Below are 144,179 nucleotides of genomic sequence, written 5' to 3'. Positions count from 1 at the left end.
CTGCTCCAGAGCGCTCAGGATCTCAGACTGGGGCGAAGGTTCACCTTCCAACAGGACAACGACCCTGAGCACACAGCCAAGACAACACAGGAGTGGCTTCGGGACAAGTCTCTGAATGTCCTTGAGGCGCCCAGCCAGAGCCTGGACTTGAACCGGATCGAACATCTCTGAAGAGATCTGAAAATAGCTGTGCAGCAACGCTCCCCATCCAACCTGACAGAGCTTGAGAGGATCAGCAGAGAAGAATGGAAGAAACTCCCCAAATACAGGTGTGCCAAGCTTGTAGTGTCATACCCAAGAAGACTCGATGCTGTAATCACTGCCAAAGGTGCTTCAACAAAGTACTGAGGAAATGGTCTGAATACTTACGTAAATTTGATATTTCTGTTCTTTATTCTGAATAAATTAGCAAAAATGTCGAACACGCTGTTTTTGCTTTGTAATTATGGGGTGTTGTGTGTATATTGATGAGGAAAAAAACAATTTAATCAATTTTAGAATAAGGCTGTAATAAAATGTGGAACAAGTCAAGGGGTCTGAATACTTTCCGAAGGCACCGTATGGAAACAATAAGGGGTTACATTTATGTAAAAATAAATAAAAAATAATCTTTCTTATATCTCTCAGATAGACACTTCAGAACAAACTTTCTTTAGATTTTTTGGGGGACTATACAGTGATGGAAAAAAGTATTTGATTCCCTGCTGATTTTGTATGTTTGCCCACTGACAAAGAAATGATCAGTCAATAATTTTAATGGTAGGTTTATTTGAACCGTGAGAGACAGAATAACAACAAAAAAATCCAGAAAAACGCATGTCAGAAATGTTATCAATTGATTTGCATTTTAATGAGGGAAATAAGTATTTGACCCCCTCTCAATCAGAAAGATTTCTGGCTCCCAGGTGTCTTTTATACAGGTAACGAGCTGTGATTAGGAGCACACTCTTAAAAGGAGTGCTCCTAATCTCAGCTTGTTACCTGTATAAAAGACACCTGTCCACAGAAGCAATCAATCAATCAGATTCCAAACTCTCCACCATGGCCAAGACCAAAGAGCTCTCCAAGGATGTCAGGGACATGATTGCAGCTTGGTGAGAAGGTGACAACAGTTGGTGCGATTATTCGCAAATGGAAGAAACACAAAATATCTGTCAATCTCCCTCGGCCTGGGGCTCCATGCAAGATCTCACCTCGTGGAGTTGCAATGATCATGAGAACGGTGAGGAATCAGCCCAGAACTACACGGGAGGATCTTGTCAATGATCTCAAGGCAGCTGGGACCATAGTCACCAAGAAAACAATTGGTAACACACTTCGCCGTGAAGGACTGAAATCCTGCAGCGCCCGCAAGGTCCCCCTGCTCAAGAAAGCACATATACAGGGCCGTCTGAAGTTTACCAATGAACATCTGAATGATTCAGAGGAGAACTGGGTGAAAGTGTTGTGGTCAGATGAGACCAAAATGGAGCTCTTTGGCATCAACTCAACTCGCCGTGTTTGGAGGAGGAGGAATGCTGACTATGACCCCAAGAACACCATCCCCACTGTCAAACATGGAGGTGGAAACATTATGCTTTGGGGGTGTTTTTCTGCTAAGGGGACAGGACAACTTCACCGCATCAAAGGGACGATGGACGGGGCCAAATCTTGGGTGAGAACCTCCTTCCCTCAGCCAGGGCATTGAAAATGGGTCATGGATGGGTATTCCAGCATGACAATGACCCAAAACACACGGCCAAGGCAACAAAGGAGTGGCTCAAGAAGAAGCACATTAAGGTCCTGGAGTGGCCTAGCCAGTCTCCAAACCTTAATCCCATAGAAAGTCTGTGGAGGGAGCTGAAGGTTCGAGTTGCCAAACGTCAGCCTCGAAACCTTAATGACTTGGAGAAGATCTGCAAAGAGGAGTGGGACAAAATCCCTCCTGAGATGTGTGCAAACCTGGTGGCCAACTACAAGAAACGTCTGACCTCTGTGATTGCCAACAATGGTTTTGCCACCAAGTACTAAATAATGTTTTGCAGAGGGGTCAAATACTTATTTCCCTCATTAAAATGCAAATCAATTTATAACATTTCTGACATGCGTTTTTCTGGATTTTGTTGTTGTTATTCTGTCTCTCACTGTTCAAATAAACCTACCATTAAAATTATAGACTGATCATGTCTTTGTCAGTGGGCAAACGTACAAAATCAGCAGGGGATCAAATACTTTTTTCCCTCACTGTATGTTGTTCCATGTAGTGTATCTGTTATTCAATGCTTTTGTATGGGCTAATAGCAGTAACATGAAGTGTTGACATCTTGTTAATCTGTGTTGATACTCTGAAATGGAAACAGGTGGCAGATATGGTGGCAGTTTCTGTACAGTACCCAGCAAGCCAAAATTGGTTCTGTGAAAGTTCCCAGAACATTTGTTAGGTTGCAGCAAATGTTCTCATAACACACAAACTGTCCGGTTGTGCTGATGATTACACAATGTTTGTTTAAAACATTCATCTGACGTTGCAAGAACGTTCCCAGAACACATTTTGTCAGTTCTTTAAAGGTTCCCAGAATGACTGTCCAGTTGTGCAAACTGCCCATTTGTGAAGATGATTGTACAATGTTTCTTTTAGGGTGCAAAAACATCCTTTGTTCAAACATTTCCTTTTTGCCTTTATACAGATTACAACTTCTCATTTCCGACTAATTGAAAATGAAATTTTGTTTAAAGTATCGGCCTTTCTTAATTAAGCCATACAAAGCTGGTTACAATTTCAGTTTTATCCACCAGAAAAAACAGATACAATTTTACAACAAACTCAAATATACTGATTAATAAAAAAACATTATTTATGGAAACAATTTTTTAAAATGGTATTACATTTATTAATGATATTATGAATATAAATGGTGGAGTTATGTCACATATGCAGCTATCGAAATTATATGGGAATGTCTGCTCAATCCAAACTTATAACAGATTGCAGCATTACCACAAAAATGGAGGAGGCAAGTGGAAAAGGGAGAAGGTAGGGAACTTGTTTGCCTGCCATACACTACCAGTCAACATTTTGGACATACCTACTCATTCAATGTTTTTTCTTTATTTGTACTCTTTTTTACATTGTAGAATAATAGTGAAGATATCAAAACTATGAAATATCACATATGGAATCATGGCGGCAGGTAGCTTAGTGGGTAAGAGCGTTGTGCCAGTAACCGAAAGGTCGCTGGTTCTAATCCCTGAGCCGACTAGGTGAAAAATCTGTCGATGTGCCCTTGAGCAAGGCACTTAACCCTAATTGCTCTGGATAAGAGCGTCTGCTAAAAATAAATAATAAAATATGTAGTATCCCAAAAAGTGTTAAACAAATCAAAATATATTTTATATTTGAGATTCTTCAAATAGCCACCCTTTGCCTTGATGACAGCTTTGCACACTCTTGGCATTCGCTCAACCAGCTTCATGAGGTAGTCACCTAGAATGCATTTCAATTAACAGGTGTGCCTTCTTAAAAGTGAATTTGTGGAATTTCTTTCCTTCTTAATGCATTTGAGCCAATCAGTTGTGTTGTGACAAGGTAGGGGGGTATACAGAAGATAGCCCTATTTGGTGAAAGACCAAGTCCATATTATGACAAAAACAGCTCAAATAAGCAAAGAGAAATGACAGTCCATCATTACTTTAAGACATGAAGGTCAGTCAATACAGAACATTTCAAGAACTTTGAAAGTTACTTCAAGTGCAGTCGCAAAAACCATCAAGCGCTATGATGAAACTGGCTCTCATGAGGACTGCCACAGGAATTGAAGACCCAGAGTTACCTCTGCTGCAGAGGATACGTTCATTAGTTACCAGCCTCAGAAATTGCAGCCCAAATAAATGCTTCACAGAGTTGAAGTAACAGACACATCTCAACATCAACTGTTCAGAGGAGACTGTGTGAATCAGGCCTTCATGGTCGAATTGCTGCAAAGAAACCACTCCTAAAGGACACCATTAATAAGAAGAGACTTGCTTGGGCCAAGAAACACGAGCAATGGACATTAGACCGGTGGAAATTTGTCCTTTGGTTTGGAGTCCAAATTTGAGATTTTTGGTTCCAACCGCTTTGTCTTTGTGAGACGCGGTGTGAGTGAATGGAGGATCTCTGCATGTGTATTTCCCACCGTAAATCATGGAGGAGGTGTTATGCTGTGGGGGTGCTTTGCTGGTGAGACTCTCTGTGATTTATTTAGAATTCAAGGCACACTTAACCAGCATGGCTACCACAGCATTCTGCAGCGATACGCCATCCCAACTGGTTTGGGCTTAGTGGGACTATAATTTGTTTTTCAACAGCACAATGACCCAACACAGCTCCAGGCTGTGTAAGGGCTATTTTACAAGGAAGGAGAGTGATGAAGTGCTGCATCAGATGACCTGGTCTCCATAATCCCCCGACCTCAACCCATTTGGGATGGTTTGGGATGAGTCGGACCGCAGAGTGAAGGAAAAGCAGCCATCAAATGCTCGGCATATGTGGGAACTCCTTCAAGACTGTTGGAAACCATTCCAGGTGAAGCTGATTGAAAGAATGCCAAGAGTGTGCAAAGCTGTCATCATGGCAAAGGGGTGACTATTTGAAGAATCTCAAATATGAAATATATTTTGATTTGTTTAACACTGTTTTGGTTACTACATGATTCCATGTGTTATTTCAGAGTTTTGATGTCTTCACTATTATTCTACAATGTAGAAAATAGTAAAAATTAAGAAGAACCCTTGACTGAGTAGGTGTGTCCAAACTTTTGACTGGTACTGTATATTAAAGATACAAATTGGCTAAAAGGAATTGGCATAAATAGACAAATATACCAGTTTCATTTGAGGACAAAAATGTTGACAGCTGCGCCATACTGGTTGCAAAATAAATGGGAAGAGATTTTCGATGTACCGATTCCATGGCACATGGTTTATGAACTGGTACAGAAAACAACACTTGATTCGACAGTTTTTCAATTTAAATTATTATACAAAATTATTTTCACCAACGGAATGCTATATATATATATATATGGGGCATACAACAATCTCAGCTCTGTAGATTTTCTTGCAAAGAGACCGAATAACTAGATAAGTTGTTCTGGTATTGCCCCTATGTAGCTTGTTTCTGGTCACAGGTTCAGGAATGGTTACAAAATCACAATATTCACCTGATGTTGTAAGAACGTTCCTAGAACGTTCCCCACTGCGCCACTGAGATGGGACTAACACAAATATAAAGCTGTTTATACCTTTACTCTGACTTCCAGGTTGTGGTCTTTGTCTTTGTAAAAGAGAGAATAACTAAATCTAGAAAAGTAAGTATCCTCTATTTTTTCTCACTGACTTTTATTTTCCGTACAAACTTGATTTCAGAAATCATGTTAAATTATTGTGGTAAGGTGTACATAGATGTGCATATGTACTAAGACATATAGCCATAGTATGGGTAATAATTTAAGGAATTCACTACAAATGGAAATCCATTAGAAATATTAGGATCCTGGTGGCGCAGCAGACTAAGTAGCCTGCAGGGCTTGAAGATGGCAGATTGCAGGTTCAAATCTACTTGATTACAATTCTTGACTGAGACGGCCATGACATATGGTTTACATCATTTTCATGCTCATCAAACCTTTCTCGTGTCCTGTGGATGGGGGCATTGTCAACCTATAGCCTTGGTAGCAAAGATAATAGCCTGACCAGCATTTTTATGCATGACCCTAAGATGGGATGTTAATTGCTTAATTAACTCAGGAACCACACCTGTGTGGTAGGGCCAGCGCCAGAACAAATCAGTTGGACGGGCCTTTCATATCCATAGGCGGGCACGCTTTTTCACAGGACCTCCTATGTGGGCACGCGCTTGTGCGTTCACAATTTTTTTTATGAGTGTTATAGCAAAGAGCCTAGGCAGCTCTTGAGTTTCAAGTTTGGGGAAGCTTACAATTTATCCTACTCTTTCTACCGATCTGCGTGAAATTTATGGTTATTTTTATATGTGTATTTTCGTGGAACAGTTTCATTTCATTAATAACGTTTGTGTAATAATGTGGTTAATCATAAAGATATTTAGTAAAATGATACAAATCTAAATGTTAAAATTCAACTAAGGCGAGAGCACCAGACTCTGCCATATGGAAACATTGATACACTGTGGTCCACTAGTGGTTAAAGAAATGAGCGCATAGAACTCATTGCTGGTGAAGTGCAACATTCTATCAAATCATCAACTGGATCCGTTCCGAAGCTGTTACTAGCTAATTTGCGACTAGCCTATTCCGGGCCCTCAGAGTTTCCCGCGCCAGTGAGCTCGGGACAGACAGCTGTTTTTTTAGGACGTTTCCACTGGATCTATGGGATCATCAGATCATTATATGTTGCTCTTTCACACCGAGGCTTGGTGATTATCGAGGCCGGGTGTGTTGGGAAGATTTCTCAAATACTGAGGAACTATCATTTGCAATGGATGTTAAAAAAACATACTTCATTTACAATATGTTAGGTGAAGAAAAAATGATTGAGATGCTCAGCTTATTAGTGGTGGACATGGTGAGTTAAGACAATCAGAAATCAGATTTCCTACATTTGCATGCAGCAGGCCAGGTAGGCCTACTTCTAGGGGTGCTCAGGCGCGCGCACTCCCTCAACGTTATCAGGACAGAGAAACCAGACACATGCTCATTGCTCACAGAGCAATGAGCAGGTTGTGAACGTTTCCACTCCGAGAATGAGAATGGTAAATGACTGTAATTAATACATGCATTAACATAAATGTACGTAACCAAATGACAAGGGATTAACGGTACATTTACTAGGCCTACTGGTGACATATGTAATGCCGGCGCTGCTGTGTGGAAGCATCTGCTTTCAATATACTTTGTATCCTTCATTTACTCATGTGTTTCCATTATTTTGGCAGTTACCGGTGCAAGTGTAAGTAGTAAAATGATCTCCATCACCATTAGCTGAATATTCCAGGAATGTTTTTTTTTTGAACAACTTCTATTGCTCTAACATTTTATTGCTGAAGTATGTTCAGGGAATGTTATTAGAACCACTATGTCATAATGTCACACTTTAACTTCATGAGACCATTGTAGGAATATTCCCTGCTTGTTGTTATGGGTGTTTGGAGTAACATATCCATCAACATTAGCAGAACGTTCCTGTAATGTTTTGTTAGAACCATTTCAATTGCTCTCCCATTTTGTTGCGGCAGTTTGTTCTAAGAGCATTGCGTTATTACGTTCTCTGGTAACCTAATGAGAACCTTAGGGGAATGTTCTGTAGTAGCTTTTACAGATGTTGTGAAAAACGTTTTTGTGAATGTTAGGAGAACATTGTGTTAGTGACATGCACTGGTGTGATGTTCTTTATGTAATTGCAACATTACCTAAAAATTACGACAGACAGACAGAAAGACCAACCGACTTACCAACTGATAGAATACGTTTTACTGTAAATAGCTTTGTCAGTGCAGAAATGCAAAGACAATGACTATAACAATCACAAAAACAACACTAAATCTAAATATTTAAAAGCACATTCAAAGCAATATAATAAGTCTAAATACATTCAATTATACATTGCTCTATAGAGTATAGGACTCTTCTCCATTGTCAATTCACAGAAGAGCTGTAGCAGTATTATGGCCCTGACCCCTCTTCTTGTGACAATTCATATCATACAGAAGTGTACAGAAAATAATAACAGAAAGAACCCACAAAAAGGTAAAATACAAAAAAAAAAAGTCAAACAGGAAAGGCCTATTCAAGAATATTGCAAAATGTTCCCCCAGGCTCTGGTATAGATTTGTTCACATTTTTGCCTGCTGGAGATGAGTATAAGGCTTTAGAAAACCTTTCTCCTTTTATATGTGCATTAAGCAAACAACAACAAAAAACTGCCTTGAGCTATATAGTGGCGTGCAGCTGACCTCCAGGAATGGGAGAGAAAGGAGCGAACTGTTGATCTGTAAAACCATTCAGAAAAACAACCTATACTCCCCGAGCAGGAGGAGAGAAAAGGAGCATTGTTGTTATGAGATCCCGCACAAACACATGTAATACCTTGCTAAAACCAAGTATAGAGTTTATTTGTTATAATTCATTGGTATTAGATTTAAAAGGTGATCGAATAGCTCCTGATTTGTAATGTCATTAATGCATTTCTTTTGAAGCAATGTTTAAAAATGTACAAGTGAATAGGTTGGTTTACTTTTAAGTTTAAGTTTCCCACGTATCTCGTAAAAGTTTTGACCAATGAGGTAACTTGTTAATTTGTGGCCAACGGGAGAGTGGACTGGTTGCTGGGAAAGAAAAGAGAGGGAAAAGGTTGAAAGAAGGGAGAGGAGAGAAGTTAGTGGGTTTGGTGAAGGAAAAACGACCAAAGGAAACGATAAAGAGAGAACAAAACCATACCTACAGAGTTTTTTTGAAGGGAAATCCTGATTTTATTTCTATAAGAGAGTGTTTATTATTTCGTTAAGAAAGACCTAGTGGAGACTGAAGCTGCCGTCGCATTGTGGAGACATTCGACATCCTAGAGGTTAGCCTAGCATCGTGCAAGACTTGGAGAGAATTGCTTGTGACGATCAACGAGTTCGGGTTTCCAACGGATGTCTGTTGCTGCTACCGAGTACTGGCTGCATTGATAGCTGTGTTCGCTGTGGATCTTGTGAGGACACCTGCACGGAACTACTATATTTTGCTGAGGCATTATCTACAAGTAGTGAGTAACTACAAATGTGAGGTGGACTTCGGGACTTTATGTATGTCGTAATTTTTTTTATGAGCTCCAACGCGCGCCCAGGGTTTAATTACGCTTGCAAATAATTTGGACATGGGTTGTGGAAAAATCATTGGGGTTTATTATTTTTATTTATTTTGATGTGATACATTGAAAATTTGATTAATATAGATCTTGAACCTTATGTCTGTTGTATTGGTGGAGTCATTTACTGTTTCAGTTTCATTTAATGCATGGGAAAGCATATCCTTATAATAATAACCAAGTCTATAATCATTCTATCTGAAGTTAATACCCTATTTGTCATTCACCCTAGCAAGTTTACAATAGGGATTCTTATTGGAGATGTCCTTCTCTCCTAATATCCCATGCTGTTCAGATATTCTAAATAAGGTAATATTGTGAGAGTCAAATTCGAGCCTGGTGAGAGGGTTACATTTTTGGGGGCTGGTCCGGGATCTTGATTATTGTTGATGGGATATTTTTGACTCCCCATTTGACAATTTTGAATTGAAATTTTTGATTTTCTTCTGACATTGCTGTATAGGCATAAACCTACAACATGCATGTTGAAGAGATTGTTACCTGGTGTAGAGAGAAACAGCTAGCTACTAATCGTGCAGTTGTCCTTAGCAGTGTTAAAGATGATGTGTCTGATGAGGTTCTGCTGGAAACGCTGACTTATGTTAAGGCTTTTGGTAAAATTAGACTGCGTGGTCGTTGTTCTTATTCAGCTGGTAAAAAGCAGTATGTTTTGGTAGAGATATCAAACAACCTTAACGAAATAGCTGTGCCAAGTGTTGTTGGGATACCTGGAGAGTTGGGTCCCTGGCCTGTACATGTAGTTTCACAAGTCACATCTCCAGTTGAGAGAGAGGGTGAAGATTTCCAGGCAAAGCTATTATCCTTTCTGAGATATGAAGGGAAGACTGTGGCTGATGTTAAAGGCCTGGTAAGTCCCTCTGTTGCTGACCTCAACACTGAACTGGTTACTGCCATAAGTTCACTGGTAGAAAAATGCAACAATGTGCCATCTGAGACTCAGAGTTACCGTAAGCTACGTATGTTCTCAGGTGTGAAGCCCACTCCTAGTGGAGAGGAAGAGTATGACGCATGGGCTGAGCAAACCACCCATTTTCTAGAGGAATGGCAGTGCACCGACAATGTGAAAAAACAGAGAATAATAGAAAGTCTTAAAGGGCCTGCTGCTGACATTGTGAGGTTCTTTAGGACCGGAAACCCCCATGCTACAGCGATCGAATACATGAAGGCTCTAGAAACCGCATTCGGTACCACCGAAAGTGCACCTGATCTCATGGTAAGGTTCAGAAACACATTCCAGAGTGAAGGAGAGAAGCTTTCAGCTTACCTGTTGAGACTTGACAAATTGCTGCACACTGTATATCGAAAAGGAGGCATTGAGCTGTCAGAGATGAATCGCACACGCATTGGCCAAGTAGTGAGAGGTGCATCCTCACATGACATGGTTGCTCTTCGTATTCGCATGACCTATAAACTGCGTGATCCACCAACCTTTACTGAGCTGCTGCAGGAGGTAAGGGAGGAGGAGGACATGATTCAAGACAGGAACACAACGAAGAGTGTTGTGAAGTCATCAGCTGTTGCTCCTGTTGCTACAGTTTGTGAAGAAGCTAATACTGAGATAGAAGTGCTGAGAAAAGAGCTGAAAGGTTTGAAAATTGAAATGACACGTCTCATGCCTGCTAACGTCACAGCAGCTCACTCTGACACACAAAGGTCAGATGTTGCATTTAACCCTCCTGTTGTCCTAGGGTGAAAATGACCCGCCACTGTGTTGAACCAACTTTATTTAATTTTTATATTTTTGGGATCATTTGTGAGAAGGAGAAAGTGATACTTTCTTTAAAGTCTCACTGCCTCCTTCTCACAAATGATCCCAAAAATATAAAAATTTTAAAAAGTTGGTTCAACACAGTGGCGGGTCATTTTGACCCTAGGACAACGGGAGGGTTAAAAGCAAAAAGAAAAGGTTAAATCCATCACAAGAACAGACACAGGCCGACAGAAACCCCGGAGTGTTCTGTTATAGATGTGGAGAAGATGGCCATTTCAAGAGAAACTGTGAAGGTGAAGAGAACTTGAGGAAAGTCAACACACGCCTGATCAAACAAAAATGGTCTATGGGAAACTACAGAGGGACCCAGTAAAGGAGCGGCCTGACGTCCCGGTGAAGATACGTTCCACAAAGTGCCACAAGTATGAAGACATGAAAGACATGCTACCTACAGGTTTAGTTGGCCCAAGTTCTGTCGTTTCTGTATAGATTGAAGGTGTCTATGCTAAAGCTTTACTAGATAGTGGTTCTCAGATTACTCTACTTTACAGATCCTTTTATGACAAGTACCTGACGCATTTGCCATTGATTCCTATAAGAAACTTAGAGATATGGGGCCTTAGCTCTGAGCAGTAGCCATATGATGGCTATTTGTCGCTCAAGCTTGAGTTCTCGGGATCGGTTGTGGGCGTAGCAGAGACCATTGAAGCACTTGTGTTGGTATGTCCAGATCCGGCCATGAAAGGTGACGTGTCTATTCTGGTCGGCACAAATACGTCTGTAGTGAAGAGACTTATGACTGCTTGCAGAGAAAAGGAAGGTGAAGGTTTCCTTAGCACACTACAAGTTCATCCTGCTATCAAGGAGGCATATGAGAGGATGAGAGAAAGCTCAACTGATGATGATGAGAAGAGAGGAACGGTCTGGATCGCACAGACAAAACCTGTCACCCTGCCACCTGGTGGGCAGGCGAGAGTTACTGGAATTCCAATGTTTCCTGGGATACCTTCTACTCAAACCCTTCTGGTAGAGAGGTCTGAAGAACCCCGGTTCCCTAAAGAACTACTAGTGAGGCCTGAAATCCAGACGGTTGCAGTTGTGTCATCTAGAAGAATCACCCTTGCTGTCAGGAATGTCTCGACAAAGGAGATCACTCTGAAACGAGGTATGCCTATTGCTCATCTGTTTCCTGTAGATATTGCTCCTGGGTTTCCATTGAAAAGAGAGCAGGATTCATCTGAGAAGTTGACGTCTTCTTCATTCAACTTTGGAGATTCTCCAGTGCCTGAGGGATGGAAGAAGAGGTTATGTGAAATGATGATGGAACGGAAAGAAGTGTTCTCAACACATGAGTTTGATGTGGGTTGTTCAAAGAGTACTCATCACACCATCAGAGTTACTGAAGACAAACCGTTTAGGGAGAGATCTCGCCGCTTGGCTCCAGCTGATGTTGAAGATGTAAGGAAGCATCTAAATAACTTGAAAAGTTCTGGGATCATATCTGAGTCGAGAAGCCCCTATGCATCTCCTATTGTGGTGGTGAGGGAAAAGAATGGCACCATACGCATGTGTGTTGATTACAGGACCCTCAACAAGCGCACTGTTCCCGACCAGTACACAGTCCCACGTGTGGAGGATGCTCTGACATGTTTGAGTGGGAGCAAATGGTTCAGTGTGTTAGATATCCGAAGCGGATACTATCAAATCCCAATGGGTGACACAGATAAAGAGAAGACTGCATTTATCTGTCCAGTTGGATTTTACCAATTTGAGAGGATGCCACAGGGTGTGTCCGGAGCACCTGCAACATTTCAACGTGTCATGGAACAGACAGTTGGAGACATGAATCTACTCAAAGTTCTTGTTTACCTTGACGACTTAATCGTGTTTGGAAGGACGCTGGAAGAACACGAGCAGAGGTTGCTCAAGGTGTTGGACCGCTTGAAAAGTGAAGGCCTAAAACTGTCCCTTCACAAGTGTCAGTTTGCTGCACATCTGTCAACTATGTTGGACATGTCATATCCCAGAATGGAGTGGCCACAGACCCATCAAAAATTGAAGCTGTCACCACGTGGCCAAGGCCTGAAACTGTGACTGCTCTGCATTCTTTCCTAGGATTCTGTGGATATTACAGGAAATTTGTGAAAGACTACTCTAAAGTGAGTTACCCCCTGAATCAGCTCTTATGTGGATATCTTCCCGCAGGCAAGAAAGGGAGAAAGTCCAAGGAAGAGGTGAAAGCCTACCTCAACAACTCAGAACCATTTGGATCAAGGTGGAATGAGAAGTGTGAATTGGCATTCGAGACATTGAAGGAAAGCCTTACAAAAGCTCCTGTGTTGGCTTTTGCTGATCCTCAGTTGCCATACGTTCTACATGTAGATGCTAGCCGCGAAGGGTTAGGTGGAGTACTGTACCAAGATCAAGGTGAGGGTCTGCGTCCTGTGGCATTTGTGAGTCGAAGCCTGACCGCTTCTGAACGCAACTACCCAGCTCACAAGTTAGAGTTTCTTGCGTTGAAGTGGGCCGTGGTTGATAAACTACATGATTACCTGTATGGGGTCAAGTTCGAGGTTAGAACAGACAACAACCCATTGACATATGTCCTCACGTCCGCAAAACTGGATGCCACTGGTCATCATTGGCTGGCTGCGTTGTCTACCTATGACTTTAGTCTCAAGTACAGGCCAGGCAGGCAGAACATAGATGCCGATGCTTTATCTCGCCGCCCTCATCAGCAATATGCAGTTGAACAAGATTGGAGAGACATTCCTGCATCCGGTGTTAGAGCCATGTGCCAGATGTCTAATGTTGTTAGAATAACTCCTGGATCATCTCATAGTAGAGTGATTGATCAGTTGGGAGCCTCTATGCATGCTGTGCCTCAAGCATACTGTAACCTGAGCATGCTGACGTCTAACATGCCCAGATTGAGCACTATGGAACTTTCTGCATCGCAACAAGAAGATCCTTGCTTAGGAGAGATGTGGGTTGCTCTTAATAAACATGATATCACCAGGGTGACCAAGACAAAACATCCACTCATCTATTTGCTCCTGAGAGAGTGGGAGAAGCTAAAGATGGAAGATGGAGTTATGTACAGGATCACACATCCGCCAAACAAGACTTGTCGTGCTCAGTTACTTCTTCCAGAGAAGTTCAGAAATATGGTTCTCACGTCGCTGCATGATGACTCAGGTCATTTAGGATTTGACAAGACATATGGACTTGTCAGAGACCGGTTCTACTGGCCACGCATGAAGATGGAAGTAGAAGAGTACTGAAAGTCCTGTGCTCGCTGTGTACAGAGGAAAACACTTCCAAAGATAGTTGCTCCGCTTGGTCATATGCAAAGTGATGGACCTATGGACCTTGTGTGTATGGATTTCCTGTCCATTGAGCCTGACTCCAGTAACACAGCGAATGTTCTTGTCATTACGGATCATTACACAAGATACGCTCAAGCTTTTCCTACGAAGGATCAGAAAGCATCCACGGTCGCCAAGGTATTGTGGGAGAGGTACTTCATCCATTATGGTCTGCCCAAGAGGATGCATAGTGATCAAGGTAGAGATTTTGAAAGTCGACTCATCCATGAGCTACTGAATATGCTTGGAGTGGAGAAGTCAAGGACAACACCATATCATCCTCAGGGAGATCCGCAACCCGAGAGATTCAACCGAACCTTGTTGAACATGCTTGGAACTCTTGATCCTACACGAAATAACAAATGGAGTCAGTACGTTGGGCATCTAGTGCACTCGTATAACTGTAGTCGGAATGAAGCGACTGGCTATTCGCCATATTGTTTGATGTTTGGACATGAAGCTAGATTGCCTGTTGATATTTGTTTTGGAGTCTCGAGTGATAGCTCTTCTGAGAGAACTTACCTCAAGGATGTATCTGATATGAAGAAACAGTTACAAGCTACTTACAAACTTGCTGAGAGCACTGCTGGAAAGCAAAACCAAGAAAACAAACAGCGATATGATAAGAAGATCCGCTACACGCAACTTATGCCTGGAGACAGAGTCCTCATACGGAATCTAGGACTGCAAGGAAAACATAAGCTGGCAGATCGCTGGGCCTCTACGCCATATTGTCACGATCGTCATACAGAGAGGAGGACCAAGGCGCAGCGTTGAAGGCGAACATATTTATTTATAGAATGATCACACGATCAAAACAACAAAACGATGACGTGACAGTCAATGGTAATACACAAACCAAATACGAACAAGAAACCACAATGAATGAGTGCCAAACGGCTACCTAAGTATGACTCCCAATCAGAGACAACGAGCTACAGCCGTCTCTGATTGGGAGCCACCCTGGCCAACATAGATCTACAAAACCAGAAAGTGAAACCTAGAACACACACAGACTATACACACCCTGGCTCAACATATTAGAGTCCCCAGAGCCAGGGCGTGACAGTACCCCCCCCTAAAGGCGCGGACTCCGACCGCGCCCACCAAACACCACAGGGGAGGGACCGGGTGGGCACTCCGGCTAGGCGGCGGATCCGGCTCGGGGCCTGCTCCCGCTCCCTCTCCAACCCCCAAAGTACCCCTGGTCCGGTCTGGCCCCGCTGGCCGGAGCTGGACTGCACACTGGTGGAGCGGATTGCTCTAGCTCCGGCGTGAAGCATCTGACCGGTGCCGGACCAGCCACCGGTGGAACAGGCACGGGCCGTGCCGGACTGGACGACGCACACCACTGGCTTGGTGTGGGGAGCAGGAGCGGGCGAGCCGGGCTGTCGAGCGCACCACTGACTTGGTGCGGGGAGCAGGAACGGGCCGAGCCGGGCTGACGAGCGCACCACTGACTTGGGGCGGGGAGCAGGAACGGGCCGAGCCGGGCTGGACGAGCGCACCACTGACTTGGGGCGGGGAGCAGGAACGGGCCGAGCCGAGGCTGACGAAGCGCACCACTGACTTGGTGCGGGGAGCAGGAACGGGCCGAGCCGGGCTGACGAGCGCACCACTGACTTGGTGCGGGGGAGCAGGACCCGGGCCGAGCCGGGCTGACGAAGCGCACCACTGACTTAGTGCGGGGAGCAGGAACGGGCCGAGCCGGGCTGACGAAGCGCACCATTGACTTGGTGCGGGGAGCAGGAACAGGCCGGACCGTACTGGGGACACACACCACTGGTCCTACGCAGGGATCTGGAATGGGCCGGACCGGACTGGTAACACACCCCAGTACCTCTCGCCTTAACCTAGAACCTGTGGTTAACATAGAACCAACACCTGGTAGAAGGACCCTGCAAAGAAGGAGGAAGAGAAAGGGAAATGAAAAGTTGCCTGGAAACTGTACTCCTCGGAATGATGAGAAAGTTGAAGAGGTTGAGAATCCAGAATGATGAGAAGGATTTTGACTCAGAAGATGAGGACATCGGAGTATGGTATGAAGTGCCAAATACAAACTGTATAAGCAGAGAAGTGGAAGAGATGTCAGAACCATTTAGCTTGGACTTAGACATAGTTTGGAATCAAATGACAGGGGAACCTGAAAGAGCAGACCATGTTCTGGAAGTAAAAGAGTCCAGTCAAGAAGCTGAGATCGCAAATGGAGTTGAAGCAGATGATAATGAGGCATCTAACTCAGTTGAAGAGATTACAGAAGAGGAACGAGAAGTTCAGGGAGAAGTGGAAACTTTGGAGGAAATGGAAGGACCAAGGATAAGAAGATCTCAGAGAGTAAAGAAAGCACCTGTATTACTTACCTATGATAAACCTGGAGTTCCAAGTATAGCCCCAGTTGTCAGATATTGTTCCACATTGTACAAGTGGATTGGATAAGGGAAACACAAATGTATCTCATTTTCAATTATCTAACACGTTTTGTCTCAGCTGTAGGTTGTAGATAAGAGTTGACACATTTACTTGTCATTACATTTCACTTATATTTACAAGTCATGAGGACATGCCTATTTTGGTGGGGGGAGAGTGTAATACCTTGCTAAAACCAAGTATAGAGTTTATTTGTTATAATTCATTGGTATTAGATTTAAAAGGTGATCGAATAGCTCCTGATTTGTAATGTCATTAATGCATTTCTTTTGAAGCAATGTTTAAAAAAAATGTACAAGTGAATAAGTTGGTTTACTTTTAAGTTTAAGTTTCCCACGTATCTCGTTAAAGTTTTGACCAATGAGGTAACTTGTTAAGTTATGGCCAATGGGAGAGTGGACTGGTTGCTGGGAAAGAAAAGAGAGGGAAAAGGTTGAAAGAAGGGAGAGGAGAGAAGTTAGTGGGGTTGGTGAAGGAAAAACGACCAAAGGAAACGATAAAGAGAGAACAAAACCATACCTACAGAGTTTTCTTGAAGGGAAATCCTGATTTTTATTTGTATAAGAGAGTGTTTATTATTTCGTTAAGAAAGACCTAGTGGAGACTGAAGCTGCCGTCGCATTGTGGAGACATTCAACATCCTAGAGGTTAGCCTAGCATCGTGCAAGACTTGGAGAGAATTGCTTGTGACGTTCAACGAGTTCGGGTTTCCAACGGATGTCTGTTGCTGCTACCGAGTACTGGCTGCATTGATAGCTGTGTTCGCTGTGGATCTTGTGAGGACACCTGCACGGAACTACTATATTTTGCTGAGGCATTATCTACAAGTAGTGAGTAACTACAAATGTGGGGTGGACTTTGGGACTTTATGTATGTCATCATTTTTTTATGAGCTCCAACGCGCGCCCAGGGTTTAAGCAAGCTTGCAAATCATTTGGACATGGGTTGTGGAAAAATCATTGAGGTTTATTATTTGTATTTCTTTTGATGTGATACATTGAAAATTTGATTAATATAGATCTTGAACCTTATGTCTGTTGTATTGGTGGAGTCATTTACTGTTTCAGTTTCATTTAATGCATGGGAAAGCATATCCTTATAATAATAACCAAGTCTATAATCATTCTATCTGAAGTTAATACCCTATTTGTCATTCACCCTAGCAAGTTTACAATAGGGATTCTTATTGGAGATGTCCTTCTCACCTAATATCCCATGCTGTTCAGATATTCTAAATAAGGTAATATTGTGAGAGTCAAATTCGAGCCTGGTGAGAGGGTTACACACAAACTAACCACCCATCTCCCACCACTTCAGAGACAATGTATGCCCTCTGATCGCTAAGATACAAAATGCAACAACAAAACACTTCTGGTTGTGTGATCACCAGTTGTGTAAAGTACTTAAGTAAAAGTACTTTAAAGTACTACTTAAGTAGTTTTTGGGGGGTATCTGCACTCTACTATTTACATATTTTTTTAACTTTTATTTTTACTTCACTCCATACATTATCCCTGACACACAAAAGTACTCATTACATTTTGAATGCTTAGCAGGAAAGGAAAATGGTCCTGTTCACGCACTTATCAAGAGAACATCCCTGGTCATCCCTACTGCTTCTGATCTGGCGGACTCACTAAATGATGTCTGAGTGTTGCAGTGTGCCCCTGGTTATCAGTAAATTTAAAAAACAAGAAATTGGTGCTTAATATAAGGAATTTGAAATGATTCATACTTTTACTTTTGATACTTAAGTATATTTAAAAAAAAAATACTTTTAGACTATTAATCAAGTAGTATTAAACTGGGTGACTTCCACATTTACTTGAGTCATTTTCTATTATGGTACACTATATATACAAAAGTATGTGGACACCCCTTCAAATGAGAGGATTCAGCTATTTCAGCCACACCCATTGCTGACAGGTGTATAAAATCGAGCACACCGCCATGCAATCTCCATAGACAAACATTGGCAATAGAATGGCCTTACTGGAGCTCAGTGACTTTCAATGCGGCACTGTCATAGGATGCCACCTTTCCAACAAGTCAGTTGGTCAAATTTCTGCCCTGCTAGAGCTGCCCGGTCAACTGTAAGTGCTTTTATTATGAAGTGGAAACGTCTAGGAGCAACAACTGCTCAGCCGGGAAGTGGTAGGCCACACAAGCTTACAGAATGGGACCGGCGAGTGTTGAAGAGCGTAGCGCGTAAAAATGGTCTGCCTCGGTTGCAACACTCACTACCGAGTTCCAAACTGCCTCTGAAAGCAACGTCAGCACAAGAACTGTTCGTCGGGAGCTTCATGAAATGGGTTTCCATGGTCGAGCAGCCGCACACAAGCCTAATATCACCATGCGCAATGCCAAGCGTCATCTGGAGTGGTGTAAAGCACTCCACCATTGGACTCTGGAGCAGTGGAATGCATTCTCTGGAGTGATGAATCACGCGTCACCATCTGGATGTCCGACGGACAAATCTGTGTTTGGCGGATGCCAGGAGAAGGCTACCTGCCCCAATGCATAGTGCCAACTGTAAAGTTTGGTGGAGGAGGAATAATGGTCTGGGACTGTTTTTCATGGATCAGGCTCCTTAGTTCCAGTGAAGGGAAATCTTAAAGCTACAGCATACAATGACATTCTAGACGATTCTGTGCTTCCAACTTTGTGGCAACAGTTTGGGGAAGGCCCTTTCCTGTTTCAACATGACAATGCCCCCGTGCACAAAACGAGGTCCATCAAGAATTGGTTTGTCGAGATCGGTGTGGAAGAACTTCACTGGCCTGCACAGAGCCCTGACCTCAACCCCATCGAACACCTTTGGGATGAATTGGAACGCTGACTGCGAGCCAGGCCTAATCGCCCAACATCATTGCCCGACTTCACTAATGCTCTTGTGGCTGAATGGAAGCAAGTCCCCACAGCAATGTTCCAAAATCTAGTTGAAAGCCTTCACAGATGAGTGGAGGCTGTTATAGCAGCAAAGGGGGGACAAACTTCATATTAATGCCCATGATTTTGGAATGAGATGTTCGACGAGCAGGTGTCCACATACTTTTGGTTATGTAGTGTATCTTTACTTTTACTCAAGTATGACAAATGGGTACTTTTTCCACCGCTGGTGATCATATACTATAGAAACATGGACAGTAGATGCAGTAGTGTTGAATAACAAGTATGGATTTGGAGATCCCCAGAATGATCTGTGTGAAGTTAGTGGGGTTAGAGCCCTTGAAATGTTGCAATAAAGTTTCAAAGGTGTTATTGAACTGTTTTGGACTGTGTACTTTTTGAATGAGGGTTGTTGACTTGGCTAAATAAAGGTAAGATAAACAAACACCCAGGCATAAACCCCTCCCCTCTTCTTTTGTTCTTGTCTGTCTCAGCGTGGTTGCAGAGAAAAGAGATTGTCTCTCTTCATCTGTCCAGATTGGAGCCGACAGTGACAGATAGACACGGACGGATTCAGTGCTGGGATAAGTCAAACTCTCTCTCTCTCTCCTCTCTCGCTCTCTGTCTCTATCACTCGCTCTCTTTCTATCCCTTTGAAGTGTTGCACCGGGGTGTCTCTCAGGCAGCAAACTAGACAGGTAAGACAGATCCAAACCCCTCTTACTGACTTCACTTAGCAGCACGGGTCTGTGCCGGGGCTGTGCTTGATCACTGGCAGGCAGAGTCCTGACACAAAAATACTTACAGCTGCTCTTAAATCATTTGGATGGGGTTTGGAGAGAGAGGTCAAACCCAGGCCTCTGTCCCTGGATGAACCTATTGCAAGCTGCGGCTACACGAGGGAAGAACCTGCCCCATAGTTAGGGCTTGATGGAATTAGTCAAGGGTGTTCCTCAAGGGTGTTCTTAAGCCCCCTGACAACATACAAATGTGCATAAAAAATAGAATGTGTACGATGCTGAACTGTATACATTCTTGGCTGACATGTCAACTAATTTGTTTGAATTTGTATGGATGTATGCATATATGTTTTATCTTTAATTTCCATGAAATTCTCCATATCTGGGCTGTTGAGTAAATTACTCTGATTTGTAGATAGCAATACTTGTTTACTTGAGAAGGAGAGAGGGGGAGAAAGAAAGGTCAGGGAGGAGGGAGATCGTGCAACATCTACTGTACGTGTGTTCCCTTCCTAGAATGTTTCAAAATGTTTCAAGTAAGCACAGCATTAAGTAGAACTCTAATTCAATGTATATCTGTGCGAGTTAACCACTGAAAAATCAACATCTACATTCATAACAAAACAGTGCTTTGCAACACAATGAGTCCATGATGCCTACAGTGCAGTCTTATGACACCCATACAGAATTGATTGACATAAATGCAGATTGTGTCTGGCACGGTGTGTCATATTTAATTGGTGCCAGTCACTATCGTACATGTCACACATCCAGGCATCGTCCCCTGGGTGATGTTTACCTGTCTGATGTGATCGACGGATGACCTAGCAATGTGTTTAGGAGAAAACAGGGGTGTCAACACTACATGTTCTACAACTCACCCACAACTCTTTTGAGACGCATTTATCTACCCACTTAATTTGTTCTGATTTGCATTTTGTTTTCAAGGCTGTTCTCTTCTCCGTTTGTCATAACAGACAATAACCTCATCTGCCTTTCAAATTGATGTTGCACCCAAAATTGTTAACTAAGAGGCCTCCCTTCTTATTATTATGTGGAGGCTGCCTGTTTGGCAAACTACCCTACAGTAGTGCCTGAATAAACAGTAATATGGTCACAATTTGATAAGTGACTCACTCCTTCCCATCTCAGAATCTAGGCCTCCGTTGACTCTGTAGACGGTGGTAACATATGGTGCCATGTGCTGCTTTTTAACCTTGACCCTCAAAGTGTTTTTCTCTGTTTATGCTGAAGTTGCCGGGCGTCCATCCCTACTTGCATGCGGTGTCAACGGGGTGACGGATAGCGTTCTGTTGTTGTTGTTGAGGAGGACTGTCGCTTCCTCCCTCCTTCCTTCCCTACCTCCCACCTCCACCTGCAGCATCTGTGTTCCCTCTGGTGCCACTGACTTCGCAACAAGCTTTCAAGGTTGATAGGCCACAACGCCTCCTCCTTCCCTCATGCTTTTCCAAACTCTGCAGTGATTTCTTCCCTTCCCCTCTCCTCAATTACAGTTCAGACTAAACAAACAGCCCAGCAATTGACTAAGGTCCCAGTAATTGAGGTCCCTACTTCTGAGGTCGGCTCTCCGACAATGGAGAATGGAATTAGTCATTTTTATTTTTTTATTTCACCTTTATTTAACCAGGTAGGCCAGTTGAGAACAAGTTCTCATTTACAACTGCGACCTGGCCAAGATAAAGCAAAGCAGTGCGATAAAAACAACAACACAGAGTTACATATGGGGTAAATAAAACTTAAAGTCAAAAATACTTCTGAAAATATATATACAGTGTGTGCAAATGTAGCAAGTTATGGAGGTAAGGCAATAAATAGGCCATAGTGCAAAATAATTACAATGTAGTGTTAACGCTGGAATGATAGATGTGCAAGAGATGATGTGCAAATAGAGATTCTGGGGTTCGAATGATAGTGAGGGAGATAAGTGTCTCCAGCTTCAGAGATTTTTCCAGTTCGTTCCAGTCATTGGCAGTAGAGAACTGGAAGGAATGGCGGCCAAAGGAGGTGTTGGCTTTGGGGATGACCAGTGGGATATACCTGCTGGAGTGCATACTACGGGTGGGTGTTGCTATGGTGACCAATGAGCTAAGATAAGGCGGGGATTTGCCTAGCAGTGATTTATAGATGACCTGGAGCCAGTGGGTTTGGCGACAAATATGTAGTGAGGACCAGCCAACAAGAGCGTACAGGTCACAGTGGTGGGTAGTATATGGGGCTTTGGTGACAAAACGGATGGCACAGTGATAGACTACATCCAATTTGCTGAGTAGAGTGTTGGAGGCTATTTTGTAAATGACATCGCCGAAGTCAAGGATTGGTAGGATAGTCACTTTAACGAGGACATGTTTGGCAGCATGAGTGAAGGAGGCTTTGTTGCGAAATAGGAAGCCGATTCTAGATTTAACTTTGGATTGGAGATGCTTAATGTGAGTCTGGAAGGATAGTTTACAGTCTAACCAGACACCTAGGTATTTGTAATTGTCCACATACTCTAGGTCAGACCCGCCGAGAGTAGTGATTCTAGTCGGGTGGGCGGGTGCCAGCAGCGTTCAATTGAAGAGCATGAATTTAGTTTTACTAGTGTTTAAGAGCAGTTGGAGGCTACGGAAGGAGTGTTGTATGGCATTGAAGCTCGTTTGGAGGTTTGTTAATACAGTGTCCAATGAAGGGCCAGATGTGTACAAAATGGTGTCGTCTGCGTAGAGGTGGATCTGAGAGTCACCAGCAGCAAGAGCGACATCATTGATATACACAGAGAAAAGAGTCAGCCCGAGAATTGAACCCTGTGGCACCCCCATAGAGACTGCCATAGGTCTAGACAACAGGCCCTCCGATTTGACACATTGAACTCTATCTGAGAATTAGTTGGTGAACCAGGCGAGGCAGTCATTTGAGAAACCAAGGCTATTTAGTCTGCCAATAAGAATGCGGTGGTTGACAGAGTCGAAAGCCTTGGCCAGGTCGATGAAGACCGCTGCACAGTACTGTCTATTATCGATCGCGGTTATAATATCGTTTAGGACCTTGAGCGTGGCTGAGGTGCACCCATGACCAGCTCGGAAACCGGATTGCATAGCGGAGAAGGTACAGAGGGATTCTAAATGGTCGGTGATCTGTTTGTTAACTTGCCTTTCAAAAACTTTTGAAAGGCACGGCAGGATGGATATAGGTCTGTAACACTTTGGATCTAGAGTGTCACCCCCGTTGAAGAGGGGGATGACCGTGGCAGCTTTCCAATCTCTCTCAGACGTTACGAAAGAGAGGTTGAACAGGCTAGTAATAGGGGTTGCGACAATTTCGGCTGCTAACTTTAGAAAGAAAGGGTCCAGATTGTCTAGCCCAGATTATTTGTAGGGGTCCAGATTTTGCAGCTCTTTCAGAACATCAGCTGTCTGAATTTGTGTGACGGAGAAGCCGGGGGACATGGGCAAGTTGCAGCGGAGGGTGCAGAGCTGGTGGCCGGGGTAGTGGTAGCCAGGTGGAAAGCATGGCCAGCCCGTAGCAAAATGCTTGTTGAAATTCTCGATTATTGTAGATTTATTGGTGGTGATAGTGTTTCCTAGCCTCAGTGCAGTGGGCAGCTGGCAGGAGGTGCTCTTATTCTCCATGGACTTTAGTGTCCCAAAACTTTTTGGAGTTAGTGCTACAGGATGCACATTTCTGTTTGAAAAATCTAGCCTTTGCTTTCCTAACTGCTTGTGTATATTGGTTCCTAACTTCCCTGAAAAGTTGCATATCACGGGGGCTATTCGATGCCAATGCAGTACGCCACAGGATGTTTTTGTGCTGGTCAAGGGCAGTCAAGTCTGAGGAGAACCAGGGGCTATATCTGTTCTTAGTTCTGATTTTTTTTAATGGGGCATGCTTATTTAAGATGGAGAGAAAAGCACTTTTAAAGAACAACCAGGCATCCTCTACTGACGGAATGAGATCTATATCCATCCAGGATACCTGGGCCAGGTCAATTAGGAAGGCCTGCTCGCTAAAGTGTTATAGGGAGCGTTTGACAGTGATGAGGGGTGGTCGTTTGACCGCGGACCCGTTACGGACGCAGGCAATAAGGCAGTGATCGCTGAGATCCTGGTTGAAGACAGCGGAGGTGTATTTAGAGGGTAAGTTAGTCAGGATGATATCTATGAGGGTGCCCATGTTTACGGATTTAGGGTTGTACCTGGTAGGTTCCTTGATAATTTGTGTGAGATTGAGGGCATCTAGTTTGGATTGTAGGATGGCCGGGGTGTTAAGCATATCCCAGTTTAGGTCACCAAGCAGTACGAACTCTGAGGATAGATGGGAGGCAATCAATTCACATATGGTGTCCAGGGCACAGCTGGGGGCTGAGGAGGGTCTGTAGCAAGCGGCAACAGTGACAGACTTATTTCTGGAAAGGTGGATTTTTAGAAGTAGGAGCTCAAACTGTTTGGGCACAGACCTGGATAGTATGATAGAGCTCTGCAGGCTATCTCTACAGTAGATTGCAACTCCACCCCCTTTGGCAGTTCTATCTAGACGGAAAATGTTGTAGTTGGGGATGGACATTTCTGAATTTTTGGTGGTCTTCCTAAGCCAGGATTCAGACACTGCTAGAACATCAGGGTTGGCGGAGTGTGCTAATGCAGTGAATAACTCAAACTTAGGAAGGATGCTTCTGATGTTAACATGCAAAAAGCCAAGGCTTTTACGGTTACAGAAGTCAACAAATGATAGCGCCTGGGGAGTAGGAGTGATACTGGGGGCTGCAGGGCCTGGGTTAACCTCTACATCACCAGAGGAACAGAGGAGGACTAGAATAAGGATACGGCTAAAGGCTTTAAGAACTGGTTTTCTAGTGTACTGCGTTGGGTACAGAGAATAAAGGGGGCAGATTTCTGGGCGTTGTAGAATAGATTCAGGGCATTATGTTCAGACAAGGATATGGAAGGATATGAGTACAGTAGAGGTAAACCTAAGTGTTGGGTAACAATGAAAGAGATAGCATCACTGGAGGCACCGATTGAGCCAGTCTCCGCGTGTATGGGGGGTGGAACAAAGGAGCTATTTGAGGCAGTTTGAGAGGGACTTGGGGCTCTACAGTGAAATTGTATAATAAGAACTAACTGGAACAGCAATAGGCAAGGCATATTGACATGGGAGAGAGGCATAAAGCAATCACAGGTGTTATTCGAGAGAGCTAACACAACAACTGGTAATGGCGATGAAAGTTTGGGCTGAGGCTAAACAGATAAAACAGCACAGGGTACCGTGTAAAGGAACAACCAGCAGGCATCAGCTGTGCAGCTGAGTGATCATAAGGTCCAGTGAACAGCAATGTGAGTCTGAGAGCAGTTCGAATTGGTGCTACAGCACAGGTGATCAGGAAGCACAGCTGTTGAATTGCGTGTGCTAGCGGGCCGGGGCTAGCAGATGGATCTTCGTGGTCATCGCAACGGGAAGCCTGTTGAAACCACAGACAATTACGTCGGCAAACCAGTCGTGATGGATCGGCGGGGCTCCGTGTCGACACTAGGAGGTCCCGTCCGGTTGACAGAGAGGTAGATAGCCGGGAGATGGGCCTGACTTGAGGCTAGCTCAAGGCTGATTAGCCAACCACAACATCCATTCGGTTGCAGCTAGCTAGTTGCAATGATCCGGTGTTAAAGGTCCAGTAATTCAGTAATTCCGGCAGAAAATCCAATATGTTCTGGGTCGATAACGCGCTGTGCAGACTGGCCGATAATAGTCCAGGCTAGAGCTGGCTGGTAGGTAGTGCAGGCCACGGACAATGGTGAAAAAACCCCGCTAACGGTGGCTAATAGCAAGTAGCTAGTTAGCTGGCTACTCCCGTCCGGTAGACAGAGAGGTAGATAGCCGGGATATGGGCTTGGCTCGAGGCTAGCTCAAGGCTAACTGTTGCTTGCTTCGGGGGCAGTGGTGATTAGCCAACAGCAACATCCATTCGGTTGCGGCTAGCTGGTTGCGATCCGGTGTTAAGGTCCAGTGATTCAGTTATTCCATCAGAAAATCTGATGTTGTGGGTGAAAACCGCTAACGGTGGCTAATAGCAAGTAGCTAGTTAGCTGGCTAGCTAGTTTCAACTGGAGATTCTAGATAAAAGGTAAGTAAATAATAAAAATCCGTTCCACATTGAGTGAGGCGGGTTGCAGGAAAGTATATTTAGTAGAAGGATGAAAAGTGTGATAGGGGAATATATACAACAAAAGACAAAAAAAAGAAAAAACTGGCTATTTACACGGACACACAAGAGTACACGACCGCACTGCTACGCCATCTTGGAACCATTGTCATTGAGATGATTGATAATTACATTAATTCCTTTGTGTGACTGGTAACATACTGGCCCCATCATTTCATCCACCAGCCGAACACACATAGACACCATAGAGATGTAATTCTACATTTCAATAAATTCATGAAAAGGTTGTAAATCATGACGGGGTATACAGCGATGGGGAGGGGTTGGGGGTAGCTGGCCGGACCAGGGGTGTAGTGTGATTGATGGTTCCCGGGGTAAAGCCTTGTTCCACATGGCCCTACATGAATGTTCAGTACCCAGCACCATCCACATACATTAGACCCCCCTATTACCCTGCCCAAACGTTCTAATTCCTATTGCTCCCATTCAACCAAAGCAGGTGCATGTTCATCTAAAGGTGTTCACTTATCCGTGACCAACCAGCAGAGGAGACCATAAACCAGGGTTCCGCAACAGGCAGCGCAGTGAGTTTATTTGGCCCCCAAAGTTTTCTGAGCATTTTTCATTGTTGGACATAAATTACTGTAAAATCACCAGGAAATCAACTCAAAGTGATCTGTAAAATACAAAAAAATCTGTTTGGGCTTCTTGCGGTCAATTTGCAGTGTAAAAGTATTGATAATTATGTTCTGGCCCCAGTACCATCCGCTCAAGAAAAAAAGGTTTTTCCCATTAATGTTATTGTTAGGCCAAGGAAATGTATGCAGAATAAAACTATCAAGAAAGACTTTAAAAGATTTGAGCAAAAACTCAAACATGGTGTTTTAAACTGGAGTAATCACTTGGAAGCAGTCAGGAGGAGGACTGCATATGTTTATGGCTGTCTCAAACGATGCCTTTACAAACTTGGTCGAAACTCTCCTTGACCATAATGGGTGTAATTCATATTTAAATAGAAGGTGGGGAATGACACTGCAATTCACCGGTATAGGTCTTCCTTAGTCAGCAAAACGTACCTTTATGACATCTCCATTTTCAAAACGAATGCCCAGCATCCCAATTTACAGTACTCATCCTTTACTGGCCTGCTTCGATTTACAGTAACACTCAGCGCACCAGCCATGTTCAGGTGATAGCACGCAGGGCAGAGAAAATGAGCCCTGAAAACTATAACCAGACTTTACCCTACCGTGCTTTATCATCCCAACATATCACCATCCATCCATCCCGAAGCCTCCAATCTTCTCCAATTTTCTCCTGTGGATAATAGGGGGGGTGTATTGTTTATGCTTATTACTCTGGAGACTGCATGGTTTTGGTATTAGGATGCTCCAGCAGGAGCCATAGACACACTGTAAAAAAATATTTGTTGAGTCAACTTTTTTTTTAGTCATTTAGCAGACACTCTTATCCAGAGCGACTTTACAGTTAGTGAGTGCATTCATTTTCATACTGGCCCCCCATGGGAAACGAACCCACAACCCTGATGTTGCAAGCGCCATGCTCTACCAACTGAGCTACACGGGGCCACCAATTAACCCTACACCGATTAAAACCTCACCACTATTCCACTACTTGGCCCTATTTGATACCTCACCGGGACGGCAGCCTGGGAGGACGGGACACTATCGTTCACTGCCTCAGCATACGACACCTTCTGTACTACTCTGACCCTGGCAACCCCGACCTGCCTTTCTCTCACCGGACACTTCTACTCTCCAGCAACATGGGTACCCCTACAGTTAACACACAACGCTTTTTCCACCAATACTACACATTCCTTTGTCTCATGCCCTCCTGCACACTTCTCACATCAAGGAATCTCCCTCCTACACACTACTGCAACATTACCATAAAATTGGTACCTAAAACACCTGTAATGGGTTCAGGACAAAAGCTCTCACGGGATAACTGACACATCCTAACTTGACTTTGTCTGGTAAAGACTGCATCAAAACTCAGCAGGACCGACAGCAGTGATGATTGTACCTTATGTTCAAAATATTGTGTCGAAATTGACCGTTAAACTAGATCTGCTGTACCCAAAAAGGTCCCAAACAGTACCGTGTGTTCATATGTTTACCTCTGAAGGTACCTTATCTGTACATTGACCTTTTTGAACAACACTGTAACCTAATTGTACCACTATGTTTTAGAGTGTGTGGATGTTCTTGGTAATAAATATTCACCTGGTGGCACTGCAAAAACATTGATGCACTCGTGACCAAGAGGTTTGAAGATCAAATTCCGAGAGCATTTATACACCTTTTACATCATGTTTCCCTGAGCACTGCTATTTTTACGTTGGTGTTGTCAGATAAACAGATAATTATTGACTTGACTGAGCAACTTTTGGCAAAGTGCAAAAATGTATTATTGCCAATTAATCTGTGATGATGTTGAGTCCCAAGTGTGCTCACAGGATAGAATTGTAAAATATTGTACTGTAATACGTATCCTGTAAAATTACAATAACTTACTGGCTACTGAGTTGCACAAAAAATACAGTAAATATCATAATTTAATTTTACAGAAAAAATACAGTTCAGCTGTAAAAATACAATGTAAGTTATATATTTACTGTATTTTTACCGCAACTAAGTAGCTGGTAATGTACTTTAAAATTACAGGTAATTTTGTACCAGTGTGCCATAAGCAAAATTGCAAAAACAGTAATACAGTAATGATTTACAGTAAATGTATCATATTGTCAGTATCATAACATTTACTTTGTTAGTACAACAACAACAAATCTGTTGAAGCACATTGACTTGACTTAAAATTAAGGCAGCAGGATAAGAGATTTTTTATTTTTACAATGAACAATTTAAGTTGTTTTGTTGAGTTGATTTTGGAAAATGAGCTGAAACAACTAAAAGGCAAGATTACTTTTTACAGTGCACGGTTGATTTGATGTATGGGGGACTGATATACCTGTACTGTACATTTCTGATGAGTACCACAATAGCGCAGCCCTGTTTTAGTGCGATGTTCCAATTACATGTATTGCAAAAATCAAGGTTTTTATTTTTGGTTTATTTTTATGAGCATTCTGTCTTTTTGGTCTCGTTTCCTTCACTCCTTCTGTGCTGTGTGCACTGTGCACCATCCCACTCGCACACAGACACTCACAGACACGTGCCACTCACAAGAAAGACGAAATACTTCTTCCTCCTTGACAACAAGTAGTTTAAACTTGCTATTTGCATTTGAGGTTTGGTCCAACAGAATCGGTCATATGCACACCAAAACGCTTAGAGACATTCATTTACTGTAATAGACGAGAACTTAACCTTTCTAACGATACCCTTTTTATGTATTAACTCCCAAAATGTAGAACAGAGCAGACCCTACTAAAACGAGAGTATCAATGAACATGTTGTGGAAAATTTAATGCTCCGTTTCTGCCGCAATTAATGCTCAGTTGCGGTACCACATACCGCTAGCAGCATTTTAGCCACAGACTTATGTGCTAGCTGTCTAGTCTGTTTTAGAAATAAATAATAAAATAATAATAATAATATGCCATTTAGCAGACACTTTTATCCAAAGCGACTTACAGTCATGCAATAAGCATGAAAATACACATTTATATAAGGAATTGGCAACTGGTTCTCATTCTGAGAAATAAGCATCTTCTTATTCAGGTAGGCCACTTGATTTCAATATCTAAACAAAGTGAACAGGCTATGTTGTTCAAACAGTTGGATATGGACAGAAGGGTCTATACATAACAGTTCAACTGTTCTATCTTGTTATCAACCAAATAGATCCAAGTTGACTAGACTTGAAATATGAACATTAGCTGGCTAGTCTGCTTCAAAGATTGTGTTTGTTCATTTTCTATAATCAAATCAAAATCAAATCAAATGTCATTTGTCACATGCGCCGAATACACCTTACCATCAAATGCTTACTTACAAGCCCTTAACCAACAATGCAGTTCAAGAAATAGAGTTAAGAAAATATTTACTAAATAAACTAAAGTTTAAAAAATAAATTTAAAAGTAACACAATAAAATAACAATAATGAGGCTATACACAGGGAGTACCGGTACCGAGTCAATGTGCGGGGATCTTGGGACCCATGCCAAATATTTTCAGTCTCCTAAGGGGGAAATGGTGTTGTCGAAGGCATTGTCGTACCCTCGTCACGACTGTCTTGGTGTGTTTGGACCATGATAGTTTGTTGGTGATGTGGACACCAAGGAACTTGAAACTCTCGACCCGCTCCACTACAGCCCCGTCGAAGTGATTGGGGGCATGTTCGGCCCTCCTTTTCCTGTAGTCCACGATCAGCTCCTTTGTCTTGCTCACGTTGAGGGAGAGGTTGTTGTCCTGGCACCACACAATGCCTGCTACAAAAGTTGGTCATTAGTGGATGTGCATTGTGCATGGTTCTGGTAAAATTTGTAACAAAAAAGGGCATTTTTTATGCACTCACTAACTGTAAGTCGCTCTGGATAAGAGTGTCTGCTAAATGACTAAAATGTAAATTTTCACAGAAAGACTTGAAAGCCAGATCAGTGATTATTGCAAAAAAGCAGGTTAAACTATTTTGATTAAATTATTGAATTATTAGTGGGTGTTATCGTTGTGGAAGGCTTATATTTAGCCTAGGTATAATTTTACATGCCCTGAATTCTTTAGATTATTCCTGACTGTTTGAAATGCAGTGTATTGACCTTTAATTGTTAAACAAAGCTTGTTTAGAATTTTTTTTTTTACAAAATTGAGATATCGTGAATCATCCATAAGTTTGAAAAAAAAAGAGATATGATTTTTAGGCCATATCGCCCAGCCTACCTGGGAATACTGATTAGCTTGCCTCATGAATATAAGCTTGATGTTGAAGTTATGCTGATGCCACTCTGCTTTGTCCACAGTCACATGCACACATGTACACACGCGCGTATGTACACAAATGCACACACACACTGAATCTTACACGTGTGCACATGCACCCACGCACACACACACACACACACACACACCATGCACATACACACGCACACACACACATACTAAAACATGCACACACACATGCACACACTGACCGAGTGGCTCCACTTTTTTCAGCATCTGCCGTGAATCCGCAGAGTGCCCAGCGATAATGGAAACTCCTTTTATTCAGAGGTGGTGGTGGAAGACACCAAGTGTTAAACATGGATATGTAAATTAGGGCTCCAGTAGTAGATTATACCAATTCATCTCTGTCTTTGGCTTTTGTCTATCTTTTCTCACCCTCATAAACATGCATGGGTCCCTCTGAAACACATTACACATGCTTTATAAAAGCAATATAGGAGCCCTTTGATTCTCTTCACACAACACACAAGATAATTCATTATAAATCCCAGCCCAGGAGTATAGAATATATATTATGAGCATGTGTCTTGAATTTTTAAAGCACCGTGCGAAGATGGCCCACAAGTCATCGGCCCGAAGCTGCAGTTCTTTGTTGCTGAGGATTAATCTGCAAGAAAAATCCAGGTAATTAACCAGGTAATTAACTAAATGGTGTGAAAAACAGCTCCCCGGACAGCAACAATGAGGAAGTCTAATTTGGAGTAGCAAAGTGAGTTTGTCTTCCTGACAGAGTGGCACAGCACATTGACTCTCCACTTTAGCTTACCATTAGCTTCATTCAGCCAATCAGCCAGGCCAAAAGGCCACAGATGTTCTGTTTTAGAATCGTCTTATTACAATACATTTGAGTCATCGAGTGGATGCTCTTACCCAGAGTGACTTTCGTTCACTTCTGAGGGTCATGTATGTGGACGTGAATCAGGTCTCAAGAAGGGCAACAGAGCTCTTAGAACCAACTGACACTGTAAATCTACAGTACAATGTAAGAAAGAAAAGAGCAGTGTCCTATGTTTCACCCCGGCTAACATGCAACTATCCTATAACATTTTTATCCATTTATGAGCAAGAGTTTGCTCCCTGCAGTAGACGCTGTAAGAATTTGCTCCCTGCTTACACCAACCAGGGGTTTAGAGATCAAATCAAATCAAATGTTATTTGTCACATGCGCCGAATAGAACAGGTGTAGACATTACAGTGAAATGCTTACTTACAAGCCCTTAACCAACAATGCAGTTTTAAGAAAGAATACCAAAACAAATCACACAAAAAAATACAATATAAAATAATACAAAATAAAAGTAACAAATAATTAAAGAGCAGCAGTAAAAATAACAATAGCGGTTACCGGTACCGAGTCAATGGGGTGGCAGGTAGCTTAGTGGTTAAGAGAGTTGTGCCAGTAACCGAAAGGTCGCTGGTTCTAATCCCCGAGCAGACTAGGTGAAAAATCTGTCGCTGTGCCCTTGAGCAAGGCACTTAACCCTAATTGCTCCTGTAAGTCGCTCTGGATAAGAGCGTCTGCTAAATGACTGTAAATGTAAAATGTGCGGGAGCACCGGTTAGTCGAGGTAATTGAGTTAATATGTCACTTAGAAATGTCCTTCTTCCATGAAAACATACATGAAATTAGTTTGAATAGCAAAATGCATAGGAAATGTAGTCATTGACAAGGTTACAAATAATGATTTTTAATTGAAATAATAGTTGTGTCCTTCAAACTTAGCTTTCATCAAATAATCCTCCATTTGCAGCAATTACAGCCTTGCAGACCTTTGGCATTCTAGTTGTCAATTTGTTGAGGTAATCTGAAGAGATTTCACCCTATGCTTCCTGAAGCACCTCCCACAAATTGGATTGGCTTGATGGGCACTTCTTATGTACCATACGGTCAAGCTACTCCCACAACAGCTCAATAGGGTTGAGATCCTGTGACTGTGCTGGCCACTCCATTATAGACAGAATACCAGCTGACTGCATCTTCCCTAAATAGTCCTTGCATAGTTTGGAGCTGTGCTTTGGGTCATTGTCCAGTTGTAGGAGGAAATTGGCTCCAATCAAGCGCCGTCCAAAGTGTATGTCATGGCGTTGCAAAATGGAGTGATAGCCTTCCTTCTTCAAGATCCTTTTTACCCTGTTCAAATCTCCCATTTTACCACCACTAAAGCACCCCCAGCCCATCACATTGCCTCCACCATGCTTGACAGATGGTCTGTCTCTCACAAATGTTCTTCTTTGTGATCCGAACACCTCAAACTTTGATTCGTCTGTCCACTTTTTTCCAATCTACCCCTGTCCAGTGTCTGTGTTCTTTTGCCCATCTTAATCTTTTCTTTTTATTGACCAGAGATATGGGTTTTTCTTTGCAACTCTGCCTAGAAGGTCAGCATCCCGGTCGCCTCTTCACTGTTGACATTGAGACTGATGTTTTGCAGGTACTATTTAATGAAGCTGCCAGTTGAGGACCTGTGAGGTGTCTGTTTATCAAACTAGACACTCTAATGTATTTGTCCTCTTGCTCAGTTGTGCACCGGGGCCTCCCACTCCTCTTTCTATTCTGGTTAGAGCCAGTTTGCGCTGTTCTGTGAAGGGAGTAGTACACAGCGTTGTACGAGACCTTCAGTCTCTTGGCAATTTCTTGCATGGAATAGCCTTCATTTCTCAGAACAAGAATAGACTGACAAGTTTCAGAAGTAAGTTATTTGTTTCTGGCCATTTTGAGCCTGTAATCGAACCCACAATTGCTGATGCTCCAGATACTCAACTAGTCTCAAGAAGGCCAGTTTTATTGCTTCTTTAATGAGCACAACAGTTTTCAGCTGTGCTAAAACAATTGCAAAAGGGTTTTCTAATGATCAATTAGCCTTTTAAAATGATAAACTTGGATTAGCAAACACAACGTGCCATTGGAACACAGGACTGATGGTTGCTGATAATTGGCCTCTGTACGCCTATGTAGATATTCCAGAAAAAATCTGCAGTTTCCAGCTACAATAGCCATTTACAACATTAACAATGTCTACACTGTATTTCTGATCAATTTGATGTTATTTTAATGGACAAAAAAATTGATTTTTTTTCGAAAACAATGACAATTCAAAGTGACCCCAAACTTTTGAACGGTAGTGTACATGTAGATAGAGTTATTGAAGTGACTATGCATAGATAATAAACAGAGAGTAGCAGCAACGTCAAATAAGGGGGGGAGGGGGGTTAGAATGTTCAGGAGTCTTATGGCTTGGGGGTAGAAGCTGTTTAGAAGCCTCTTGGACCAAGACTTGATGCTCCGGTACCGCTTGCCGTGCGGTAGCAGAGAGAACAGTCTATGACTAGGGTGGCTGGAGCCTTTGACAATTTTCAGGGCCTTCCTCTGACACCGCCTGTAATAAAGGTCCTGGATGGCAGGAAGCTTGGCTGTGATGTACTGGGCCGTACACACTACCCTCTGTAGTGCCTTGCGGTCGGAGGCCGAGCAGTTGCCATACCAGGCAGTGATGCAACCAGTCAGGATGCTCTAGATGGTGCAGCTGTAGAACCTTTTGATGATTTGAGGACCCATGCCAAATCTTTTCAGTCTCCTTAGGTTAGGTTTTGTCGTGCCCTCTTCACGACTGTCTTGGTGTGCTTGGACCATGTTAGTTTGTTGGTGATGTGGACACCAAGGAACTTGAAGTTCTCAACCTGCTCCACTACAGCCCTGTTGATGAGAATGGGGGCATGCTCAGTCCTCTTATTTTTCCTGTAGTCCACAATCATCTCCTTTTGTCTTGATCACGTTGAGGGAGAGGTTGTTGTCCTGGCACTACACGGCCAGGTCTCTGACCTCCTCCCAATAGTGTGTCATCGGCAAACTTAATGACGGTGTTGGAGTCGTGCCTGGCCATTCAGTCATTGAGTGAACAAGGAGTACAGGAGGGGACTGACCACGCACCCCTGAGGGGCCCCCGTGTTGAGGATCAGTGTGGTGGGTGTGTTGTTACCTACCCTTACCACCTGGGGGCGGCCCGTCAGGAAGTCCAGGATCCAGTTGCAGAGGGAGGTGTTTAGTCCCAGCAGGGAGAGGTTGAAAATGTCGGTGAAGACACTCACCAGTTGGTCAGCGCATGCTCGGAGTACACGTCCTGGTAATCCGTCGGCTACGGAGAGCGTGATCACACAGTCGTCCGGTACAACTGATGCTCTCATGCATGTTTCAGTGTTACTTGCCTCTAAGCGAGCATAGAAGTAATTTAGCTCGTCTGTTAGGCTCGTGTCACTGGGCAGCTCGCGGCAGTGCTTCCATTTGTAGTCTGTAATAGTTTGCAAGCCCTGCCACATCCGACGAGCATCGGAGCCAGTGTAGTAAGAATCGATCTTAGTCCTGTATTGATGCTTTGCCTGTTTGATGGTTCATCGGAGGGCATAGCGGGATTTCTTATAAGCTTCCGGGTTAGAGTCCCACTCCTTAAAGTCCCCGGCCACTAGGAGCACCGCCTCTGGTTGAGCGTTTTCCTGTTTGCTTATGGACGTATACAGTTCATTGAGTGCGGTCTTAGTGCCAGTATTGGTTTGTGGTGGTAAATAGACAGCTACGAAGAATATAGATGAAAACTCTCTTGGTAGATAGTGTGGTCTCTACAGCTTATCATGAGATACTCTACCTCAGGCGAGCAAAACCTTGAGACTTCCTTAGATATCGTGCACCAGCTGTTGTTTACAAATATACATAGACTGCCACCCCTTGTCTTACCAGAGGCAGCTGTTCTATCCTGCCGATACAGTGTACAACCCGCCAGCTGTATGTTATTCATGTCTTCGTTCAGCCACGACCCTGTGAAACATAAGATATTACAGTTTTTAATGTCCCGTTGGTAGGATATACGTGCTTGTATTTCGTCCACTTTATTATCAAGCGATTGTAAGTTGGCCAATAGTATCGATGGCAAAGGTAGATTAGCCACATGTCGCTGGCTCCTTACCAGGCACCCCGATCTCCTTCCGCGATATCTCCTTTTCTTTCTACTGCGAATGATGGGGATGAGGGCCCTGTCGGGTGTCTGGAGCAAATCCTTCTCGTCCGACTCATTCAAGAAAAATTATTAGTCCATTTCAAGGTGAGTAATCGCTGTTCTGATGTCCAGAAGCTCTTTTCGGTCATAAGAGATGGTAGCAGCAACATTATGTACAAAATAAGATACAAACAATGTGAAAAAACACGCAAAATAGCACGGTTGGTTAAGAGTCCATAAAACGGCAGCCATCCCCTCTGCCCACTGCAAGCCAATTTAATGGCCTTTATTACTAGTTGGAGGAGAAATTGTGGGGGAAAGAATATCTGAATCCTTTGAAATATCTGTGAATCCATGGGGGGTCAATTCAGCGAAATAGCAGCATGGTCTTCTTTTTTCCTGTCCAAACAGTATCTGTTTGAAGGACTTCTTTAATATTAAACTAGTACTTTGCTGGGCATTTTGCTATTTGACCCTGTCTTTCTTGGTCTCATGCTATTAGCATCACGCTACCTTTGTTATGTTAATGCTGACGTCCCATTGTTTCTCTCCCATAGCTCGATAGTGTGAACTCATACCCTTAATGTCTTGGACAAAAACAACAACAACAACAGTAAGATACTTCCTATGTTAGCAGGTGCCCAGGAAAAATCTTGACGGTCTCGACACTTTAAAAAACGTGCTGAAACCTTTTGATGTGCTGCTGAGATTGGTAACATCACTCTGTTCTGGCAGTATTTCTTTATTGTCTTCCTCTCCTTCCCCTCCAGGCTAGCAGGGGAGAGTTTTATGCTGTGTAGTGCTTCGAAAGTCAGGTGGAAAAAACATAAGCCGTAGGGGTGAGAGACATACAACAACAAAAAAAGTCTAAACATTTATAAACCATCAGACTCCTCTCCCTCTTCATTTTTCCTCCCCGCTAATGCATTGAGCTGTGTAGGAGATGCTAACGTCTTAATTATGGTACTCCCAGATAACGATAACACTCGCCTTGGCCTGCTTAACAGGGCCCGGGAAGAAAGCACTGTCTGAGACAGTTAGCGGCACCAGGGCAATGTTACGGCAAGGTGAAAGCACATATCTTTGTGTAAATATCTCAAAGCCTTTCGTGTGTTCTTTTCCTATTCCCTTCCCTCTGTCGTTCTGTGTAATAGGAAATGCAAACTGTAGCCCAGTACCAACTATACTCACAGTCACATCACATAGAATGTCAGCTACAAAGGCCAATTATCCACCAGCCTTGAGTTCCCATTGCAGTGCCCTGTAGCTGACACCAGGCAGCCTGTGAGTTCTGCATGTCTCCCCATGGTGTGCTACCCAGTGGTGAGAGTCAGGCCTATCTGCTCCCTGCAGTGTCCCCAGTATGGAGCCTGCTGGTTGGGGTGATGAAGGTTTTTAAACAGCCCCAGTGACGAACGGCATCTATAGCTGTCCCCGTAGGGGGCCTTTTCTGCATGCTACCACTCAGCTAGAGTCTTTAATGATGGCACTATCAAAGCCATGTCGGACTGCCGAGATCACACAGTGTTCACTCCCCTATTAGCGGGCTTGCTCACACAGCCAGTGGTGGTGGCTAGGTGAGGGAAGAGGGGTTGAGAAAGCATGCAGGGATAATGGCTTCCAGCAGTGGTAGATGGATGAGAGAGAAGAAGATGGGAAAGTGGAATTAGGGAATCCATTATCTACTGCTACTGGCTACTGTAAACAGAACCTAAAAGTTCGTAGCTCTTTACACTCACAACCTGTATACGGGACGAAAATGGCAGATTTAGTCACTGATGAGTGCCTAAATTGGAACTCAGTGGTTGTACAGTAACATGCTATACATGACGTCAGAGCTCAGGGTCTCAGTTTTACAGCGCTGTATGGGATTCAACTGACAGACGTTGTAAACGTGAGCGCCAAGCCAACAAGAAGATGCCCCCATCCCTCCTGCTAATTAGGCTAATTTGACAGTTGTCCTATGTCCTCCTTCAACTATGCTAAAGTTATGCCTCACATGAATGACCAGACACTGTTTACGAAACTGTTTATGAGCATATGTGTTTATTCAATATAATGTGGTATTATCTATGTATTTCAATGTCTTGCTTGTTGATCACCTGTGGAAAAAATTTAACATATATTAGTGTTTGGTCGTGCGGCGGAAATTGGTTAGTGTGAACAAAACCTGTTGTGCTTCGCCCAGTACATATCTCTTTATGTTCATGTATTTATCGATCAGAAAGTATAACTACAACGTGAGCATGTTGGGGTGGCAGGTAGCTTAGTGGTTAAGAGCGTTGTGCCGGTAACCGAAAGGTCACTGGTTCTAATCCCTGAGCCGACTAGGTGAAAAATGTGTCGATGTGCCCTTGAGCAAGGCACTTATCCCTAATCGCTCTGGATAAGAGCGTCTGCTAAATGACAATTAAAAAAAAATAATAATAATGTTTGACAAATGAAACGTTAAGGTTATTCTAAAGACATGTCAATGTTTTCCTCGTTGATTGAAGAGGGTTCTGTTCATTTCCTGGTCTGAGAATAGATGGGCAAATTGGGCACTTTCGAGCGCATGGTTAATTAATTGTACGGGTAATGAGGTAGTAGTTTATCCCGGGGGACGTATACATGTTTGTATCCAGGGTTGGAGAGTAACTGATTACATGTTATAAATTACATGTCATCTGATTACAAAAAAACTGTAACTGATCAGTTGAATTCCCAGACAAAACATTGTAATCAGATTACAGATACTTTTGAAAAACTGGTCACTTCTTGGATAATTGTTTTATTCAGAAAGGATGTTTGTGAAAAAAAAGACATTATGACACCTTTCTGTTATCTCAATGACATTCAATTCAGCATTGCAAAAAGTGCAAGTTTAAGTTTCTCCAACTGAGCGTGTTGGCTCGGCCCTAATTTATGTGTCCTCTGTCACTTGGAGTTGCATGGCAAATGGTCCAGGAACACAAGGAAACCACAAAGGACAATGCCCAAGGACTAGTCAGCCCTTCCCCCTTTGAGGTGTCAACATGTATCTCTCTGTTACAGTATCCAGAGGACTGACTATTGAATGAGTAATAGATACCAAACATGGATAATATAGTGTTATTCTGTCTGAAAGTTGTTCACGGAGTATAACGCTGAAGCTATCTATATGGATGCATTATGTCTTTGGTAACTTTTATCTGTACAGAGTGAACTCTGAATTAGTCTATGCAAAAAGGTTTTATGGTCCTCTCAGGAATTCTGTCTTATTTACATTGGTCACATCACCCCCACAAGCTCTTAGATGCTGTTACATCCTGTGGAGAATGGGCCTGGGAGTGTTTAGGTAACTGTAAATTTGGTATCATTTGATTGATCAATGGTGGTTGGTTTTGGGTTGAAAGGTTACACCTTCAGATGTTGTAAATTTAATTAAATGCCTTTGTTCTCTCTCTTATGTAGTTCTGTCCTTGAGGTGTTCTTGTCTATTAATGTTCTGTATTATGTCATGTTCCATGTTTTGTGTGGACCACAGGAAGAGTAGCTGCTGCTTTTGCAACAGCTAATGGGGATCGTAATAAAATACCAACTATCAAAATCTTATCCTGTATCCAGTCCATGTAGGAAGGTTGTATGATCAATTCTAATTTCCTAGGCTTGAAGGCCGATGGCCTAGTAGGCATCTCTTTGTTCATGCTTTGTCTTCTAAGTTAACCTTAGGATCTATATGCCTAGAGGTATGCTTTGTAATGCTTGTTAATGCTTTGTAACTTAAGCTTTATGCCTTGTATGTGAATCCATTCATTGTACAATGTTAATTAAATATCTGCCTTTTTTTATATAGACAATTCTCAGAACAATTCTTAATAGTCAAAGTCAACTCATTGCTTAATGCTTGCTTGAATATATATATTTTCTTTAGGGAGTCAGATAAAAATTTGAATAGGCTAATTGCTTAGTGTGTGTGTGTGTATATATATATATATATATATATATATAACAAATGTCTTGTTAACAAACTATAGTTTTGGCAAGTCGGTTAGGACATCTACTTTGTGCATGACACAAGTCATTTTTCCAACAATTGTTTACAGACAGATTATTTCATTTATAATTCACTGTATCACAATTCCAGTGGGTCAGAAGTTTACATACACTAAGTTGACTGTGCCTTTAAACAGCTTGGAAAATTCCAGAAAATTATGTCATTTCTTTAGAAGCTTCTTATAGGCTAATTGGCATCATTTGAGTCAATTGGAGGTGTACCTGTGGATGTATTTCAAGGCCTACCTTCAAACTTAGTGCCTCTTTGCTTGACATCATGGGAAAATCAAAAGAAATCAGCCAAGACCAAGTCTGGTTCATCCTTGTGAGCAATTTCCAAACGCCTGAAGGTACCACGTTCATCTGTACAAACAATAGTACGCAGGTATAAACACCATGGGACCACACAGCCGTCCTACCGCTCAGGAAGGAGACGCGTTCTGTCTCCTAGAGATTAATGTACTTTGGTGTGAAAAGTGCAAATCAATCCCAGAACAACAACCTTGTGAAGATGCTGGAGGAAACAGGTACAAAATTATCTATATCCACAGTAAAACCAGTCCTATATCGACATAACCTGAAAGGCCACTCAGCAAGGAAGAAGCCACTGCTCCAAAACCGGCATAAAAAAGCCAGACTACGGTTTGCAACTGCACATGGGAACAAAGATTGTACTTTTTGGTGAAATGTCCTATGGTCTGATGAAAAAAAAATAGAACTGTTTGGCCATAATGACCATCGTTATGTTTGGAGGAAAAAGGGGGTGCTTGGAAACCGAACAACACCATCCCAACCGTGAAGCACGGGGGTGGCAGCATCATGCTGTGGGGGTGCTTTGCTGCAGGAGGAACTGGTGCACTTCACAAAATAGATGGCATCATGAGGAAGGAAAATTATGTGGATATATTGAAGCAACATCTCAAGACATCAGTCAGGAAGTTAAAGCTTGGCCGCAAATGGGTCTTCCAAATGGACAATAACCCCAAGCATACTTCCAAAGTTGTGGCAAAATGGCTTAAGGACAACAAAGTCAAGGTATTGGAGTGGCCATCACAAAGCCCTATTTGCAAATATTTCTACAAACCTGTTTTCACTTTGTCATTATTGGGTATTGTGTGTAGATTGCTGAGGATTTGTATTTATTTAATCAATTTTAGAATAAGACTGTAACGTAACAAAATGTTGAAAAAGTCAAGGGGTCTGAATACTTTTCGAATACACACACACACAAACATCAAATTTTACTGCCCACTACAAGTCAGAGACCACTATGATAACACACCAAATGCGTTTGATGGATACTTTTTGTCTTCTAATGCCTCTTAAGGGGAACGTAATCAGATTACTTTACTGATTACAATTTTGTAACTATCGCATTACATTTACAAAGTAACCTACCCAACCCTGTTTATATCCCAGATCATTATGTGTATTGCTATTGAAACCCTGTAATTTCCTTGTTAGACAGAGAAGGAAAAGGAAAAATATGTTATTGCTTACAGTTAGAATAGTAGAATACACAAAGTGCATGTTTGACATTTGGTTGTGCATCAGCAATTATTCTGTTATGCCAGTCTCTGACAGTCACTCAATTAGCCATTTCAGATAACAATTTTTAGATTGGTAAGTTAGTCTAGCCAGCTATCTAAACTTGTACCCTCCACTCCCCTTTTGTGACTGAGATATGGTTGTCCTTCCAAGCTATCTTAAGATGAATGCAGTAACTGTAAGTCGTGCTGGATAGGAGCGTTTGCTAAATGACTCAAATGTAAAATGTAGTAATCATGGCCGAATACCGACCGGGAATACAGGGCACGTGCCCAGGTGCCCTGACCTCCAGGGGGCCCCCATTGATTTTGTTAGTCACTCTCACTCATATATCATTAACATGGCATACATCATGGCAAAATGTGTAGAATTGCAGGAAATTTGCTTTAAATTGGAAATAAATAACTCTCCACCCCATGGCAAACTGGTTAGAATTGCAGGGAATTAGCTTTAAAACTTCAAATATCTCTCCGCCCCACGTCAAAATGTGTAGAACTGCAGAATATTCCTTTAAAACTCCAACATTATATCTACACCCAGGGCCTAAACTAACTTTTGTCTATACCAGCCACTCAGAGGTTTTACCAGCCAAAATATTACACCAAAAACCACAACAACAACAAAAATGCTTAGTAATGTTTCTAAAACAAGAAATGCATTGCTAGTAAGAAGTAATGTGGTATATTGTTCAATTGAATGTAATATTCTGTGACTGGAGTCAAAATATCACAGATGAGATAAAAAAATTCAGCTGCCCCTTTAAGGTTACCTTGGTAACAGGGCCACTAGTCATCACATGTCCCTTTGAGAATCTCACTAGTAGAGGTTGATGATGTCTATTTGCTAGGAGTGGAAGCAAACTCAAACATTGAAAAGCAACCTACCTTGTGAACAAAACAATGTAAATAGCCAAGAAACACGAGGACAAAGTCTCACTTTAGTAGACTTTCAAGAAAATTAGACTAACTTTTATGCCTGTGTGCATTGCTTCTAAAAACAAATATTTTAGCACTTCACTCACTGCACACAGCCCCCCAGACAGGCAGTGTAACTGCACTATCTGGGATTGCTATAGCGTCAGGATTTATATTTCTTTGTGCATTACAATATCTGAAACAAAACGGCAGAAATACTTTCAAAAAAGCTACTGCAGCATTTATTTTGCAATAAATCACAACTCACATGTGCCCATACTTTTTATGAAATGCTCACACTGGGCCTAGAGCCGGCCCTGCTTACAGCACTCTGTGTCAAAGGAAGGTCAAGAAGATCATCAAGGACCTCAGCCAACCAAGTCACGGTCTGTTCACTCTGCTACCATCTAGCAGAAAGAGACAGTACAGGTTAATCAAAGCTGGGACCGAAAGACTGAAAAACAGCTTCTATCTCCAGGCCATCAGACTGTTGAACTGCAATCACGCCATCCCCTGTAGTAAATGAGAATAGTAAGTAGGACTCATGTAGTACAGAACCAGTGAAAAGTTTGGACACACCTACTCATTCCAGGATTTTAGGTCAACACTACGAAATAACACATATGGAATCATGTAGTAACCAAAAAAGTGTTAAATTAAAATATATTTTATATTTGAGATTCTTCAAAGTAGCCACCATTTGCCTTGATGACAGCTTTGCACACTCTTGGCATTCTCTCAACCAGCTTCATGAGGTAGTCACCTGGAATGCATTTCAATTAACAGGTGTGCCTTCTTAAAAGTGAATTTGTTGAATTTCTTTCCTTCTTAATGCGTTTGAGCCAATCAGTTGTGTTGTGACAAGGTAGGATTGGTATACAGAAGATAGCCCTATTTGGTAAAAGACCAAGTCCATATTACAGTGAGGGAAAAAAGTATTTGATCCCCTGCTGATTTTGATCAGGTGGTGAAGGTAGGAAACAACATCTCCACTTCGCTGATCCTCAACACTGGGGCCCCACAAGGGTGTGTGCTCAGCCCCCTCCTGTACTCCCTTTTCACCCATGACTGCGTAGCCATGCACGCCTCCAACTCAATCATCAAGTTTGCAGATGACACAACAGTAGTAGGCTTGATTACCAACAATGATGAGACAGCCTACAGGGAGGAGGTGAGGGCTCTTGGAGTGTGGTGTCAGGAAAATAACCTCTCACTCAACGTCAACAAAACAAAGGAGATGATTGTGGACTTCAGGATACAGCAGAGGGAGTACCCCTACTATCCACATCGACTGGACAGCAGTGGAGAAGGTGGAAAGTTTTAACTTCCTCTGCATAAATATCACTGACATACTGAAATGGTCCATCTACACAGACAGTGTAGTGAAGACGGCGCAACAGCGTCTTCAACCTCAGGAGGCTGAAGAAATGTGGCCTGCAGCCTACATACAGACTTGAAAATCACTGGCCACTTTAATAAATGGAACACTAGTCACTTTAATAATGCCACTTTAAAATGTTTACATATCTTCCATTACCCATCTTATATGTATATACTGTATTCTATACTATCTTAATAATGTTTACATATCTTGCGTTACCAATCTTGCGAAAGTATTCACCCCCCTTGGCATTTTTTCTATTTTGTTGCCTTACAACCTGTTTTTGTCACACCCTGGCTCTGGGACTCTATATGTTGAGCCAGGGTGTGTTCATTCTATGTGTTCTATTTCTATGTTGGGGGTTCTAGGTTGTGTATTTCTATGTTGGCCTGAGTGACTCCCAATCAGAGGCAACGAGTGTCAGCTGTTGGCTGGTTGTCTCTGATTGTGAGCCATATTTATACTGTCTGTTTTCCTTTTGTGTTTGTGGGTTCTTGTTCCTTTTCGGTCATTGTTACCGTGGACTTCACGAGTCGTTTATTGTTTTGTTGTTTCGTGTGTGCACTTTAATTTAATAAAGTAAACATGTTCGTTCATCACGCTGCGCATTTGTCTCTCCCTGACGATCGTGACAGAAGAACCCACCATAAAAGGACCAAGCAGCGTGTCCAGGATCAGGCAGACTGGACATGGGAGGAAGCGCCGGGTAAGGAGATGGAGAGGTTGGCGATGGCCCAGGTGGGCAAATCGTGGTCCTGGGAGGACATGCTCGGGGGCAAGGGACCTTGGGCTAGGATTAAGGCCCTGGCGAGAGAGGAGCAGCGGCGTCAGCAGTGCCATCGTCGGACGGACGAGAGGCAACCCCAAAAAATTTTTAGGGGGGGGGGGGCACACCGCATGGGCGGCTGGGCAGCAGGAGGCTGCCACAGGGCGATTTGGAGAGGAGGCCACCGGGTTAGGGGGGCCAGAAGGCAGGTTGGCAGAGCCTGGATGGAGAGCGGAACCAACTTCCCGTACTCAGGCATGGCAGCATGGGACGGGGCAGGTTCCGCGGTATGCGGAGCGGCGTACTGTGCCACGAGTGGTCCGGCATAGTCCTGTACGTCCTGTGCGAGCACCCCGCACGTGTCGTGCGAAGGGGGGTATGCAGCCAGGACGGAGTGTGCCGGCTCAACGCTCGTGGTCTCCAATGCCTCTCCGCGGTCCCGGATATCCTGCTCCAGTGTCACGTGCTGTTATGCCAGTACGGGTACACAGCCCTGTACGTCCTGTGCGGATGCCTCACACAGAGTGTGTGAGGGTAGGCATTCAGCCAGGACGGGTTGTGGCCGCTCTTCACTCCAGGTCTCCTATCCGTCTCCACAGCCCGGTTCGGCCTGTCCCTGCTCCACGCACCAAGCCTACGGTGTGCGTCGCCAGCCCAGCCCGGCCTGTCCCTGCTCCACGCACCAAGCCTACGGTGTGCGTCGCCAGCCCAACCCGGCCTGTCCCTGCTCCACGCACCAAGTCTACGGTGCGCGTCGCCAGCCCGGCCCGGCCTGTTCCTGCCACTCGCATCAAGCCTACGGTGTGCGTCGCCAGCCCGGCCCGGCCTGTTCCTGCCACTCGCACCAAGCCTACGGTGCGCGTCGCCAGCCCGGCCCGGCCTGTTCCTGCCACTCGCACCAAGCCAGGGGTGCGAGTCGTCAGCCTGGTCCAGAACGTTCCTGCTACTCGCACCAAGCCAGGGGTGCGAGTCGTCAGCCTGGTCCAGCCCGTTCCTGCTACTCGCACCAAGCCAGGGGTGCGAGTCGTCAGCCCTGTAAAGCCCGTTCCGGCTCCACGCACCAAGCCAGGGGTGCGCATCGTCAGCCCGGTCCGGCCCGTTGCTGCTCCACGCACCAAGCCAGGGGGTGCGAGTCGTCAGTCCGGTGAGGCCCGTTCGGCTCCACGCACCAAGCCAGGGGTGCGTATCGTCAGCCCGGTCCGGCCCGTTGCTGCTCCACGCACCAAGCCAGGGGTGCGCATCGTCAGCCCGGTCCGGTCCGTTCCTGCCTCACGCACCAAGCCAGGGGTGCGCGTCGTCAGTCCGGCACAACCCGTGGCTGGGTCATCGGTGCCAAATCAGGTACCGCTCAACTGCTCCACAACGGAGCTGAAGCTAGCCGTTCCTGCTACGTTCAGGTCAGCTCCAGCCAGCGGGGCCAGACCGGACCAGGGGCGCTATGGGGGGATTATTGGAGGGTGGTGGGCAAGGAACCGCCGCCGAGGAGGTATGCCCACCCAGCCCTCCCCTGTTTTGCTCTTATTGAGGCGCGGTCGCAGTCCGCGCCTTTAGGGGGGTGTACTGTCACACCCTGGCTCTGGGACTCTATATGTTGAGCCAGGGTGTGTTCATTCTATGTGTTCTATTTCTATGTTGGGGGTTCTAGGTTGTGTATTTCTATGTTGGCCTGAGTGACTCCCAATCAGAGGCAACGAGTGTCAGCTGTTGGCTGGTTGTCTCTGATTGGGAGCCATATTTATACTGTCTGTTTTCCTTTTGTGTTTGTGGGTTCTTGTTCCTTTTCGGTCATTGTTACCGTGGACTTCACGAGTCGTTTATTGTTTTGTTGTTTCGTGTGTGCACTTTAATTTAATAAAGTAAACATGTTCGTTCATCACGCTGCGCATTGGTCTCTCCCTGACGATCGTGACAGTTTTACACAACATGCCTACCACTGAAGATGCAAAATATATTTTCTTGTGAAACAAACAAGAAATAAGAAAGAAAAACAGAAAACTTGAGCGTGCATAACTATTCACCCCCCAAAGTCAATACTTTGTAGAGCCACCTTTTGCAGCAATTACTCTTGGGGTATGTCTCTATAAGCTTGGCACATCTACCCACTGGGATTTTTGCCCATTCTTCAAGGAAAAACTGCTCCAGCTCCTTCAATTTGGATGGGTTCCGCTGGTGTTACAGCAATCTTTAAGTCATACCACAGATTCTCAATTGGATTGAGGTCTGGGCTTTGACTAGGCCATTCCAAGACATTTAAATGTTTCCCTTTAAACCACTCAAGTGTTGCTTTAGCAGTATGCTTAGGGTCATTGTCCTCCTGGAAGGTGAACCTCCGTCCCAGTCTCAAATCTCTGGAAGACTGAAACAGGTTTCCCTCAAGAATTTCCCTGCATTTAGCGCCATCCATCATTCCTTCAATTCTGACCAGTTTCCCAGTCCCTGCCGATGAAAAACATCCCCACAGCATGATGCTGCCACCACCATGCTTCACTGTGGGGATGGTGTTCTCGGGGTGATGAGAGGTGTTGGGTTTGCGCCAGACATAGCGTTTTTCTTGATGGCCAAAAAGCTCAATTGTAGTCTCATATGACCAGAGTACCTTCTTCCATATGTTTGGGGAGTCTCCCACATGCCTTTTGGCGAACACCAAACATGTTTGCTTATTTTTTTCTTTAAGCAATGGCTTTTTTTCTGGCCACTCTTCCGTAAAGCCCAGCTCTGTGAAGTGTACGGCTTAAAGTGGTCCTATGGACAGATACTCCAATCTCCGCTGTGGAGCTTTGCAGCTCCTTCAGGGTTATCTTTGGTCTCTTTGTTGCCTCTCTGATTAATGCCCTCCTTGCCTGGTCCGTGAGTTTTGGTGGGCGCCCCGCTCTTGGCAGGTTTGTTGTGGTGCCATATTCTTTCCATTTTTAAAATAATGGATTTAATGGTGCTCCGTGGGATGTTCAAAGTTTCGGATATTTTTTTATAACCCAACCCTGATCTGTACTTCTCCACAACTTTTTCCCTGACGTGTTTGGAGAGCTCCTTGTCCTTCATGGTGCCGCATGCTTGGTGGTTCCCCTTGCTTAGTGGTGTTGCAGACTCTGGGGCCTTTCAGAACAGGTGTATATATACTGAGATAATGTGACAGATCATGTGACACTTAGATTGCACACAGCTGGACTTTATTTAACTAATTATGTGACTTCTGAAGGTAATTGGTTGCACCAGATCTTATTTAGGGGCTTCATAGCAAAGGGGGTGAATACATATCCACACACCACTTTTTTGTTATTTATTTTTTAGAATTTCTTGAAACAAGTAATTTTTTTAATTTCACTTCACCAATTTGGAATATTTTGTGTATGTCCATTAAATGAAATCCAAATAAAAATCCATTTAAATTACAGGTAGCAATGCAACAAAATAGGAAAAATGCCAAGGGGGATGACTACTTCTGCAAGGCACTGTATATACTGTATTCTATGCTATCTATTGCATCTTAGCCTATGCCACTCTGATAATGACATTGCTCATCCATATATTTACATATTCTTATTCCATTCCTTTACTTAGATTGTGTGTATTAGGTTTTTGTGGAACTGTTAGATATTACTTGCTAGATATTGCTGCACTGTCGGAACTAGAAGCACAAGCATTTCGCTACACTCGCAAAAACATCTGCTAACCATGTGTATGTGACCACTACATTTGATTTGATTTTGGAGGAGGAGGTGTGATGGTGTGGGGGTGCTTTGCTGGTGACACTGTCTGTGATTTATTTAGAATTCAAGGCACACTTAACCAGCATGGCTACCACAGCATTCTGTAGCGATATGCCATCCCATCTAGCTTGCGCTTAGAGGAACTATCTTTTTTTTTTCAACAGGACAATGACCCAAAACACACCTCCAGGCTGTGTAATGGCTATTTGACCAAGAAGGAGGGATGGAATGCTGCATCAGATGACCTGACCTCCATAATCCCCCAACCTCAACCCAAATGAGATGGTTTGGGATGAGTTGGACCGCAGAGTGAAGGAAAAGCAGCCAACAATTGCTCAGCATATGTGGGAACTCCTTCACGACTGTTGGAAAAGCATTCCAGGTGACAACCTCATGAAGCTGGTTGAGAGAATGCCAAGAGTGAGCAAAGCTGTCATTAAGGCAAAGGGTGGCTACTTTGAAGAATCTAAAATCTAAAATATATTTTCATTTGTTTATCACTTTTTTGGTTACTACATGATTCCATATGTGTTATTTCATAGTTTTGATGTCTTCAATATTATTCTACAATGTAGAAAATAGTAAAAATAAAGACAAACCCTTGAATGAGTAGGTGTGGTCTCATCTGACCACAACACTTTCACCCAGTTCTCCTCTGAATCATTCAGATGTGCATTGGCAAACTTCAGACGGGCCTGTATATTTGCTTTCTTGAGCAGAGGGACCTTGCGGGCGCTGCAGGATTTCAGTCCTTCACGGCGTAGTGTGTTACCAATTGTTTTCTTGGTGACTATGGTCCCAGCTGCCTTGAGATCATTGACAAGATCCTCCCGTGTAGTTCTGGGCTGATTCCTCACCGTTCTTATGATCATTGCAACTCCACGAGGTGAGATCTTGCATGGAGCCCCATGCCGAGGGAGATTGACAGTTATTTTGTGTTTCTTCCATTTGCAAATAATCGCACCAAATGTTGTCACCTTCTCACCAAGCTGCTTGGCGATGGTCTTGTAGCCCATTTCAGCCTTGTGTAGGTCTACAATCTTGTCCCTGACATCCTTGGAGAGCTCTTTGGTCTTGGCCATGTTGGAGAGTTTGGAATCTGATTGATTGATTGCTTCTGTGGACAGGTGTCTTTTATACAGGTAACAAGATTAAGATTAGGAGCACTCCCTTTAAGAGTTGGCTTCTTAGTGTTCATAGCCATGGTTATCAACTATATATGTTGTAGTGGCAGTTGCAGAGAAGTACCCTGGGTGTACAAGCTTTTACTGTAGAGAAATTACAAGGTCTGCTGATCGATAGTGTCCCGTCCATCCAGGCTGCCGTCCCGGTGTAGTATCAAATAGGGCCAAGTAGTGGAATAGTGGTGAGGTTTTAATCGGTGTAGGGTTAATTGGTGGCCCTGTGTAGCTCAGTTGGTAGATCATGGAGCTTGCAACTCCAGGGTTGTGGGTTCGTTTCCCACGGGGGGCCAGTATGAAAATGTATGCACTCACTAACTGTAAAGTTGCTCTGGATAGGAGTGTCTGCTAAATTACTAAAATGTAAAATAAAAGACACCTGGGAGCCAGAAATCTTTCTGATTGAGAGGGGGTCAAATACTTATTTCCCTCATTTAAAATGCAAATCAATTTATAACATTTTTGACATGTTTTTTTCTGGATTTTTTGGTTGTTATTCTGTCTCTCACTGTTCAAATAAACCTACCATTACAATTATAGACTGATCATTTCTTTGTCAGTGGGCAAACGTACAAAATCAGCAGGGGATCAAATACTTTTTTCCCTCACTGTAGCTTAACTAGACATAGGCTATTAAGGCCTGGGAAAAGCTGTGTCATTTAAATGAAACCCGAGATGTAGAGGCAAACTTTAGGCTATTTTGGTGAATTTGCCAGGCATGCAAGACAGATTACCAAGACATGCGCACCACGTTTTGTTCGGCCTGCATCCTCCTCTCTCTCCCTCACACTGGCTCGCCTCGGGCATAATCATTAAGCCGATTCTTTTGCAAAAAGTTTCTAAAACAGAAGCAAACTAAAATGGGGAGGGACCAACCTGCATTTGTCCAATAGAATCTCTTGTTTCAGTTGCAACTGTTTGGACTAATGATTACACCCATGAGCTTTCTCTTTGCTAATGATGCAAGTATGTGTTCAGTCTTCGGTCTGTTGCATGTAAAATATCCTAGCCTATTCATTGATGATAGGCCCTGCTTTACTGAAGATATTGCAAGCCAATAAATTGTGAGATACAGCATTCCGTTCCGAGATATAGCTTTTGATTGCGGATAGACAGGCCTAGTGCACGGTTCTGACTGTCTGCTCTGCCTGGTGGCCAACTTGCCTATACTGTGCCCCTTCCCCTCTCTCTTCATCCGTCAATAGCTCGCAATGAAAGATGCAAGTGTTTGTGTTCTCGGAAGTACAGCAAATAATCAGTCTCCTCCATTCCAAAAATACTGAATCTTAGGAGCTGATTCCTAGTGGAATTGAATCTAGAGACTCAGAAATGGGAGTCGACGTTCAACGAATCGAGGAATCAATTATTTTGGCGTCGACTCTCCACCGTCATCATCAACTCACCGTCATCATTGTTAACAGTTGGAAAAATGGCAGAGAAGGCAAGCGACAGCAGCGAAGTCCTGTATGGCAATATTAAATGAGAAGGAAATGCAAACTTTGCGAGGTGGAATTGAGGTATAGTAATGGTAGTACAGGTGCAATGCTTAACCTTCTGCACAGCAAAATCAGTTGTGTACATTTAACTCTGAAAGTGTTAAATGTACACTATTTTCAGTGAATATATGAGTCCCACTGAACCGGTGTTAAAATAACACTTTTGAAAGTATTAAAGATGTAACTCTGTTGCAGTGTTCCCCATTCAACTCTTAAAGTATTCAAATGAACTTCATTGTGGTGTTTGCATAGCTCTATTGTAGAGTAATACGCAACACCTACAGTGTAAAACATAACACTTGATTTAGAGTAAGCCGGACTCACTTTGTTAAGCGCTGATGCTGTTACACTTTCTCAGTGTAAGAAATTAACACCTGTAGTGTTACAGTAAATCATTTTGGGGTGTTGTTTTAACACTATGGTGTAAAGCCTAGTTTGCATATTTCCCAGGGTGCCTTTTCTTTTCGAGTGAATTGTAGAGTTACCATCCATGACTGTATTTGTTAGTGACAGAGACATGGTTATTGAATTATGTGGCTTTCACCAAGTGAATACCTAGGCAAATGCTATCATTAAAATTAATCTCTATGACAATACAAGACATATATCGTAAGGCCTTACTTTGATGGGCTGGGTTTTCCCTAACACAGTAGTGTTAGGAATCTCCTGGTTTACAGGCCACACAAGGCCTGCAAGTCACATTATGCTGGCTTGCAAAGGGATGTGTAATTCCTATTGGAATCCAGCCAGAGTTATGATATCCAACAGATGGAATTTTATTAACCCACAACTTACATTCAGAATGACTGTCAGGGTTAAGAAAGTTGATAAGAAGACGACCTAAACCATTTAAACTGGAACAACCATTTCAGTAATGGGTGCAATTAATCTGTTATTTATATTTGTGTAGCATAAGATTAATCAATCAATCAATGTACATGCAAGAACACAGATATTAAAAACAATCCTAAAAATCTACCTGCAGTAGAGCATGCTGGGAAATATGATAATGATGGGCGGGGTTTTGATGGGACTGTTTTACTCTCCAAAGTGTAAAACAGTAACTCTGGTTATTACCTCCAACACTGCAGGTTATTTTACGTCACTAAGAATTTAATTCATGAATCAACACTATAAATGTTACACTGAAAAATCAACACTGGCCAACTTGCTGTGTGAAAAGAATGCACTGTGAGAAAATCTATATACAGTGTGTGCAAATGTAGTACGTTATGGGGGTAAGGCAATAAATAGGCCATAGTGCATAATAATTACAATTATAATTAAGTATTAACATTGGAGTGATAGATGTGCAGAAGATGATGTGCAAATAGAGATACTGGGGTGCAAATTAGCAAAATAAATAACAATGTAAATAACAATATGGGGATGAGGTAGTTGGGTGGGCTAATTACAGATGGGCTGTGTACAGGTGCAGTGATCGGTAAGCTGCTCTGACAACTGATGCTTAAAGATAGTGAGGGAGATAAGTGTCTCCAGCTTCAGAGATTTTTCCAGTTCGTTCCAGTCATTTGCAGCAGAGAACTGGAAGGAATGGCGACCAAAGGAGGTGTTGGCTTTGGGGATGACCAGTGAGATATACCTGCTGGAACACATACTATGGGTCGGTGTTGCTATGGTGACCAATGAGCTAAGATAAGGCGGGGATTTGCCAAGAAGGGATTTATAGATGACCTGGAGCCAGTGGGTTTGGAGACGAATATGTAGTGAGGGCCAGCCAACGAGAGTGTACAGGTCACAATGGTGGGTAGTATATGGGGCTTTGGTGACAAAACGGATGGCGCTGTGATAGACTACATTCAATTTGCTGAGTAGAGTGTTGGAAGCTATTTTGTAAATGACATCGCCGAAGTCAAGGATCGGTAGGATAGTCTGTTTTATGAGAGCATGTTTAGCAGCATGAGTGAAGGAGGCTTTGTTGCGAAATAGGAAGCCGATTCTAGATTTAACTTTGGATTGGAGATGCTTAATGTGAGTCTGGAAGGAGAGTTTACGGTCTAACCAGACACCTAGGTATTTGTAGTTGTCCACATATTCTAAGTCAGAGCCGCCGAGAGTAGTAATTCTAGTCGGGCAGGCGGGTGCAAGTAGTGCTCGATTGAAGAGCATGCATTTAGTTTTACTAGTGTTTAAGAGCAGTTGGAGGCCACGGAAGGAGTGTTGTATGGCATTGAAGCTCATTTGGAGGTTTGTTAACACAGTGTCCAATGAAGGGCCAGATGTATACAAAATGGTGTCGTCTGCGTAGAGCTGGATCTGAGAGTCACCAGCAGCATGAGCGACATCAGTGATATACACAGAGAATAGAGTCGGCCCGAGAATTTAACCTTGTGGCACCCCCATAGAGACTGCCAGAGGTCCAGACAACAGGCCCTCCGATTTGACACATTGAACTCTATCTGAGAAGTAGTTGGTGAACCAGGCGAGGCAGTCATTTGAGAAACCAGGGCTATTTAGTCTGCCAATAAGAATGCAGTGATTGACAGTCAAAAGCCTTGGCCAGGTCAATGAAGACGGCTGCACAGTACTGTCTTTTATCGATCGCGGTTATTATATCATTTAGGACCTTGAGCATGGCTGAGGTACACCCATGACCAGCTCGGAAACCAGATTGCATAGCAGAGAAGGTACGGTGGGATTCGAAATGGTCGGTGATCTGTTTGTTAACTTGGGCCATGGGCAAGTTGCAGTGGAGGGTGCAGAGCTGGTGGCCGGGGTAGGGGTAGCCAAGTGGAAAGCATGGCCAGCCGTAGCAAAATGCTTGTTGAAATATTCATAGATTTATCATTAGTGACAGTGTTTCCTAGCCTCAGTGCAGTGGGCAGCTGGGAGGAGGTGCTCTTATTCTCCATGCACTTTACAGTGTCCCAAAACTTTTTGGAGTTAGTGCTACAGTATGCAGCACTAAAAAGTTAGCCTTTACTTTCCTAACTGATTGTGTATATTGGTTCCTGACTTCCCTGAAAAGTTGCATATCGTTAGTTCGATACTAATGCCGTACGCCACATGATGTTTTTGTGCTGGTCAAGGGCAGTCAAGTCTGGGGTGAACCAGGGGCTATATCTGTTCTTAGTTCTGAATTTTTTTGAATGGGGCATGCTTATTTAAGATGGAGAGGAAAGCACTTTTAAAGAACAACCTGGCATCCTCTACTGACGGAATGAGGTCAATATCCATCCAGGATACCCGGGCCAGGTCAATTAGAAAGGCCTGCTTGCTGAAGTGTTTTAGGGAGCGTTTGACAGTGATGAGGGGTGGTCGTTTGACCGCAGACCTTTTATGGACACAGGCAATGAGGAAGTGATCGCTGAGATCCTGGTTGAAGACAGCGGAGGTGTATTTAGAGGGTAAATTAGTCAGGATGATATCTATGAGGGTGCCCATGTTAATTGATTTATGGTTGTACCTGGTAGGTTCCTTGATAATTTGTGTGAGATTGAGGGCATCTAGTTTAGATTGTAGGACGGCCGGGGTGTTAAGCATATCCCAGTTTAGGTCACCAAGCAATACGAACTCTGAGGATAGATGGGGGGCAATCAATTCACATATGGTGTTCAGGGCACAGCTGGTGGCTGAGGGGGTTCTGTAGCAAGCGGCAACAGTGAGAGACTTATTTCTGGACATGTGGATTTTTAGAAGTAGAAGTTCAAACTGTTTGGGCACAGACCTGGGTAGTATGATAGGCTATCTCTACAGTAGATTGCAACTGCCCCCTTTGGCAGTTCTATCTAGACGGAAAATGTTGTAGTTGGGAATGAACATTTCAGAATCTTTGGTGGCCTTCCTATGCCAGGATTCAGACACTGCTAGAACATCAGGGTTGGCTGAGTGTGCTAACGCAGTGAATAACTCAAACTTAGGGAGGAGGCTTCTGATGTTAACATGCAAGAAACCAAGGCTTTTGCGATTACAGAAGTCAACAAATGATAGCGCCTGGGGAGCAGGAGTGATACTGGGGGCTACAGGGCCTGGGTTAACCTCTACATCACCAGAGGAACAGAGGAGGAGTAGAATAAGGATACGGGTAAAGGCTTTAAGAACTGGTCTTCTAGTGCGTTGGGTACAGAGAAAAAAAGGGGCAGATTTCCGGGCGTTGTAGAATAGATTCAGGCCATTATGTACAGACAAGGATATGGAAGGATATGAGTACAGTGGAGGTAAACCTAAGCGGATTTAATATAATATATATATATATATACACAAGCATTACAAAAGGGTCTGAATACTTTCTGAATGCACTTTATGTGATTCAGTTATGTTATTAGGCCTACTTTTTGTTCTACGTCCTGTTTTTTTTTGTTTCTATAGATTGTACATTTCGCTCATCAGCTTAATTTATCCTCACTTTGCCAATAAAAAGCTTTACTCTGGGCAAGAAAATCAGCTCTGCGTTGCCTCCTCACTTACACCTCTACTGCTACGGCGGCCTCCCTTACAGGCTACTTTAGCAATTGTTTTGTTGTATAAGAGAGGCGTATGCTGTAAAACAAGCAGACTTGATATGTTCTGAAAGATGAAAAATTTAGGATTGTAAAAAATACCGCTTTGATGTCATAATGAGTCAAATAGTAAATAATATGCCATTTAGCAGACGCTTTTATCCAAAGCAACTTACAGTCATGCGTGCATACATTTTTTGTGTATGGGTGGTCCCGGGGATCGAACCCACTACTTTGGCGTTATAAGCGCCGTGCTCTACCAGCAGAGCTACAGATAATCCAAATAATGTTTGGATTCAATCTTGTGTCAGGTGAACTGTAGTGTCCTCACCTTTGGTCTGATAATTTCCCCATAATCTCCAAAGTGTTCCCTTTCAATTGCTACCATGGTTATGCATATAGTTCTCATATTTCTTCTGTATGAAACATTTCAATTTGGCCCTATCCATATACGGCAATTCCCACAAATGTAAAGCATTAAGTCCCATGAAACCTGATCCAAGACGAGCAGTCAATTAAGGTGCGTGTTTGTGTGTCTCAGGTTCCGTCAACCCATCTCTCATTCATGCATAGAAAATTAATGAAAAAAACCTGTCTGTCTGTTGATGTGGTATCAGGGTCTTGTTGCATGACTGTCAGTTTCCCAGGAACCCGCAAAGGGTGAAGCCTTCTATTGGCATCCTACAGTAAATGTCAAACGCCTTGTTAAAGCTTTGAGGATAATTCAATTCAAACTTAATGGAGATTTTTTTTTTGCTCAGGCCATCATACATTATGTGTCAGTCATCCAGGCAGGGCCATTACAATAGCGGGGCTAGTATTGTGTGGGAGAAGAAAGACTCATTGCTAATGTGATGTAATTAGTAAAGTTGCACTTTTCAGGAATGTTTCCCGCTCTCTCTCCCCCTGGCTTTTAGGAAAAGGAAAGTGATTTGAAAGTGAATGGCATTTTGAAAACGCCAATTTCCCCTTGTAATGGATACCGCCGGCATTGGCAGCATAAATCTGTTCAATGCCAGTGCGCTTGGCTGCCGAGAATTCGTGGCAATAAATGTCATATTCTGAGCGCCGCTTTCTAAAATGTAATATGACATTGTCTTCAATGCATTTTGATTACTTTTGGCTGTGCATGTATAGGGGGTGGAGTCTCCTGCTGCAGTGGATGGAAAAGGAGTCAGTATCTAATGCAGGGGTGGCCAAGAGGGACAGCAGTGTGAGCAGGCTTTTGTTCCAGCCCAGCACTAATACACCTGATTTTAACTAAGTCATACTCGATTTAGACAACGTATAGTAGAATCATGTGTGTTTTTGCTGGGCTGGAACAAAAGCCTGTACACATACCAGTACCCTCAAGTACGAGTGTCGCCCAACCCCTGCCTCTGCTGTACATGAATGAAATGACTGGAATTTGTATTTGATTTAACTAGGCAAGTCAATTAAGAACAAATTCTTATTTACAATGACGGCCTACCAAGAGGCAAAAGGCCTCCTGCAGGGACGGGGGCTGGGATAAAAAAATAAAAGTAGAACAAAGCACACATCACGACAAGAGAGACACCACAACACTACGTAAAGTGAGACCTAAGACAACAACTCAACAACACATGATAACACAGCATGGAAGCAACATCACAACAACACAGTACCAGCACAAACATGGTACATTTTACATTTTTTTTTACATTTAGCAGACACTCTTATCCAGAGAGATTTACAGTTAGTGAGTGCATACATTTTCATACTGCCCCCCCATGGGAATCAAACCCACAACCCTGGAATTGCAAATGCCATGCTCTACCAACTGAGCTACACGGGACTAACATTGTTAGGTACAGACAACAGCACGAAGGGCAAAAAGGTAGAGACAACAACACATCACGCGAAGCAGCCACAAGTGTCAGTAAGAGTCTTTGAATGTAGAGATGGAGATAAAACTGTCCAGTTTGAGTGTTTTTTCAGCTCGTTCCAGTCGCTAGCTGCAGCGAACTGAAAAGAGGAGCGACCCAGGGATGGGTGTGCTTTGGGGACCTTTAACAGAATGTGACTGGCAGAATGGGTGTTGTATGTGGAGGATGAGGGTTGCAGTAGGTATCTCAGATAGGAGGGAGTGATGCCTAAGAGGGTTTTATAAATAAACATCAACCAGTGGGTCTTGCGCCGGGTATACAGAGAGGAGTATAGAGTGCAGTGATGTTTCCTATAAGGAGCATTGGTGGCAAATCTGATGGCCAAATGGTAAAGAACATATAGCCACTCGAGAGCACCCTTACCTGCCGATCTATAAATTACTTCTCTGTAATCTAGCATGTGTAGGATGGTCATCTGAATCAGGGTTAGTTTGGCAGCTGGGGTGAAAGAGGAGTAATTACGATAGAGGAAACCAAGTCTAGATTTAACTTTAGCCTGCAGCTTTGATATGTGCTGAGAGAAGGACAGTGTACCGTCTAGCCGACCTCACAAGTACTTGCATGAGGTGACTACCTCAAGCTCTAAACCCTCAGAGGTAGTAATCACATCGGTGGGGAGAGGGGCATTCTTCTTACCAAACCACATGACCTTTGTTTTGGAGGTGTTCAGAACAGTGTTAAGGGCTGAGAAAGCTTGTTGGACACTAAGAAAGCTTTGTTGTAGAGCGTTTAACACAAAATCCGGGGAGGGGCCACCTGAGTATAAGATTGTATCATCTGCAAATAAATGGATGAGAGAGCTTCCTACTGCCTGAGCTATGTTGTTGATATAAATAGAGAAGAGCGTGGGGCCGAGGATCGAGCCTTGGGGTACTCCCTTGGTGACAGGCAGTGGCTGAGACAGCAGATGTTCTGACTTTATACACTGCACTCTTTGAGAGAGGTAGTTAGCAAACCAGGCCAAAGACCTCTCAGAGACACCAATACTCCTTAGCAGGCCCACAAGAATGGAATGGTCTACCGTATCAAAAGCTTTGGCCAAGTCAATAAAAATATCAGCACAACATTGCTTAGTCAAGGGCATTGGTGACATAATTTAGGACCTTTAAGGTTGCAGTGACACATCCATAACCTGAGCGGAAACCAGATTGCATACCAGAGAGAATACTATAGACATCAAGAAAGCCAGTCAGTTGATTATTGACAAGTTTTTCCAACACTTTTGATAAACAGGGCAAAATAGAAATTGGCAGTTAGGATCAGCTTGATATCCCCCTTTGAATAAAGGACTCACGTGGCTGCCTTCCAAGCAATGGGAACCTCCCAAGAGAGGAGAGACAGGTTAAAAATGTCAGAGATAGGCTTGGTGATGATAGGGGCTGCAACCTTAAAGAAGAAAGGATCTAAACCATCTGACACAGATTTTTTGGGGGGGTCAAGTTTAAGGAGCTACTTTAGCACCTTAGACTCAGTGTGTGCCTGCAGGGAGAAACTTTGTAGTGGGGCAGGGGAAAAAGAGGGAGGAGCATCGGGGCTAGTCGCATTAGAAGGGGTGGGAGATGAGGAAATGTTGGACGGGCAATGAGGCATGGCTGAGTCAAATAGGAATCCTGACTTAATGACATGGTGATTAAAGAGCTCAGCCATGTGCTCCTTGTCAGTAACAACCACATCATCAACATTAAGGCACATGGGCAGCTGTGAGGAGGAGGGTTTATTCTCCAGGTCCAGGTCCATTTTCCAGAACTTCTTGGGGTTAGACCCACAGAGAGAGAACTGCTCCTTAAAGTAACTAACTTTCGCCGTCCGGATAGCCAGAGTGCACTTATTTCTAAATTGCCTGAACGAGAGCCAGTCAGCCTGAGTATGCGTGTGCCAAGCCTTTCGCCAAATGGAATACTTGACGTGGAGTAACTCTGCCAGATCACGGTCGAACCAGGGACTGAACCTGTTTTTGTAATTCTAATTTTCTTTATGGAGGCATGTTTGTTAACAATACCACTGAAAATATAAACAAAGAAGGTCCAAGCATCTTCGACAGAGGGGTTCAAGCTGATTCTATACCAATTTACAGAGGCTAGGTCATGAAGGAAGGCTTGCTCATTAAAGTGTTTTAGCAAGCGTCTATGACAAATCAGGACAGGTTGTTCTGCTGAGCAGCCATTACGAACACAGGCTGTAAAACAGTGATCACTAAGGTCATTACAGAAAACACCAGACTGACACCTATCAGGATTATTTGTGAGGATAACATTAAGGAGAGTAGCCTTTTCTGGGTGTTTGGAGTCATACCTTGTTGGATTGGTAATAATCGGAGAAAGATTTAGGGAGTCCCATTGCGTTAGGATTTGGTCCGGTGGTTTAAGCATGTCCCAGTTTAGGTCACCTAGCAGGACACATTCAGACTTAGTGTAAGGGGCCTGGAGAGAGCTTAGGGCAGGTAGGGCACAGGCCGGTGCTGATGGTGGACGATAACACCCAGCAACAATCAACAAAGAGCTATTTGAAAGTTAAATGCTTAAAACCAGCAAATCAAATTGTTTGGGGACAGACTTGGTGGAGACAACCGAACACTGAAGGTGTTCCTTGGTAAAGATTGCCACTCCACAACCTTTGGAAGATCTTTCTTCCCGAAAAAGGTTATAACCAGAAAGGTTAACATCCGTGTTCAAAACACTCTTTCTAAACGACGTTTCATTAATGACCAACACATCTGGATTGGAGCTGTGAACCCACACTTTCAATTGATCAATTTTAGGTCATAAGCTAGTGTTAATGTGCAGAAAACCCTGGCTTTTACGAGAGCAGAAATCCGTGATACAGATAGGGCACAAGTCAGAATTGGGGCTAGCAACAGTAGATGGGCCAGGGTGTACATGCACATTTACAGATATCATCAGCAGTAATACAATCACAGCACGGCAGAGGACAGGGAGAGCTCTGCAGTGTTGATTTTTTATGACATTTGAATGTGCATCAGATGGCAACAAGATCATATTGTACAGCAATTTCATCAGGTAACATGAATATAGAAGCCGGCGAGAGGTGGTTAGAATAGGATGGGAGGCCAAGAGTCCGTGTAAACAATAGAGAGTCAGAGTCCCGAGTGTGGGAACAAACATAGTCTGTCTCACGGTCGGGTAAACAAGCAAGTTCATAGTCAACAAAGCATGCAGGAGTCATGAGGCAAATAGCATAAAACACAAGAAAAAAATAGAATGACTTGTAAGTTCAGAGTCACTCGCCCCAACAGTGTGTGTGTGCTGGAGGCGAGCGAAAGCTCGGGAGAGAGGGGGGTGTGGCGGGGGTACCTGTACCAGACAGAGGGAGACAGGCCAGGGTAGACGGTGAACAGATTGCCAGGTGGAATCCAAGCAGCAGTGCAGCAGGCAACAGGAGTAGGTGTCACACCCGCTTGAGAGAAGCTTTTTTCGGGAGGCAGATTCCTTGTAGAAAATCCCAGCTAGCTAGCTAATGTAGCTAGCAAGTCTCTGTCCATCGTTTTTTTCCACGTGCAAAAGGAGGTTGTTAGCTAGCTATATCTCTTCAGTTTCGGCGATTGGTCCTTTACAACGTCCAAACAAAGTTGTCCTGTGGCTGTTGTATTTTGGAGATTGCGAGAAGGATATCTTCTGATGTGATCAAAGTGACAATATTGTTTCTTATTGAAGTAATTTACAATTGAAGTGTCCAGCTGCATATCAGTTCCTCCATTCCTGTCATTATTGAAATAGATTGTGATAATATCTCACATCTGAAAATACCACTACTTAATGTTAGATCCCTCACTTCCAAGGCAGTCATAGTCAATGAACTAATCACTGATCATAACCTTGTTGTGATTGGCCTGACTGAAACATGGCTCAAGCATGATGAATTTACTGTGTTAAATGAGGTCTCTCCTCCTGGTTACACTAGTGACCATATCCCCCACGCATCCCGCAAAGGCAGAGGTGTTGCTAACATTTACGACAGCAAATAAAATGAATTAAAAAATATAGCTTTTTCATCTTTTGAGCTTCTAGTCATGCATTTTATGCAGCCTACTCAATCACATTTTATAGCTACTGTTTACAGTCATCCTGGGCTATATACAGAGTTCCTCACTGAGTTCCCTGCATTCTTATCGGACGTTGTAGTCATGGCAGATAATATTCTAATTTTTGGTGACTTTAATATTCACATGGAAAAGTCCACAGACCCACTCCAAAAGGCTTTTGGAGCCATCATTGACTCAGTGGGTTTTATCCAACATGTCTCTGGACCTACGCATTGCCACAGTCAAACTCTGGAATAAATATTGTGGATATAAATGTTTTTCCTCATAATCCTGGACTATCGGACCACCATCTTATTACTTTTGCAGTTGCAAAAAATTATCTGTTCAGACCCCAATCAAGGATTATCAAAGCTGCGCTATAAATTCTCAGACAACCCAAAGATTCCTAGATGCCCTTCCAGACTCCCTCCACCTACCCAAGGATGTTGGAGTACAAAAATCAGTTAACCACCTAACTGAGGTTCTACATTTAAACTTGCGTAATACCCTAGATGCAGTCACACCCCTAAAAAAACAAAAAAAACATTTGTCACAAGAAATTAGCTCCCTGCTATACATAAAATACCCGAGCCCTGAAGCAAGCTTCCAGAAAATTGGAACGGAAATGGCGCTCCACCAAACTGGAAGTCTTCCGACTAGCTTGGAAAAACAGTACCATGCAATATTGAAGAGCCCTCACTGCTGCTCGAACAGCCTACTTCTCCAACCTAATTGAGGAGAATAAAAACAATCCAAAATGTAGTTATGTCGCAACGCTAACTAAAAAGCAGCATTCCCAAAGAGAGGATGGCCTTCACTTCAGCAGTGATAAATTAATGAACTTCTTTGACGAAAATATCTTGATCATTAGAAAGCAAATTACGGACTCTTTGAATCTGCGTATTTCTCAAAAACTCAGTTGTCCTGCACAGAACTGCCAGGACCTAGGCTCAATAGAGACACTCAAGTTTTTTTATCCTGTGTCTCTCGACACATTCACGAAAATAGTCATAGAACTGTGAAGGACCTCGACATTACTCTGGACCATGATCTCTCTTTTGACGAACATATCAATAATATTTTGCAAAATATTCGTCACATTGCAAAAATCTGTAGTTTTTGTGTCCAAAAATAACGCAGAAAAGCTAATCCATGCTTTTGTCACTTCTAGATTAGACTACTGCAATGCTTTACTCTCCGGCTACCCGGATAAAGCAATAAATATACTTCAGTTAGTGATAAATACGGCTGCTAGTATCTTGACTAGAACCAAAAAATTCAATCATATTACTCGAGTGCTATCCTCTCTACACTGGCTTCCTGTTAAGGCTAGGGCTGATTTCAAGGTTTTACTGCTAACCTACAAAGCATTACATGGATTTGCTCCTACCTACAGTTGAAGTCGGAAGTTTACATACACCTTAGCCAAATACATTTAAACTCAGTTCTTCACAATTCCTGACATTTAATCCTAGTAAAAATTCCCTGTCTTAGGTCAGTTAGGATCACCACTTTATTTTAAGAATGTGAAATGTCCGAATAATAGTAGAGAGAATGATTTATTTCAGATTTTATTTCTTTCATCACATTCCCAGTGGGTCAGAAGTTTACATACATTCAGTTAGTATTTGTTAGCATTGCCTTTAAATTGTTTAACTTGGGTCAAATGTTTCGGGTAGCCTTCCACAAGCTTCCCACAATAAGTTGGGTGAATTTTGGCCCATTCCTCCTGACAGAGCTGGTGTAACTGAGTCAGGTTTGTAGGCCTCCTTGCTCGCACACGCTTTTTCAGTTCTGCCCACAATTGTTCTACAGGATTCAGGTCAGGGCTTTGTGCACTCCAATACCTTGACTTTGTTGTCCTTCAGCCATTTTGCCACAACTTTGGAAGTATGCTTGGGGTTATTGTCCATTTGGAAGACCCATTTGCGACCAAGCTTTAACTTCCTGACTGACTTGAGATGTTGCTTCAATATATCCACATAATCTTCCTTCCTCATGATGCCATCTATTTTGTGAAGTGCACCAGTCCCTCCTGCAGCAAAGCACCCCCACAGACTGATGCTGCTACCCCAGTGCTTCACAGTTGGGATGGTGTTCCTCGACTTGCAAGCACCGCCTTTTTCCTCCAAACATAACGATGGTCATTATGGCCAAACAGTTCTATTTTTGTTACATCAGACCAGAGGACATTTCTCCAAAAAGTACGATCTTTGTCCCCATGTGCAGTTGCAAACCGTAGTCTGGCTTTTTTTATGGCGGTTTTGGAGCAGTGGCTTCTTCCTTGCTGAGCGGCCTTTCAGGTTATGTCGATATAGGACTCGTTTTACTGTGGATAAAGATACTTTTGTACCTGTTTCCTCCAGCATCTTCACAAGGTCCTTTGCTGTTGTTCTGGGATTGATTTGCACTTTTCACACCAAAGTACGTTCATCTCTAGGAGACAGAACGCGTCTCCTTCCTGAGCGGTATGACGGCTGCATGGTCCCATGGTAATTTTTACTTGCGTACTATTGTTTGAACAGATGAACGTGGTACCTTCAGGCGTTTGGAAATTGCTCCCAAGGAGGAACCAGACTTGTGGAGGTCTAAAAATTTTCTTCTGAGGTCTTGGCTGATTTATTTTTGATTTTCCCATGATATCAAGCAAAGAGGCACTGCGTTTGAAGGTAGGCCTTGAAATACATCCACAGGTACACCTCCAATTGACTCAAATGATGTCAATTAGCCTATCAGAATCTTCTAAAGCCATGACATAATTTTCTGGAATTTTCCAAGCTGTTTAAAGGCACAGTCAACTTAGTGTATGTAAACTTCTGACACACTGGAATTGTGATACAGTGAATTATAAGTGAAATAATTTGTCTGTAAACAATTGTTGGAAAAATGACTTGTGTCATGCACAAAGTAGATGTCCTAACCGACTTGCCAAAACTATAGTTTGTTAACAAGAAATTTGTGGAGTGGTTGAAAAACGAGTTTTAATGACTCCAACCTAAGTGTATGTAAACTTCTGACTTCAACTGTATCTCTCCGATTTGGTCCTGCCGTACATACCTACATGTACGCTATGGTCACAAGACGCAGGCCTCCTTATTGTCCCTAGAATTTCTAAGCAAAAAGCTGGAGGCAGGGCTTTCTCCTACAGAGCTAAATGTTTATGGAATGGTCTGCCTATCCATGTGAGATACGCAGACTTGGTATCGACCTTTAAGTCTTCACAGAAGACATCTCTTCAGTAGGTCCTATGATTGAGTGTAGTCTGGCCCAAGGGTGTGAAGGTGAACAGCACCATTGGAATGACGAACCGCCCTTGCTGTCTCTGCTTGGCCAGCTCCCCTCTCTCCACTGGGATTCTTTGCCTCTGACCCAAGTATGGGGGCTGAGTCAATGGCTTACTAGTGCTCTTCCATGCTGTCCCTAGGAGGGGGGCGTCACGTCACGCCAGGCTTTTTTTGTCTTATACTCGACTTGAGTGGGTTGAGTCACTGACGTGATCTTCCTGTCCGGTCTTTCGCCCCCTCGGGCTCGTGCAGTGGAGGAGATCTTCGTGGGCTATACTCAGCCTTGTCTCAGGGTAGTAAGTTGGTGGTCTGTTGATATCCCTCTAGTGGTGTGGGGGCTGTGCTTTGGCAAAGTGGGTGGGGTTATATCCTGCCTGGTTGGCCCTGTCCAGGGGTATCGTCGGAAGGGGCCACAGTGTCCCCCGACCCCACCCTGTTTCAGCCTCCAGTATCTATGCTGCAATAGTCTATGTGCAGGGGGGCTAGGGTCAGTCTGTTATATCTAGTGTTATTCTCCTGTCTTATCTGGTGTCCTGTGTGAACTTAAGTATGCTCCCTCTAATTCTCTCTCTCTCCCTCTCCCCTCCCGGAGGACATGAGACCTGAGACCATGCCTCAGGACTACCTGGCCTGATGAATCCTGACTGTCCCCAGTCCACCTGGTCGTGCTGCTGCTCCAGTTTTAACTGTTCTGCCTGCGGCTATGGAACACTGACCTGTTCACTGGACGTGCTACCTCGTCCCGGACCTGCTGTTTTCGACTCTCCCTCTCTCTCTACCGCACCTTCTGTCTCAACCTCTGAATGCTCGGCTATAAAAAGACAACTGACATTTACTCTTGAGGTGCTGACCTGTTGCACCCTATACAACCACTGTGATGATTACAGCCAGAAGAGTACTGGCCACCCCTCAGAGCCTGAATCCTCTCTAGGTTTCTTGCTAGGTTCCTGCCTTTCTAGGTAGTTTTTCCTAGCCACCATGCTTCTACATCTGCATTGCTTGCTGTTTGGGGTTTTAGGCTGGGTTTCTGTATAAGCACTTTGTGACATCTGCTGATGTAAAAAGGGCTTTATAAATAGGGAATATCATGAGGTTTCTACGTATCAATGTGTCCCACATGAGGTCGCACATGTGCAGTTGTGCCAATCTCCGCTGCTGTGGAAGTAGGCTACATAAAATAATAATATAAAATAATCGCAAACGTTTTAGGTGGAAAAGTACACATTTCCTGACTCAAAACCGATAGTACTTTTGACAAAAATAGCTTTCAATAAAACAACAAATTTGTCCACACATTGCGGATTTCTAAATCATGAATTCACTGGCAACGGAGCAGTGAGGCCTGCATCCAGCAACGTCACGAGTCACATTACCCGTTTTTGCAGCTGTTTCAGTACAGAGAGAGTACCGTTTTTGCAGCTCTCTCTGCAGCTGTTTCAGTACAGAGAGAGGGGGAGAGGGAAAACTCCACTGAACTAGTTTCAATGTATGGAATCCCTTGGGAGTTTCTGGATTTTGGGTAAACTTCTCATTTAAGTTGCAGTACAAAAACAGTTTGTTATGCATCCTCCACAGAAATGCCATAATAGGTTCTGGGTGGCTGTATCGCTATCATTTGACATACATGGTTTCCATGTGTTTGATGCCATTCCATTTGCTCCCTTCCAGCCATTATTATGAGCCGTCCTCCTCTCAGCAGCCTCCACTGGTGAAGACCACCTCTTCTAGGGCAATGGGAGACTGCCATATTTCTCTCTATACTCAGCTAGGGGGCAGACAAATCATGTCTAAACCAATTTAGAATGGGATGAAATGCTAGTGCCTGGAAATACAATTTAAAAGTTTGGTACGGATAGTCCTTTTTTCACTCTTTGTAAATGTGTTAATTTTATCCAGGATCGTTTACCTTGCCATATAAATGTAAACCACACTATGAATTTTAGCCCAATAGCCAGAAGGGGGAGCCATGGGAATCAGTAACCTACAGAAATTCTGCCATGGCAATATATGCATTTTGACAATAGATATTCTGCCGGGTAAAGCAACTGGGATATTATTCCATCAACGTTCTGTTAAATTTCTGGCACTGGTTTTATCTAAGGAAATAAATATATCTACTCCCAAATATTTAAAATGGGAAACTATGGAGATGGAGTCCTCCATCGGGGTCTTGAGAGGCAGTAGGGCTGATGTGGTTAGATAAATTCAACTTAATCTAAAGCTATGAAATGAATCTATGATCTTCAATGCGATGGGAGCAATTGAGATACATTGTCTGGATATAGTAAAATATTGTCTGTGTCTTATGAGATGAAGTGATCAGTAGATTTTAGGGAAATGTGTGTTATTTCCTTCGATTGATGAATTGCCTGGGCAATATAACTATGGCTGAGGGATTGGCATATAGTATTTTAATCATATTATTGAAAATGGAGCCAATTCCCATATGTTCCAAGAAAGACCAGAGATATGACCATTCTAGCCTATCAAAATATTTTTCTGCATCAAACTATAATACAGCCCAAGGAGCTGTTTCTGATGAAGCATCTAAGATATGTAATAGTCAATGGAGGTTATCTGAGGATAAACACTTTTTAACAAACCAACTTTGGTCCGTGTGTACCAATTTGGGTCAGTAAGTCTTAGAAAACAGTTGAATATGTTTTATCAAAGACCGGGTGATAGTGAGAACACTGGGTGGCATCCTTACCTTTTTTAAATAAAAGCGAAATTAGTGCTGTATTCACATCTCTCCCAAATGAATCTTTGTGAACTGCTGTATTAATCATTTCGAGCAATAGTGGACCTAATTTATTCCACATTTTAAATAGCCCTCAGGGGCCGTAAAACAAAAAAAGTCTAGAATCAGAATGGTTTGACCTACACAGCAAAAAAAGATAGATAAAGATATCTATGAAAAGACGAGACTCTCATGAACACGCACATGTAACATGTTAGAAGGTAAGGGGTTCTTCTACAAAGAAGATCATAGGAAATTCCAGGACATAGTGTCTATAATACTGTAAGAAGCTCACATGGTTGCTGTCACAAACTTCAAACAGTTGTCACCAGTGGCAGTCGGTGTTGTTTAAGATTAGGGAGGACAATAAATGTTTTTATGAGCATGGCCTTATTTCTACTACAGCATGTTGGATAACTGTCATTCATATTCCATTCAACCAGCTCAATGTAACATCGATAGGTTTAGGCTACTACATGATACTAACATTTTCTCTACACCCATCATGAGCTTGCTACAACCTACGAATGAAAGTTTATAATGTGCTCAAGGTCGAGAGACAAATTGGAGTAATCAAGGTGACAGACAGTGACACATTCAATACCATCTTGCACACTCTTGCCTGCATCTAGCTGATCTAGGGTATAATCGTAAGTCCAAACAGTTGCAAATGAAAGATTATATTGGACATTTCTGAAAATGTATAAAAAAATAAAAAAATGAAACATGACTTTTACAAAAGTATTCAGACCCTTTACTTTAGCGTCGCTGCACAGCTATTTTCAGGTCTCTCCAGAGATGTTCGATCGGGTTCAATTCCGGGCTCTGGCTGGGCCACTCAAGGACATTCAGAGACTTGTCTCGAAGCCAATCCTGCTTTGTCTTGGCTGTGTGCTTAGGATCGTTGTCCTGTTGGAAGGTGAACTTCACCCCAGTCTGAGGTCCTAAGCGCTCTGGAGCAGATTTTCATCAAGGACCTCGATGTACTTTGCTCAGTTCATCTTTCCCTCGATCCTGACTAGTCTCCCAGTCCCTGTTGCTGAAAAACATCCCCACAGCATGATGCTGCCACCACCATGCTTCACCGTAGGGACGGTGCCAGGTTTCCTCCAGACGTGACGTTTGGAATTCAGGCCAAAGAATCCAATCTTGGTTTCATCAGACCAGATAATCTTGTTTCTCATGGTCTGAGAATCCTTTAGGTGGCTTTTGGCAAACTCCAAGCATGCCGTCATGAGCCTTTTACTGAGGAGTGGCTTCTGTCTGGCCACTCTACCATAAAGGCCTGATTGGTGGAGTGCTGCAGAGATTATTCACCTCCTGGAAGGTTCTCCCATCTCCGCAGAGGAACTCTAGAGCTCTGTCAGAGTGATCATCGGGTTCTTGGTCACCTCCCTGACCAAGTCCCTTCTCCCCCGATTGCTCACTTTGGCCGGGCAGCCAGCTCTAGGAAGAGTCTTGGTGGTTCCAAATTTCTTCCATTTAAGAATGATGGAGGCCACTGGGTTCTTGGGGACCTTCAATGCTGCAGACATTTCTGGGTACCCTTCCCCAGATTTGTGCCTCGACACAATCCTGTCTCGGAGCTCTACGGACAATTCCTTCGACCTCATGGCTTGGTTTTTGATCTGATATGAACTGTCAACTGTGGGATCTTATATAGACAGGTGTGTGCCTTTCCATATCATGTCCAATCAAGTGAATTTACCACAGGTGGACTCCAATGAAGTTGTAGAAACATCTCAAGGATGATCAATGGAAACAGGATGCACCTGTGCTCAATTTCGAGTCTCATAGCAAAGGCTCTGAATACTTATGTAAATAAAATACGGTGAAGCATGGTTGTGGCAAATTCATACTGTGGGGATGTTGTTCAGCGGCAGGGAATGGGAGACTATTCCATGCGAGAAATTGCAAAGAAACTGAAGATCTCGTACAACGCTGTGTGCTACTCCCTTCACAGAACAGTGCAAACTGGCTCTAACCAGAATAAAAAGAGGAGTGGGAGGCCCCTGTGCACAACTGAGCAAGAGAACAAATACATTAGAGTGTCTAGTTTGAGAAACAGACGCCTCACAGGTCCTCAACTGGTAGCTTCATTAAACAGTACCCGCAAAACACCAGTCTTAACGTCAACAGTGAAGAGGCGACTCCGGGATGCTGACCTTCTAGGCAGAGTTGCAAAGAAAAAGCCATATCTCAGACTGGCGAATAAAAAGAAAATATTAAGATGGGCAAAAGAACACAGACACTGGACAGAGGTAGATTGGAAAGATGGACAGACAAATCGAAGTTTGAGGTGTTCGGATCACAAAGAAGAAAATTTGTGAGATGCAGACCAACTGAAAAGATGCTGAAGGAGTGCTTGGTGCCATCTGTCAAGCATGGTGGAGGCAATGTGATGGTCTGGGGGTGCTTTGGTTGTGGTAAAGTGGGAGATTTGTACAGGGTAAAAGGGATCTTGAAGAAGGAAGGCTATCACTCCATTTTGCAACGCCATGCCATACCCTGTGGACGGCGCTTGATTGGGGCCAATTTCCTCCTACAACAGGACAATGACCCAGTGTACAGATCCAAACTATGCAATAACTATTTAGGGAAGAAGCAGTCAGCTGGTATTCTGTCTATAATGGAGTGGCCAGCACAGTCACCGGATCATATCAACAACAAAAAAATATTTGTCACATACACGTGTTTAGCAGATGTTATAGCGGGTGTAGCGAAATGCTTGTGCTTCTAGCTCCGACAGTGCAGTAATATCTAACAAGTAATATCTAACAATTTCACAACATATACCCAATACACACAAAACTAGTAAGGAATGGAATTTAAGAATATATACATATAGGTCTGATGTTCTGCATCTCCTGTGGAAAAGAGCATAAGTGAGATGTTATTTTATGAATAACGTGATAGATTACAATGTATAGATTCGATCTCAACCCTATTGAGCTGTTGTGGGACCAGCTTGTCCGTATGGGAGGTGCTTCAGGAAGCATGGGGTGAAATCTATTCAGATTACCTCAACAAATTGACAACTAGAATGCCAAAGGTCTACAAGGCTGTAATTGCTACAAATGGAGGATTGTTTGACGAAAGCAAAGTTTTAAGGACACAATTATAAATCATTAATTCTAACCTTGTCAATGACTACATTTCCTATTCATTTTGCAATATTTCCTATTCAAACTCATTTCATGTATGTTTTCATGGAAAACAAGGACATTTCTAAGTGACCCCAAACTTTTGAACGGTAGTGTATATGAGTGTGCAGTGAGATACCTGAAGGGTTGGACGATACTTTTCTAGTCAATCATCTTGAAAACACATATACTTAAAAATTGGAAATCAACCAATCCTCCGGCGTTAAGACAATGGAAAGGTCAAATGCTTTATTTTCTAAATGTTGAAAGTGCTTGGGCGACGGAGAGAAACAAAATGGTGCAGTTTGAGGCCATGTGGCGGAGAATGATGCGTCCGCTGGAGATGGGGGTGTGAGCAGGTGGGTCTGGGCAGGTGTGATGTCGTTGATGTTCTTTGCTGTCTGTATGCTGTCGGTTTCACATTGTAAATTTTTTTTAACATGCCATGTGTGTCATCACAGGATGAAGTTGAATAAGATGAACTCTACAAAGGATGAATATAGGTGATAAGTTAAGGAATTTGGAAGTATTCTAAAGGCTCTATTCAATTCTTATCGTGGAAAGTTAGCATTACAGCGCAATCTAAATTTAAAGGCAATGTTCCCGCGTTAGCGGACACTTCATTCACGGCAAACGCTGTTAAACGCTGCATATGTTGGCTCAATCAGAAATTACCTTTACATTTCTAGCGCGGAATTTCTTGCACCATATTGTAACAAATTCGGGGGGTAGCCCCGACCAGGATTCAAAACTGTGTCCACACGCTTCTCTGTACCAAGCCAATGCCCAATCGTAATTTCTATAGAACTGTTTTTAGTTGGTTAATGTTGCAAAGACTTCCATTTTAAATACATTTAAATGAATCTATAGATTGTAATATATCACGTTATTCATAAAATAGCATCTCACTTATGCTCTTTTCCACAGGAGATGCAGAAGATCAGGTCATGGTGCCATCTTGCAATCCATCAGAAAGGATTACATTTTCGAGCGTTCGCACCTCAGCTTTTTATGGCAGAGATTTTATGGCAGAGATTTAGATAAAACCATTGTAAACAATGTGGTAACGCAGCATAAACTTTGAATGACACGTGCCATGGACAAGGTTGGTCTTTCAGTCCTATTCTTTCATAGAGAGATGCCATAGCTATTTGAAAATCATGTCAAATCAATCTGGATGTGGAACTTGCCCTCCTAGCCTGCCTTGTAGCATGTACAATATGGTCACATACACTGTAATTACAGCAGTCATTTTGAGGTATAAACTATAGGATGAAATTAACAAAAACTTGTGTGGTTTAATAAATAATCATCAGGATTTATGGCCATTCCAGATAATTAGATAGCTCTGGGAGATCAAAAGTGAAATTATATAAATGTGTCCCAAATGGCATCCTATTACATACAGTGCTGTGAAAAGTATTTGCCCCCTTTCTAATTTTTGCTAATTTTGCATATTTTTTGTACAGATCTTCAACCAAAAGCTAATATTAGATAAAGGGAACCTGAGTGAACAAATAGCACAACATTTACATAATTATTTCATTTATTTCATAAACAAAGTTATGTAACACCCAATGCCCCTGTGTGAAAAAGTAATTGCCCCCATTTACTCACTAACTCGTTGTGCCACCTTTAGTAGCAATGGCTCCAACCAAATGCTTCCTGTAGTTGTTGATCAGTCTCTCACGTCACTGTGTCTCTCAAGTTGCTGTGGAGTAATTTTGGACTACTCTTCCATGCAGAACTGCTTTAACTCAGTGACATTGGTGGGTTTTCAAGCATGAATTGCTATTTTCAAGTCCTGCCACAACATCTAAATTGAGATTAGGTCTGGACTTTGACTAGGCCATTCCAAAATCTCAAATGTGTTGCTTTTTTAGCCATTTTCATGTAGACTTGATAGTGTGTTTTGGATCATTGTCTTGGTGCATGACCCAGCTGCGCTTCAGCTTCAGCTCACAGACGGATGGCCTGACATTCTCCTGTAGAATTCTCTGATACAGAGCAGAATTCATGTTCCTTCTATTAAGGCAAGTCGTCTAGGTCCTGAGGCAGCAAAGCATCCCCAAACCATCACACTATCACCACCATGCTTGACCGTTGGTACAGTGCCTTGCATAAGTATTCATCCCCCTTGGCATTTTTCCTATTTTGTTGCATTACAACCTGTAATTTAAATGGCTTTTTATTTGGATTTCATGTAATGGATATACACAAAAGAGTCAAAATTCGTGAAGTGAAATGAAAAAATAGCTTGTTTCAAAAAATTCAAATAAATAACGGAAAAGTGGTGCGTGCATATGTTTTCACCCCCTTTGCTATGAAGCACCTAAATAAGATATGGTGCAATCAATTACCTTCAGAAGTCACATAATTAGTTAAAGTCCACCTGTGTGCAATCTAAGTGTCACATGATCTGTCACATGATCTCAGTATATATACACCTGTTCTGAAAGGCCCCAGAGTCTGGCGCAAACCCAACACCTCTCATCACCCCGAGAACACCATCCCCACAGTGAAGCATGGTGGTGGCAGCATCATGCTGTGTGGATGTTTTTTATCGGCAGGGAATGGGAAACTGGTCAGAATTGAAGGAATGATGGATGGCGCTAAATAGTTATGAATAGTTATGCACGTTCAAGTTCTGATTTTTTTTGTCTGATTTCTTGTTTGTTTCACAATAAAAAATATTTTGCATCTTCAAAGTGGTAGGCATGTTGTGTAAATCAAATGATACAACCCCCCCCCAAAAAAACATTTTAATTCCAGGTTGTAAGGCAACATAATAGGAAAAATGCCAAGGGGTGTGAATACTTTTGCAAGCCACTGTTTATGGTTCTTAATGTGGAATGCAGTGTTTGGTTTTTGCCAGCATAATAGGACCGATGTCGTGTGTGTGTGTGTATATGTGTGTGTGTGTGTGGACGTGTTTAACTATGCTTGTGGGGACCAGACACAGTAATAGCAAATTAACAAATATTTGACCAACTGGGGACATTTTGTTAGTCCCCAAAGGTCAAATGCTGTTTCTAGGGGGTTTAGGGTTAAGGTTAGAATTAGTGTCAGGGTTAGAATTAGGGTTAGGAGCTAGGGTTAGTTTTAGGGTTAGGAGCTAGGGTTAGGTATAGGGTTAGGTATAGGGTTAGGGTTAAGGTTAGGTTTTGGGGTTAGGGTAAGGGTAAGGGTTAGGATTAGGGGTCAGGGAAAATAGGATTTTGAATGGGACTAAATTGTGTGTCCCCAAAAGGTTAGTTATACATGACTGTGTGTGTGTGTGTGTGTGTGTGTGTGTGTGTGTCTGTCTCAGGAGGAGACATGTAGACATGATCGAGGATGGTGTGTGCAGCAGTAGTGGTACCATCACCAAAGTGACTACAGTTTTTTGCAAAACCTGTGTAAGAGCTATGAAACATCTGGAGAGAAGAAGAACGATGAGGATTGGTGGCAGAATAACTTTCATCGCCATTGATTTGTCACAAAAGAAAAGTAACTGTTTATCTTTTTCAGATATAGTTTATTTTCAACACTTGATGTGTATTTATTTTGTATAAATGCGTGTCAAATGTTATCTTCTTTTAAAAAATGATCACGGGAGAAAGACAAGATTGGGATTTTATTTAAATATATTGTTAAACATATTTGCACAATATAGTGTGTAGTAGTGGAACCAATTACCTATAAATTACAACAATTCATGTTTTATTTATTTCAGTATGGACTCTGACGTTTTGGAAGAACGTGGCAAAGAAGACGCTCATGGGTCTTTGGAATGCTCGAGGTGAAAGAGAAGCGTAGCAGGTAAGGTTATTAATCAAATCAAATCAAATCAAATTGTATTGGTCACATGCGCCGAATACAACAGGTGCAGACATTACAGTGAAATGCTTACTTACAGCCCTTAACCAACAGTGCATTTATTTTAAACAAAAAAAAGTAAGAATAAAACAACAACAAAAAGTGTTGAGAAAAAAAGAGCAGAAGTAAAATAAAGTGACAGTAGGGAGGCTATATATACAGTAAAATAAAGTGACAGTAGGGAGGCTATATATACAGGGGGTACCGTTGCATAGTCAATGTGGGGGGCACCGACTAGTTGAGGTAGTTGAGGTAATATGTACATGTGGGTAGAGTTAAAGTGACTATGCATAAATACTTAACAGAGTAGCAGCAGCGTAAAAAGGATGGGGTGGGGGGGCAGTGCAAATATTCCGGGTAGCCATGATTAGCTGTTCAGGAGTCTTATGGCTTGGGGGTAGAAGCTGTTGAGAAGTCTTTTGGACCTAGACTTGGCACTCCGGTACCGCTTGCCGTGCGGTAGCAGAGAGAACAGTCTATGACTAGGGTGGCTGGAGTCTTTGACAATTTTGAGGGCCTTCCTCTGACACCGCCTGGTATAGAGGTCCTGGATGGCAGGGAGCTTTGCCCCAGTGATGTACTGGGCCGTACGCACTACCCTCTGTAGTGCCTTGCGGTCAGAGGCCAAGCAGTTGCCATACCAGGCGGTGATGCAACCAGTCAGGATGCTCTCGATGGTGCAGCTGTAGAATTTTTTGAGGATCTGAGGACCCATGCCAAATCTTTTTAGTCTCCTGAGGGGAATAGGCTTTGTCGTGCCCTCTTCACGACTGTCTTGGTGTGTTTGGACCATGATAGTTCGTTGGTGATGTGGACACCAAGGAACTTGAAGCTCTCAACCTGTTCCACTACAGCCCCGTCGATGAGAATGGGGGCGTGCTCAGTCCTCTTTTTTTTCCTGTAGTCCACAATCATCTCCTTTGTCTTGGTCACGTTGAGGGAGAGGTTGTTGTCCTGGCACCACACGGCCAGATCTCTGACCTCCTCCCTATAGGCTGTCTCATCGTTGTCGGTGATCAGGCCTACCACTGTTGTGTCGTCGGCAAACTTAATGATGGTGTTAGAGTCGTGCCTGGCCATGCAGTCATGGGTGAACAGAGAGTACAGGAGGGGACTGAGCACGCACCCCTGAGGGGCCCCTGTGTTGAGGATCAGTGTGGCAGATGTGTTGTTACCTACCCTTACCACCTGGGGGCGGCCCGTCAGGAAGTCCAGGATCCAGTTGCAGAGGGAGGTGTTTAGTCCCAGGATCCTTAGCTTAGTGATGAGCTTAGAGGGCACTATGGTGTTGAATGCTGAGCTGTAGTCAATGAATAGCATTCTCACGGTGTTTATTACTGTTAATTGTGTTTTTAAGCTATATATTTGATTATATTGTACTGTACTGTATATGTATGTTATATTATACATATGACTTCATATTTGTATTATTGCTTGCTCGAAACCCATTCAGTTTCAAAAAATATTTTTCATGCAGGCCCTTTGGTTTCCTCCAATTTGCAGCTGGACCATGTGCGAGCACCGCACAGACTATTAGTGTTGCACCGGTCTCGGTCCAGCAAAGGTGGGTACCTATAAGCTGACTAGCTACACTTTCTAAGTAATTATCACTGTATGCCTACCACGTACAACCATATAAAACAATATTTGTTAACGTAAGTGTCCTTAGTTAGCTAGCTATGCTACACACATGAAACAGAGAAATTGACATAGCTAATCATTAGGTAGCAGTGCTGCATTTCGCCAGATTGATCACAAACAACACCAACATTTGTGTACCAGCACGTTCACAATGACTACTAGTCAAACATTGGGAACGTAGCCATAGTAGAATGGTATTCCAAATGATATAGCTAGCTAAGCTAATAGGGGATATCGTTAGCTACTGTTACACTTGAGCTAGCTAGCTATAGCTATCATCAGCTAATTATATTTTATTTCATTACATAGCGACATAGCAATCCCAATGGCGCAAAACCAAGGGCCGATCACAAGACGCGGTCGTGTGGTGACCGGGGTGGAGGGGGAAATCATGTACAATGTGAGATTTGTTAAATGAAATGGTTTACTTCAAATAAGGCAGCTATTACTCCTGTTCATAACATTACTTCATATGACACTGAGTGACACTGCTAAAGTTAGTATTGCAGCAATGTAGCTAGTTATCCATTAATGCTGTAATGTTAGATGGTCCATTACAGTGCATTCAATCACAGACTATTCTGACTATAGAGAGACTGAATAAGATTCAGACACATGCTATAATCTCCGCTAGGGTAGTCTGACCGACCGTATTGACAAGCTAGCAAGGGAACATTTTGCGCTATGTCACTGAAGTTCATTAAGTGTGCGTCCTGCGTGGGTGAAAACAGACATGGCAGAGTGCTGTCCTTTACAGAATGTTATTGTAGTATATGATGAATGGTGGTCGTCATTGCTGATGAACAAAAGGAGTCTGCTCATACTGAACATTGATCATAAGGTTTATTCAGACCACAAGCTTCAGCATGAGTAACAGACTTGCAGGGTCCGGAGAGCAGTGTCGTCCAATTCTAATGTCTGCTCTAACGTCTCATCGTTTAACCCCTATTTATAAACACTGATGCCCCCTCTTCTGGCCAATCACCAGTCTCCCCTGTCTACAACCCACCCCCTGTCTGTGGTATGTGGTATTACACCTAAAACATTCCCTCTTGATACTACCATAAACAACATTCTATTTCTTCATGAAAAACATTTAACAAAGGCATAATCTTCAGATACTATATTATCTTATAAGTATGCTTATGTTAATTAATCGGTTCGTGATCTGTCCCCTTGATGTAGCCGTATGCCAACAGTAGGCTGCTAATGATGTGATAACATTAAAAGCTGTGGATGTAAAGATGAGCAGGACAACTTTTCTCTTCTACGATTAATATTTAATGTCCAACTTCTAGCTCCACATAGTACATGCAATTCTAGTCACCTTTTCCCAGGAAGAATTATGATTATGTTGTAGATGAGATCTGATACAGTATATGTAAGCCTAGTATAGTTGTTTCATGATTATTGAAAATAAAGTAGACTATTATATTGGATCCAGTAATTTAATTGTTCTGAGTTTTCCTCCAATTTTGTCAAAATGTTATTGAAAAGAAGCCAGTTTATATTTTGACCAGACTTTCCACTAACAGACACACATTTTTATATTCAGTAGGCTACCCCTAAAATAACATAGAAGAGTTATGTGAGTGGGTCATTGGGGCCATGTCAGAATTTATTCATGACCAAACACTGTTAATTAAACTACTGTTTTGGAAAGTGTAAGTTATAGGTGTTTCAAAATGTGCCAACCTCTCCACTCCCCTCTCTTAGGCCTGCATCAACACCATCCCAGAAGGTTCATCTCAGGCTACCACACCTGTTGTGGCTCCCCCACCCGTCATTGCACACCCACCTGTTGTTACACACCCACCTGTAGTGGCACCCCCACCTGTAGTGGCACCCCCACCTGACATGGCACCCACGGCTATAACCAGGATGCCCAGACTGCTAAATACTTTTTAAGACGGCAGGTGGAAAGGGCCCTTCTGCCAGCCCCTGCAGATCTTATTTTTTTTATATAAGTCTTTGATTGTCATGATTATGACTTCTACATGATTATGACTTCTACAAATCTGTAAACTTATAATGCAATTTTACATATTCTGATCTGACTGGCAGTTAAACTCAGTAAAATCAAGCCCAATTTGAAATGCCCCCTAAACTTATCTTGGCTAGAAAAGTTTTCTGTCATATTTCGCAGGGCAGAAATCAATAGGCATAACGGTTGGTTTTTAGGAACTGGTAAGCTGGATGAAAATATTACATCCCTACATCACAGTCCTGCTTATCACTGTCCGTTTCCGAATACCCATACTAGCGTACTACATACTTAAACTGCATACTCATTTCGACATTTGATCTCACTTTCGATAAAAGTTCATCAATTCATCGGGGGATGGACTCCAAGGTGTCGAAAGCATTCCACAGGGATGCTGGCCCATGTTGACTCCAATGCTTCCCACAATTGTGTCAAGTTGGCTGGATGTCCTTTGGGTGGTGGACCATTCTTGATACACATGGAAAACTGTTGAGCATGAAAAACCCAGCAGCGTTGCAGTTCTTGACACAATCAAACCAGTGCGCCTGGCACCTACTACCATACCCCGTTCAGAGGCACTTAAATGTTTTGTCTTGCCCGTTCACCCTCTGAATGGCACACATACACAATCCATGTCTCAATTGTCTCAAGGCTAAAAATCCTTCTTTAATCTGTCTCCTCCCCTTCATCTACACTGATTGAAGTGGATTTAACAGGTGACATCAATAAGGGATCATAGCTTTCACCTTGATTCACATGGTCAGTCTGTCATGGAAAGAGCAGGTGTTCCTAATGTTTTGTGCACTCAGTGTGTACATATACAATATATGTTATGAAATTCACACGCGTTTGACAACAGCTGATAACCAGATACATTTATGCTCTGTACCAAGAACGAATGGTGGGAATCAACGCAACCGCGCATTAGAGTACCACTTTCGAAATGTTACATACTATAAAAACATTCCTCATACTATTTACTACGTTAGTATGGGTATTCGGTCACGGCCTCTATCTTTTCTTTTAGAACCTGTAAGCAGCAAAGACGGGTCGGAAAACTATACCAGCACCAATACCACCACCACCACCAAGCAAGTCATTTCGAAACAAAATAAGTGCTCTTCCTCCTCCTCTGCCTCAGAGAAGATGAAGAAGAATGATGATCTTGGAACAGAAGAGCCGGCCCAGGTTATCCTAGAATCCTATCCTAGCCGCATGATTTCTGACCAAAAAGGTGAATTTAATAGCAGCTGGTTCATAGGATGAGAGTGGCTTGGATACTTGGTTACTGCAGATTCTATTATGTTTTTTTGGTAGCCTGATGATTTTCATTGCTGTAAATGTAACTGTACGTATTGGAGTGTTATATATTTTGATTTGTTTAACACTTTTTGGGTTACTACATGATTCCATATGTGTTATTTCATAGTTTTGATGTCTTCACTATTATTCTACAATGTAGAAAATAGTAAAAATTAAGAAAAACCCTTTAATTAGTAGGTGTCCAAACTTTTGACTGGTACTGTACATTCCATTACAGCAGCGTCATCATAGGTTTGAGCAACACATTTCTCAGACATCTCAGAATTCAAAGTAAAACGCAGACTGTGCATCTCGCCCTTGACACATCAAACTAGCCTAAACAACGATCCTGAATAAAGCGCTGATCATCCACAGACCTGACGATAACAGACAACTGCGAGCAGACTGTTGGCACCACAGGGCCACAGGGCCACAGGGCCCAGAGTTGGGGCAAGTTTCTCCTAATTTGGTACCCTAACCAGGTAAAACACTGGACACTATAGGCTATGACAGTGATTAAAGTTATAAAACCAAGAAAACAATATACAATCTACCTCCTCTGTCTCCTGTAGTTTGAAGAAACTAATTTGAATCATATCTTAAAAATGCTCAACTTTCACTATTCACTATCTCAATCTATCCAACAATGTCACCAACTCAGCAAGCTTCTAAATCAAACATGTGTAGTACTAGGTTCATTCTCTGATCCTTTGATTGGATGGACAACATGTTAGTTCATACTACAAAAGCTTTGATTGGTTGGAGGATGTCCTCCAGAAGTCGTCATAATTACCATGTAGGTCTATGGAAGGGAGTGAGGAACACGAGCCTCCTAGGTTATGTATTGAAGTCAGTGTAGCCAGAGGAGGATGGAAAATAGCTGTCCTCTGGCTACACCATGGTGCTACCCTAGAGGCTACCATTAAGACTACTGTAAACCTTCATTGCAAAACAGTGTGTTTTAATCAGGTATTTGGTGACAGGTGAATATATTTAGTAACGTTTTTAATTTTTCATACTTTTTAATTTTTCTGAAATTCACTGAGTAGGATTGTCCTCCCCTTCCTCTGAGGAGGAGCCTCCAATGGAGCCATATCACAACGTGTTGCTGAACTCATGAACGAGCGGCATGATTTTCCATGTTTGAAGTGGGCCTGTATAGGCCTATTTATTTGGCAAGACAGCTGTGCATGGCTGCATCTCACTGTAGTAGACTATGTTTTGGTTTTTTGGATCTCCATTCACCTTTTGTTTACTGCATTTGCTTACTGTTAATATAACTAGTCTAAATATAGATTGTGTCATGCCTTTCTCGATCTGATATTTTGTTCACTAGGCCTACTACTTGGTACCACTGTTTTGTTCTATTCGCATTCGTTCACATTTCCAGTTGTGTCGGTATTCTAAGATACTACCTTCAGCATTTAGTTTGCATTATTTTGCTAAGACAGCTGTGTGTACAGCTGCATTCACATAGGCTGTTTGTAATACAGTGAGGGAAAAAAATATTTGATCCCCTGCTGATTTTGTACGTTTGCCCACTGACAAAGAAATTATCAGTCTATAATTTTAATGGTAGGTTTATTTGAATAGTGAGAGACAGAATAACAACAAAAAAATCCAGAAAAACGCATGTTAAAAATTTTATAAATTGATTTGCATTTTAATGAGGGAAATAAGTATTTGATCCCCTCTCAATCAGAAAGATTTCTGGCTCCCAGGTGTCTTTTATACAGGTAACGAGCTGAGATTAGGAGCACACTCTTAAAGGGAGTGCTCCTAATCTCAGTTTGTTACCTGTATAAAAGACACCTGTCCACAGAAGCAATCAATCAGATTCCAAACTCTCCACCATGGCCAAGACCAAAGAGCTCTCCAAGGATGTCAGGGACAAGATTGTAGACCTACACAAGGCTGGAATGGGCTACAAGACCATCGCCAAGCAGCTTGGTGAGAAGGTAACAACATTTGGTGCGATTATTCGCAAATGGAAGAAACACAAAATAACTGTCAATCTCCCTCGGCCTGGGGCTCCATGCAAGATCTCACCTCGTGGAGTTGCAATGATCATGAGAACGGTGAGGAATCGGCCCAGAACTACACAGGAGGATCTTGTCAACGATCTCAAGGCAGCTGGGACCATAGTCACCAAGAAAACAATTGGTAACACACTACACCGTGAAGGACTGAAATCCTGCAGCGCCCGCAATGTCCCCCTGCTCAAGAAAGCACATATACAGGCCCATCTGAAGTTTGCCAATGAACATCTGAATGATTCAGAGGAGAACTGGGTGAAAGTGTTGTGGTCAGATGAGACCAAAATCGAGCTCTTTGGCATCAACTCAACTCGCCATGTTTGGAGGAGGAGGAATGCTGCCTATGACCCCAAGAACACCATCCCCACCGTCAAACATGGAGGTGGAAACATTATGCTTTGCGGGTGTTTTTCTGCTAAGCGGACAGAACAAGTTAACCGCATCAAATGGACGATGGACAGGGCCATGTACCGTCAAATCTTGGGTGAGAACCTCCTTCCCTCAGCCAGGGCATTGAAAATGGGTCGTGGATGGGTATTCCAGCATGACAATGACCCAAAACACACGGCCAAGGCAACAAAGGAGTGACTCAAGAAGAGGCACATTAAGGTCCTGGAGTGGCCTAGCCAGTCTCCAGACCTTAATCCCATAGAAAATCTGTGGAGGGAGCTGAAGGTTCGAGTTGCCAAACTCAGCCTCGAAACCTTAATGACTTGGAGAAGATCTGCAAAGAGGAGTGGAACAAAAATCCCTCCTGAGATGTGTGTAAACCTGGTGGCCAACTACAAGAAACGTCTGACCTCTGTGATTGCCAACAAGGATTTTGCCACCAAGTACAAAGTCATGTTTTGCAGAGGGGTCAAATACTTATTTCCCTCATTAAAATACAAATCAATTTATAACATTTTTGACATGCGTTTTTCTGGATTTTGTTGTTGTTATTCTGTCTCTCACTGTTCAAATAAACCTACCATTAAAATTATAGACTGATCATGTCTTTGTCAGTGGGCAAACATACAAAATCAGCAGGGGATCAAATACTTTTTTCCCTCACTGTAGGTGAATTGCCATATCTATCTTGTAGCCTATATTCATTACCAAAATGTCATAGCTGTAGGGCACTGTCCGTTGTTCTGATACAGCGCAGCATTCAGTGATCTCGGAGTCTCAGCATTTGAACTTTATGTTTATTGTGGTATAGCGTGATTATATAAGCAGAATTCAATATAATTCCAATGCAAGAACCCTAAAAAATGTAGCCCCCTCACCGATTTCAACTGCCCCCTGTCTCTACATGGGAACAGGCAGCACTTCAGTTTACAGCCCTGTTACTATGAACATACATGGTAACTAAAGGTAAAATACATAGAAAATACGGGAGAGAATATCAACACGAGGATGACTTGAAGGTTTTTATTTGGTAGTTACAGTACGTGGTAATAAATGATAAATTACCATTATGTTCATTGGTGTTTCTTAGGTATTACTTTGAAAAAGACTGGTTTGACTATGTATGTTCCTTGGTGTTCCCTTGGTGATACATTAAAAGATTGGCTTGAGTAGGTATTTACATAGTAATAAGCCGGTACTAAATTGTATTTACTGTCTTTCTTCTTTGTAATTACCTATATAGTAAAACAATAAATAATTGTATTTACTAATGAAGTATATAGTACTTACTTTGCATCGTTCCTAGTAAGTAAATGTACGATAAAATTGTTCCTATGTATAAATGCTTTCTTACTGCGCATTTACTTTTTGTTACCACATACTTACCGAGTAAATAGATTGTTATTAAACACGCTGTAATTTTAAGGGGTTACCATTTCACAATATTCTGTGTTAGTGTGTTGGCACTGTTAGAACAGTGTGCAGCTCGAGACTGATTTTTACTTCACCCTGGGTCGCTCTATAAATGTCAGTGCTGCCAAACACTTAAAGCGAACCATGGCCACTAGAGCCCTCCTGCGTCTTGGCCGCCCACTTATTATCAGAAAACATGAGAAGGGGAGAAATAGCATTCACCTGAAAAACATAGCCTTCTTAACTTCCTCTTTATGAAACTTTGTTTTTCCTCCCCGTTGAACTCCTGAGCCTTAATGGGTCAGGGGCCATGATGGAATCATGTTTTTCTACCTTTCTACCTTTTTCGCTTATTCATAAATGTTTTTTTTTAAATTATTACTGAAAACTGCAAAAAAAATGTTTTTTTCTCATCTTTGCGGTCCCTCAAAATGTAAGAAAGCGTTGGTAGAAATGAGCCCTCACCATCTACAGGTTTTATAGGGAATTTAGATGCATGGCACTGCAACATAGTCACACAGACTAGACCAGTGGTCACCAAACTTTTCTGAGTCAAGATCACTTTCTGCATCTGATGGTCAGTCTGAGGGGAGGGAGCAGCAGTGAGGCTGTCTCTCACCCGACACACCGTCCCTCCGCTCTCCCTCCCTCCGCTGAGAAAAGGGGACACAGACTTCCAGTTGATGGTGAAACTCAAGTCGCACTGCATTATTTCTGCCTCAAGCACCAATTCATGTTGTGAGAGAAAGTGAAATGTTCCTTGATATTAAAAAAGACACAAGGTGCTAATAATAACAACGCAAGCTTATCGGAACACTTCGCTATACTCCATTGCAGCTGCAGTGCTTGTTGTAGCGTGAGTGGAAGTAGGGAGAATGTGCATTCTATGGCTTATTGAACAAAATGTTGACAATGCTGAATAACAACTTAAACATGAATTTACTCATAAAAACAGCAGCTCTTTGCTGTATGCGTTGTCTCTCTCTAGTCATTGTTTTAAAAGTTCTGAAATCTCACAGTATCAACTTTGCTGTGTGTCCAAGCTTATTTTTACAGTCTATGGCTCGAGGAAACTGTGCAGACACAGTGATCTGAGCTATCTGAACGTTCGGTGATCAACTAGGAATGCCTTGGAGATTGACCTGTCGATCGCGATTGACCGGTTGGTGACCACAGGACTAGACCCTATGGATCTCTAGTCTAGAAAACCCTGTTTTGTATTGTTCTGTCTTTATTTTATCAATAGTTTATCAGAATTGTTTTGAAACTGTTCAGATATGGGATATATATATATATATATATATATATATATATATATATATATATATATATATATATATATATATATATATATATATATACCTAGGAAGCAATTGGCAAACCTTCCTGGACATGATCTGCAGACATTTCTTCCTTCCCTATTTTTATCACAGGGAAGAGTGATAATTTACCCATGCCTTTAGGCCCATTGTAGCAGAAACATAGGGAGGAGTAGTAATGGAAACTAACAAAAGCCTATTCATTAGATTTACTCTCATTGTCATTAAAGCAAGTGATGAGGACAGCTTCACATGCCAAATGGATGGAGTTATTTAACCACAATTGCTCCCTGTCTATAACGTGTGCACACACACACACACAAACACACACATACACTGTGTACACACAGTCATGGTCTTTCTCTCTTGCAAGCTAACACACACATACACACACACACACACATGGGTAAACACACATTTACACTTTCTTTTGCAAGTAAGCACATACACACACCACACACAATGCTGTGATTATATACTGCATTCATAATCGGTAGTTAATAAGGCCTGCTTTCTCAGCAGCATGACAGTATTTATTTCAGCAGTGCTGCGCAGTGCTACCACTTTTGACTGCAGCAGAACATTTTACTTTCTAGCCAAATGGAGTGTGTTGATCAAGGATAGCAGATGCCTTGCTCTCACTTCCTGCTGATCGTAAACATTGTGTGCAATTAGGATTTGTCTGCCAAGATCATTACAATAATTACACACTGTTGAAAATCAAATAAAGGGATCTGAATCCTGACTTTGAAGTTTATGGAGGACACAGATAAGCCGGGTCTACTACATAAACATTTATTCTCTGTCACCAATGTTCCGCCAGGGATTCTATTTGCTGTATAACTTTAGAAAGTCAATGTAAATATTGATCTCATTGTCAATCTTTTCTCCAGGCTGTTTAACACGACAATGCATGTACTTCATATGGCCTTTCTAAATCTACATTATTAGGTACTACTGTTGACTGTATGTTGGGTTCCTACACTACAGTACAAATGAAGCCAGATTCAGTACTGTGAAATCAGGTTTACAGTCAACACTACCTCTCTGGTAGCTTTTATATGATTCAGCCCTAGTTGGCCAACATAATAGGTGCTATCATTAGCTTCTCTACAGTTCCCGTATTTACATATGATGCGAAGACGTGATAAAAGACACCATCTCCCTGCATGCCATTTATTTTCCGAACATTGTCATAATCCCTCTAACTAGCCGCCAAATCAATCCATTGCCGAACTTTGGGTTGCAGATGCTAGCCTATGAAATAGGGATTTTGCTCTGTCAATCTCCCCCATTTAAACCCATTAGGGACAATGTGTTGAAATACGAGGCTTTAGATGTAGATCATTATATTTTCATTACACCGGGACCATAGGGGGAGGCTGTGGAGCGGCTAGCTGCATATTCATAATGACAGGGGTGAAGAGCCATTGTAAATCACACAAGAAATGGAAGGGGTAGGGAGAGGGTATCTAAACAGACTATTCCATAGTGCATCTCAGATAGTAGAGATAAAACAGGAAGAAGGGAGTTATTCTGTGTATTAGTGTGAATAAAAGGCTAGAAGGTCAGAAGGAGAAGAGCTAGTTATTTCATTTATGAAGCAGGTTTCATCGGGGGCCCTCACATAGTGCTTTTTAAATAATGATTAGCTCATCAGTGTTGAAAAAAATGTTGACAGGGAACTTAGGGCTCTATTCAATTCCGTATCACAGAAGTTCAACCTTACAGCATGAATGAAATTTAAAGGACATATTCTGGCTTTAGCGGAGATTGCATTCATGGTAAACGCTGCATGTCTTGTCTCAATCGGCATTACCTTTACAGTGCCTTGCAAAAGTATTCATCCCCCTTGGCGTTTTTTCCTATTTTGTTGCATTACAACCTGTAATTTAAATTGATTTTTATTTGGATTTCATGTAATGGAAATACACAAAATAGTCCAAATTGGTGAAGTGAAATGAAAAATATAACTTGTTTCAAAAAATTCTAAAGAATAAATAACGGAAAAGTGGTGCGTGCATATGTATTCACCCCCTTTGCTATGAAGCCCCTAAATAAGATATGATGCAACCACTTACCTTCAGAAGTCATATAATTAGTTAAATAAAGCCCACCTGTGTGCAATCTAAGAGTCACATGATCTGTCACATGATCTCAGTATACAGTTGAAGTCGGAAGTTTACATACACTTATGTTGGAGTCATTAAAACTAGTTTTTCAACCACTCCACAAATGTCTTATTAACAAACTATAGTTTTGGCAAGTCGGTTAGGACATCTACTTTGTGCATGACACAAGTCATTTTTCCAACAATTGTTTACAGACAGATTATTTCACTTATAATTCACTGTATCACAATTCCAGTGGGTCTGAAGTTTATATACACTCAGTTGACTGTGCCTTTAAAACAGCTTTGGAAATTCCAGAAAATGATGTCATGGCTTTAGAAGTTTCTGATAGGCTAATTGACATCATTTGAGTCAATTGGAGGTGTACCTGTGGATGTATATCAAGGCATACCTTCAAACTCAGTGCCTCTTTGCTTGACATCATGGGAAAATCTAAAGAAATCAGTCAAGACCTCAGAAAAAAAATTGTTGACCTCCACAAGTCTGGTTCATCCTTGGGAGCAATTTCCAAATGCCTGAAGGTACCACGTTCATTTGTACAAACAATAGTACGCAAGTATAAACACCATGGGACCACGCAGCCATCATACCACTCAGGAAGGAGACACGTTCTGTCTCCTAGAGATGAACATACTTTGGTGCGAAAAGTGAAAATCAATCCCAGAACAACAGCAAAGGACCTTGTGAAGATACTGGAGGAAACAGGTACAAAATTATCTATATCCACAGTAAAACAAGTCCAATATCGACATAACCTGAAAGGCCGCTCAGCAAGGAAGAAGCCACTGCTCCAAAACCGCCATAAAAAAGCCAGACTACGGTTTGCAACTGCACATGGGGACAAAGATCGTACCTTTTGGAGAAACGTCCTCTGGTCTGATGAAACAAAAATAGAACTGTTTGGCCATAATGACCATCGTTATTTTTGGAGGAAAAAGGCGGTGCTTGCAAGTCGAAGAACACCATCCCAACTGTGAAGAACGGGGGTGGCAGCATTTATCTGTGGGGGTGCTTTGCTGCAGGAGGGACTGGTGCACTTCACAAAATAGATGGCATCATGAGGAAGGAAAATTATGTGGATATATTGAAGCAACACCTCAAGATATCAGTCAGGAAGATAAAGCTTGGTCGCAAATGGGTCTTCCAAATGGACAATGACCCCAAGCATACTTCCAAAGTTGTGGGAAAATGGCATAAGGACAACAAAGTCAAGGTATTGGAGTGGCCATCACAAAGCCCTGACCTCAATCATATAGAAAATGTGTGGGCAGAACTGAAAAAGCGTGTGCGAGCAAGGAGGCCTACAAACCTGACTCAGTTACACCAACTCTGTCAGGAATGGGCCAAAATTCACCCATCTTATTGTGGGAAGCTTGTGGAAGGCTACCCGAAACGTTTGACCCAAGTTAAACAATTTAAAGGCAATGCTAACAAATTCTAATTGAGTGTTTGTAAACTTCTGACCTACTGGGAATGTGATGAAAGAAATAAAAGCTGAAAAAAATAATTATCTCTACTATTATTCTGACATTTCACATTCTTAAAATAAAGTGGTGATCCTAACTGACCTAAGACAGGGCATTTTTACTAGGATTAAATGTCAGGAATTGTGAAAAACTGAGTTTAAATGTATTTGGCTAAGGTGTATGTAAACTTCCGACTTCAACTGTATATACACCTGTTCTGAAAGGCCCCAGAGTCTGCAACACCACTAAGCAAGGGGCACTACCAAGCATGCAGCACCATGAAGACCAAGGAGCTCTCCAAACAGGTCAGGGACAAAGTTGTGGAGAAGTACAGATCAGGGTTGGGTTATAAAAAAATATCAGAAACTTTGAACATCCAACGGAGCACCATTAAACCCATTATTAAAAAATGGAAAGAATATGGCACCACAACAAACCTGCCAAGAGAGGGTCGCCCACCAAAAGCTCACGGACCAGGCAAGGAGGGCATTAATCACAGAGGCAACAAAGAGACCAAAGATAACCCTGAAGGAGCTGCAAAGCTCCACAGTGGAGATTGGAGTATAAAAATCTGTCCATAGGACCACTTTAAGCCGTACACTCCACAGAGCTGGGCTTTATGGAAGAGTGGCCAGAAAAAAGCAAATGTTTGGTGTTCGCCAAAAGGCATGTGGGAGTCTCCCCAAACATAAGGAAGAAGGTACTCTGGTCAGATGAGACTAAAATTGAGCTTTTTGGCCATCAAGGAAAATGCTTTGTCTGGCTCAAACCCAACACCTCTCATCACCCCGAGAACACCATTCCCACAGTGATGCATGGTGGTGGCAGCATCATGCTGTGGGGATGTTTTTCACCGGCAGGGACTGGGAAACTGGTCAGAATTGAAGTAATGATGGATGGCGCTAAATACAGGGAAATTCTTGAGGGAAACCTGTTTCAGTCTTCCAGAGATTTGAGACTGGGATGGAGGTTCACCTTCCAGCAGGACAATGACCCTAAGCATACTGCTAAAGCAACACTCAAGTGGCTTAAGGGGAAACATTTACATTTCTTGGAATGGCTTAGTCAAAGCCCAGACCTCAATCCAATTGACAATCTGTGGTATGACTTAAAGATTGCTGTACATTAGCAGAACCCATCCAACTTGAAGGAGCTGGAGCAGTTTTGCCTTGAAGAATGGGCAAAAATCCCAGTGGCTAGATGTGCCAAGTTTATAGAGACATACCCCAAGAGACTTGCAGCTGTAATTGCTGCAAAAGGTAGTTCTACAAAGTATTGACTTTGGGGTTTGAATAGTTATGCACGCTGAAATGTTATGTTTTTTTGTCTTATTGCTTGTTTGTTTCACAATAAAAAATATTTTGCATCTTCAAAGTGGTAGGCATGTTGTGTCAAATGATACAAACCCCAAAAAAATCCATTTTAATTCCAGGTTGTAAGGCAACCAAGGTGGTGAATACTTTCGCAAGCCACTGTGCAGGGGATATCCAAGTGTTTTTTCAACCTCTCCAAAGTGCTTGAATGTTTAGCCTAGGCATATCCAATGTATTGGTCCCACATACAAATGAACTGTTTACAAAAACAATATAAAAGCAACAGATATACATTAAAAATATATATACAAATGTCTTATCAAACACAAACTTGGTTACAAACGTGTCCTTCACTAAAAAAGGTGCAAAAATAGAAATAAGCTGAACTATTTACAGATGGCATTCGTGTTCGTTTTACATCCCAGGTGTAGATTAGATTTCACTTTCAGCATAGCTTGTGCATGTCGTGATAGTCTTTGAAGCAGCATTGTTTTGTGCAATGCTTGCAGTTCTTCCTTTTGTCTTTTGGCATGTGTGTTGGAAAGTGGCGCTCACCTTGAGTGGGGGTCTTGGGTGTGAGGTTGCTTTGGGCCTCCAATTCAGCCATTTACAACACCAGCTGCTCTCGGAAGGCCAACTGGGAGAGAGGGGTTTGACCTTTTGCTTTGGCCATCTGCTTGTGGAGAATGAAAGCATTTACTGGAGCAATGTCCACAAAGTGGTCTTGTGGAGGACCTAGTAGTAGCCTATCACAGCATCAGATAGGTCGACACCACCCATGCTGGCATTGTAGTCCTTCACAGAAACAGGAATGGGAACATTCTTCCTCACCCATGTTTTCACCCTCCTTGAGACATGGTCGTTATTGAATGCCTTATGCTGTGTGGTGAGTATGGTTACTTCCCTAGTCTCTTTCCATTTCTCAAAAAGCAGCTTGTTAGTCATGATACATCGTATGGTCCCCCTCTCCACTGTCCTTGTCACGTTGTTTACCTTGGTCTTGGGGAAACCGATTCTGTTAGGACGAATGGTGCCACAAGCCGCTATTTATATTTTTTCAAGAGGTCTATGAAAAGCATTGGACTAGTATAAAAATTGTCCACAAAGTGCTTGTACCCAATGCCAAGTAAGGGGAAGTCCATCAGCTGCATGACAGAGTCATAACTAAGGCCCTTCCCAGTGGGTGTGATCGTCTTGCTTTCATAGATGATAAGTTCCATGTGTAGGCAGAGGCTGAATCGGCTAGCTCAAAGAGCTTGTAGCTCCATTTGGTCGGCTTATTTTTCATATATTGCTTCCAGCTAATTCAAGCCTTTGAGCCAACCAATGCGCTCATCTATAGATACAGGCTGGAAGGAAGTTTTGCATGCCTCCACCATGTCATGATAAAGGGGCTTGACTCTTGCAAGACGATCATACCCTGCAGTCCCCTTCTTCTGGTCATTCTCCTGATCATTTTGGTAGCTTAGTGGTTAAGAGCGTTGTGCCAGTAACCGAAAGGTCGCTGGTTCTAATCCCCGAGCCGACTATGTGAAAACTCTGCCGATGTGCCCTTGAGCAAGGCACTTAACCCTAATTGCTCATGTAAGTCGCTCTGGATAAGAGCGTCTGCTAAATGACTAAAATGTAAAATGTAAGAGTACGGTTGATGGCCAAGAATCTGTTTTTACTCATGACCGAGGTGGGGAACTCGAACCGATAGAGTGGGAACTTGCTCCAGTTGTGAACTAGTCTTGATACCTTTACCAGTCCCATGTAAATCACCAAGGAAATGTAGTTGAGCATGTCACCCATTGTGACAGGTTTCCAGGACATCTTCCTTCCCCCCTGCTGCTTCTTGTCCCCATACTTGTTGGTATTATTAGTGTTCCCAGTACAGAGGTGGTAAAGTAGAGCTGAAACAGCTGTAAGGGGGTGTATGTTTCATCTAACCAACTGTGGGCCTTCAGGTCGTTTGGGTTTAAACGTAAATTGTTCTGGCTCCTCATCATCTTCAAGGACCGTATGCCACCTGTCCACAGTTTCATCTCCCTCTGTTGTGCTGCATCCACTGCCTCTCCCTCTGCCTCTCCCTCTTCTCTGTTGAGGCCTAGATCTCCTCACTGCCCCCGCACCTCCAGATGAACTTGCAGAGAGGGGAGTGGTGCCAGGGACTGCAGTGGGGGTGGTTGAAGAGGAGTGGGGTCTTTGCGGAGTAGTGGATGGAGAACCATCAGACGGGTTGATTGAAACTGCAGTGGGGGTGGTTGAAGAGGAGTGGCGCCTTTGTCGAGTGGTGGATGTAAAACCATCAGATGGGGTGATTGACATAGCAGTGGGGGGTGAAGACCTTGACCGGCGGGGGTGCTTGCTGGGGGGGGGTGGCTCCCAAACGTCATCATCCAAATCCTCTGCCTCCTCCACTGTGGTGAATACAATAAATGGACATATTGTTGTAAGACACACAGAATTACAGTTGACTACATTTACAAAACAACATTACTGTAAAGTCAAAACACCAAGCCTAAACGTTATCTGTACAGTGACTCACATAGAAGGCGTGAAGGACACACACAGTGCAAACACTTTGGAGATAAAGGCAGAGGTGAGAACCACAAATAAACAATGACGATGAGAGTTTAGTGGCCTCTCCAAAGTTACAAGGATGAAACTTAGAACAGCAAACAGTGAACTAATATGAAACACAGAACTACTTCAGAATGATATAACATTGAAATTACTTGTTACATAGGCCTATGTAAACTCAATCCAAAGCACAAAAAGCAGACAACTTATAAAAAATGAAATTCATATAGTAAATGAGCTATATAAAGTCATGAAAATTATTTACTTACAGATCTTAAAGTGGATCCAATCCTTCTAGAAAGCAATCTTCGTATGCCGAGTCGAAAACCTCGTTGTCCAAATTGCTCCCCTGATCCGAGTCCGACTCCAGTATTTTATTCAAAGCTTCTATGTCCGTATACTTATTCATTGCTACCTTCTTTTTAGGTTCCTGTTCGATATTCTTCGTTGTTACCTTTTTTTCCCCCCTTGAGAAGCCATCTTTTATGCTAAAGCATAAATTAAATGAAATTAAATAAAAATGTATTTGCCACATGCGCCGAATACAAAAGGTGTAGACATTACGCCGCCCAACAACCTGCCCGCTTGACCCCATCCCCTCCTCTCTTCTCCAGACCATCTCCGGTGACCTTCTCCCCTACCTCACCTCGCTGATCAACTCATCCTTGACCGCTGGCCATGTCCCTTCCGTCTTCAAGAGAGCGAGAGTTGCACCCCTTCTCAAAAAACCAACACTCGATCCCACTGATGTCAACAAATACAGACCAGTATCCCTTCTTTCTTTTCTTTCCAAAACTATTGAGCGTGCCGTCTTTAGCCAACTCTCTTGCTATCTCTCTCAGAATGACCTTCTTGATCCAAACCAGTCAGGTTTCAGGACTGGTCATTCAACTGAGACTGCTCTTCTCTGTGTCACGGAGGCTCTCCGCACTGCTAAAGCTAACTCTCTCTCCTCTGCTCTTGTCCTTCTAGACCTGTCTGTTGCCTTTGATACTGTGAACCATCAGATCCTCCTCTCCACCCTCTCCGAGCTGGGCATCTCCGGCGCGGCTCACTCCTCGATTGCGTCCTACCTGACCGGTCGCTCCTACCAAGTGGCGTGGCGAGAAGCTGTCTCCGCACCACGTGCTCTCACCACTGGTGTCCCCCAGGGCTCAGTTCTAGGCCCTCTCCTATTCTCCCTATACACCAAGTCACTTGGCTCTGTCATATCCTCACATGGCCTCTCCTATCATTGCTACGCTGACGATACACAACTAATCTTCTCCTTTCCCCCTTCTGATAACCAGGTGGCGAATCGCATCTCTGCATGTCTGGCAGACATATCAGTATGGATGACGGATCACCACCTCAAGCTGAACCCTGGCAAGACGGAGCTGCTCTTCCTCCCGGGAAGGACTGCCCGTTCCATGATCTCGCCATCACGGTTGACAACTCCGTTGTGTCCTCCTCCCAGAGTGCGAAGAGCCTTGGCGTGACCCTGGACAACACCCTGTCGTTCTCCGCTAACATCAAGGCGGTGACCCGATCCTGCAGGTTCATGCTCTACAACATTCGGAGAGTACGACCCTGCCTTACACAGGAAGCGGCACAGGTCCTAATCCAGGCACTTGTCATCTCCCGTCTGGATTACTGCAACTCGCTGTTGGCTGGCCTCCCTGCCTGTGCCATTAAACCCCTACAACTCATCCAGAATGCCGCAGCCCGTCTGGTGTTCAACCTTCCCAAGTTCTCTCACGTCACCCCCCTCCTCCGCACACTCCACTGGCTTCCAGTTGAAGCTCGCATCCGTTACAAGACCATGGTGCTTGCCTATGGAGCAGTGAGGGGAACGGCACCTCTGTACCTTCGGGCTCTGATCAGTCCCTACACCCAAACGAGGGCATTGCATTCATCCACCTCTGGCCTGCTGGCTCCCTTCCTCTGCGGAAGCATAGTTCCCGCTCAGCCCAGTCAAAACTGTTCGCTGCTCTGGCACCCCAATGGTGGAACAAGCTCCCTCACGACGCCAGGACAGCGGAGTCACTCACCACCTTCCGGAGACATTTGAAACCCCACCTCTTTAAAGAATACCTGGGATAGGATAAAGTAATCCTTCCACCCCCAAAAAAATAAAAATAAAAAAAATAAAGAAAGTGTAAAGTGGTTATCCCACTGGCTATAGGGTGAATGCACCAATTTGTAAGTCGCTCTGGATAAGAGTGTCTGCTAAATGACGTAAATGTGCCCTTGAGCAAGGCACTTAACCCTAATTGCTCCTGTAAGTCGCTCTGGATAAGAGCGTCTGCTAAATGACTAAAATGTAAAATGTACAGTGAAATGCTTACTTACAAGCCCTTAACAAACAATGCAAAGTAAAAAAAATAAAAATAAAAGTGTTAAGCAAAAAAAATGGTACCACTTGAGTGCTGTAGCAGAGAGAACAGTCTATGACTAGGGTGGCTGGAGTCTTTGACAATTTTGAGGGCCTTCCTCTTCCCCCGTGTTGAGGATCAGCGTGGCAGATGTGTTGTTACCTACCCTTACCATCTGGGTGCGGCCGGTCAGGAAGTCCAGGATCCAGTTGCAGAGGAAGGTGTTTAGTCCCAGGATCCTTAGCTTAGTGAAGAGCTTTGAGGGCAGTATGGTGTTGAACGCTGAGCTGTAGTCAATGAATAGCATTCTCACGTAGGTGTTCCTCTTGTCCAGATGGGAAAGGGCAGTGTGGAGTGTAATAGAGATTGCATCATCTGTGGATCTGTTGGGGCGGTATGCAAATTGGAGTGGGTCTAGGGTTTCTGGGATAATGGTGTTGATGTGAGCCATGACCAGCCTTTCAAGGCACTTCATGGCTACATACGTGAGTGCTACGGGTCGGTAGTCATTTATGCAGGTTATCTTAGTGTCCTTGGGCACAGGGACTATGGTGTTCTGCTTGAAACATGTTGGTATTACAGACTCAGTCAGGAACATGTTGAAAATGTCGGTGAAGACACTTGCCAGTTGGTCAGCACATGCTCGGAGTACACGTCCTGGTAATCCGTCTGGCTCTGCGGCCTTGTGAATGTTGACCTGCTTAAAAGTCTTACTCACATCGGCTACGGAGCGCGTGATCACAGTCATCCGGAACAGCTGGTGCTCTCATGTATGCTTCAGTGTTGCTTGCCTCGAAGCAAGCATATAAGTGATTTAGCTCGTCTGGTAGGCTTGTGTCACTGGGCAGCTCGCGGCTGTGCTTCCCTTTGTAGTCTATAATTTTCAAGCCCTGCCACATCCGACGAGCGTCAGAGCCGGTGTAGTACGATTCAATCTTAGTACGGTATTGACTCTTTGCCTGTTTGATGGTTCGTCGGAGGGCATAGCGGGATTTCTTTTAAGCATCCGGGTTTGAGTCCAGCTCCTTGAAAGCGGCAGCTCTATCCTTTAGCTCAGTGCGGATGTTGCCTGAAATCCATGGCTTCTGTTTGGGGTATGTACGTACGGTCACTGTGGTGGGGACGTCATCGATGCACTTATTGATGAAGCCACTGACTGATGTGGCATACTCCTCAATGCTATCTGAAGAATCCCGGAACATATTCCAGTCTGTGCTAGCAAAACAGTCCTGTAGCTTAGCATCTGTTTCATCTGACCACTTTTTTATTAACCGAGTCACTGGTACTTCCTGCTTTAGTTTTTGCTGATAAGCAGGAATCGGGAGGATATAGTTATGGTCAGATTTGCCAACTGGAGGGCGAGGGAGAGCTTTGTATGCGTCTCTGTGTGTGGAGTAAATGGGGTCTAGAGTTTTTTTCCCTCTGGTTGCACATTTAGCTCTGGTTGCACCGTGTAGCTCAGTTGGTAGAGCATTGCGCTTGCAACGCCAGGGTTGTGGGTTCGTTTCCCACGGGGGGCCAGTATGAAAATGAATGCACTAACTGTAAGTCGCTCTGGATAAGAGTGTCTGCTAAATGACTAAAAATTTAAATGTAAATTTAACATGCTGGTAGAAATGAGGTAGAACGGATTTAAGTTTCCCTGCATTAAAGTCCCCGGGACCAAGGAGCGCTGCCTCTGGATGAGCGTTTTCCTGTTTACTTATGGCATTATACAGCTCATTGAGTGCAGTCTTAGTGCCAGCATTGGTTTGTGGTGGTATATAGACAGCTATGAAAAATATAGAAGTAAATAGTGTTTTCTACAGCTTATCATGAGATACTCTACATCAGGTGAGCAAAACCTTGAGACTTCCTTAGTATTAGATTTTTTGCACCAGCTGTTGTTTACAAATATACACAGACCGCCACCCCTTGTCTTACCGGAGTCAGCCGTTCTATCCTGCCGATATAGTGTATATCCCACCAGCTGTATGTTATCAATGTCGTCGTTCAGCCACAACTCGGTGAAACATAAGATAGTACAGTTTTTTATGTCCCGTTGGTAGGATAACCGTAATCTTAGGTTGTCTACCTTATTTTCAAATGATTGAACATTGGCTAATAGGCTTGATGGAAGAGGCAATTTACGCGCTCGCCGTCAGATCCTTACAAGGCACCCCGACCTACGTCCACGATATCTCTGTCTCTTTCTCATGCGAATGACTGGGATTTGGGCCTTGTCGGGTGTCTGTAGGATATCCTTCGCGTCTGACTCGTTGAAGAAAAAATCTTCGTCCAATACGAGGTGAGTAATAGCTGTCCTGATATCCAGAAGCTCTTTTTGGTCATAACAGACGGTGGCAGAATCATTATGTACAGAATAAATTACAAATAATGCCATAAAACACACATAATAGTAGAATAAAGCGATGAAATCTGTTTACAATTTAATGTAGCATGCTCGGTGCGTCTCGTCTTTGAGCCAGCTAGCTATAGTTTGCATTATGCATAAAATACATATCCCTGGAAAGCTTATCTCATAGGTTACAAGACTGTCAAGGTGCCATTGTAGCCAATCCCCTGTGTAAAGGATTCCTAAGCCATACACCTTAGCCAAATACATTTAAACTCAGTTTTTCACAATTCCTGACATTTAATCATAGCAAAGATTCCCAGTCTTAGGTCAGTTAGGATCACCACTTTATTTTAAGAATGTGAAATGTCAGAATAATAGTAGAGAGAATTATTTATTTTAGCTTTTATTTCTTTCATCACACTCCCAGTGGGTCAGAAGTTTACATACACTCAATTAGTATTTGGTAGCATTGCCTTTAAATTGTTTAACTTGGGTCAAACGTTTCGGGTAGCCTTCCACAAGCTTCCCACAATAAGTTGGGTGAATTTTGGCCCCATTCTCCTGACAGAGCTGGTGTAACTGAGTCAGGTTTGTAGGCCTCCTTGCTGCTTTCGCAGCTTTTCAGTTCTGCCCACACATTTTCTATAGGATTGAGGTCAGGGCTTTGATGGCCACTCCAATACCTTGACTTTGTTGTCCTTAAGCCATTTTGCCACAACTTTGAAAGTATGCTTGGGGTCATTGTCCATTTGGAATATATCCACATACTTTTCCTTCCTCATGATGCCATCTATTTTGTGAAGTGCACCAGTCCCTCCTGCAGCAAAGCACCCCCACAGCATGATGCTGCCACCCCCGTGCTTCACGGTAGGGATGGTGTTCTTTGGCTTGCAAGCCTTCCCCTTTTTCCTCCAAACATAACGATGGTCATTATGGCCAAACAGTTCTATTTTTGTTTTATCAGACCAGAGGACATTTCTCCAAAAAGCATGATCTTTGTCCCCATGTGCAGTTGCAAACCATAGTATTGCTTTTTTATGGCGGTTTTGGAGCAGTGGCTTCTTCCTTGCTGAGTGGCCTTTCAGGTTATGTCGATATAGGACTCGGTTTTACTGTGGATATAGATACTTTTGTACCTGTTTCCTCCAGCATCTTCACAAGGTCCTTTGCTGTTGTTCTGGGATTGATTTGCACTTTTCGCACCAAAGTACGTTCATCTCTAGGAGACAGAACGCGTCTCCTTCCTGAGCGGTATGATGGCTGCGTGGTCCTATGGTGTTTATACTTGCGTACTATTGTTTGTACAGATGAACGTGGTACCTTCAGGCATTTGGAAATTGCTCCCAAGGATGAACCAGACTTGTGGAGGTCAACAATTTTGTTTCTGAGATCTTGGCTGATTTCTTTTGATTTTCCCATGATGTCAAGCAAAGAGGCACTGAGCTTGAAGGTAGGCCTTGAAATACATCCACAGGTACATCTCCAATTGACTCAAATTATGTCAATTAGCCTATCAGAAGCTTCTAAAGCCATGACATCATTTTCTGGAATTTTCCAAGCTGTTTAAAGGCACAGTCAACTTAGTGTATGTAAACTTCTGACCCACTGGAATTGTGATACAGTGAATTATAAGTGAAATAATCTGTCTGTAAACAATTGTTGGAAAAATTACTTGTGTCATGCACAAAGTAGATGTCCTAACCGACTTGCCAAAACTATAGTTTGTTAACAAGAAATTTGTGGAGTGGTTGAAAAATGAGTTTTAATGACTCCATCCTAAGTGTATGTAAACTTCTACTTCAACTGTACATATGTATGCTGAATCTCATTTCCTTCATGATGTACAGTTTTATCTGCAGTCATTTCAGCCGTCCGGTACAAGGATGAGCACCAAAGATGGAGATCTTAATTATATTCAGACTGTGGTGGAGAACAAGGTACATTATAAGCGTTTTAACCTTAGGGGGAATAACATTATCAGGCTTACCCCGAGTCATGCCATTGCCCTCACGACACACTTACAGTACATTGAAGGGAAGATTCTGTCATATCGCTTGGTTGAGATAATACACTTCCCACTCACTTCACAGAGAGTGAGGGATCACAAGAGAGAAAGCACAAGCGAGAGAGAGAGCGCAAGTGAGAGAGAAGAAGTAAAAGGAGCTTCTCCTGACACTTTCGCTAAAGAAATGAAACCCGCCTCAAAGAACGGCTGCCCGCCACTGACCTGCCGTGATAGTACTGCGCTGTATTCTTTAATGCAAGTCAACTTACATTCACTTCACTCTGTCCCTCACTGTATCTCTATCTCTTTCTGTCTCTCTCTATCTCTCCCTCTCTTTCTCTTTCAGTCTATCACTTTCAGTCTCTCTCACTCCTCTCTTTCTCTCCCTCTCTTCTCTCTCTCCTCCACTTGTCTAGGTCCTCCCATCCCTATCTTGGCGAGGATGAGTCAGAGATGAATACTCAAGGGTTCAAAGCAAGCGGGATGACCCGCGGTGGACTTCCCTCTCTACTCTCTCTTTGTAATTTGGTGTTCTGTGTAATGCTGCAACTTGATCCCTGTGTTTGACACTTGAGCTGTGCTAATTGTGTGTAATGAAGCTGAAATGAAATTGGTTTAGGGATTTCTTTGTGCCCTTTTTGGGGCACGGGGATTGGCTGAGGAAAGCTCAAAAGTAGCACCACCCTAGAACTTGGAGAAGTTATATACATTCCCCTCCGTATTTATTTGGACAGTGACTCTAAAACGATTAATTTGGCTCCATACTTCAGCAATTTGGATTGGATATAAAATGTTTTATATGAGGTGACAGTACAGAATGTCACCTTTTATTTGAGGGTATTTTCTTACATATCTGTTTTACCAGTTACAAATGAAAGCACTTTATGTGTCTAGTCCCCCCATTTGAAGGTGTCATAAGTATTTGGACAAATTCATTTAAGCCCCCGTTTCCATTGGCACTTTGAAGTCAACCCAGGCTGGGCTGGCGTTGTTGGGCTAGCTGAAATTCAGTTTCCACAGCCTCCAGAAATTAGAAATGATGTCATGATGCAAGTTAGCCAATATGTCACTGCAGCTGGCTTCGCTAATGTTTCTAGCTAGCTAGCAAGATTTTGAAGGATTTCATTCACCCTCACCATGCTGTAACTAACATTACCCAATACTCCTGCGAGTGCCAGCCAGACTCAAACCATGTATTTTGTTTGCTGACATTAGCTAGCCAAATAAATACGGAGGGGAGTGTAACTTATGTAAGTTCTCTTGTTTACCGGTTTCCAGTATGAATATATACATTAAGTCTTTCATTCACCTACCCTACATACAGCACACGTCCTTTTACAGGGAAATTATCTAACTCACCTCGAACAAATTGCATACAATGGGCATACACACGCGCAAAAATAAACAAACATACGGTATGCAGACTCAAATGCGCACACACACACATAATTCCCTATACACCATACTGTATACACAAACACATGGCACCATCGTCAATTGAAATTGTATTGGTCACATACACAAATATAACAGATGTTATTGCAGGTCTAGCGAAATGCTACACCTGCAATAACATCTGATTACTCCTATTCACACATGCCTATTGTGCATATGCCAGATTTGCAGAAAGACCCTGGCCCTCTATCTATCTACTCCACAATAGCATGGAGCAGAATCTGACATCATGTGTCTAAACAGTCTTTGGATTCCTCCCCATAATACAATGAACGTTGCAATGAAACAGAGAGAGCTTTGTAAAATTATAATGTTGTCTTTATGCACGGGCGACAAAGAAAACCGAAACAGATTAATTGCTTTTAGAACAATACACAACTCTGAGGGATCGCCTATCATTTTGGTACATATCACTTTTTTTTCCTTTTCTCTCTGCCACAACTCACAAGTGTCTTTGGCATTCAGCATGCAGCACAATGAACCAATGCACCAATAGACATTGGGAAATGATGAATGTGCGATAATGGGTTTTCGAGAGACAATTTGTTTGAGACATTTGTGCATACTCTGTGTGAGTGCGTAATCATTGGGTGGATAGATACTAAAAATACTATACAAGCCTGCAAACAGCATCATCTATCTGGTTCCCAGGATGGCGGGCCTTGCGTTGATGGCGGTGATGTTGACAGCAGTAAAGAATATATTTTTTAAGGTGGATCGCTTCCTCAACATTTCTCTGACGGGATTATAGACAGCTGTAAGCACTGCTAAATTACCCCGGTAAAAGGATTTGGGAGCGCTGCGGTTACTGTCATGCCCAACACAAGACAGAAGAAGACAGGTGTTGGCTAACACTCAGGGAGAGGAATAGGACCTCTTAGGGTTTTCACTGACTGAATGACTGAACATGACATCAACATACAGCTGGTACCAGCATGATTAAGCCTGGCCCCTTTTCATAAAGTGTCTCAGAATAAGAGTGCTGATATAATCTTGTTCATTGTGATCTAAAAAACAGATCCTAAATTAGCACTAGCATTGCACCAGGGCCCTGTGAAGCCAGATGGGTCAGTGTGTTTTTCTATGCCAAATGTCATGATGGGTCAGACTTTACATGTTGACATGATGACATCCTCAATGGGGACACAGTTGTTTGTCTGAATTCTGAGATGCAAACATGGATGTTGGCTAAACACAAAATCATCATAAAAATAAAAAAATCTGCAATCTCTTGTCAAGTTATGCACCTTGAAGATTAGACAATACACATGGATATAAATGGATGATAAATGTTTAAGAGGTTTGTTCCTAGAATGCAACAATATATTTTTTAAGGTATACTTGCGTTCTGGACTTTTTGCTGTCTGCACCAATCAGCTTCTCTGAAGAACAGGTCTCGCAGTTTCTCCATTCTGGGTTTGTTCAATCAGAACAGGAGAGCGGGACAAAAAAGAAATTCAGAGAAACAGGATGGAATTCTAAGAACCAATGGAATTCTAAGAAACAACATTCTCAAAATTGCAACCAAAATCTTTGGTTTGGTGTAAGCACATAAAATTGAGTAAAATGGATGATTAATGCAAATGATGTGCCATGCCCAGTTTCTATTGGGATATTCAAGTTCAATATTAGTCTATACCGTGTTAACATGGGGGGTAACATGCAGATCTGTGTGACTCTGCTCTATTATGTGACACGTGTGATTAGTCCAGAATCTAGAGCTCCCTGTTGTCCAAGCACTTAACTCGAACATCCCTGGCAGTTTCTCTTTCACTTACAGTGCATTTGGAAAGTGTTCAGACCCCTTCACTTTTTTTCCACATGTTGTTACGTTACAGCCTTATTCTAAAATTGATTACATAGTTTTTTTCCCTCATCAATCTACACACAATACCCCATAATGACAAAGCAAAAACAGGTTTTTAGAAATTTTTGCGAATTTATAAAGAAAACAAAAACTGAAATATCACATTTACATAAGTATTCAGACCCTTTACTCAGTACTTTATTGAAGCACCTTTGGTAGCGATTACAGCCTTGAATCTTCTTAGGTATGACTCTACAAACTTGGCACACCTGTATTTGGGGAGTTTCTCCCATTCGTCTCTGCAGATTCTCTCAAGCTCTGCAGGTTGGATGTGGAACGTCACTGCACAGCTATTTTCAGGTCTCTCCAGAGATGTTCGATCGGATTCAAGTCCGGGTTCTGGTTGGGCCACTCAAGGACATTCAGAGACTTGTCCCGAAGCCACTCCTGCGTTGTCTTGGCTGTGTGCTTTGGGTCGATGTCCTGTTGGAAGGTGAACCTTTGCCCCAGTCTGAGGTCCTGAGCGCTCTGGAGCAGGTTTTCATCAACGATCTCTCTGTACTTTGCTCCGTTCATCTTTTCCTCGATCCTGACTAGTCTCCCAGTCCCTGCCACTGAAAAACATCCCCACAGCATGATGCTGCCAACACCATGCTTCCCCATAGGGATGGTATTGGCCAGGTGATGAGTGGTGCCTGGTTTCCTCCAGACGTGACACCTGGCATTCAGGCCAAAGAGTTCAATCTTGGTTTCATCAGACCAGAGAATCTTGTTTCTTGTTGGTTAAGGGCTGTAAGTAAGCATTTCACGGCAATGTCTACACCTGTTGAATTCGGCGCATGTGGCAAATCAAATTGGATTTGATTTGAGAGTCCTTCAGGTGCCTTTTGGCAAACTCCAAGCGGGCTGTCATGTGCCTTTTACTGAGGAGTGGCTTCCGTCTGGCCACTCTACCATAAAGGCCTGATTGGTGGAGTGCTGCAGAGCTGGTTGTCCTTCTGGAAGGTTCTCCCATCTCCACAGAGGAACTCTTGAGCTCGGGTTCTTGGTCATGGTCCTGACCCAAGGCCCTTCTCCCCCGATTGCTCAGTTCCCCAGATCTGTGCCTCAACACAATCCTGTCTCGGCGCACTACGGACAATTCCTTCAACCACATGGCTTGGTTTTTGCTCTGACATACACTGTCAACTGTGGGACCTTATATAGACAGGTGTGTGCCTTTCCAAATCATGTCCAATCAAATGAATTTACCACAGGTGGACTCCAATCAAGTTGTAGAAACATCTCAAGGATGATCAATGGAAACAGGATGCACTTGAGCTCAATTTCGAGTCTCATGGCAAAGAGTCTGAATACTTATGTAAATAAGGTATTTCTGTTTTTTTATGTGGTATTGTGTGTAGATTGATGAGAAAAAAAATAATTCAATCCATTTTAGAATAAAGTTCTAACAAAATGTGGAAAAAGCGTCTGAATACTTTCCGAATGCACTGTATGTCTCACACATGCACACACACACACACACACACTCACATTTGTACGTTCAAATTAGGCTGTATCCACGGACAGAGGCGACGATTGTTAAGGACACTCCAGAGACAATTGTCTCTGAAAATTGAAACATTCGATATCACAACATGCATTAATAAAAGCCATAATATGGTAGCTCGTTATGTTAGTTCTATTGAGGCTGCGGCTTGGTGCAGAAATTAGGCCGCTTTAGAGAAGTCTGTGAGAAGAGGGTGAAGGCACGAGTCAAGTGGTATGACTTTCATCATTAACTCCCCGTGTGAACCACATTCAATAAAGCACAAAGCACTTTGACACCTCCGCTTGACAACAGACACAGCTCTGCATGCCTGAGAAAATCAATTTCTTTCACATAAAACCTTCAGACCACAACCTCAGAAAATAGATACTTGACAGAATGAAGAAAAAAAGACTCTTCTCTACTACTGTAATACAATCACAATCCTCTGCCGCATCAGAAAACAGCCTATTTTCCTCTTCTAGATCTCTCCCCAAGCCTTGTTTTTGTCTTTTTTGACTGCCCTTTTTTTGTGACCTTTAGTGCAGGTACCCTGTGATGTTAGTTCCCTGGGTTTTGACTGGGATTGTGTGTGACTTGGATGTGATGTCTCTTGATATTTCTTTCCTCAGGTTATGAGAAAGCAGGCTGGATAACAGACAGCTGGAATCCTTAGAGTGGATGGGGACCTTTCTCTTGCCCTCCTTACTCCCCTCAGCCAAACACATGCATGTTGTGCACAAAGGTTATTATAGAAACTGAAACTACAACTAAAACGTATTAGGAAAAAACAATCTAGTAAACTGAAATAAAATAATTAACAAACCCGTTTGAAAAACTGAAACTATACTGAAACTAGTATCTTTGACTCCAAAACTAAGTAAAATCAAATAAAAACATAATGAATTATGTTCAGTCTTAGTATTTTTTTCTAAACTTTGGGGTTTTCAAGCTTTTGAGGGTTGTCAAGCTACTGAATCTGTCAGGTAAATGTGGCCGGGAGAAGGCGATGTTTCAAATAGGCCTAGCTTGTGCATCGCTATTACTAGCTATGACTAGCTAACGGAACAAAAATGTCTAGGTAACTAACTTAATTCATCTTTTTTTTACTAAAGTGAAAACATACCGTAAGCTCACGCCACAGCTAGCTTGAAATGTTGCAGAAGGAGCTATCGAATTAGATATTTTTCGATAGGTCAAACAGTTGGTACAGTGGGGAAAAAAAGTATTTAGTCAGCCACCAATTGTGCAAGTTCTCCCACTTAAAAAGATGAGAGAGGCCTGTAATTTTCATCATAGGTACACGTCAACTATGACAGACAAAATGAGAAAAAAATTTTCAAGAAAATCACATTGTAGGATTTTTATGAATTTATTTGCAAATTATGGTGGAAAATAAGTATTTGGTCAATAACAAAAGTTTCTCAATACTTTGTTATATACCCTTTGTTGGCAATGACACAGGTCAAACATTTTCTGTAAGTCTTCACAAGGTTTTCACACACTGTTGCTGGTATTGTGGCACATTCCTCCATGCAGGTCTCATCTAGAGCAGTGATGTTTTGGGGCTGTCGCTGGGCAACACGGACTTTCAACTCCCTCCAAAGATTTTCTATGGGGTTGAGATCTGGAGACTGGCTAGGCCACTCCAGGACCTTGAAATGCTTCTTACGAAGCCACTCCTTCATTGCCCGGGCGGTGTGTTTGGGATCATTGTCATGCTGAAAGACCCAGCCACGTTTCATCTTCAATGCCCTTGCTGATGGAAGGAGGTTTTCACTCAAAAACTCACGATACAAGGCCCCATTCATTCTTTCCTTTACACGGATCAGTCGTCCTGGTCCCTTTGCAGAAAAACAGCCCCAAAGCATGATGTTTCCACTCCCCATGCTTCACAGTAGGTATGGTGTTCTTTGGATGCAACTCAGCATTCTTTGTCCTCCAAACACGACAAGTTGAGTTTTTACCAAAAAGTTCTATTTTGGTTTCATCTGACCATATGACATTCTCCCAATCCTCTTCTGGATCATCCAAATGCACTCTAGCAAACTTCAGACGGGCCTGGACATGTACTGGCTTAAGCAGGGGGACACGTCTGGCACTGCAGGATTTGAGTCCCTGGCGGCGTAGTGTGTTACTGATGGTAGGCTTTGTTTCTTTGGTCCCAGCTCTCTGCAGGTCATTCACTAGGTCCCCCCGTGTGGTTCTGGGATTTTTGCTCACCGTTCTTGTGATCATTTTGACCCCACGGGGTGAGACCTTGCGTGGAGCCCCAGATCGAGGGAGATTATCAGTGGTCTTGTATATCTTCCATTTCCTAATAATTGCTCCCACAGTTGATTTCTTCAAACCAAGCTGCTTACCTATTGCAAATTCAGTCTTCCCAGCCTTTTGCAGGTCTACAATTTTGTTTCTGGTGTCCTTTGACAGCTCTTTGGTCTTGGCCATAGTGGAGTTTGGAGTGTGACTGTTTGAGGTTGTGGACAGGTGTCTTTTATACTGATAACAAGTTCAAACAGGTGCCATTAATACAGGTACCGAGTGGAGGACAGAGGAGCCTCTTAAAGAAGAAGTTACAGGTCTGTGAGAGCCAGAAATCTTGCTTGTTTGTAGGTGACCAAATACTCATTTTCCACCATAATTTGCAAATAAATTCATAAAAAATCCTACAATGTGATTTTCTGGATTTTTTTCCCTCAATTTGTCTGTCATAGTTGACGTGTACCTATGACGAAAATTACAGGCCTCTCTCATCTTTTTAAGTGGGAGAACTTGCACAATTGGTGGCTGACTAAATACTTTTTTCCCCCACTGTATGTTGTCAAGTAGGGAGGTCAAGTGTGTCTGCAAGCAGAGGATCACTGTTTCGAGCCCGGTATGGACAGGTGAGGAAGCTACACTGTTAGCAGCACAATGACGTCCGATTCAGTGACTGCGTTTACATGCACATCAATATCCCATTATTATTCGGGATAGTCAAGTATTCTGTTTTTGAGTTGATGCATCATATCCCGTTTACAATAACCTGAAAAAGCTGGTATCCCGGTTATGAGAAACCCCGATAAGATGCCTGGGATATGCTGATCTAAAACGGGATACTGTGGCATGTGTTTTTTTTGCAGTCTGCGCAGGCTCAGCTTCACATATCGTGGGTGTGGTGTGATTATGTTTTCATCTGATTGTCAAACAAATCACTTCAAAAACTAGGCTACCTGCGCATTCGAAACACCATTATAATTCCATAATATTTTTGCCTACTATAATTATTTCACTATAATTTACTACTGGCTACTCACCCCTAATTTATACAAGTGTCTACTTATAATTTCAGACATTTGGTAGGCCATATTATAATTTCCGACATTTGGTAGGCCATTTGTTTGTCAACTATAGTTTGATACATGCAGCTTTTCTTCTGTCAGAACTTGTTGCCCCAGAAGACTAAATAAAGTATTGCTCACAAGAATAATGTCTTACATCAATAGAATGAATGCATTAGTAATCTAGTAATCTGAAATGTCTTGAGTCAATAAGTATTCAACCACTTTGTTATGGCAAACCTAAATAAATTCAGGAATAAAAATGTGCTTAACAAGTCACATAATAAGTTGCATGGACTCACTCTGTGTGCAATAATAGTGTTTAACATGATTTTTCTATGACTACCTCATCTCTGTACCCCACACATACAATTATCTGTAAGGTCCCTCAGTCGAGCAGTGAATTTCAAACACAGATGCAACCACAAAGACCAGGGAGGTTTTCCAACACCTCGCAAAAAAGGGCACCTATTGGTAGATGGGTAAAAATAAAAAAGCACACAATGAATATCCGTTTGAGCATGGTGAAGTTATTACACTATGGATGCTGTATTAATAAACCCAGTCACTACAAAGATACAAGAGTCCTTCCTAACTCAGTTGCCGGAGAGGAAGGAAACCGCTCAGGGATTTCACCATGAGGCCAATGGTGACTTTAAAACAGTTACAGAGTTTAATGGCTGTGATAGGAGAAAACTGAGGATGGATTAACAACATTATAGTTACCCCACAATACTAACCTAATTGACAAGGTGAAAAGAAGTAAGCCTGTACATAATACAAATATTCCAAAACATGCATCCTCTTTGCGACAAAACACAAAAGTAATAATGCAAAAAATGTGGAAATGAAATTAACTTTTGGTCCTGAATACGAAGTGTTATGTTTTGGGCAAATCCAATACAACACATTACTGAGTACAACTCAAGCATAGTATTGGCTGCATCGTGATATGGGTATGCTTGTAACCGTTAAGGACTGGAGAGTTTTTCAGGATAAATAGAAACGAAATGGAGCTAAGCACAGGCAAAATACAAGAGGAAAACCTGGTTCAGTCTGCTTTTCACCAGACACTGGGAGATTAATTCACCTTTCAGCAGGACAATAACCTAAATCACAAAGCCAAATCTACACTGGAGTTGCTTACCCAGAAGATAATTAATGTTCCTGAGTGGCCGAGTTACAGTTTTGACGTAAATCTATGTGAAAATCTATGGCAAGACCTGAAAATGGTTGCCTACCAATGATCGACAACTAATCTGACAGAGCTTGAAGCATTTTGAAAAGAATAATGGGCAAATGTTGCACAATCCAGGTGTGGAAAGCTCTTAGAGACTTACCCAGAAAGACTCACAGCTGTAATCACTGCCAAAGGTGCTTCTACAAAGTACTGACTCAGGGGGGTGAATACTTGTATTACATTTTAACCTTTTTGCAGTGGGCAAAAAAGGTCCAATCCTTAAGAGGTTAATTAAGACTACCAAGACTACCAAGAAACCCATATTTAGCCCACTGCCACAATATAATATTGCAGTTTTGGCCACTAGATGGCAGCAGTGTGTTCGCAAAGTTTCAGATTGATCCAGTGAAGCATACCAATACTGGACTATTTTGTATGAAGTCTGCCCAAATGTGCCGAATTGGTCAATTGATACATTTTCAAGTAACTATAGAGAACATACAAAAATTATATGGTAATACAAAATGTAAGTTTACACACTCCCAGGAATATCATACATGATGGATCATTAGCTTATACACTAACTTTCACACATCTAGATGGTCGACCGGGGTGGGTGTTGAGCCAGAGATAGCAAGGGTTCAAACTGTAGAACCCAGTTCCTACATTTGAATATACACATTTATTTTATCAAACAAAACTATGCTACATGTTATCTCTGGGACCCTCAGGATGACAAATCAGAGCAAGATTACTGAATGTAAGTACATTATTTACCTTCAGAGGTGAATGTATCAAACCAGTTGCCGTGATACGTTTTTTGTTGTTGTGCACTCTCCTCAAACAATAGCATGGTATTTTTTCACTGTAACAGCTACTGTAAATTGGACAGTGCAGTTAGATTAACAATATTTTAAGCTTTCTGACATATATGACATGTCTATGTCCTGGAAAGTTTGCTGTTACTTACAACAGTCATGCTAAGAACTATACGGGACACCGATCCCGTAGAGGTTAAAGAAATCTATATACTTTGAAACAAAAGTATACACCTCATGGTTATGGGCTTAAAAAAAAGAAAACACCTGTACCATGTCAGATATAGAGTTCAAATGTATTACATTTTGAGTTTGCATCCCAATATTACACTTTATATACAGTGCCTTCGGAAAGTAGTTTTTCCACATTTTGTTAGGTTACAGCCTTATATTAAAATTGATTTTATTGTTTTTTCCCCCCTCATCAAGCTACGCACAATACCCCATAATGACAAAGCAAAAACAGGTTTTTAGAAATGTTTGCTAATTTATTAAATAAAAAACGGAAATATAACATTTACATAAGTACTCAGATCCTTTACTCTTGTTGAAGCACCTTTGGCAGCTATTACAGCCTTGAGTCTTCTTGGGTATGACACTACAAGCTTGGCACACCTGTATTTGGGGAGTTTCTCCCATTCTTCTCTGCAGATCCTCTCAAGCTCTGTCAGGTTGGATGGGGAACGTTGCTGCACAGCTATTTTCAGGTCTCTCCAAAGATGTTCAATCAGGTTCAGGTGCGGGCTCTGGCTAGGCCACTCAAGGACATTCAGAGACTTGTCCCGAAGCCACTCCTGCGTAGTCTTGGCTGTGTGCTCAGGGTCGTTGTCCTGTTGGAAGGTGAACCTTTGCCCCAGTCTGAGGTCCTGAGCGCTCTGGAGCAGGTTTTCATTAAGTATCTCTCTGTATTTTGCTCCGTTCATCTTTGCCTCGATCCTGACTAGTCTCCCAGTCCCTGCCGCTGAAAAACATCCCCACAGCATGATGCTGCCACCAACATGCTTCACCGTAGGGATGGTGCCAGGTTTCCTCCAGACGTGACGCTTGGCATTCAGCCCAAATAGTTCCATCTTGGTTTCATCAGACCAGAGTATTTTGTTTCTCATGGTCTGAGTCTTTAGGTGCCTTTTGGCAAATCCCAAGCGCGCTGTCATGTGCCTTTTACTTAGGAGTGGCTTCCGTCTGGCCACTCTACCATAAAACCCTGATTAGTGGAGTGCTGCAGAGATGTTTGTCCTTCTGGAAGGTTCTCCCATCTCCACAGAGGAACTCTTGAGCATCGGGTTCTTGGTCACCTCCCTGACCAAGGCCCTTCTCCCCCGATTGCTCAGTTTGGCCGGGCGGCCAGTTCTAGGAAGAGTGTTGGTGGTTCCAAACTTCTTCCATTTAAGAATAATGGAGGCCACTGTGTTCTTGTGGACCTTCAATGCTGCAGACATTTTTGGGTACCCTTCCCCAGATCTGTGCCACGACACAATCCTGTCTTGGCGCTCTATGGACACTTCCTTCGACCACATGGCTTGGTTTTTGCTCTGACATGCACTGTCAATTGTGGGACCTTATATAGACAGGTGTGTGCCTTTCCAAATAATGTCCAATCAATTGAATTTACCACAGGTGGACTCCAATCAAGTTGTAGAAACATCTCAAGGATGATCAATGGGAACAGGATGCAGCTGAGCTCAATTATGAGTCTCATAGCAAAGGGTCTGAATACTTATGTAAATAAGGTATGTCTGTATTTTTTTATTATACATTTGCAAACATTTCAAAAAAACTGTTTTCGCTTTGTCATTATGGGGTATTGTTTTTAGATTGCTGAGGATTTTTATTTATTTAATCCAGTTCCATTTTTTTTTATCCATTAAATTTGGAACTGAATAGAGGGTCAGAGACAATGGTCTTTTTGATTGAGCAAGCCAATTTAGTGTCTATTATCGTTAGACATTTTGAACAGGCCCAATTTAGTTTCAAGTGGGAAGTCATAATTGAAATCCATGAGGAGTTAGATTTATTTGATGTCTGCTGAATACGCACATCAAACAGAGGTAAATGAGAGTAGTGGAAGAGGACTGGGGCTTGGACACTGTCCTCTCCTTGTATAAGGAGAGGACAGTGTCCTTACACTCTCTCTGTCTCTGTCAATGACACCTGAAGACTTTGTCTGGAGGTAATTGTCTTGTCCTATGTTCGTCACTGTCACATGCCCTACAGGTTACAGTTCAACCGCTCAACTCTGTCTTCAAGTGTGACTCACATTGTGAATATCACGGCAAAGCCAGCAGGCCTGACTTGGACAACCTTCGTCCTATCATTCTGTGTTGTGGCAAAGGCAAATTAATAAATCTGAAATGCCTGCTGTGTGCGAGTGACTGTTTTCGCTTTGTCATTATGGGGTATTGTTTGTAGATTGCTGAGGATTTTTATTTATTTAATCCATTTTCGAATATGGCAGTAATGTAACAACATTTGGAAAAAGTCAAGGGGTCTGAATACTTTCCGAATGCACTGTACATCACAGAAGACTGAAAAACAGAAACACACATGCACACACATGCATGCACGCACACACACAGACACACACATACAGCATACACACACACACAGAGAGAAAGAGACACGCACACACTCACGCACGCACACACACATACAGTATACAAACCAGTGGAGGCTGCTGAGGGGAGGACAGCTTGTAATAATGGGTGGAACAGAGCAAATGGAATGGCATCATACACATGGAAACCATGCTTTTGATGTATTTGCTACCATTCCACTTATTCTGCTCCAGCCATTACCACGAGCCCGTCCTCCCCAATTAAGGTGCTACCAACCTCCTGTGATACATACTCTCTATTTCTTTCTCTATCCCTCTCTCTCTTTCACACACACAAACAAACACACACTCGCACACAGCAGGCATTTCAGATTTATTAATTTGCCTTTTCCACAACACAGAATGATAGGACGAAGGTTGTCCAAGTCAGGCCTGCTGGCTTTGCCGTGATATTCACAATGTGAGTCACACTTGAAGACAGAGTTGAGCGGTTGAAGTGTAACCTGTAGGGCATGTGACAGTGACGAACATAGGACAAGACAATTACCTCCAGACAAAGTCTTTAGGTGTCATTGACAGAGACAGAGAGAGTGTAAGGACACTGTCCTCTCCTTATACAAGGAGAGGACAGTGTCCAAGCCCCAGTCCTCTTCCACTACTCTCATTTACCTCTGTTTGATGTGCGTATTCAGCAGACATCAAATAAATCTAACTCCTCATGGATTTCAATTATGACTTCCCACTTGAAACTAAATTGGGCCTGTTCAAAATGTCTAACGATAATAGACACTAAATTGGCTTGCTCAATCAAAAAGACCATTGTCTCTGACCCTCTATTCAGTTCCAAATTTAAAGCACACTCTTGAAGAGTTGGAGGGGCGAGAGACAGAGAGAAAAGAGAGGGTAACTGACTTAATGTGGTGGGGACCAATTGACGGTGCGGCGGTTAGAAAATGGAAAGAGGGAAAACATTTAAGAGAACGGTTGAAATTAACAGTAATTAATGTTGAAAATGAAAGTCCAGAAATAAAAGGCCATGGCAGGTGGTGGTGCTCCCACTATGCAAGGCAGGTTGACATTTATTCTCATGAATCTTGACCTGGAGGCAGCTCTGCAGAGTGGTCACTAACTAGCACAGCCACAAAGTCATAAAATCTGATTTTAAACCTAACCTTAACCCTAACATTAACCATAGTGCTAACCCTAATGCCTAACCCTAACCTTAAATTAAGACCAAAAAGTGAATTTTATGTTTTATAGCCAATTTTGACTTTGCAGCTGGTCCATCTAGCGGAAATCGCTAATTTCTGTCTCCATGACAAGATTCATGACAATAAACCTCAACCTGCCTGTGCAAGACTCTAGTGGGAATATGATTGCATTTTCAATTTTTTCCCTCATGGAGGCTCTTTGTCTAATTCAATCAATACGTCAGAGGCACACAATGCACTGTGAATGGATGCTTTAAATTAGGCAAATAAAAGCAAAGTGGTTCAGACCGAAATTGCAGCAAGCTTGACCTGCAGTCTAATCAAGAGAAAAAGGCAGAGAATGTCGGAATGCTCCCACTGCTGTTGAAAGTCTTGGTAACGCTTCATTTTAAGGGGTTCTTATTACAGTGTAATTACATGTGTAATTATACTGTGAAAACGATTGTAGTTAATTGTAAAACTCATAGTTACACTGTAATAACACGTAACTGGTGGTAATTGCGGTCTGTAATTACAGAGGTGTAACAACAATGCTCATTACCATGCTTCTTACAAATTGGCACGTTTCCACTAAATTCACCAATTGAGTGTTTAGTTTATTCTCAGGTGCATCTGATTCAGTAATAACTGTCACAAGGTTGTAATCTCTCGTGGACAGATGTGCTGGGTGTCCGAGATTACAAAGGTTCAAAATCTCCACTCAATGTTGTTGCTAGCACTTGCCTCCAAAAAGTGTACCATCTGGTTTAACTTGATTGAGTTCACAAAAACAGATCAGATATAGGTCAACCTCACTGACTGGTGTGTCATCCCAGATTATAACTTTATGTGTGTATGTTACCCATTATAATAACCTGAACCTCCTTTCCATCCAAGTGAGAGGAAAAACCCACAAGTACACCACAGAGTACATTTAATATCTGTATAAGTACAATGTAATTACTAGGTGTTACACAGGATTTAGCTAGTTAAAAGGATGTGTATCTTGAGGGGTACTTACTTGTAGATAATGTGTACTTATATGGTGCATTATCCATCCTGACAACTTGGCCCTAATTTTAAAGCATCTGGAAGCACCATCCAAGTACACTATTACAGCAACAACTTTAGTTGTTAATAATCTTGTCAATGCTTAATACACTAAAATGAAATGTGCTGCTTTGCTTGTGGAACTGTCAAAAGCTTTTAATACTGTTGATCATGCTATTTTATTAAATAAGTTGTCCTTGATAGGCCTGAGCTCTAGCGTCTGTTCATGGTTTCATGATTACCTTAGTGACAGAACTCAGGCCATCGTGATTGATGGGGTTAACTCTGAATTTCTTTAAGTACATAAAGGTGTACCACAGGGGTAGATTTTGGGACCTGTTCTTGTCACTATTTATATAAACGAATGGTCAATCTGTTAAAAATGGTAAACTTAATCTATATGTGGATGATACTATTATGTATGCTATTGCCCCGACTGTTGATCTGGCTGTGTCAAAACTACAGTCAGATTTTATAGCTATGCAGGAATCCCTTGCTGATTTAATACTGTGCTTAATACAGGCAAAACTAAATAAAAGTAGTTTTTATCCTCTCGTAAGAATGTTTCAAATGAGCTACGTTCACTCATTAGATGGCTCTCCAATCGAATGTGTTCCACATATAAATACTTAGGCCTTTGGATTGATAAGGATTTGACGTTTAAAAAACATATAGATGAGCTGGTTAAGAAGGTAAGATTTAAACATATCGTGCCTTTCTCTAAGCAGTAGGAAGCAGATTATTCAGTCAACCTTTTTATCTGTTCTTGATTATGGTGATATTATGTATCAAAGTGCAGCTGCTACTACTCTTAAACCTTTGGATGCCATCTACCATTGTGCCCTTCATTTTGTTACAGGCGACAGTTTTGATACTCATCACTGCATCCTGTATTACAAGGTTGGTTAGGCTTCGCTAAAGACTCGTAGATCTCAAAACTACTCCCTTTTTGTTTACATGCCCTACTTCATAAATGTCCGTCTTATCTAACTTTGCTGTTGAAGTATAGACACCTCAGTTGCCTAACCCATTCACAGGATTGGTTAACTCTTGAGATTCCTAGGGTCTCCACCGAGCTAGGTAAATCTGCTTTTAGTTTTAATGCACCATATTGCTGGAACCAAATTCAAAATACATTTCCTCCTGATGTTGTGGTGCTGTTTGGGCTATTTAAAGTATTAATTGGGGACTTATTTGTGTAGGAATGTAACTGTTTTTCTGGGTGATTTGTGATGTTTGATTTGTGCTTACCATGACTGTGTTTTTGTATTTTAATGTGTGCATTCACTGAGTATACAAAACATTAAGAACAACTGCTCTTTCCATGACATAGACTGACCAGACGAGTATGCAGATGAGCTTCCCTGAGACGGTTTCTGACAGTTTGTGCAGAAATTATTTGGTTGTGCAAACCCATAATTTCATCAGCTGTCCGGGTGGCTGGTCTCAGACGATCCCGCAGGTAAAGAAGCCGGATGTGAAGGTCCTGGGCTGGCATGGTTACACGTGGTCTGCTGTTGTGAGGCCGGTTGGACGTACTGCCAAATTCTCTAAAATAACATTGGAGGCTGTTTACGGTAGAGAAATTAACATTCAATTCTCTGGCAACAGCTATGGTGGACATTCCTGCAGTCAGCATGCCAATTGCATGCTCCCTCAAAGCTTGAGACATACAGTGGGGAGAATAAGTATTTGATACACCAATTTTGCAGGTTTTCCTACTTACAAAGCATGTAGGGGTCTGTAATTTTTATTTACGTCATTTAGCAGACGCTCTTATCCAGAGCGACTTACAGTTAGCTACATCCCTGCCGGCCATTCCCTCCCCTAACCTGGACGACACTGGGCCAATTGTGCGCCGCCCCATGGGTCTCCCGGTCGCGGCCGGCTACGACAGAGCCTGGATTCGAACCAGGATCTCTAGTGGCACAGCTAGCCTTAGACCACTGCGCCACTCGGGAGTCATAGGTACACTTCAACTGTGAGAGACGGAATCTAAAACAAAAATCCGGAAAATCACATTGTATGATTTTTAAGTAATTAATTTGCATTTTATTGCATGACATAAGTATTTGATACATCAGAAAAGCAGAACTTAATATTTGGTACAGAAACCTTTGTTTGCAATTACAGAGATCATACGTTTCCTGTAGGTCTTGACCAGGTTTGCACACACTGCAGCAGGGATTTTGGCCCACTCCTCCATACAGACCTTCTCCAGATCTTTCAGGTTTCGGGGCTGTCGCTGGGCAATACGGACTTTCAGCTCCCTCCAAAGATTTTCTATTCGGTTCAGGTCTGGAGACTGGCTAGGCCACTCCAGGACATTGAGATGCTTCTTACGGAGCCACTCCTTAGTTGCCCTGGCTGTGTGTTTCGGGTCGTTGTCATGCTGGAAGACCCAGCCACGACCCATCTTCAATGCTCTTACTGAGGGAAGGAGGTTGTTGGCCAAGATCTCGCGATACATGGCCCCATCCATCCTCCCCTCAATACGGTGCAGTCGTCCTGTCCCCTTTGCAGAAAAGCATCCCCAAAGAATGATGTTTCCACCTCCATGCTTCACGGTTGGGATGGTGTTCTTGGGGTTGTACTCATCCTTCTTCTTCCTCCAAACACGGCGAGTGGAGTTTAGACCAAAAAGCTCTATTTTTGTCTCATCAGACCACATGACCTTCTCCCATTCCTCCTCTGGATCATCCAGATGGTCATTGGCAAACTTCAGACGGGCCTGGACATGCGCTGGCTTGAGCAGGGGGACCTTGCGTGCGCTGCAGGATTTTAATCCATGACGGCGTAGTGTTTTACTAATGGTTTTCTTTGAGACTGTGGTCCCAGCTCTCTTCAGGTCATTGACCAGGTCCTGCCGTGTAATAATAATAATAATATAATAATATGCCATTTAGCAGACGCTTTTATCCAAAGCGACTTACAGTCATGCGTGCATACATTTTTGTGTATGGGTGGTCCCGGGGATCGAACCCACTACCTTGGCGTTACAAGCGCTGTGCTCTACCAGTTGAGCTACAGAGGACCACTTGTAGTTCTGGGCTGATCACTCACCTTCCTCATGATCATTGATGCCCCACGAGGTGAGATCTTGCATGGAGCCCCAGACCGAGGGTGATTGACCATCATCTTGAACTTCTTCCATTTTCTAATAATTGCACCAACAGTTGTTGCCTTCTCACCAAGCTGCTTGCCTATTGTCCTGTAGCCCATCCCAGCCTTGTGCAGGTCTACAATTTTATCCCTGATGTCCTTACACAGCTCTCTGGTCTTGGCCATTGTGGAGAGGTTGGAGTCTGTTTGATTGAGTGTGTGGACAGGTGTCTTTTATACAGGTAACGAGTTCAAACAGGTGCAGTTAATACAGGTAATGAGTGGAGAAAAGGAGGGCTTCTTAAAGAAAAACTAACAGGTCTGTGAGAGCCGGAATTCTTACTGGTTGGTAGGTGATCAAATACTTATGTCACGCAATAAAATGCTAATTAATTACTTTAAAATCATACAATGTGATTTTCTGGATTTTTGTTTTAGATTCCGTCTCTCACAGTTGAAGTGTACTAATGATAAAATTTACAGACCTCTACATGCTTTGTAAGTAGGAAAACCTGCTAAATCGGCAGTGTATCAAATACTTGTTCTCCCCACTGTATGTGGCATTGTGTTGTGTGATAAAACTGCACATTTTAGAGTGGCCTTTCATTGTCCACAGCACAAGGTGCACTTGTGTTTTGATGATGCTGTTTAATCAGCTTCTTTATATGCCACACATGTCTGATGGATGGATTATCTTGGCAAAGGAGTAATGCACACTAACAGGGATGTAAACAAATTTGTGCACAACATTTGAGAGAAAAAAGCTTTGAAAATGTCTGGAATATTTTTTTTCAGCTCATGAAACATGGGACCAACATACCAGTCAAAAGTTTGGACACACCTACTCATTCAAGGGTTTTTCTTTATTTTTACTATTTTCTGCATTGTAGAATAATAGTGAAGACATCAAAACTATGAAATAACACAAATGATCCCTAGTCCTTGCTGATGACAAGCATGCCCATAACATGATGAAGCCACCACCATACTTGAAAAAAGTGATGTGTTGTGTTGGATTTGCCCCAAACATAATGCTTTCTATTCAGGACAAAAAGTTAATTCCTTTGTGACATCTTTTGCAGTATTACGTAAGTGCCTAGCTGCAAACAGGATGCATGTTTTGGAATATTTATATTCTGTACAGGCTTCCTTTTTTTCAATCTGTCATGTACAGTGGGGAAAAAAATAATTTAGTCAGCCACCAATTGTGCAAGTTCTACCACTTAAAAAGATGAGAGAGGCCTGTAATTTTCATCATAGGTACACGTCAACTATGACAGACAAATTGAGGAAAAAAAATCGAGAAAATCACATTGTAGGATTTTTAATGAATTTATTTGCAAATTATGGTGGAAAATAAGTATTTGGTCACCTACAAACAAGCAAGATTTCTGGCTCTCACAGACCTGTAACTTCTTCTTTAAGAGGCTCCTCTGTCCTCCACTCGTTACCTGTATTAATGGCACCTGTTTGAACTTGTTATCAGTATAAAAGACACCTGTCCACAACCTCAAACAGTCACACTCCAAACTCCACTCTGGCCAAGACCAAAGAGCTGTCAAAGGACACCAGAAACAAAATTGTAGACATGCACCAGGCTGGGAAGACTGAATCTGCAATAGGTAAGCAGCTTGGTTTGAAGAAATCAACTGTGGGAGCAATTATTAGGAAATGGAAGACATACAAGACCACTGATAATCTCCCTCGATCCCAGAACCACACGGGGCGACCTAGTGAATGACCTGCAGAGAGCTGGGACCAAAGTCACAAAGCCTACCATCAGTAACCCACTACGCCGTCAGGGACTCAAATCCTGCAGTGCCAGACGTGTCCCCCTGCTTAAGCCAGTACATGTCCAGGCCCGTCTGAAGTTTGCTAGAGTGCATTTGGATGATCCAGAAGAGGATTGGGAGAATGTCATATGGTCAGATGAAACCAAAATAGAACTTTTTGGTAAAAACTCAACTCGTTGTGTTTGGAGGACAAAGAATGCTGAGTTGCATCCAAAGAACACCATACCTACTGTGAAGCATGGGGGTGGAAACATCATGCTTTGGGGCTGTTTTTCTGCAAAGGGACCAGGACGACTGATCCGTGTAAAGGAAAGAATGAATGGGGCCATGTATCGTGAGATTTTGAGTGAAAACCTCCTTCCATCAGCAAGGGCATTGAAGATGAAACGTGGCTGGGTCTTTCAGCATGACAATGATCCCAAACACACCGCCCGGGCAACGAAGGAGTGGCTTCGTAAGAAGCATTTCAAGGTCCTGGAGTGGCCTAGCTAGTCTCCAGATCTCAACCCCATAGAAAATCTTTGGAGGGAGTTGAAAGTCTGTGTTGCCCAGCGACAGCCCCAAAACATCACTGCTGTAGAGGAGATCTGCATGGAGGAATGGGCCAAAATACCAGCAACAGTGTGTGAAAACCTTGTGAAGACTTACAGAAAATGTTTGACCTGTGTCATTGCCAACAAAGGGTATATAACAAAGAATTGAGAAACTTTTGTTATTGACCAAATACTTATTTTCCACCATAATTTGCAAATAAATTCATAAAAAATCCTACAATGTGATTTTCTGGTATTTTTTTTCTCGTTTTGTCTGTCATAGTTGACATGTACCTATGATGAAAATTACAGGCCTCACTCATCTTTTTAAGTGGGAGAACCTGCACAATTGGTGGCTGACTAAATACTTTTTTTCCCCACTGTAGGTTATTATTGTAGAGTAACTACAATGTTGTTGATCCATCCTCAGTTTTCTCCTATCACAGCCATTACACTCTGTAACTGTTTTAAAATCATCATTGGCATCATGGTTAATTCCCTGAGCTGTTTCCTTCCTCTCCGGCAACTTAGGAACGATGCCTTTTGTCATTCAACAATTATTATTGAACACGGCAGGAGACCATGCAACTTATTATTTTTTTTTTTTTTTGCCAATTATGCACCGCATCATGGATCTCCCGGTCACGGCCGGCTGCAACACAGCCCTGGATCGAACCCGGGTCTGTAGTGACGCCTCAAGCACTGCAATGCAGTGCCTTAGACCGTTGCGCCACTCGGGAGGGGTTGAATACTTATTGACCCAAGACATTTCAGCTTTTAATTTTGTATTTATTTAAAATCTGTCCTACAAACAAACTCCACTTTGACATTATGGGATATTGTGTGTAGATCAGTGACACAAAATCTCATTTTAATCAATTTTAAATTCAGGCTGTAACACTACAAAATGTGGAAAAAGTAAAGGGGTGTGAATACTTTCTGAAGGCACTTCCTAGCTAGGTGTTGTGTTATACAGTTAGAAATTATAGTGTGTGCTAAAACGAATAAGTTAGCTAGTGTTTAGCTACATTGAAAAGGAACTAATGTTACTCATAACGTGTTAACATGCTGGGTGTGTCTCACGTAAAACCCTTGGTGTACGGATACCCCTAGAACAAGGTTCAGGGAAGATAAGACCATCGAGCCCAGCAACCATAGTATATTTGCCAGCATTAGGTAGCTAGCTAGCTAGCTAGTCAAGGTTAGAAACTAACTCACTTGCGTGCTAGCTAATCCCAAAAGAACTCAACAGATATCATGGAAAGTATATTCTGTAGATGGTAACTAGCTAGCTAGCTAGCCTAGTTGGTAGGCCCAACAAAAACGCCAGCTAACGTTTGCTAGCTAGATACAGTTAGCTAGCTAGCCAACACTAGGCTAACTAGCTAGCAAACACTAGCTAGCTAACTACCTATGCTAAATCGTCCAGCAGAATGTGTGTATTCAAAAACAAATTGTATGGGAAACGTACTTTCTTTCTCCTGTGTTGACGTTTTGACCGACAACACTTTGTTTCTTTCTCTACAAATTTTAATGTCTTGATTTTGCACACTGACCTTCTTCTCAACCCTTATTTCTTCTTCTTCTTGTGAATTTCCGGCAGACTAGACACTTTTTGGCATATTGCTGCCTTTCTCAGTTCGGAATGTGTATTCCACATTGTGACAAAACAAAACAAATATAATGGGAAAAGGGACATGGCAAAAACGTAAATTGCACCACCATCTAATGCTGCACCTATACACTATCCCCCAAAACCCACCACCCCATCGCACTACTTGGCCCTAAACAATCCTACACCAGGCTGTCGGCCTGGGAGAATGGAACCCCTTCTCTCAAAACTTCTGCACTAAAATCTCTCACACCCAAATATTTATCTGCTGCTGCAACTACCACATCTATCTTCTGTGATGTCCACTCCATCAGTGCAGTGGAGTTGATCACCATGGCTATAAATGCAAGAAATACAACCTTACTAAAACTCATCCTCTCTGACTCTCTCTCTTCAGGCCTACTCACTAGGAGGCTCCCAGTCGACTCACTCACCCTTGGGTTATCCTCATATCGCTTCACTGCCTCAGCATAGGAAACTTTCTGCCCAACTCGAACTAGGGCAATCTCAACCTGTCTCTCTCTCACAGGGCACTTTGGATCCCCAGCTTCGGATCCCCAGGATGTTGAAGGTAGTTTTGCGAGGCAATGCTAACTAGTGTTAGTGCAATGACTGGAAGTCTACAGGTATCTAGATACCCATAGACTTCTAGTCATTGTGCTAATGCTAGTTAGCATTGGCTCGCAAAACTAACTCTTAACTTCCTTCATACTAGACACAGAGACATAAAAAGGGTATCCACATGTTCATCTGACTCCGGGGAAGTAGATAAAGAACCTCAATGCCAAAATCCCGAAGTATCCCTTTAACAGCGAATTATCACTGGATTTCTATATTTTTTCTTTAAAATCCCCAAACAACTGTGTCATGTCTCCATTTACACTACAACAGGAAATAATGGATCGCTTCTCGACCCTGTACTTTGCACATGATGTCAGTGTCAACACATGTGGGCACGCTCAAGGTCGTTGTTATTCGAGTGGGTTGCGCAGATGGGCAGATCTTAGCATGATGCCTTTATTCCTGGGATAAATAAATAATTGCACCAATGCATCCCATCCAAAAGTGAGAATGTTCCTCAACAATGAAACACTTGCAAGGTTATATGATGGAATAAAAGTTTGTGTGACCATTTTAAATGCATCTATAAACCATGATTCAACCAAGCTTAATAGGCTTACAATTTGGCAAGCAAGAATGACTATGTCATAATTTTAACCGTAACTGTTTATTCATGTGTAAAAATATACATAATTGATGGTTAAAGTAATTGACCCATTGTCAAATGCTCCGTTAAATGATTTGAGAATTTAAAGTATTTTTTTATGTGAACCGTTTGTGAATCAGTTTTTGCCATTGGGCCTGGGCATCAGACTCCAGAGCCCTTTATTGCAGAGTTGTGTCAAAGAGGTGGTCGGTTTACAATTGGCTAACACTTTGGTTTGTGCAGGTTGAAATATGGTGCGTTGGGATGCTATCAGAGACTATAACATTTGTAACAAGCATGGTAACAAGCATTCGTTGTTACACCTTTGTAATTACAAACTGCAATTACCACCAGTTAAACGTTGTTATAACAGTATAACTATGAATGATTACAATTAATTACAACACTTGTTACAGTGTAATTACATATGTAATTACTCTGTAATAACAAACCCTTAAAATGAATTGCTACCAAAGTCTTTATACGTGACAGGTAAAACAGATCCATATAGACCTGCACACAGTATCATTTACATTATTGTACAGTGTGTATGGATGCTAATAGAAAGTGAGTGTTTTAGTGTTATTTCTTTAACATGTTTACTTGTTGTTTACCACCAACTTCGGGAGAACATGGACATTGTTATGCAGTTGGATGAAGTTAACAGTGCAGCCGGTAATTGATAATAGGTATGTACAGTACAGTCGTGGTCAAAAGTATTGGTATCTTCACAAAGTTTGCTGCTTCAGTGTTTTTAGATATTTTTGTCAGATATTACTATGGTATACTGAAGTATAATTACAAGCATTCCATAAGTGTCAAAGGCTTTTATTGACAATTACATTAAGTTTATGCAAAGAGTCAATATTTGCAGTGTTGACCCTTCTTTTTCAAGACCTCTGCAATCCGCCCTGGCATGCTGTCAATTAACTTCTGGGCCACATCCTGACTGATGGCAGCCCATTCTTGCATAATCAATGCTTGGAGTTTGTCAGAATTTGTGGGTTTTTGTTTGTCCACCCGCCTCTTGAAGATTGACCACAAGTTCTCAATGGGATTAAGGTCTGGGGAGTTTCCTGGCCCAAAATGTCGATGTTTTGTTCCCCGAGCCACTTAGTTATCACTTTTGCCTTATGGCAAGGTGCTCCATCATGCTGGAATAGGCATTGTTTGTCACCAAACTGTTCTTGGATGGTTGGGAGAATTTTTCCCTGATGTTTTTCCTGGAGAGAAGTGGCTTCTTTGCTGCCCTTCTTGAAACCAGCCCATCCTCCAAAAGTCTTCGCCTCACTGTGTGTGCAGATGCACTCACACCTGCCTGCTGCCATTCCTGAGCAAGCTCTGCACTGGTGGTGCCCCGATCCCACAGCTGAATCAACTTTAGGAGACGGTCCTGGCGCTTGCTGGACTTTCTTGGGCGCCGTGACGCCTTCTTCACAACAATTGAACCTCTCTCCTTGAAGTTCTTGATGATCCGATAAATGTTTGATTTAGGTGCAATCTTACTAGCAGCAATATCCTTGCCTGTGTAGCCCTTTTTGTGCAAAGCAATGATCACGGCACGTGTTTCCTTGCAGGTAATCATGGTTAACAGAGGAAGAACAATGATTTCAAGCATCACCCTCCTTTTAAAGGTTCCAGTCTGTTATTCTAACTCAATCAGCATGACAGAGTGATCTCCAGTCTTGTCCTCATTAACACTCACACCTGTGTTAACAAGAGAATCCGTCCTCCTCTGGGTACATTGACTTCAATACAAAACCTAGGAGGATCATGGTTTTCACCCCCTTCCATAGACTTACACAGTAATTATGACAACCTCCGGAGGACGTCCTCCAACTTATCAGAGCTCAGCATGAACTGACATGTTGTCCACCCAATCAAAGGATGAAAGAATGAATCTAGTACTGAAAGCATAAGCTACAGCTAGCTAGTGCTGTAGTGCATAAAATGTGGTGAGTAGTTAACTCAAAGAGAGAGAAAGACAATAGTTGAAAAGTTTTGTACAAATGAATTTCTTCAAAAATGAAGGAGAAGCAAGAGAGAGAGAGAGAGAGAGAGAGAGATTTAATTGTATTTGGTTGTATTTTTTTCACTTTCACTTATCTAGGGAATGCAGCTACCGAGCTAATCTAACCTCCACAATTAACAATCACACACAAAGATAAGGGGGCAGAGGGAACACTTATACAGGTACTGATGAGGGGATATGAACCAGGTGTGTGTAATAAACAAGACAAAACAAATGGAATGATGAGATGAGTAGCGGCAGTGGCTAGAAGATCGGTGACGACAAACTCCGAAGCCTGCCCGAACAAGGAGAGGAGGCAGCTTCGGAGGAAGTTGTGACACCAAGTCCATATTATGGTAACAACAGCTCAAATAAGTAAAGAGAAACGACAGTCCATCATTACTTTAAGACATGAAGTTCAGTCAATCCGGAAATTTGGGACTATAATTTTTTATTTTTCAACAGGACAATGACCCAAAACACAACTCTAGGCTTTGTAAGGGCTTTTTGATTGTGTGTATGCCTGTTTTTTATGTTATTTTGGCATTAATACGTGTTAAATATCAGTTTGCAAACATTGTAAAAAATTATAATACATGGTCTCTTTTTTGCTTTCTTGAGTAAGGCAGCTCCAAAATGCAGGTGTTTCAGCCTAGATCAGTGCTTTCTGTGGTGGTGGAGCAGCCAGCGGAAATACAGAACATAGGGGTTGGTAATGTTCTCTAGTTGCGCCGTGATTGGCTCTGTGTTCTGTCACTCATGGGGACACTATGTCACCGCAAAATGTACTGGGAGAGCTCGGAAATTCAAGCCCCTTGGGTGCTGCCATGGAGTTACTTTAGAAGTACCCATCCACGGAAACGCTCAAGGTCATTGGCCACAGATAAAATGATGTCAAATCACGTTATATTGTCTTGGACTGATCATGTCAACATCATACTTTCAAAATGTTAGCTAGCAAGCTAGCAGTCATTATCATCATGAATCAAGTTGCCAATCCACTGGCAAATCCTTTTCAATCCTTGTCATATGAAGAGAAATTAGAGATAAAACCTCTCAGTTCTCATTGGCCATTGGACATAAACATTACACAACAAGTTGGAAATTGCAAATTCAACAATGAGTGGTTTGGAAGGAAGCAGTGCTGGCATTGCAAAGCAATCACTATTTTGTTTCCCCTGCCTGCTATTCAGTGGAGAGTGTGTGCGGTCCAAGTCTGGGTTTAAGGATTTAAAACATCTGTCTGAAAGGGTCTCAAAACATGAGAATTGTGCATCACATGTAGACAATGATGTTAAACTGGGATTACATCGGAAATTAAACGTTGTGGCTCAGCTAGACACCCATATAGATGAGCCATCGACCTTCACAAACTTCTTAACCAACAAATGGAGGAGAATAGGTACGTGCTCGTCCCTTAGAACTTAGCCTACTGCTCTGACTTGGTTGTGCACAGCTAGCCTATAGCCAGTTTTAGAGAAATGTAATAATATAATATTGTAACAGCTTTCATTGCCTGCTTACCTGCCCCCATTGTAAGAGCTTTCATTGTCTGCTTATGCGCCGCTGTAAATTTAGCCTACTGTTCAGACTTGGTGTACAGGAAGAATACTGTAAGAACGGCACATGTTCTGAATTATGTCGCTGTCCATTTCAAAAGTGCTGAACAAATAGACGGCATTTAGGCTACATCCGTCTCAGCTCGCTCATGTCTTAATCGAAATTACGGCTTGCCTCTTAAGCGCTTATCGTCATATATGCCATAGTTTGTACATCTGCATTGTTATATTGTATACATAGGTCTATCTCATTAGTATCTTATTAATAATTTTAGGCTGATGCATTTAATTGTTTTCCTTACTTTGTGTGTTATAATTAGCTCTCGTGCTTTTCTCCACGAGGAGGGTGGTAAGTTACAGACTCAACAACATGATTATTATAGTATCCCCTCCTCGTAAACATGTTTGCCAGTGACAGTCTCTTCCAATTCAAATATTTTTGTTCAACAAAAAGTTCAGTAATAGACCCATGTAATTCCAGTTAAGGGTTGTTTTGTTTGCGCAATGCGCCGTCAGTGCGTCTGTATATTGTCTATAAAGTAGATCCTTGTGATTGTATTTTCCTTCCTTTTTAGACCACATAGGCCTAATAAAATACTTTAAATGGTAGCTAACCGCTGAGTCTGGGTCTCTCGCTCTCTTTCTCTCTCTGTGGTGACTTAAAGAAGAGTAAAGTTAAGGCCTTAAAATCTTGCTGAATTTATCTGAACTAACATATATCTGAATTTCTGTCGCTGTCCATTTTGAAAGTGCTGAACTAATAGGCCTACATCATCGCAGTGTGCTTGCACTTGCTTATACTTAAGAGCTAAGTGTTATATAAGAAAAACATTGTGAATTTACTGAACATCAATGTAATAATGTTTGTGTATGGTTCAAAACTCAAAACTCATGTCGCCATTCATTATTATTGAAGGAGAATGCGGTTCTTATCCAGTTACACAAATCCACAAGGAGTCAGTAGAAACCAAATTTATTTAAGCAAGTCAGCCATAAGCTCCACTCTCTGGAAAAATTTGGTCACCGTTTATCACCGTTATATTGCATTTAACGTATTGTTTAGAGTTGTGTAGTGGCTTCCTGCCATGCATCAAAAAAAGAAATGTGTTTGCCCCACCAAGATTGACATGCTAAAATTGCCACTGCCCCAGCACAAGATGCATCTATGTTATGATCATGCTGTTTAATCAGCTTATTGATATGCCACACCTGTCAGGTGGATGGATTATCTTGACAAAGGACAAAATGCTCACTAACAGGGATATAAACAAATTTGTGCACAAAATTTGAGAGAAATACGCTTTTTGTGCATATGGAACATTTCTGGGATATTTTATTTCAGCTCATGAAACATGGGACCAACACCTTACATTTTGCGTTTATATTTTTGTTCAGTATAGCGTAGTGCAGAAGGGAAGTACCAAAATACACTACATGACCAAAAGTTCATAGAACATCTCATTCCAAAATAATGGGCATTAATATGGAGTTGGTCACCCCTTTGCTGCTATAACAGCTTCCACTCTTCTGGGAAGGCTTTCCACTAGATGGAACATTGCTGCGGGGACTTGCTTCCATTCAGCCTCAAGAGCATTAGTGAGGTCGGGCACTGATGTTGGCCGATTAGGCCTGGCTCGCAGTTCCAATTCATGAGGTCAGGGCTCCGTGCAGGCCAGTTAAGTTCTTCCACACCGATCTCGACAAACTATTTCCGTATGGACCTCGCTTTGTGCATGGGGGCATTGCCATGCTGAATCAGGAAAGGGCCTTCCCCAAACTGTTGCCACAAAGTTTGAAGCACAGAATCGTCTAGAATGTCATTGTATGCTGTAGCGTTAAGATTTCCCTTCACTTGAACTAAGGGGCCTAGCCCAAACCATGAAAAACAACCCCAGACCGTTATTCCTCCTCCACCAAACTTTACAGTTGGCACTATGCTTTCGGGCAGGTAGCGGTCTTCTGGCATCCGCCAAACCCAGATTTGTGCGTCGGACTGCCAGATGGTGAAGCGTGAATCATCATTCCAGAGTTTCCACTGCGCCAGTGTTCAATGGCGGCGAGCTTTACACCACTCCAGCCGACACTTCGCATTGCGCATTGTGAGCTTAGGCTTGTATGCGGCTGTTCGTCCATGGAAACCCATTTCATGTAGCTCCCGACAAACAGTTGTTGTGCTGACGTTGCTTCCAGATTTTTACGCGCTACTCGCTTCAGCACTCAGCGGTCCCGTTCTGTGAGCATGTGTGGCCTACCACTTCGCGGCTGAGCCGTTGTTGCTCCTAGAACTTTCCATTTCACAATAACAGCACAGTTGACCGGGGCAGCTCTAGCAGGGAAGAATTTTACGAACGTACTTGTTGGAAGTAGCATCCTATGACGGTGGCACGTTGAATGTCACTGAGCTCTTCAGTAAGGCCATGCAAAATGGGGAATGAAAACCAGGGAAAAAATTCACTACCCTCCCCTGTGGCCAATAAAAATCACACAACCCTCCCCTAGAAAAAAACATGCTAGACAACCCTCCCCTATTTGGGATCAGACCAGCCACCCCAGTAAATGTCTAACTGTCCCTTATACACAAGGTTGACACAGCCCATCTGTTACGAATACAGTTATCCTGTATGTGTTTTTTGTGTTTTTCCTCTCCTTCTGCCCTAATCACAGGTGTCCTTTGTGTTCCTGATTGGTGGTCGTTGGGGTGTTCCACCTGTCCGACATCCGTTTGTCTGCTGATTGCTGAGGTGGACCAATCAGTGGACATTCCTCTGCATTGCACCACCTGTTTCTGGTTTTTCACTCACATCACACATCCCATTGTTTTAAAAGCCAGTCAGTTGTGTTTGCTGACAGAGACTCTTCGTTTGTGAGTATGGATACTGTGGTGTCCTGTTTTTTGTGTACTCACTCATTTGCTGGTTACTCTGTATGCTAACTATGTTGTGTGTTCCTGGGAAAAGGGGGATTTAGCAAGTTGCCCTTGGGCATACATTACCCGTAGAAAGAACATTGTCTAAAAACACTAGTTAGACCTAAGCGGACCACCCACTGTATTTTTGTATGGTTAGCAGTAGCTTAGCGGTTCTTGAGGCAGGCAAGATCAGTTTAGGGGTTTTTGACGTTGTTGTTTCATTCCTTGGGTCCTGCTCAGCCCTTTTTCCCAAACCTTTACCGTGTGTTCATAATAAACATTTTGTGTTTGACGGTAGCTTATGGTTGTCGGTGTATTTTTGTTCTCACTGTTTCCGTGTCACTATTCTATTTTGCATGAGTTATGTTACGGGTCTTTTGTCCATCCACCCTAGACTTTTAAAGCCACGGGGTTGGAACACCATCACTGAATTTACATGTTTCTTTAAAGTTTCGGTAGCTGATATGTTATGAGTCTAACCTCACTGCTCTCAGCTAGGGCAGGTCTTCCCACCAAGACTGACAGCGCCAGGTTGACCACGAAGAACGAATCGATTTAGAATACTCTTCCAAAACACTGTGGTTCCACCCTGATAAGCCCAACAACAATGCACAGATATGGAGAGTGGGAAGGAGGAGCGGGAGCAGGGTGGAGGTATGAGGAATCTGGAATTGACATGTGAAGAGAAAGGAGAGGAATGACTGTTGGAGGAGGAAAGGTTAGTTCAGTTGGTGAGTAGTAGGATATAAGGAAAGCATTTGGCAGTGGTATGTGTGTATAGTGTGTGCATGCGTGCGTATTACAGCGCATTATAATGCAAAGGGGTGATGAGTCACATAATGTTTGTCTCTATAGCTGAAGTAGTCATTATTTACTCTCAGTGTGTTGGTGGAGGTGGTTTCCTGACCCTGCTGCTCTGACTAGTGATCCCATGTCTCCCATTCATAATTCTCTGACTGGTGTAGAGGATAAATGGGTTTAGATTTGGAGTCCAGACCGTACACACACACACACACGCATATGCACACACATACACCATTTCCTTTCCCCTCCAAGAGCTTTTTGTGCACGTGTGCCATGATGGATCTGTCCGATTAGAAGGCTGTGCAGATCAGGCCTTTAGATAATCAGCCAAATGTGCCCGCTGTCATCTCAGCGCTTGGATCCGCCTGCACACGCAGGAATCCTAAATGAGAGAGAGAGAGAGATCACTCTACTACCACATCCAGCTCAGCACAGTGGGGTGTACATTATAGTAGAGCAAAACAGGACAGGATGCCTTATAATTAAGCAATAAGACATGAGGCAGTGTGGTATATCGCCAATATACCAGGGCTAAGGGCTGTTCTTAGGCACGACGCATCGTGGAGTGCCTGGACACAGCCCTTAGCCGTGATATATTGGCCATATATCACAAACCAATGAGGAGCCTTATTGCTATTATAAACTGTTTACCAATGTAAAAATAAATGTTTTGTCATACCCGTGGTATATGGTCTGATATAACACGTCTTTCAGCCAATCAGCATTCAGGGCTTGAACCATCCAGTTTATATTAAGATATAAAATATCCAGCCAGTCTCTGGAAGGACAATGAAAGCTGAATAGTGTGGTGGAAATTATAATCAAGTGAGAAAGACTTAGTAATTTCTTCAAACAATCATCTTTATTTAATATCGATTATTATTGCAATAATGAGGCTGATCGACCCCACACTCTGAAGTGTGATGCCGAGAGCTCTCACATACAAAGAATACTAAGATATTTTATAGCACGATACCCCCTCCTATTCTACATAACAAACAGCAGATGTGTGGAATGGGTCAAAAGGTGAGACTTGATATATGAGAAAGGAGTATTCCCCCAGCCAGATAGCATTTGCCGTGAAGACTGTTCTTATTGTACAGCAACCCGAGTTTGGACCCTAAGACAAGGTTCCTATCATCCATATCCATACCCGAGCCATCTCTCCCTGGTACCTTATATTACATAAACACCAACTCATTCTATGGAATGCATGCTATAAGTTTTATCACCCAACCATTCATAAATCAATTGTCAGCTCCAGATAGCCCTATCTCGAGTAATGCCCATGTCCTTGACCACACGCCTAGACTAGCTGCAGGGAGCTGAAGTAGAAACCATCCCTTTACAAGAACACAGCATTAGTAGAACAGTATATAACTGTTAACTATTCATATTAAACAAAGCAGGTAAACATGTTACATGTAAATTTTTCTCTCACAATAGAGAAAACACTTCTTTATCATAAAAAATCTGCACATTTTGTAGCCTTTCACCAAGCTAGTCCAGGGGTGATAACTTCCATTGTACTCCAAGACAGGGGCAGACTGGGACCAGAACTCAACCCTGGCATTTCTAACACACCGGCACATTTGTTTCCTCGAGGGCCCAACGCCGGCCCATTTTTTTCCTTGAGGCCCCCATTATTAACCACATAATTATCATTTTGCATTTGCCCGAAATGCCAGATGGCCAGTCCACCCCTGCTCCATGAGGTGTCTTCAGATATCCCATTTGCTCCTTAATTAATGCACTGTAGTTGGGCTGTGAGGTAAAGACAGTATCCTCTGTACAAAGCCCTCTAAGCAGCATGGAGCCCTGGTGACATTAACAACTTGTAATTGAATGACTTGGGAGGAGGGTAAATGTCTGTTGTGTAGTGTGGTTCCCCCGTGGCCCATACTTATGACATTGACAGAGGCTTATGGAGATACAGTAGAGCGAGAGAGCTTATTTTCTCTCTTCTTCTCGGGCCAGTGTGCTGACGGGGCAAGCTGGGTAAGCAGCCCCCCCCCACACACACACACACCCCCCACTACCAGATCGACACACTGCCTATCTCACACACACATCAGGAGTGGGTGGAGCTAGCGGGCGGTCAGGCCAGGCAAGTTTCTAGACAGAGACCTGGAGAAACACACACACAAAAGCGTGCGGTCACGCACACACATGCATGCACACACACACAAACACACATACACACACTGAACCCAGAACAGACCTGTTGTGATGAGGTGTGAATGACGGAGTCAGGCGCAGGAGGTAAAACACCGAAATCAAGAGTTTATTCAGTGTACAATAATCTAGCGCATATAGCGACAGAACGAAACTAGCACAAGGAAAAATCAACCTTGGCTGCATACAAGTAAAGAGTAGCTCAACCAATCACTCACAAAGGACAAGGGGGCAGAGGGAACACTTATACACAGACTAATCAGGGAATGAGTACCAGGTGTGTGTGATTGACAAGACAAGACAAGACAAGACAAATGGAGTGGTGATAAATGGAGCGGTAATGGCTAGTAAGCCGGTGACGACGAACGCCGAAACCTGCCCGAGCAAGGAGGAGGGGCAGCCTCGCCTGAATTCGTGACACCTGTCTGTAAATCAAAACCTCTATTGAAATTCCTGCCCACGGCCTTAGCTTTAAATAAGCGAGGAGGTGTAAGATATGCCAGAGAATCGCTGTCTCTTTTATAGTTAGCAAAAACTTCACACCTTAAACCTCATTATGCTTATCCAGCCCCTTATCGCCTGCTTGGAATGACCCAATCAGCTCACAGGCCCACAGATATCGCCTTCCAAGGCAGAAATAATAACATAAATGTCATAAAGTGCCCAGTGTGAATTTACAGACTCAGTGTGTTTACTAAGCCGGGCCTGTTCTCATTGAAGCATGCCTTTGGCTGTTTGCCCTGACAAACTGGACTTGTCCACCCTACCCTCCCATCCTCTCCTCTTCCCCTCATCGGGGTGTCTGCCTGTCTGCTTGGCTGAGGAGTTGGGACGGAGGGCGAGTCACGATTTAGGCTGCTATCATCCCCCACCTGGACTGTCCTTCTTGGGGCAAATTAAGTTTCTATTTTCTTCAGTTTGCTCAACTTGGTGTCTTTGTCTTATGGTTTCTTCATTCCACTTGAATGGAAGGATTGATGTGAAGATGTGTACTACTGCTAATTGGTGTTTCACACCATGATGAACAATTTACAGAACTTGAGGATTCCCTGGAACCTACTTCACTAGTTCTAATTAAGTAATATATCTTGACACCTAGCTGAAACTCCAGATGTACTGTAAGGAAATACTCTAAGAGAAGGAAATATTGTAAGAGTAATTTTTCCATAAATGAGAGTGACTCATCGCTAAGTATGGTATGAATGTTTTTATGGTAAATTAATGTTTTATTTTACATAATGGTAAATGACTAGGACTATGACCTTTAGTGCAATTAGTGATTAATCATAACACAACATGTATGACTCATGCAAGATGGCGGTGGTGGGTAGGGTGCACGTTTTGCAGGCTCCCTCTCGACTTTGCTATTGTATGTGTATTTCTGTGTTAATCCTAACTTGTTTGCTCAAAATGCTTTTGAAACAATTTCATACAACCGCCAAACACTTCTGGACATGAGATCATAAACTACAAACATATATTTCAGCCTACCAGATCTGGAATACATTTGTTCCTGTCAAGGTGTGCTGTAGGTGTAGTGGCGGAATCAATTGCAGGACGCAGACGGATAATCCAACAAACTTGTATTGAGCCGAAAACACGGCAAAACGGACAACACTTGCCCGAAGGCGAAATACGCACGAAGGCGAAAACGAAACTGAACAGCGCACAAACAGGTGTGTAACTCCAGCGCAGTGGAGAGAAGCTCAACCGAGCGAAAACACGTCTGACACAAAACAATATCACACAACACCTGACACACACAACGGGAACTAAATAGGACACTAATGACACTGAATGAAAACAGGTGTGACAACACTTAGACAGAAGCAAACGAACATGAAACATACAACGGTGGCAGCTAGTACTCCGGAGACAACGAACGCCGAAGCCTGCCCGAACAAGGGAGAGAGGCAGCCTCGGCCGAAACCGTGACAGTACCCCCCTTGACGCGCGGCTCCAGACGTGCGCTGACTCCGGCCTCGGGACGACCCGGAGGACGCGGAGCCGGGCGCGTCGGGTGTCCACGATGGAATTCCGTCAGAGAGACGGGTCCAAAATGTCTCCCCTCGGCACCCAGCACCGCTCCTCCGGACCGTACCCCTCCCACTCCACTAGATACTGGAGACCCCCCATCCAACGTCTCGAATCCAAGATGGACCTCACGGAGTACGCCGGTGCCCCCTCGATGTCCAATGGGGGCGGAGGAGTCTCCCTGATCTCACTGTCTTGGAGTGGGCCAGCTACCACCGGCCTGAGAAGGGACACATGGAACGAGGGGTTAATACTTTTATATTCAACAGGTAGCTGTAATTTATAACACACCTCGTTCAACCTTCCCAGGACTTTAAATGGCCCTACAAACCGCCGACCCAGTTTCCGACAGGGCAGGCGGAGGGGCAGGTTCCTGGTAGAGAGCCAGACTCGATCACCAGGTGCGTACACCGGTCCCTCACTGCGGTGGAGATCAGCGCTCGCCTTATGACGTCGGAGGGCCCGCTGCAGGTGGACGTGTGCAGCGTTCCATGTCTCCTCCGAGCGCCTCGCCCACTCATCCACCGCAGGAGCCTCGATCTGGCTCTGCTGCCAGGGTGCCAGAACCGGCTGGTAACCTAACACGCATTGGAAAGGGGTTAGGTTAGTGGAGGAATGGCGTAGGGAATTCTGGGCCATTTCGGCCCAGGGAACGTACCTTGCCCACTCCTCCGGCTGGTCCTGGCAGTATGTTATAAGAAACCTGCCCACATCCTGGTTTACACGTTCCACCTGCCCATTACTCTCCGGGTGGTAACCCGAGGTGAGGCTCACCGAGACCCCCAACCGCTCCATAAAGGCCCTCCAGACTCTGGAGGTAAATTGGGGACCCCGATCAGACACAATATCCTCGGGTAACCCGTGAGTGCCGGAACACATGGGTGAACAGGGCCTCGGCAGTTTGCAGGGCGGTAGGAAGGCCCGGCATGGGGAGCAAACGACAGGCCTTAGAAAACCGATCCACAACGACCAGTATAGTAGTATTCCCCTGTGAAGGAGGAAGGTCAGTAAGGAAATCCACCGAGAGGTGGGACCATGGTCGTTGTGGCACGGGCAGGGGTAGCAACTTACCCCTAGGCAGATGTCTAGGCGCCTTACACTGGGCGCACACCGAGCAGGAGGAAACATAAACCCTCACATCCCTTGCCAACGTGGGCCACCAGTATTTCACGCTAAGGCAGTGCACTGTCCGGCCAATACCCGGATGTCCAGAGGAGGGTGACGTGTGAGCCCAATAGATCAATCGATCCCGAACCTCGAGCGGAACGTACTTCCGACCCTCCGGGCACTGTGGTGGACTAGGGTCGGTGCGTAACGCCCGCTCGAGTTCAGCATCGACCTCCCACACTACCGGTGCCACCAGACACGACTCCGGCAGTATGGGAGTGGGCTCCACGGACCTCTCCTCCGTGTCATACCGCCGAGACAGCGCATCTGCCTTACCATTCTGTGACCCAGGGATGTACGTGATCTTAAAAGTAAACCTGGTCAAGAACATATTCCATCTTGCCTGGCGAGGGTTCAGCCTCCTCGCCGCCCGGATGTACTCCAGGTTACGGTGGTCCGTCAAAATGAGGAAAGGGTGTTGAGCCCCCTCAAGCCAGTGCCTCCACACCTTTAAAGCCTGTACCACGGCTAACAGCTCCCTGTCCCCTACGTCATAGTTCCGCTCCGCCGGACTGAGCTTCTTAGAATAAAAAGCACAGGGGCGGAGTTTAGGTGGCGCGCCAGACCGTTGTGAAAGCACGGCTCCTAGACCGGCCTCTGACGCGTCCACCTCTACCTGGAACGGCAAAGAGGGATCCGGATGCGCCAGCACCGGGGCCGAGGTAAACAGGTCCTTCAGCCTCCCAAACGCCCTGTCCGCCTCGGCCGACCACTGCAGACGCACCGGACCCCCCTTCAACAGAGACGTGATGGGAGCTGCCACCTGTCCAAAACCCCGGATAAACCTCCGGTAGTAATTCGCAAACCCCAAAAACTGCTGCACCTCCTTCACAGTGGTTGGTGTTTGCCAATTACGCACGGCCGACACCCGGTCTACCTCCATCTTCACCCCTGACGCAGACAACTGATACCCCAAAAGGAGACCGACTCCTGGAAAAACAGACACTTCTCTGCCTTCACATACAGGTCGTGCTCCACCAGCCTCCGCAACACTCTACGCACCAGGGCCACATGCTCGACACGGGTAGGCGAGTACACGAGAATGTCATCAATGTACACAACCACCCCCTGCCCCTGCATGTCCCTGAAGATCTCATCCACGAATGATTGGAAAACTGACGGAGCGTTCATCAACCCGTATGGCATGACCAGATACTCGTAATGGCCCGAGGTGGTACTAAAGGCTGTCTTCCATTCATCGCCCTCCCTGATGCGCACCAAGTTGTATGCGCTCCTGAGATCTAATTTTGTGAAGAAACGCGCCCCATGCAACGACTCAGTCATGGTCGCAATCAGCGGGAGTGGATAACTGTACTTCACCGTAATCTGATTGAGACCACGGTAATCGATGCACGGGCGCAAACCACCATCCTTTTTCTTCACAAAAAAGAAACTCGAGGACGCAGGAGAAGTGGAAGGCCGTATGTATCCTTGTCTCAGAGATTCGTCTATGTAAGTCTCCATAGCTTTCTTCTCCTCTTGAGACAGAGGATACACATGGCTCCGTGGGAGCGCAGCTCCTGCCTGGAGGTCTATCGCACAATCTCCCTGCCTATGGGGCGGCAACTGCGTTGCCCTCGCCTTACTAAACGCAATAGCCAAATCCCCATACTCAGGGGGAACGTGCAATGCGGGCACCTGGTTTGGACTCTCCACCGAGGTAGCCCCTACGGAAACGCCCAAACATCTACCCACACACTGAGCAGACCACTCCATCAGAGCCCTCTCCTGCCACGAAATGGATGGGTTATGGGTACTCAACCAGGGCATGCCCAGCACCACCGGATACGCAGGAGAGTCAATCAGAAATAGCTGAATCATCTCCTGATGACCCCCCTGCGCACACATCCTAAGTGGCGCCGTGACCTCCCTGATCAAGCCCGTACCCAACGGACGGCTATCTAGGGCATGAACGGGGAAAGGAACATCAACAGGAAGAAGGGGAATCCCTAACGCTAAACAAAACTTTTTATCAATAAAATTCCCAGCCGCGCCTGAATCTACCAGCGCCTTATGCTGGGAATGAGGTGCCACCTGTGGAAAACGCACAGGCATACAAAAATGTGCAACAGAGAGCTCTGGGTGAGTGGGGCGCCTACTCACCTGGAGGGAATCCCCAGTGCGGGACCTGTCGTCCTCTCCCCTAGGAGGCCATCCCCAGCACCTAGCCGCGGTGTGTCCTCCCCGACCACAGTTGGTGCAGGGGATGGACCCCCTAGCAAGCCGACCCCTCCTCTCTCTAGCGCCAGCACCCCGAGCTCCATGGGGCACGGCTCGGAAGCGCTGGAGGGTGAAATGGACGGACCCCCTCGGAACGCCCGCGGGTAGCTAGCAGGTTATCCAGCCTGATGGACATGTCGACCAACTGGTCGAACGTGAGGCTGGTGTCCCTACAGGCCAGCTCCCGACGGACGTCCTCTCGTAGACTACACCTGTAGTGATCGACGAGGGCCCGATCATTCCACCCTGCATCTGCCGCTAGAGTACGGAATTCGAGGGCGAACTCCTGAGCACTCCTCCTCCCCTGCCGGAGGAAGACCAGACGCTCCCCCGCCGCTCTCCGGGGATGGTCAAACACCGCCTTGAAGCGGCGGGAGAACTCGCTGTACGTGATGGTGTCCGCGTCGATCCTCCTCCACTCCGCGTTGGCCCACTCCAACGCCTTCCCGGACAGGAAGGAGATCAGGGCGGACACGCTCTCATGTCCCGAGGGCGCCGGATGCACGGTGGCCAGGTACAGCTCCACCTGGAGAAGGAAACCCTGGCACCCGGCTGCGGTCCCATCGTAAGCCCTCGGGAGCGAGAGTCGGACTCCTCGGGGTTCTGGTGCGGGACTAGGCTGCCTGGCCGATGGTGCTGGCACGGAGGGTGGCGGTGGAGGCGTCCCCCAGCCCCGGATGGTGGTGATCACCTCCTGCAGGGCGGTCCCCATCTGCAGGATCTGGTCCCCTTGCTCCCGGACCCTGTCCTCCAGAGTCGCCTGGGCTGCTGCGGCTCCTGCTGATTCCATAGGTGGTGTGATATTCTGTCAAGGTGTGCTGTAGGTGTAGTGGCGGAATCAATTGCAGGACGCAGACGGATAATCCAACAAACTTGTATTGAGCCGAAAACACGGCAAAACGGACAACACTTGCCCGAAGGCGAAATACGCACGAAGGCGAAAACGAAACTGAACAGCGCACAAACAGGTGCGTAACTCCAGCGCAGTGGAGAGAAGCTCAACCGAGCGAAAACACGTCTGACACAAAACAATATCACACAACACCTGACACACACAACGGGAACTAAATAGGACACTAATGACACTGAATGAAAACAGGTGTGACAACACTTAGACAGAAGCAAACGAACATGAAACATACAACGGTGGCAGCTAGTACTCCGGAGACAACGAACGCCGAAGCCTGCCCGAACAAGGGAGAGAGGCAGCCTCGGCCGAAACCGTGACAGTTCCTTTGTCCCCTGTACAATGGGCTTACCTTTGTGGGGTCACCCGACCGAGACGACTGAAGCAAGCACCATCGAAGAAGAGGAAAAAAAGGGTCCCTCCAAGCGAGGAGGAAATGTTGGGCAACACGTCCTTCTCTTCCTAGTATTCTTCTAGCTAATCCGATCACTGAATAATAACATCTGAGCGTGTCTAACATCACAACAAGACATCAAGCATTGCTGTGTTTTGTCTTCACTGAAACATGGCTGACGGAAACTACACTGGAAATCAGGTAGCCTAGCGATTAGAGCGTTGGGCCGGTAAACGAAAGGTCGCTACTTCGAATACGCGAGCCGACATGGAAAAAATCTGTCTGTGCCCTTGAGCAAGGCACTTAACCCTAATTTGCTTCATGGGGTGCCTTACTACTGTGGCTGACCCTGTAAAACAACACACTTCACTGCACCTATCTGGTGTATGTGACAATAAAAACGTATTTTGTCATTTATTTTACTGCAGCATTCAACTCCATGACATGGAGGCATACAAGGCAAGCAGGTACGAGCTCCAAAAATCCATCAAGCTTATTTTTATTTGTCCTTTTTTATTTCGCATTGTGGAGCGTTAACCAGCAAGTATGCATTTCATTGTAATGTGTATCCTGTGCATTCTTTGTATTCCTGTGGCTACTTCTTCTAGTTGGGAGCTGTGTATCAAATTGCTCGCTCTGACGCCTGAACCTAATTTAAACCAGGAATAATGTTTGTCCATTAAATGCCAGAGCAATTGACAAAAATCAACAACAAAAAAAAGAGAAAATAGCAATTGATTTTATTCATGCTGTGAAATGTGGCCTGCGAGGTAGGCACGATGCTGTGCGGAATGCTAATATGGGAAAAATGCTTTTTAGCATCTGGGTTCACAACCTCAGAAATCTCGTCCAAGGCTTAAATCAATTCCAATTTGTGACTGGAACATTCAAGGGTCACATTTAGCAGCACAAAATGGGAGCAATTTGTTTAGTTGGAGGGGGCCAAAGAGGATGTCTCAGGTCATCCACGACACATGCTTGATTGGTCATCAGCTACAATGCTGCTAGTCATTCTGGGTGTTACTCACATTTCTCCAGCCACCATGACAGAACAGGCTACACATGCTGCAGAGTACCAATTCACCTCCTGTACAGCACACTGAGGTTATTAAAACTACTGTTGATTATTTATTATTTCATATGGTGTATATACTGTGCATGAGTACTCTATTTGTAGACATTTGTAGATGAAGAGATAGGAAAATGCATAAGGCTAAGTAACGTTGCTATTGTATTCACTCAAACTATTCTCATTTGCAAGAGTATCTGTTATCTTACTGATGCCTTGAGCATTTAGTTAGAATGTCTGTTACTGTAAAGCCACACTCTTAGAAAAAGGGTTCCAAAAGGGTTCTCTGCGCAGGGATAGGGTTCTACCAAGAATCGTTTTGATTAGAACAACCCCATTTGGAAGACTAGAGTTCTTTGTAAGGCAAAGGGTTCTACCTAGAACCTTTAACATCCTAAGCACCGTTTTTGAAAGAAATGGGTCTTTGATGATTCTTTGGAAGACAAGAAAGGTTCTACATAGAACCAAATATACAATTTCCCAGCATGCTCTATTGCAGGGAGATTTTCAGAATTCTTTGTTTTACTGTAATATCTGTGTTTTTACATGTACATTGATTGGTTGATTAATTTTATGCTACACAAAGATAAATAACATACAGTTTTCTAAACTAATCCAATTTGTTAGTAAATGGATTTGTTGCACCCTGAGATGGTTGTTCCAGTTTAGATGATATTCAATCTTTCCTACCCTGACAGTCATTCTGAATGCAGGTTGCAGGTGGATAACAATTCCACTTGTTGAATATCCTAACTCTGGCTGGATTCCAATAGGAATTACACATCACTTTGCAAGCCAGCATAATGTGACTTGCAGGCCTGATGTGGCCTGTAAACCAGGAGATTCCTAACACCACTGTGTTAGGGTAAACCAGGAGATTCCTAACACCACTGTGTTAGGGTATAACTAGGCCCTCAAAGAAAGGCCTTATAATTTATGTAGTGTATTGTCATAAATAATTAGATTCTAAAGGCTAATAAGGCTGGTGGAAGTGTTCATAGAGGGTTCCAGGAAGAACCCTCCAAAGATAAAAGGATTCCCTGTAAAACCCTTTAGACGGTTCTAGGAAGAACCTTTAGATGATAAAATGGTTCTTGGTAGAACCCTTCATAGAGGTTTCTCGGTAGAACCATATATGGGGGGTCTTTTAAGAACCCTACATAGAGGGTTCTTAATAGAACCCTCTGCAAAGGGTTCTACCCAGCACCAAAAAGGGTTCCCCTATGGGGACAAACTGAAGAACCCTGTATGATTCTACCTAGCACCTTTTTTTCTAAAAGTACACCAAAGCAACATCATGTGACAGGATCACAAGGTCAAATCATTACAACCAGGTCAAGCTTCAAACTGATCATTTGTCTGCACCAGCATTAATAAAAACAAACAAACACACACACACGCACGCTTACCCGCAAACAAACAACGTTTTGCAGACACACACCGGCGCTTGGATTAAGGGTCCTCTGTGGTTGCCTGCGTTTTTAATGGGGTCCTTATTATCCCTTAACCCTCATTAACCTGAGTGGATAGCCGGTTGGCTTGATTAATCCTGCACATTGTTGGCCCACCATGGGGCGGAAAGCAACTTCCACCACTAAACAACTCTGTAATCTGCTTCCTGCCACGGTAACACACACACACACACACACAAACATGCACACACATACACATACATGGACATACACACAGATCCACACACAGAGATCCACACACACACCCATACACACACACACACACACACAACCACACCCTCTTTGTTTTCTCCAACGGATGCAATTAAGGCCCATTAAAGCTATCAGCAGTAATTAAACAATACTCCACAAGGACACAGCATTGTGAAAGGTTTGGAATGCCTCGTTAAAGAGAGCAACACATTTTATTGCACAGTTCTCCTCTACAATACAAAGACACACCACAATCTCTCTCACTTCATGCCAGTTGTGTTATGAATTGTACTGCATGGTAGTCAGTTTGTTGTAGGTTGTGAAACATTCAATCTCTTCTGTTTGAGAATTTATCAACTACAACCGCTTCGATGTCAGAAGGAAAACTCATATATGTTGCCTGGCTGTTCTCTCTGGTCTGCGCTTCAGTCTCACCTATTGAAGGTGCCCGGGTCTCTGTTTGAATTTGATTGTTTCAAGGAACCTATGCTTTATTCTATGGTTCTAGGCGGCCCATACTCCCCCTCCGGTGGGCTAAGCAGAATTGTTTTTGTATTAGTTTCTAGTTGTGGGGTATTGGGTGCATACCAATGCCCTCAGGCTAAGTGAGGGACAGAAAATAAATATTTCCGAAATGACAAATGAAGGCTTGTACGCCACTGCTCCCGCGAGAGAGAGAACATTGGGCAGAATTGCCTGTAAGACTTCTGGGGAAAGGAGTCAGAAATGAATCAGGATAGAGTGGATCAGGAGACTGACACCCCGGAGGACTGTGAAAAAGAGAGAAAAGTGAAGGGAAATAGAGAGAGACAGACAGACAGACAGAGCAAGACATACATATATATAGACAGAGAGAGTTAGGCAGGGTTTTATGTATTTTGATTGAACTGCCCACAGCATGTAGTTTTTTCTTCTCTTGCTTCTTTTCTCTCTCTCTCTCTCTCTCTCTCTCTCTCTTTTTTGAGTATAACCATAATGGTAATGTCTTGGTATTGTATCATCAATTGTTTGGTACAGGCATTTGCCATATTGGTTCTGTTTAATATTCTTTATGCAGCCCGGGGCTTATCTGGTGAACAGCCTGCCTTGAGCTGGGAGGCTGTCAGTTTCCACCGTACCATATAAAGAGGAATACAGTCAACACCTTGTTACTACATGACAGATAATTAATTACATGAATTATAAATTAAGCTTCTAACCTCAAGCCGCTTATTAAGGTAAAGATGACCCAAACATGCTGTTGAACATATTTACTTTGTTTATGTGAAATGAGTATCTATAGAAATAGCTACAAAGGCCAAAGTCCTTTGACAGATTAATATTGAGTGATAAGAAAATAGATGTACATTTATTGTCATGTATTATAAATGTGGAATAATGGGACTTTGAGGTTGAAGAAATAGCATTGATGTACCTTTATTATTCATGTATAATTGATGTACGAGATAGCTGTGTTGAGTTCTGTAAGTCATACAGTATAGTATATGATCTCCTTACAGTAAGTAATGCTAATAATAACTTTATTATCTAGTCAGGGCAGCCATATTAGTTGGGGTGGGTGCTCTTCCTGTACCTGTCATGATGGAGGACAGGGGATATGGGGTGATGATGATTCACTGGCCCTGTCAGACAGAGGGGGCGAGAGAAGAGGTGACACTGTCTGCAGCTCACCACCCACTTGGGTGCATTCCCTCCCACATGTTGTATATCTCCAACTAACCAATACATGTGACTCTTGAGCCCCTCCTAACACTTTCTGTGTCATTTCCTCCCATCATCTCTCCCTCTTCACTTACCAGAGTTCCACTTAAGACTGAAAGAAACAGAGCAGAGAGAGAGAGAGAGAGAGAGAGAGAGAAGAATGCAAGGTGAGTATGATGGAGATAATGTGCCATTTCCCATAATGTGACCCTCATTGACGGATGCTCCTCTCTGACAGAAGTGCTGATAGAACCCATTATTCCCATCACTTTTTCATGTGATCATCTCTTAGACGTATTGTCGGACATGTCGCCGAGACAGTTTTATCAACATGACTTATCACCTTTCCTGTCAAAAGGTGTCATGCTTATAAATATAAATTCAGACAGATTCTTCCATCATTCACTAGACCAGATTTCTTCATCTGAGCAATTTTTTACTTTCTTCATCGTACAGGTAGGGTTCATGATGAGGCAAAGAGAACAAAAAAGTAAAAAATAAGTTAGCAAAGGAATCTGATTCTTCACCATAGTCAACAGTAGACTAGATTTCCTAATTTTTTTTCCTCATCTGTGCAATTTTCTCTCAGCTTCATCGTGAACCGCACTTGTTTTGCATTGGCATTCAAGCAGAACAGTGGAAAAGATGATCTCGCCACCTTATCAAGCACAGAGAAGATTACCTGCTTCCATCTATGTTTATACACATGTAGGATCTTAATTTGATCACTCTTTTGTAGCTGAGAATTTTCCTGCACATCAGGAAATGCAGATTTATGGTGTATTCAAGGTTTAAAAAGGCAAAATGTCAGACTTGATTTGCCCTAACGAAAAATGTATCAACCCTACAAAAAATATACATTAATTATAATCCACATAATAATTCACATTTCCTGTTGCTGCAGGATTATTTTCCTGCTATAGCAAACTGGCTAAAATTAAGATCCTACATCTGTATGTTCTCATGTAGTTCTCTGCTACACTGACACGGTTCCTGAGCAACGCAGAGAGATGGTACAATAACTAAAGCCCTATTCACACGGGACTAGTATTACTATAGAGGGCTTGCAGTTGACGTACAATGCCTCCTGGCGGCCATGTTGGAAGACCACCACATTAATTCTTCCAACAACAACAGCCGAGTGGCTACCCCAAACACATGATAACAGTGCCTAAAACTAGTTGATTCATCCCCATGGTCATTTTCTGTGGAGTATTTGGCTGCTCTAACAAGGCAGGAAAGACAACAGGAAAAAAAACGTTTACAGATTCCACGCAATTATTTTTTATTTATTTATTTAACCTTTATTTAACCAGGTAGGCCAGTTGAGCCAAGATAAAGCAAAGCAGTGCGATAAAAACAACAACAACACAGAGTTACACATGGGATAAACAAAACATACAGTCAATAACACAATAGAACATCTATGTGTGTGCAAATCTAGTAAGTTATGGAGGTAAGGCAATAAATAGGCCATAGTGCAAAATAATTACAATTTAGTATTAACACTGGAGTGATAGATGTGCAGAAGATGATGTGCAAATAGAGATACTGGGGTGCAAATGAGCAAAATAAATAACAATATGGGAATGTGGTAGTTGGGTGGGCTAATTACAGATGGGCTGTGTACAGGTGCAGTGATCGGTAAACCGC

Source organism: Coregonus clupeaformis, chromosome 27, assembly GCF_020615455.1.
Source record: "Coregonus clupeaformis isolate EN_2021a chromosome 27, ASM2061545v1, whole genome shotgun sequence".
Lineage (NCBI taxonomy): Eukaryota > Metazoa > Chordata > Actinopteri > Salmoniformes > Salmonidae > Coregonus > Coregonus clupeaformis.
The sequence above is the reverse complement of the archived record's forward strand: the minus strand, read 5'-3'. Positions refer to the sequence as shown.